General features: G+C 42.2%; 2 protein-coding genes across 4 annotated transcripts; both read left to right on the forward strand.

The window, feature by feature from the left end:
- The first annotated feature begins 273 nt into the window (after window positions 1–273).
- Window positions 274–64,935, forward strand: LPGAT1 (lysophosphatidylglycerol acyltransferase 1). Of its 3 annotated transcripts, none has more exons than XM_032623682.1 (9): window positions 307–498; window positions 759–953; window positions 1,834–2,094; window positions 33,141–33,259; window positions 38,143–38,238; window positions 41,312–41,585; window positions 45,824–45,950; window positions 57,657–57,763; window positions 60,139–64,935. In XM_032623682.1, exons 3-9 carry the CDS (start codon window positions 1,857–1,859, stop codon window positions 60,288–60,290), a joined length of 1,113 nt encoding a protein of 370 aa, XP_032479573.1. In that variant the 5' UTR covers window positions 307–498; window positions 759–953; window positions 1,834–1,856; the 3' UTR covers window positions 60,291–64,935. The 3 variants fall into 3 exon arrangements, with proteins under 3 accessions (XP_032479564.1, XP_032479573.1, XP_032479555.1); XM_032623664.1 differs by having other exon boundaries at window positions 359–498; window positions 1,830–2,094; XM_032623673.1 differs by lacking the exon at window positions 759–953 and having other exon boundaries at window positions 274–498; window positions 1,830–2,094.
- A 42,179-nt stretch (window positions 64,936–107,114) lies between these two features.
- On the forward strand, window positions 107,115–119,043 carry NEK2 (NIMA related kinase 2). The gene is made up of 8 exons (XM_032613425.1): window positions 107,115–107,344; window positions 108,549–108,766; window positions 109,036–109,276; window positions 111,386–111,468; window positions 112,208–112,334; window positions 113,383–113,602; window positions 115,041–115,166; window positions 117,958–119,043. The coding sequence occupies exons 1-8, from the start codon at window positions 107,249–107,251 to the stop codon at window positions 118,017–118,019; spliced, it is 1,173 nt and encodes a 390-aa protein (XP_032469316.1). The 5' UTR covers window positions 107,115–107,248; the 3' UTR covers window positions 118,020–119,043.
- Window positions 119,044–144,179: the final 25,136 nt, after the last annotated feature.

Consider the following 144,179-nt stretch of genomic DNA (forward strand, 5'->3'; position numbering starts at 1 on the left):
ACGGCTGTTTTGGCTAAAAAGTGGCTCTCAATTTGGACCAAATCACTCGTGTGGTGTAAGGATTGGTGCTCATTCCTAGATCTTTCCGAGTGGCCCTCTTCCTCGGTCCCGGGCTGAGGCAAGTCCCGGCCTAGGGGCCAGGCAGCCCCAAGGGCCTCGATCCGCGGACAGCGGGATCCCTGGCGCCGGCGGCGCCGGCAGCGCAGGCGGCGGGTTGAGCAGGCGGACAACGGCGGCCGCGCCTTCATTAGAGGGCGCTCTGGGGGCGGCTCTGCAGCAGTCCCGACTCCCGCCGCTTCCTCCCCGCCGCCCCTCCCCGTCAGCCCCGGCGAACGCGGCTGGGCCCTGGGGATCGAGTCTCGGCACCGCCGTGGACGGGGCGCGGGGCACGCCGCAGCCGGAGCGGGGCCGGGCCCCGCCGCTCCTCCTTCCGCCTGCCATGCATTCTTCCGGCTCCTCTGGCTCCCGTAGCCCCAGCCGGGGCCGGGCCAGCCCGAGGTAACCCCAGGCTCGGTGGGCTCAGGCCCCGGGGCTGCGGCGGGCTGGGCCCGGGGAGGCGCTGGGGGGCCGGGGAAGGGGTGTCGTAGTCGCGTGGCCCGGGGAGGAGGCGGCGGCGGCGGCGGCGGCAGCGGCATGAGGGACGAGAGCGCCGTAGGCCCCAAGAAGGAGGCGGGGGTGCTGGGCATCCGCCCGCCTCCCCGGGACCCGCCCCGGTGACAGGTCTGGCCTCTGAGTCCCCGCCGTCCCTCTGTCCGCAGGCAGCCGCGAGGGGAGTAGGGCGTCCGCGCGCCCGCTCGCGCCGCGCCTCGGCCGCCGCTGCCGGGTCCATGACCGCGACTCCTCGGCCGGGGACACCCGCCGCCGCCGCCGCCGCGCAGCACCGCGTCCCGGGCCGCCGACCCCCGGCCCCACCGGCTCCCGCGCTCCACCGCTCGCCGCCCGCGCCCGCCGAGGTGAGCCTGGCGCGCGGGCCGAGACCGCCGCCCTAACGCTTCCACATCGCGGAAACCGCGGCGGGCCCCACCCGCCCCCTGAGCTCTGCCGTCGCCTCCTCTTCCCTGCTTCTTTCATCATCCCTGGTTTCCCTGCCCTCTGGTCGGGGCCGGTGCTCCTCATCCCTGGCCCTTTGCCTCCACCTCCTTCTGCTATTGCTCCCCTCCCCCTACTCCTGTCCTTAATCCTTTTTTCCTTATTATCGCCCACTTTCTTCCTCTCACCCTTTTGCCTTCTTTTCTGCCGCCCCCCTTTTTTTCTGTAAAAAAAAAAAAAAAGGAACACAAAACCTGATTTGCCGCAAATGAACAATTTTAACTTAACTCTTTTTGCTAACGCGAGAGACCTTTTAAAGGAATGAATCAGTGCAGGAAGGGTCGTGGTGAGGGTACCGAGGTCGCAGTGTCTGGGAGATTTGATCTAGAGGTCCCCGTTTTAGTCGTCTTTTCACTCGTATCGTCAGTTTGGAGATAACTGAGCGTGTGTGAAGCAAGTGGGTCTATTTTTCTTCGTTAAAGTCCAACAGAAGACTGCAGTCAGACGCGGTGCGGGCCGGCCACAGATTAGTTGGTGGGAATAGTGTTATCATTTGCTAAATATATTATGACATAGCTGTGCCTCCGTGAACAGCTCCCTTGACCTTGTGCGGCTCCTCCTCCCTTGCTCTCTGTCCCCCTCTGGAATTTCCCGGACAGATCGCCGAGGTAATACACTAGGAAAGCTTAGACCCTCGATTTTTTCATTTATTTTTGTGCTGGAGGTGATTTCTCTGTTGGTGACTATCTAGATGTGTTTAATCCATTTTCCTTTTTAAATGAATTTTCTTTTCATCTCAGAAAGACAGGACAGTCTCCAATGTGAGAATGGCTGTGACTTTGGAAGAAGCTCCGTGGCTGGGCTGGATCTTGGTGAAAGCCCTGATGAGATTTGCCTTCATGGTCGCCAACAACCTGGTTGCTATTTCCTCCTACATCTGCTATGTAATTGTGCTTCAGCCCCTTCGACTGCTGGACAGTAAGCGGTTCTGGTATATTGAAGGAATCATGTACAAATGGCTTTTAGGAATGGTGGCTTCTTGGGGATGGTATGCTGGATATACAGGTAAGAGTGGGAGCACTTTTTTAATGCATATTAAAAATTTTGTAATGTTATGCTTAAGTCAGGAGCCATGATTTAAAATATATATATATATATATATATATATATATATTACACTTTGGGTGGAAGATGCTTTGACTATTGAAAAAATAAATAGAAAACAATTCTATTGAGTTGTTTTTTTCCAGAATCCTAATTTAGGAAGAATGATATTTTCAGAAGTATAATTTCATAATTATATATTGGTAAATTCCTTAAATACTGTTTTAAAATGATTGACGTCTATTAAAACCAGTATGTGAAAGCTCTCCTAGAGGAGTAGGAGTGAGTTTTATAGGGCTTCAGGGCTTTGAAAATGAAGAGGTGAGATATTTAGCCCATAATCATTGGGCATTAAGAAAAAGTACTGAGCCCCATTTGTGCTAAGATAGTTTAATAAGTTTTTTCACAGTGTGTCGTACTGTGTTCACATTTGAAGCCAAGCAAAAAATGGCTTTCTTTTCTGTTACGTGTTTCTTTTGTTTACTAGAATCTATGTTTTATCTCATAATTCTATATTAGAATATTAAGTATAAGAAATTAAGTTTTATCCCTGTTAAGCTAATTTATCTTCTGAGTGTCTTTTAGTAGATTTTTATTAATTCTATTCTGAAGCGAACTTTTAAAGAACTGAATAAGTAGTGGTTTTTTTCTGTTTATAAGCCTTATGTGCTTTGAGAACTTATGCCCCTGCTGTGAAAATTCTGTATTGTTTATTATATTTATTTGACTTTTTTCCTCTAAGAATTAGGATAAAGAAAAAGGCACTGAGGTTTCTGGCATTTGTCTTAGACATTGAGACTTTATCATAGAATTCTATAGCTGATAAGCTCCTTAGCGCTAGTGCCGCAGGTGCTGTAGGTCGTATCTTGGAAGAGTGAGGAGGGTACTCTTAGGGTGGAACTGCACTGCAGTTCCCCATTGAAAATTTTCTGTCTCCCTCTTTCCTGCCCAGGCTACATCTCCAGATTTTATCCACACATGTGAGGGCTGACAGCACATAGCTTTTATGGAGTCTGACAGTCTCTTGCTAGATCAGAGTGCTCTTAGTTGCCCCAGATGAAGCCTTTTCTCCTGTCAATGCCATTTATTATTCTGCAAGACCTGAAGCCTGGGAAATAGTGTAGGCATTGCTTCTTTGTTATGTGTCTTGTTGAGATCCCAATGCTCTTTAGATACAGTAGGTGAACTTTGAGTCCTTTTTTTGGGACCTGGTGGTAGCAGTAGTAGTGGGAGAAAAAAAAAATGAAGTTTTCATCTATGGTGTTGAATTCTTACCTGAACTGCACTGCTGTCATAGAATTGCTTTGCTCTGTATAGTCTGAGCTTTCCCCAGTATGCTATGCGGTATGAGTGGCTTTGTTCTTTGCACAGTATACTTAAGTTTGCTTGTTTTAAATGAGCTCATAGTATTTTTAGATACAAGTTCTAGAAGTTCACTCTACTTAAAAATAATGAAATTACTGAAACACTTGTGCCTGTGTGTGTGTTTGTGGAATATTTGCGTATAAGTATTAGCATGATGAGAAGCTTGAAAAAAATAATTTGGCATTTACCTTGAGATTGTAAGGAGTGCAGTGGTGCTGATTGAAGTTAAAGTTAGTTATCCTGTGGCCACAGCAAGGCTGCAGTGTATTTTTAAGCATATTTTCTTGGGGAGTCTCATCCTTGCTGCCTATAGAACTACGTATTTTCTTTTGCCACCTGCTTGGAAGGTGGTCTTGGCATGATCTGCATATTTTAGTCTCTCTGAAGCATCTGCTCTTCTTCAAGCTACTGCTTTTTGACCATTTGATCAGTTGGTCTCATTTAAATATAGGATATTTTAGTATGTACATTTTAAATGGTCTTTCTATAAGCAGAATACTTCTAGAGGGTCTGGTCATAACAGAGCACAGTCAAAAGGTCAAGCAAATGTAGGAATGACTTTTGTTGAAAGCCACGACTGGGTCTAAAGAAGCAAACATAAGCAAGGGTTGTTGAGCAGATGTTCCCAGAAGGGTCTAGGAGGTTGTATTAGGCTTTGTATAGATTATGTGTTTTATTTCTTACCTTTGTATCAAGAGGAGGGTGGGCCTAAGTTGTTTTTTTTCCCCTTTCCCTGTGCTTAAGTTTCACAGATGGAAAATTGAACGTTGCCAAAGGAATCCTGCTCAGCAGATCTAGTGTGTTCACGTTCTAGAATAAAAATTGCCAAACTTTGTTGAAAAGCCACTTCTGAGGAAACTTTAAATGTTAGTTAACTAAATATTAATTAGGAAGCTGAAAATTGAATATTGGTATAGAATATATTTTCAAATTGTGTCATTCTGTCTAAGGTAAGTCAATTGCTCAGCTTTGCTGCTGAGGACTTAAGTTAATTATCTAATCTACACAGCCCCAAATGGTAGCTGCCAGCCATATATGGCTATTTAAATTTAAATTAATTAAAATGAAATAAATTTAAAACTCAGTTTCTCAGCCACACCAGTCACATTCCAAGTGCTCAGTACTAGATGGCTAGTGGCTACTGTATTGGACAGTGAGATAATAGAACACTTCCCTCATCACAGAAAGTTCTACTGGATGGAGCTGATAAATAACAGGTATGACATTCTCCTTTTTCTTAGAAAAAAATGCATTTTATCTTTATAAAAGAATGTTTTTCTCAACATCGTTCTAAACAGATTTCTTTTGGGGAGGACAGGAAGATTTATTAAAGTTTTATAAAATTGTCCTTTAATTTGAGGCAAATGTCACAAAAAATGAGTCCTTTAAACTCAGACATGCTTCTTGCATGGGGAATGGTGAGGCTAGTAAAGCCCAAGAGCTTGACTGGACGTTCTTGTACTTAATCTGCGTTCTCAGAGCTGGAGTACTGTCTGTGGACACAGAGGAGGGAAAGGGATTTTCTGGTCTTTCTGCGTGTTTCTGACTTTACATCTGTTCAGGGGAATACATTTCTTGAAATAACTGAGAATGTTGGGGTTTCTTCATCTCTAATATGCAGCTAGGTAGTGATGATTGTTGTTATCATATTTCTTTTAGTGGGAAGTGCTGTATAAGCATCTTATCTTGAGGAAAAGTTGTATACTGCCTTGCTCTCTTATTTCAAGAGCAAACCAAAAAAAACCTATTACCTTAATTAATGATTCACTTCTACATGCTTCATTCAGATCTGGGATAAATCAGTACACTCCCCTGCCCTCAATTTAAGTGAAGATTGGCAAATATCAGTGAGAGATTTTGTTAAAATAAGATGTTTATTTTGATTTTCATTCACTTATTTTAATAAATTCATTGTTCCCCATCCAAACACATTTAATTAAAGTCTCTTACACAAAATAATTTAAAAATATTCAATGTAAGTGGAAGCTCCAGAATTTCTTGTGTAGGATGATGAGAGTCTTTTGGGCCACAGTCTGTCTGGAAGAGAGCTGAGGTGCCAGGGGACTTGCCACCAAGCCCCCTGTGTTTTGCTTAGCAATAGCTCTTTCCCTTAGATCGGGTATTTACTTTAGAGAAAGCTGATGGAGATTAGGTTTAGCTTCCTCCCACTCCCCAGTTGACAGCTGTCATGGCTCTGTGTTAGTCTTTGGGGGTTATTTGATTATTTGATAGTGTTTTACTTTTTTTTGCTGGGACATTCGTTGTGTGAGAAAAATTAATTATTAGGAATTATATCTGACTTTGACATTTTAGAGAGAGTTTTAAAATATACCTTCTAGAGCAGTATTTTTCCACCTTTGAGTCATAAACCAATTTAATGTGTCAAGATGAACATTTTAAAAAAGTGAAATAGAAAATAATTAAATAGAAAATACCAGAAGTGTACATGTCTGTACTGGGCAGTGCTACAGAATACATTTTTTACTATGAGTCCTGTCAACATTTGAAAGGCATTGTTCTCGTGGAAAGAGCACTGAAATTTAGGAGAATTCTGGGCATCAGCTGTCTTGATCTAGCTTTAACTTTAGCATCTCTACTTAACTAGTAGGAGGGAGATCCTTACCTGCTCCCTGCCCACCGGGCTGTGAGCTCTCTAGACAGAGATGTGGTCTTCTTTACAACCCTAGAGCCCGGTTCATTGCCTGGTGCTCACAGGGTACTCTGTAAGTGTCTAAATATTTCTTGAATGATCCCTTCTTTCATTCTTGGTCCCAGCTGAGCTGCCTTAGCTGCCTGCCTTCCTGATCTTGATAACAGACCTTTCAGGAAGGCAGGCAGCTAAGGCAGCTCAGTCTGTAATCAAGATCATTGCAATCCACAGAATATAAACCCTGAACTGGATCATGTTTTTCACACACGTGCGCGCGCGCACACACACAAAAAACCTACAATACCACATTTGTTAATTTAACACACCTTAATTGAGCTTATATTATGTGTGGGAACAGGTGCCCTGGAGGTGTTGAGATGCATAAAGACATAATCACTGACTTTAAGGAGTTCACAGTAGCCTTGGTGGGGAAGACAGTGCCAACAACAATGAACACATCCTGGTATAATGCTCTAATGGATGTGTACCATGGGATGGAAGAGGAAGGGCTCCTGATCTCGCCCCAGGGGTAGGTGGTAGCAGAGAGGGAGTAGGGCATTTAGGAAAGGAGCAGCTTTACATTCTTTTATTTTTTCCATTAGGGAAATATTTCTCTGTGGGGCTAATTCTATCATCAGTAATTATAATAGATTTAAAAGATTTGAATAATACATCAGTTTGAAATTTATATCTTTGTGATGATAATATTAGCTAACATTTATTGCAATATAAGCCAAGCAGTGTGCTAAGTGTTTCAGTCATTTAATGCTCACAACAGTCTTATCCGGTTGATACTATTATTATCCCGCATTTTATTATTGATGTTGAAATTGAAACAGATTTCACAGTTACTTCCTCTTATGCATTAACTGAGTTGATGCTGCCACAAGTGTATTTTTGTATTTATAGAGCCGTTATTGACCTTTATATAATATTCCTAGAATGTTTCTTAATTTTTACTACCCATATTTTTGTTTCTGAGGCATGAAATCTCTTTCTGAAGCTACAGATCTTTAACACCTGAAAGCAATATTATAGCTGTGGATTTCTGCAAGAGGTTAAAAAAAAATTGTTGCTTCAACAGAATAATTTGTAGTATACTATAAATTTCATAAAATGCCACTTCCTTAAGATTCAGAGAACAACTCAAATTTTAGTATTTGAGTGCTTGACAGTAGATTGTCATCAGAATAAGGAGTTACTGCATGCTTTTAGATCAACAGCTTATCTTGACATAAATCCAGGTGAGGAGTTTTCAGTAGTGTTTTGATTTTTATATGGAAAAATTTTTATATACCATTAAAGGTAAATATTACTAAATTCTTTAAACTCAGAAATTTGATATCTAGTCTTATTTCAAAAACTGTATATAATTGAGTAATTTGTTATAGTTTTTAAAAATATATAAGGCATATTCATTCATGTACACATACCCTATACATGCACTATTACAGAAGCACATGAAATGTTATTTGCAGTTTTTGTTTATAGGTAAGACTTAGATTCTGGAGTCAGAAAGAGCTGAGTCAAATAATTCCTACTTTCTTTTTTTTACATTTGCCGTGTATATCTTTGCCCATCCTTTTGTTTTCAAACTATTTAAATTATTTTGATTTAGATGTATCTCTAAATCAGCATGGAGATAGGTTTTGCTTTATGAGTCAATTTGAAAATCTCTTTCAATATGAGTTGAATCCATTTACATTTATTGATATGTCAGACATGTTTTGTCTGGGCTCTGTCATTGTATTTTGTGTTTTCTGTTTTTAATTATATAAATGTTAAGTCTTTCACTGTGTAGTCTTTCTTTGCTTTTTTGTTCTTTTGATATTTAGAAAGGTTTGTATTTTTGTCTTATTAGTTACTTTATAAGATATTTTTAGTTCTCTATTCATAGTAACTATTAGCTGTTTTCTATGAAGAAAGGTAAAATTCTTTTAAAATACTCTCTTCTCTCTTCCCCTTTCTCTTCTGCATCACCCAGTTTTACTCAATAGTCAATAGTATTTATTCACAATTGTATTTACATTTGCACTATTATGTATGCTTTTACTTCTACTGCTTGATTTGTGAACTTTAAGGCTATCTATTGACTCCCAGCTGTTAACATCAAGGTAAGCAGTAAGTTTATTATACTTCCTGCTCACTTTCTTCCTTCACCCAATTTTTGTTATTTGAATTTATACATTGTTATAGCCTATAATGTTTGTGTTCTATTTTATCACCTTTATCTCTTTCTGTTTTAGTCTTACTTTTTCAGTTAAATATATATATAATGCTCACCCAAGCACTTTTGCAGAAGTTTTTCCCAGTTATCCTGCGGCTGGTTAAAGTTTGTCCTCTGGTGGTTTCTCAATAACGAGTCATGAAAATAATATGGGAATATTATTCTTACAGCATTTTCAGAACTTCTTTTTGTTGCTTTACACTTAGGATGGCTTAGCAGGTATAAAATCCTTGGCTCACTCTTTCTTTCCTTGAGTATCTTACAGGTGTTGTGCAGATGTATTCTGGCATTAAATGTTGCTGTAGAGATGTGTGAAGCCAACTTGAATTTTTTCCCATGATTAATGATTTGATCTTTTTGCCTATTGGCCCCAAAGGATTCTCTCTTTGTCTCTAATATTTGGTAATTTTACTAGGATATGGTGGTGTAGGATATACTGGCACATGTGTGCCTTTTAATACGTAGATTCAAATCTATTTTTATTTCAGGAAAGTTTTCTTTAGTTATAACTTTAAATATTTATTTTGTTTGATCATTTTGGTTTTCTTTCTTGGTGACCCTAATTATATGTCTGTTGGATCTCCCTTTGTATATCTTTTTTGTTTATTATTTTCTCTTTAATCCTTTTAAACACTTTTTCATTTGTTTGTTTCTGTCTTTAATGTCTCTTACTGTGTCTTCTGCAGTGTCTCTTTGTTCTGCTTTCAGTTTCTTCTTCATTTCTGTGATGCTTTTGTTTTTTCTTCTGTTTCTTCCTTGAGTTCTGCCAATTCATGCTTCCTTTGTTCCTGTTGTCTAGACAGTTCTTCCTTGAGTTCTTATTTTATTTATGCTTTGTGAGCTTCTTCATAGTGGGGTGGCTTCATTGATTTTCTTAAATTCATGCAAGAATATTTAGTTATAGTTTTTATCTTCTCCATTGTAATGTTTTTCTAGCAGTATTGTTTGACAGCTGGTACGTTATGCCGCTCGTTTCTACCATTTTTCTTATAGTATCTCCAAGTCAGTGCTGTGCCAGTTACCTTTTTATTCCCTGTGATTTAGTGAATTGGATTTTCCTCAGTTATTTGTAGGAGGTGTGGGTGGGGCCAAGGTATATTTCCAGATTTCTGCCTCAGAGAGAGTTTTTTTTACATATGGCGCATGGGTGTGTTCTCTGTGTTGCCACAAGTCCTCTGCCTCTCCAAACCAGACTGAGTCTAGGAGGCTTTTTGCCACCAATTCTGGACTTCCCACTCCTTCCTTTGCAGCTGTGACTGGAGGGACACAGCCACAGCATGCCAGTGTACATTCCTCTCCTTAAGAATGTGTGGTTTTGCTGTTGCTTTCTGAGATCTGCCATTATTGGGCCCTCCTCATCACATGCCACACGTTCTGTCTCTGTCTCTGCTCTCCACTCCCAATATAGATTCTGTCTGATATCAGCTTTGTTTGATCTCAGTCAGATCTCATGTATTTTGGAGTTTTTATATTTTTCTTTTTCTCCTAGGCTTGCTGGAAAAGTTTTGTGAGGTTTTCTTTTCCTCTTTCTCCTTGTTGCTATGTATATTTTCCAGGAAGATTCACGTCTATAACTCTACTGTGTTCATGCCAGAAAGTGCAACATAAGACTTTTATTCAGCTATGTAATTATAATTCAGTCAACTCTGTCTCCATTCTAATGCATTACTAGTTGATTATTATAAAATGGAGACCAACTTTATTACATAATTAATTTTCTTTAAGGTCTGTCCAAAAGCAAGAAATAGCCTCCCCAAGGTTTTTTTCCTCCTAAACTGTTTTGGGTTTTGGTTCTCAAACTGTTTTGATTCTTGGAATACTTATCACTGGAGTATAGTTAAGATATCCACTCTGTTTCCACTTGGCTACAGTCAGAAAATGTCACCAAAATGAATGGAAGAAGTGAGTTACCTTCGATACTTGAGTAAGGAATATGAATGAAATGTAACATTACTACTGCTCTCTAGGGTCTGGTCTATAGACCACCTTGAAGACTTTAAGGATGACTAGTGCCCCCAAATTTTGAAAATACATTTATAGTATATTATAATGATTAAATATATTAAGTATATATATTAGTAAAATAAAAAGTGTATTATCTCTATTAAATATAGTATATTTATAGTTTATCTGTTACAAACTAGCTACAAGAGTTTCTTTTCAGAGTTTGCAAACTAGTGGCCCTATTCAGCAGCTGATGGGCTTTATTTGATCTTCGCAGTATTTCAACTTTTCTTTTAATTAGTTGCCAACATTTCAAAATTAGGGGGATTTCCCAAAATGCAAAAGATAAAACCAAGATTTCCAGCTCTTGAGAAATTAGAAATCTGGCTGTGTGGGGCTCTCACATCCAGCAGCAGTTTGCTGGAGCTAAGTGATGACCGCCTCCTTTAGATGGGCCTGTGCTCTCCACTTCACCCAAGAACCCATGCCTTCCTTGTTTTACTCTGGGCCTGCTTTGCTCGTTTACATTACCTGCCTGGACCCCAGAGGCTCAGATGATGTTCATTAAAAAAATACTCAAGTAACAATTACTAGGCTATTTCTGCTGGGCATATGATAGTTTTGCATTTATATGCCTTAATAGTGCCTATATACTAACGAGTTCTACCATTAAAACTGAAAGCTTGTTAGTGACCTCAGCTGCTGATTTCATGTAGCAGAGGCCTGCGATGAAAACTGAAAAATAAAGTTTCATTAGTAAGAACTGTGGTCACGGGTTTTTCAAGTTTCATGTACCGTATTACTAGCCCAGTGAAATGTTTCCTGTTATTTGTGCACTCGTTAATTAGTAGAATGTCTCAATTCTTCTTTTGAATATAGTCATATAAAAATCTAGATTATTAAAAATTGGTTATTCTCTTTGCTTTTCATGTTTTGAATATGAAAAACAAAGCAAGTCTAGTTGATTTCTGTTTCTTTAAATTATAGTGCAGATAATTTTAAAATAGTATTGTAAAAAGCATGCATAAATTTTAGTTATGAGGTTATACTTTTTCTTAAGGTTTGGTAGATCTGATCAAGTTTTGCTAGTAAAACACTTTTCCCCAAACTTTTTTCTTTCTTTCTTTCTTTTTTTTTTTTGTGGTATGCGAGCCTCTCACTGTTGTGGCTTCTCCCGTTGCGGAGCACAGGCTCCGGACGTGCAGGCTCAGCGGCCATGGCTCACGTGCCTAGCCGCTCCGCGGCATGTGGGATCTTCCCAGGACCGGGGCACGAACCCGTGTTCCCCTGCATCGGCAGGCGGACTCTCAACCACTGCGCCACCAGGGAAGCCCCAAACTTTTTTATTACTCATTAAACTTTAAGAAACCATTATGAATCAAGTATATAAACACATTTTGCATATGCTATTAACTTGGAGTTTACATTATTTGACACTTTAAGGGATAAAACACCTGTAAATTTAAACACATCAAGATGTTTTTGAATCATCAAAAGACTAAACTATGATCAATATAACTTTACTATATATGTTAAAAATTTATATATACATATATAAATTGAGATAGAATTCACATACCATAAATTTCACTATATTTAACAAATAAATGATTTTTACTATAGTAACAATATTGTGCAACCATCAGGGCTGACTAATTCTAGAACATTTCATTACCCCAAAAGAAACCCCAAACCCTTTAGCAGTCACTCTCCATTTCCTCCTCCGTTCAACCCCTGGCAACCTCTAATCTCTACTTTGTATGGATTTGCCTATTCTGGACATTCATATAAATGGAATTGTACAATATTTAGCCTTATATGTCTGGCTTCTTTCACATAGCATAGTGTTTTCAAGGTTCATCCATATTGTAACATGTGTCAGTACTTTATTCCTTTGTATGTCTGAATAATATTCCATTGTATGGATAGACCACATTTTGTTTATACATTCATCAGTTGATGAACATCTGGGTTGTTTCCACATTTTGGCTGTTGTGAATAATGCTTCCATGAACATTCATATACAAATTTGGGGGTGAACATATGTTTTCAAATCTCTTGGACCTAGGAGTCCAATTGCTGGGTCATATGATAATTCTATGTTTAACTTTTTGAGGAACTGCCAAACTATTTTCCATACCAGCTGTCCCATTGTACATTCCTACCAGCAGTGTAGAAGAGTTCCAATTTCGCCATATCCTCACTAATAGTTATTATTTTCTGGGTTTTTGTTGTCGTTGTTGTTTTAATTTGGCCATCATAGTGGATGTGAAGTGATAGCTCATTGTGGTTTAGATTTGCATTTCCCTAGTGACTAATGATGTTGAGCATCTTTTCATGTGCTTATATATGTCTTTAGAGAAATGTCTATTCAAATCCTTTGCCCATTTTTAAATTGGATTATTTGTCTTTTTAGTATTGAGTTATAAGATTTTTTTCTGTATTTGATATACTATACCCTGTCTATTTTTTCACTGGTTGCTTGTGCTTTTCGTGTCATCTAAGGAACCACTGCCTAATCCGAGGTCACGAAGATTTACACCTATGTTTTCTTTTAAGAGTTTAGGTTTTATGTTTAGATCTTTGATCCATTTTGAGTTAATTTTTCTATATGGTGTAAGGTAGGGGTCCAAACTTCATTCTTTTGCATGTGGAGGATATCCAGTTGTTCTAGCATTGCTTGTTGAAAAGACTATTCTTTCCATATTGAATGATCTCGGCACCCTTGTTGAATATCAGTTGGCCATATGGGTTTATTTCTGGCCTCCCAATTCTGTTCCATTGATCTATATGTCTGTCCTTATGCCAGTACCACGCTTTCTTTATTACTGTAGTTTTGTACTAAGTTTTAATGTTAAGTATATTTTGCTGTATTTTAATTCTTTAAAAATTCATGATCCTTTTTGATATGTATAATGACTTCAATAATGAGGCTAGTTCACTAATCAGAACTAGTTTAAAGCTGTTTTGGATTTAAAAGTGTTTACTGAAAACCGTGTTTTTCAAGAATTAGCATTCATAATTGGGTTAAATCACCCCTTTTTACCTCTGTGTTGAGGAAATGCTTACTAGCTATGTATTTCACTAGGAGTTGTCTTAGAAATAGTGTGATTAGGAATAACGATATTTCTTTCCTGTTGCTCTGTCAAGAAAACAGGACCTTTATTGTAGAAGTATCTTGTGTGATTGACCAATCAAATGCTTATTGACTGCCTACTGCCAGTTAGCAAAGTTATTGATTTGTATAATGCTGTGTTAGAGAGTGTGATTTAGATTAATTTCTACCAAAAGGATTTTTGGCATAGTTTCTACTTTGATGGATGGCTTTGGGAATAGTTGAGTTTGCTATGAACTATGTGTTCAAAATGCTCCTGCGAAAAGTTTTCTGAAAAATGGAGCTCAATATACAGATTTCCCGCTCATGTGATGGTTCCATTTTTTAAAGTTAATTTAATTTTAAAGTTAATTGAGGTCTTTGCAGAGAAGAAAATTAACTAGAAGCTAAATTTATGTTGTAGAATAAAGTATGGATTACATGGATAAGGAAAAAGGATGTCATTTTGAATGAGTCACAGGCTGTTTTTTATGGGTGGGATAGAATTAGTTTTTGTATATGAGAGACTAAATTAGGCAGTCATTTTAAAGCTGAAATAATCATTTAAAGCTGTTTTAAGCCTCAAATACTTATATACAGGTGTTGTATTTTTAACAAATAATAGTTATTGCTAAATAAGTATGATATTGGAGACAGCACGACATATTAGAAAAAAACATTGACCTACAAAACATTTTTTTTAATTTATTTATTTTTGGCTGCGTTGGGTCTTCGTTGCTGTGTGCAGGCTTTCTCTAGTAGCCTTGAGCGGGGGCTACTCTTCCTTGTGGTGCGCGGGCTTCTAATTTCGGTGGCTTCTCTTGTTTCAGAGCATGGGCTCTAGAGCGCAGGCTCAGTAGTTGTGGCGCACGGGCTTAGTTGCTCCACGGCATGTGGGATCTTCCCGGACCAGGGCTCGAACCTGCATCCCCTGCATTGGCAGGTGGATTTTTAATCACTTCGCTACCTGGGAAGTCCCAAAACATTGACTTATGAGTTAGTATGAGTTTGAGTCCTGCTACCACCCATTGTTAGTTGTATAACTAGTTATAGTTACTAGTTACTTAACTTACTGAACTAGTTACTTAACTTCTCTGAGCCTCAGTTTCACCATCTTTAAAAATGGAGGTTATAATATTTATCTCTTGTGAAGTTTAAATGTAAAGTGAATAGCATGATGTTTCTATAAATAATAATATTATTACCATTATTATTATCATTATATTAATGCCTAGGAAAACAATTATATTAACCTTTGGGGGAAAGGTATGTCTAAATGAATAAAAGCTAACTTTATGGAATAGTTTTAGAAATACATTTGAGGATATTCACACTTAGCTAATAGTATATCTCAATATAGTTCTTGTGCTATAATCAATAAATAAAAATAATTTATTAGTAGTAATTTAAGCCATAGTCTAACTAAAATATTAACTGAATTTTATGTTTGTAAATTATGAAATGCTTCAAAGCAATTTATGTTTAACTACATTCTAATTCATTCAGTCACCTATTCTAACACCAAATATTTGAGTGCCTTCTCCATCAAGCACCATGCTGGTGGTGGAAATAAAACAGTGACAAATAAAACAGGACAGCTTCTGTTGACTTTTTCATGTGGGAGACAGAAGGAGTCACATGATAACCGTGTAATCACAAGTATGAAAACAACAAGTATAGAGGCTATAAGAATAAGTAACAGAGAGCTTGTTCTGGAGATGATGGTGTCAGGGAGGAATGGCCTCCTTGAGAAGGTGATATTGAGACTCAGACTTCAAGTATGAGTGGACCAGGTGATGCTGGGGGAGGGGCCACATATACAGAGGATGAAAAGAGTTTGTCATGTTTGAGGAACAAAGGGAAGGCCAGGTTGGCTGCATCATGGAGTGAATGAAGAGCAGAGTAGTAGGGGTGTTGGTGTTGGTGGGGGTGAGCCGATGAGGCCAAGTCCACTGAGGCCTTGTAGTCCTTACTGAGGATTTTGAAATTTATCCTAAGAGGAAACAATGCAAGGATTTTAAGCAAGGGAATGATGAACCCAGGTTCGTATCTGAAATTTGTAACTGTAACGATGAAATCAGATTCGTATCTGTAATTCTGCCTGTTTTGTGGAAATGGACTAGAGAGAAGTGAGAGTGTGCAGGCGATACCCTCTGGAAGAGTCTCAGCTTCCCCAGGTGAGGAGATAGTTGCTTGGCCCAAGGGTGACGGCAGTGGAGATGGAAAGGAGTGAACTAATTGGAGAGTTTTATAGGAGGAAATCTGTCAAGACTTGCTGAGGGATTGAACATAAAGGATGGAATACATGCGCAGGTGATGGGGGTGACCATGAGGTTTCTGGTGTGAGATGCTGGGTGGATAGGGAAGCCCACAGAAGGAGCAGTGTCGAGAGGAAGGATGAAAATTGAGCACAGGCTAAGTGAGAAGCATCTAAGTGTAGCTATGAAGTAGACATGGATATGCAGTCTAGAACTCAGAAGAGAAACCTGAGCTAGAAAGATAAATTGGGAAATTACCGATGGTATTTAAAGCCATGGCGATGGGTGGGTTCACCTACGGAGATTGTAAGTACTGAATGATTAGAAGCCCAGGGTCAGACACTGAGGGCATGCCAACATTTGGAGGTTGGGGAGAGGAGGGTGGTAGAGCCTGGGAAGGAGCAGCTAGAGAAGTAGAATGAATGCCTGCCCTACAAGTGTGTGTCAGAGTCAGCAGTGTTCCAGGGCTGGGGCTCTCCATGAGAGCTGCTGAGAGTTTACCTTTTGTAAGATGAGAGCTGGTTTAGCCTTTCATTGATTTGGCAAGAACAGCTTCGTTGAGGTGGTAGAAGTGGAAACTAGCTTGGAGTGGGTTGGAGATGAATGTGACTGGAGGAGCTAAAATGGAAACATGAATGTATGACTTTCCAGAAGCGTGGCTCTGAAGGAATAGAGAGTGATAGTTGCAGGAGAGAAATTGGGTCAAGGGAAGGCTTTAAAATTTTTTTTTAAGATTTAAAAGTTTAGCTTTCAATCCACTTAGAGTTGTACCTGATGAAACCAGGGTCATTTACTTACATGCCTCAGGTATTTAGGAATCTATTCTAAGACTGAATGAGAGAAAGCTAATCAGGGCTCCATGATACGATGAAACATGGAAAGCACTTAGATGCTGGCTCTGGTGACAGAGGCAGGCAGCAAGGCAGGGCCTCCATAATTTGATCCTGTTCTCAACTCTTATTCAGTAAGGCTGCTTTCCCTTGGCCCCTCTGCATTTTCTCATTCATATTCTTCCTGTCCCTAAAATCTGTTCTTCAGTTTCTTTGAAAATTTATCTCCTTGTCTAAGCCTATGATGTCCTTGCCCCCTACTCCAGTTTATACTGTTTCCTTCTTTCTGAACCTCTTTGGCATCTACTCTGTAACTGTGGTTATGAACCTTTGGGCTGAGAGTTTCGGCCGTGCTTCAGAGTTCTCTCAGGGGGTCAAGAATCCATACACATATTAAGTAACATCTGTGGTTGTATAAATAATGGGTCTTATAAATACATGTTAATATTTTTCAAATATATCTAGTTGCTGTTCTGATTAATAAGAAATCCCTTAAAAGCATTATAGACTTCACAGTTGCTTTTTGTTACAGATCTTTTCACTCATTGCTAAAAAAAAAACTACTAGCATAGATCTCTGCCACATTTTTTTTTAATTTAAATTAATTTCAGATTGCTGTACCACTCACTTTGAGAAACATTCTATTAATGATGGAGGGGGTAAATGTTACAAGATATAAAGCCAACTATTTATTAGGCTACTAATCTAGGACAGTAAGACAAGTGTTGGTGAAATGCTCAGATTTCATGTATCATTTCTCTGTGCACTGAGTGCCCATATTGCCAGGCCCAGGGCTTGTCACATTTTGTGACATTAAAAAAGACTCTTCATACTTGAAACAGTTAGGACTCACTGCTCTACAACATAAAACATTCAGAATTCTGCTTCATGTTTTTCACTGTTGATTTCACCTTTGCTGTTCCTGTCTCTTTAACTCGTCAGTTGCTTCAGGGCAGGGGCTGTGGCTCATTCTTCTTCCTTATACCTTCATGCAGAGGTTGACAAGCTACAGCCCTTAAGCCAAATCCAGCCCACTGCCTGTTTGTTTTACAAGTCCTCTCCAGTTCAGGAGGTTTTTATAGATGACGGTTTGCAACTGATTTTGAGCTGATGATAGGAAACACGAACTTTGAACCCCAATTAAGTAAAATCTTACCCCTCGCAAGAAAGAATTTTATTCTACTCATCAGTAGACCAATATTGCAAAAAGTTGTATTCAGTTATTTTTATATTTTGAATTTTGTCAATAAAAAATTTGTAGAAATGTGTTTGAAAACAAATTTGTTATGTAAATACCTATATAATATCCTCAATTTTGCCTCTTGGCCTGCATAGCCTAAAATGTTTACCATCTGACCTTTTAGAGAAAAAGTTTACTGATCCTTGTCTGATAGTAGTAGTTCCCAAATTTGTCTGCACATCTGCATTATCAGAGGAGCTTTAACATGTACATATATGAACTTCTCTACCCTGGAGATTCTGATCAATATATTGAGATGGAGCCTGAGAACCTATATTTTTAACAGGCTATTTAATTGTTTGGGAATCACTGCCTTTTAATGTATTTGTAGGGTTGAACTCCAAGAGATAGTGAAATGAATATTGGATTAGATATCATAGGAAAGCTTGTTATTTTCTTACTTCAATATTTACTAACTATGGGACCTTATCCAAGTAACTACTTGTTCTGCAGGTTTTAAAAAAATTTCTAGTTCCTTTGTTTATAGGTGGTTTTGCTTAATCTTCTACATAGTAGATCTTTTACCTTTTGGGGTTCATAAGAACCTCTTCTAGAGTCTGATGAAAGCTCTGCACCCTCCTCTCAGAAAAGTACACCTATATTAATTTCCTATGGCTGCCATTACAAGTGACTACAGAAGCACTTAAAGCAACAGACCTTAATTCTGTCACATTTCTGAAGGGCTGAAGTTCAAATCAAGGTGTCAGCAGGGCTGCACTCCCTGCAGAGGCTCTAGGGGGAGATTCCTTGTCTCTTCTAGCTTCTGGTAGCTCTCAGCATTCCTGGGCTTGTGGCTGCATCACTCCAAGCTCTACCTCAGGGTCCTGTGGCCGCCTCCTCTTCTCTATGTGTCTTCTCTGTGTGTCTCTTGTAAGGACACTTGTCACTGATTGAGGGTCCATCTGGGTAATCCAGAATTAGCTCCTCTTCTCAAGATCCTTAACTAAATCACATCTTTTACCATATAACGTAACATTCACAGGTTCCAGAGGTTTGACATGGGTATCTTGTGGAGTGGGGGTAGGGAAGCATTTTTTGGCTTACCACAGCACCTTTGCACGTGCTCACAGTTTTACAAACAGTTTCAACAGGTTTACAACTCTTTGAAGTCCATTTATGGACCCTATGGACTCCAGGTTTGAGCTCCATGCTCAGTGAGAAGAGCTTTACACCTTAGTGTATTCTAGTCTATTTACTCTCTCCTCTACGTCATGTCTCCTATTAATACCAAGCTAGAAATGATGTTTTCTTCCTGTGACTTAGATTCTTCAATTTATCGTATGTTTTTTGAGTTAGTTTCTCTGGTTCCTTTAGGAACTATTTATCTTCTAATAAGATTTACTGTTAAAATAAAAGCCTTTTCCGATCCCTTTTACTTAATTCTGTTGTGAGGAGACTGACTTCTATGTAAACTATAGATAACTGGTAATCCTTCCAGTGAGATGAAGAACTTACCTTGATCGAGTACCTGATGTGCCAGACCTTTTAGCAAATGCTTACATGTGGCTTCCTATAAATATTGAAAGCAGTCCTGAGAGGGAAGTAATATCAACCCCATTACACAAATGAGAAGAGGAAGACTTCTGGAAGTTAAGTAACTTGCTTAATGTGGGTGACAGAGCCAGCAAGGGATGGAGCTGGTCTTTGAATGAAAGTCTTCTACTCTAAAGCCCATGCTATTTTCATTATACCTTGAAAACAGCACACTTCCCTTTTAATTGAATGGTTAATAATTTCATTAGACAGGGGCTATCCATAGTTTGGTTTTAGGGTCCAGCAGACTTAGATTTCAGTCAGATTTATAGCGCTTACTCACAGTATTATCTTTTACAGTATCTTCTCAGATTCTTATCTTTAAATAAAATTGATATAATGTAAAATAGATAGCTAGTGGGAAGCAGCCGCACAGCACAGGAAGATCAGCTTGGTGCTTTGTGACCACCTAGAGGGGTGGGATAGGGAGGGTGGGAGGGAGACACAAGAGGGAGGAGATATGGAGATATATGTATATATATAGCTGACTCACTGTTATACAGCAGAAACTAACACACCATTGTAAAGCAATTATACTCCAATAAAGATGTTAAAAAAACATTATTCACCCACATAAAGAAAAAAATAAGATTGATATATGGCCTGTTATGCCTTATAGTGCTGCTGTGGCAATTGAGAGAATATGAGTGAAAGTCCTTTAAAATAAGAAAGTTTTCCTAATATGTGGTACAATTAAATCGTTTCTCCTTTTATCATATTCTTAGTACTTTCTTCTTTCAGTATCCTAGGTTTCAAAGCTTAAGAATATGGCCAAGCCTCAACCCAGAGGGTATGTTGGCTCCAACCATGAACTTCTTTGCTTCAGGCTTCTTGGACAGTTGGCTGGCATGAATGCTTGTATGTGCTTTCTGCTCTTTCATTTTAAGGGGCATCCCCAATTTTGTCTAGCTCAGCGCCACTTAGGATATCTACGTTCGTGGTGATTTTCTGAGCAGTTCTCTTTTTAACTTTTTAACTCCTCCCATTGCCTCTTTGCCATGGGTTTGGTTAGTGCTCTGGAACTGTGCTGTGGAGAGTCTTCCCCTGTTCTCTGTCCTCCTCCCCCAACTTGTTCGCACCCTCATTCATCTGTAGGTAAGTCTGTTACCCAAAGCTAACATCCCATCTCTCTTGCTTCACGTTACTGATTACTATCTCCTTCTATCTTTGCTCTTAGTCTTCCAGGATATAAAGATGCTAAAGACATTCTCACCTTAAAAAAAAAAAAAGCCCCCACTTAACAACTAGCTACTCTCCCAAATCCCTGCAGCCCTTCATCCCTTGCCTCCATCCCACATATTGTCAGTTCCTTTCCTGCTGGGTTTCTGTGGTTTGTGAGATAATGTGCAGAATTCTGGTGCTCTAGTAGCCTGGCCCAAGCCTACCTCTTAAGCTACATCTTTTGGTATTCCTTTATTCTTCCTGTTACATTGCAGGATGTCCTTTCTATCAAGAGCCAGTCACCTTGCTTAGATTCCATTCCTTCCTGCTTGCCCAGGAACCTTCCTCCATTGTTAATCTCCTCTTTATTTAACTTTCATAAAAACTCTCAAATTTCCAATTACTCTTAAAAAATTGGAGGGTCTGGTAACCAGTGCCACATTCCCAGATATCAGCAACAGCCTGGAGCTGGATAGGTAGCTGCCCTCTTTGGGGGTGGGGCATGCACTCTGTTTTTCACACAGTCCCACTGCTCTCTTCTGTCATATAGGAAGCACACTTCCCTCACTTATGTCACCTGCCTGGTGACAAGAAAAGGGATTTTATATCTCCTGGCCTAAATTGTAGTATCTGACTTCTAAAAGTACCTCTGTAATCTGACCTCTTATTTATAGATACAACCTCATTTTCCATTTTTTCCAGTAGCAACTGTCTGTTCAAGGCCATTTCCCCCATGTCTTTGGTATCTCTTCCCTTCATGTTTCAGCTCCCAATGATTTCTTCTTTCCCTGCCTCCTGTGGTACGTATCTTCATGTATAATGCATTAATCCCCAATTTATCTTTTATTCCCAATAAGTGAGCAGACCTCTTGAGGGCAGGGATCATATTGCATCAATTAAAAAGTTTGCTTAAGTTTTATTTGGAAGAAAATGTATTTTTAAAAAAACTGAAATCATCCAGCTCAGCGAGCTGCTGCCTCAGTAAGATGCTGGCCTGATGACAGGCACACGCCAGCTGAATTGATGAGGAACAGCAGATTCACAATTCCAGTCTCAAGCTTCCTCCAGGGCATAGATCTGAGGACTGGAAAGGCTGGCAAAATTGCTTGTACTATTTAAAATGTTCTCAGTTTCAGTCTTTTATTTCTGCCCTTCCATGCTCTCTCTTCTCTCACCTTTTACTTTTTCTCTCTTTCTTTCTTTTTTGCTAAGTTCCTATAGTTGAATTTAATGAGTTAATTACCTTGTGATAGAACCCCTGTATACGTTTATGTCCCCCGCAGTGGCAGAATCCTGTTTCTCTATGAAGAGAATAAAACTAGTTGGATGAATGAATACATCAGTAAGTGCTTTGGGGGATAGTGAGCAGGAGGTGCTGTAAATTAATTATCCTTACCATCTGTATGTTTTTCTTTGCAACTAATTCGGTCAGTCAAGAAGCAGCCGTAGAGTTCTGTTTCTTGTATTTGATAAAATATCTGTGAAGTGAGGAACTTGGATTCAGATATCTGTAAATTCCTTTCTAGCTGTAAACGTCATTAAAATCAAAACCCCTACCATATGTAATAGTCTGATTCTAAAACTACTTAGAGCTCTAGTAGCAAAGCAGAGAAGTACCTACATTGCCCTCTTATTTCCTAGCAATTTGGTGCAATCCTTTACCTTTAGGAGAAGTTAGAATTTCCCTTCTTCCAGTTACTCATTTTAGCAGCCTAAGACAGATAGTACTTAATCCCACTGCTTACACTTTTCCCAATGGACACAAATTAAAGTACCTTTGATTTAAATCCCCATCTCTGAATTTAGTATAGTGTTCTGTTGGTCAACTTACACGTGAATGTAAGAAGCTATTTAAAAGGTTGAGAAAACAAAACTTTGAGCAAGTTGAGCGTTTTGCATAGAGTGAAGTACTTTTATTGGAACATACTATAAAAAGAAACGTAAGATGTAAAGTCTTAGCTACTTCAGCTCTCAGTGGTTTAATAAAATACATTTGAACCAAACTACTCAGGGGGAGAGGTTTTTAGTTAGTGAAAGTGAGAAAATGAACATTTAAGAAACAAACAAAAAGAGTGCAGCCCAGTAGTAGTATCTTCCATTAATACTTTTTTTTTTTTTTTGCGGTACACGGGCCTCTCACTGTCGTGGCCTCTCCCGTTGCGGAGCACAGGCTCCCGACGCGCAGGCTCAGCGGCCATGGCTCACGGGCCCAGCTGTTGCGCGGCATGTGGGATCCTCGCAGACCGGGGCACGAACCCGCGTCCCCCGCATCGGCAGGCGACTCTCAACCACTGCGCCACCAGGGAAGCCCTTCCATTAATACTTTGATCTGGGGAGAAAAACCTTCCTGAATTACAAAAGTAATAAGTCAAATGCTGAAAACAGAAAAATATAAAGAAAAGAAAGAAAAATAACAGAGCAAGAATTATCTGTAGTTCTGCCATGCTTTAGTCATCATTATCCTTGGTAATCACATTCTCCCCCAACTTCTAACCCTGGCAATCCCTGATCTGTTCTCTTTCACTATAATTTTGTCTTTTTTGAGAATGTCATAAAATGGATTCATGCATTATGTAACCTTTGGAGACTGACTTCCTTCACTCAGCATGCCTTTGAAAGTCATCCAAGTTGTTGCATATATCATTAGAATGTTCTTTTTTGTTGCTGAGTCGTATTCCATTGTATGAATGTACCACAGTTTATATCCATTCAGCTACTGAAGGACATTTGGTTTGTTTCTAGTTTTTAGCAGTTATGAATAGGCTGGTACAACATTCATGTACAGGTTTCTGTATTAACTTAAGTTTTCATTTCTCTAGGATAGGAGTCAACAAACTATGCCCAATGGGCCAAATTTTCCTGTTGCCTGTTTTTATACGGCCCTATGAGCTAAGAATGGCTTTTACATTTGTAAAGGTTTGTAAAAAACAACAACAACAAAAGAAGAATTTGCAACAGAGACCATATGTGGCCTGCAAAGCTTAAAATATTTAATGGCTGACCCTTTGCAGAAAAAGTTTGCTAACCCCTGCTCTAGGGTAAATACCCAGAAGTGGGTTTCCTGGGTCAGATGGTAAGTGTATTTTTAACTTTATAAGAAACTGCCAGACTGTTTCCAGAGTGGCTGTACATTTTGCATTTCTATCAGCAGTGTCTACAAGTTCCAATTTTTCTGCATCCTTATCAAAATTTGGTATTATCAGTATGTTTAATTTTAGTCATTCTAGTAAATGTATAGTGGTTGCTCATCATGGTTTTAATTTGTATTTCCCTAGTGGCTGATGATGTTGAACATCTTTTCATATGGTTGTTTGCCATCCTTATATCCTCTTTGGTGAGGTGTCCAAGTTTTCTGCCTGGTTTTTACTTGGGTGGTTTGTTATCTTACTGCTGAGTTTTGGAAGTTCTATAAGTATTCTGGATACAAAGACACAAATCCTTTGTTGGATATGTGATTGCATATATTTTCTCCCAGTCTTTTCATTCTCTTAACAGTGTCTTTTGCTGAGCAAAAGGTTTAAATTTCGATGAAGTGCAATTTACTGATTTTTTTTTCTTTTATGAGTTATTAATTGTTGTATAAGGTATAGGTTTAGGTTTCATATTTTTCTAACATTGTTTTTTGAAAAGACTATTCTTTCTCCATTAGATTGACTTTACACCTTTGTCAAAAATCATTTAGCCATATTTGTGTGGTCTATTTCTGGACTCTCTTTTCTGCTCTGTTGATCGGTGTGTCTGATCCTTCACCAATACCATGCCATTTGATTATTGTAGCTTTATAGTAAGTTTTAAAATTGGATAGTGTGATTCCTCCAACTTTATTCTTCCTTTTCAAAGTTATTTTGGTTTTTCTGGTTTGTTGGCCTTTCCTTATAAGTTTTAGAATCCAATTGCCTGTATCTGCAAAAGTTCTTTTTGGCATTTTGATTAGAATTGTGTTTTACTTGTAGATCAATTTGTGGGAGAATTGATATCTTTAATATGTTGAATCTTTCAATCCATGAACATGGTATTCATTTCATTTTGGCCTTCTTTAATCTCTTTCATCAGGACTTTGTAGTTTTCAGCGTACAGATCCTGTCCATGTGTTTTAGATTTATACCTAAGTATATTTTTTGAGCTATTGTAAGTGGGATTTAATTTTTAAAAATTTCCTATCATTCATTGCTAGTATAAAAATATGATTGATACTTACTGTTAGTAACTTTGCTAAACTCACTTATTAATAATAGGAGCTTTTTTATAGATTAATTGGGACATTCTACAGAGACAGTCATGCTATTTGTGAATATGGGCAGAATTATCTCTTCCTTTCCAACCTGTATGACTTTCATTTCTTTTTCTTATTTATTCATTTATTTATTTTTGCATTATTGAACTGGCTAGGGCTTCTGGAATAATGTTAAATAAGAGAGGTGAGATTGGACATCCTTGCCTTGTTCTCAATCTTAGGGAGAAAGCACTCATATATAACTAATACTAAATATTATGTTAACTATAGGTTTTGTGTAGAAACACTTTATTACATTGAGGAAATTCCTTTCTGTTCTTAGTTTACTGAGAGTTTTTTTCATGAATGTATATTAGAATTTGTTTAGTGCTGTTTGTGCGTCAATTCATGTGTGTCTTGGTCTGTTTGAGCTGCTATAACAAAATGTCACAGGCGGGGTGACTTATAAACAACAGAAATTTATTGCTCATAGTTCTGGAGGCTTGGAAGTCCAAGACAAGGTGCCAGCATAGTCACCTTCTGATGAGGGCTCTCTTCATGGTTCATAGCCTTTTCACTGTGCCCTCATTTGGTAGAATGGGCTAGACAGCTCAGTGGGATCTCTTTTATAAGTGCACTAATCCCATTCATGAGGGCTCAACCCTTATGACCTAATCACTTTCCAAAGTCCTCATCTGCTAATGCCATCACCTTTGGGGATTAGGACTTCAACAATTGAATTTTAGGGGCACACAGACCTTCAGACCATAGCAATATAATCATGAGGTTTTCCTTCCTTAGATTGTTAATATAGTGGACTATTACACTGATTAATTTTTAATATTCAATCATCCTTGTATTCCTGTGATGATAAACCTTACTTGGTTGCAGTGTATATTATTGGATTCCATTTCCTAACATTTATTGAGGATTTTAATGGATATAAGTCTATAGTTTTGTTTGTTTGTTTGTTTGTTTCTGGTTTTGGTATAAGGGTAATGCTGGCCTTATAAAGTAAACTTGAAAGTTTCCCGTTCTTTTCTATTTTCTGGAAGAGATTGTTTAGAATTGGTGTTATTTCTTTTTAAAAAGTTTGGCAGAATTTGCTAGTGAAATCATCTGGGCCAGAAGAATTATTTTTTGGAAGATTTCTGACTATAAAATCAATTTATTTAATAGGCTGCTTTATTTTCTGTCTTTCACATTAAAGGCTTTTTCTGGGTATCTGGTAATACCTGACCATCTGTTCTTATTTAAGAGTAGGGGACTATAAAGTTGATTGGTAGCCCTGTTTGTGGCTGCGTCTTGTCCACACTAAGCCTCATTGTAAGATAATCTGATTGGAATACTTCACTGGAGAATCCTAAATGTCAATATTTTTAGATCTTTTCTCTTGAGCTGATCAGATTTCCTAGAGAAGACTCCTCCAAACTCTTGCTGCCATATCCTGGGGCTGAGTGGGTAAAGATTAGGCATCAGAGGGCTTGATCTTTGTTTTTAATAAGCGCATGTTCACTTAGTCCTCATGTTGGCTGTACTATTCTCATTTGTTATTTAACCTCACTCTGATTTTACCACAGGATTATATTGACCTAAATCATTTTGAACTTTCTAACGTAGTGGTTTTAAATGGATAGAGGTGGGGGTGGGATGTTTGGAAATGTGTAGGCTCTTGAGGGTTGTAACAGAGAATGTTGGCCAGGTGTGCTAAAAGTTTTGCAATGCTGATGACTGCAGGAAGAATTGCTTCTCCCGAGATACCAATATCTCCCCTGTTGGAAACTGTCTAGGTTTAAGTTAAAGCAAATCTCAATACCAGTTAGAGTTAATTATCACTTATTATCTTTGACTTTCTTGCTCTTTCTTTTTCCATTCTTGCCAGTGGTGATTTAGATTATACTGGTATTTGAAATTAGCAACTATTTTAAAGTTTTCTTTTAAGCAGGTGGCTAGAGTGGAAGTGAGAAGACTAGTTAGGAGGTCACTTCAGAAGTCCAAGAAAGAGGTACTGATGGCTTGGCCTAGAGTAGTAGTAGTAAAGAAGGAGAGACAGAGGTTGCAGGATGTGTTTTGGAGATAGAGTCCAAAGGACTTAGAGATGGATTAAATATGGAGAATTGAGGAAAGGGGGGAATCAAAAGTGGTCTTAGGTTTGGTCTTGAACTGACTGGGTGAATGATGGTGTCCTTCGCTGAGATGGAGCAGACTAGGGTAAAGAGCTGGTTCAGTATCGAGCACATTAAATTTAAGATACCTGTATCCTGGGCCCAAAGACAATGTTGATTTTTTTTTTTTTCTTAGATACTCTTTGCCTTTTTAGACTTGTTTATTATTCAGCTGTCATGCAAAAAACTCTTGATCCTTGGCTTCTGCACCATTCCATATTGTTGCCGCCCACTAACCTTATTTGTTGAGGACTTTGGGACTTGGCTTGTCCACCCCACTTCTTGGCATAATCATGGGCAACGTCAGGGGCTGTGTGGGCAACTTACCCGTTACTGTTCTCAAGGTTCCTTGGTGTAGCCTGCCAGCAGTGACAGCATGATACAGTGGTTTTGAATCCCAGTTCCCCTATTGCCTAACTGTGTGACTTTGAAGATACTGCTTAACCTTTTGTGTCTCATTTTCTTCAACTGTAAATTGGGGATAACAGTGTCTGTACATTTGGGATTTTGTGAAGATTACATAGGAAAATAATGTGAATTATTTTCTCTTACTAATTATTAATGCCTGACACATAGTAAGCATTCTATGAATGTTGGCTATTAATTATCTATCTACTTAATAATATATGCTACTATTATTCTTTTAGTTAAGCAACCCCTCCAAAAGCTACACCTTGAGCCTTGCCTCCTCAAATTTAACCTCTTAAATTAAATTAAATTAATTAAAGTGCCAAAAGGCACTGACCACAACTTCCTAGTATGTTCAGTATACTTGTTTTAAGAAAATAAAACAAAACTCGTCAGGGCTAAAATTCCAGTGGTTCTTATTTACAGACAGACATACATTAGATTCACCCGGGGGCTTTCTCACAACGTCTGGGCCCTATCTATGGGGGTTTGAGTAGGATGGGTAAAGGTGGAGATGGGGGATGGCTTCAAGTATCTCTACTATAGTAGCCCTCCCTCAGTTTTCTTTAGTGACTTACCCCCTTGCTTGGTTCCTTTCCTCACCAGTCTCCTCTCCATTAATCAGTACCTTAAACTACTTTCTCACGGCTACCCTTCATGTCCTCACTCCCTTTTTGTCTTCCTCTGCTAACCCCTAACTTTGGATGAGTCCAACCCACTCTGCCTCCATTGTGTGTTACTGAAAGCCACAGTTCTTGAGCTACGTGAGATTCTTTTATGTGTTTTTTTGCTCTCTAATCTTTACTATTCATATTAGAATACCTAACCTTACGTGACACGGTAGTTGTATGACTCTTTTAGTTAATAGTGATTTCAAAAGTAACTTCAACTGTCATGTAATCTAATTGCCCAGGACGTCTGTGACTCTGTCATTTATATCTCATTCATCTTCACAATATGTTTGAGTAGCATAATGATATTAATGTTTCTTAAGTGAGTCACAGAATGGTAAAATAGTTTGCGGCATCAGCTTGCAGGCATTTTTTTTTGAACTTTGAGAAGTAAGCTATTATGGTCGTGTATAAAGCAACCTTTCTTCTCTGCATTAATTCTGTTTTGTGGGTCAGTATAACAGCTTTAGCATCACTGTTCTAAAGGAAATTGTGATGGTTTATTGTTTTTATTTTCTTTTTGAGATGTGAACGGTCATGATCAATTTTAGTCTAAAACTTTTGGGGGGAGGTTTATTAATGTGTGTGTGTGTGTGTGTGTGTGTGTGTGTGTGTGTGTGTGTGTGTGTAGTAGGTGATAATCTTTGGCTTTTAACAAGAATTTTTAAAAATTCAATTACAACTAGGGAACTTTTCTTCCAGTTCTTACTCAGTTGTTTTTCATTCCCTTTGGAAGTAGTGGACCTGACCCAGTTCTTTTTTGAGAATTCCTTTCACAGAACAGTGTGTTAAAATATTTTTGTCCTTCTAATCAAGTACAATGTAAGAACTGGCAGGCATCCATAGCTTCTGTTCTTTAACATGAGAATAATTCTATTCCTTGATTAAGATACTGGCTCCATTATTATACTTACTGGTTTGGATAGCAGGGTATGATTTGAGGAACATAGCTATTTCATACATAAAATAAATGCTTTTTCTCTACAAGCATTTTTTAATCTTGATTTTGTTAGTCATATAACTTTCTAACAGTGATCTTTGAAGTATATAATGGTTTGGTAAAAGAAGAATACCATAGATACTGGAAATGAAATTTATTGTTGAATAAAATTTAGATTATTATAAAATCCAGCATGACTTTATTGCTACGTCAGGATAATTTAAAAAAGTTGATCCTTCTACCTTCACTTGTTTGATTTAGTATGTGTGTGAGTCTTAGCAAATTGACATGTAGTTTGAAAATTAATTTCAGCTAAGTTATGGCTGAGAGATAAAATATGTATTGGATTAACTCTTAATGATTATACCCTGAAAGTATTATAGAAATAAACATTGAGAACCCTTTATAATACGTAATGGTAGATTTCTGTGATAATGTTCTGGATGTTTAAAATACAGTGCTGTTGTTCTTTTCCTGTAGTTGGTTAGAAAAAAACTATAATTTGGGGGGAATAGAATGGAAAAGAGAAAGGATGGGGAAAATTGAGGAGGGTGGAGTATATTAGTTTCAGAGGGCTGCCATAACAAAGTACCACCAGCAAAGTTCCTGTGGCTTAAAACAACAGGAATTTATTCTCTCACAGTTCCAGAGGTTAGAAGTCTGAAACTGAGGTGCTGACAGGGTTGTGTTCTGTCTGAAGGCTCTGGTGGGAAGGATCCTTCCTTGCCTCTTGCTCGCTTTGGTTGGTTGTCTGCAGTCCTTGGCTTGTAGACACATCACTCCAGTCTTTGCCTCCATTGTCTCATGGCATTCTGCCTGTGTATCGCTGTCCAAATTTCCCTCTTTTTATAAGGATACCAGTCATATTGGATATAGGTTTAGGGCCCATCCTAATCCATCATGACCTCATCTTAACTTGATACATCTACAAAGCCCCTGTTTCCAAATAGGGTCACATTCACAGGTTTTGGTTGGATGTAAATTTGGTGGGACACTATTTAAGCCAGAACAGAGAGTTCTAAATTCAATTTTTATTTTGAGATTTAAACCAACACACTAGATTTATCTACTTTATATAAAGCAAGTAAGATACATTTTAAGTAGAAAACTTATTTTTATTTGCAGTTATATTCACACATATGCTTTCCTACTGCACAGGCCTAGGTATCTAGTATTTTCCATTCATGTAGCAGAAATTGCATTAAAGGACTATTTGGTTATGAAACATCTATTTATATAGATGTGGAACTAGAAGACTTTCCACATTACCTCTTAATAGCCTAATACTTATAGAACCAAGTTAGACTTTTCTTGAGTGTTTTAACTGCATTAGAATAATACTTTTGTTCTTATTTGTTTTATATCCACAGTGCCTGATGCTGATTTATTGAGTGAAGAATGAATTAATGAAAGAATGGTGGTGTGTGTGTGTGTGTGTGTGTGTGTGTGTTTGTGTGTGTGTGCGTGCACGTTCATTGAAGAGTTGTCAACAGAGATGTGATATGAGGAGTTTTCATTTAGTAAATATGTTCTCTCTTCACACGCTGTTCTGCACTTTGCTTTTATTACTTATAGTATATCATTCCATATTAGTGTAAAAATGCTATGATTACATAATATTGCATTGCATGGATATATTATAATTTATTTAACTAGTCTCCCTTTTTATTTTTAATTGTGACAAAAGACACACAACATAAAATTTACCATCTTAACCATTTTTAAGTGTCAGTATTGTTAAGTATATTCACATTATTGTGTAACCAATCTCCAAAACTTTTTCTTTTTTTTGCTGTACACGGGCCTCTCACTGTTGTGGCCTCTCCTGTTGCAGAGCACAGTCTCCGGACGCGCAGACCTAGCGGCCATGGCTCATGGGCCCAGCCTCTCCGCGGCATGTGGGATCTTCCCAGACCGGGGCACGAACCCGTGTCCCCTGCATGGGCAGGCGGACTCTCAACCACTGCGCCACCAGGGAAGCCCTAAAACTTTTTCATTTTACAAAACCAAAACTCCATACAAATTAAACAACTCCCCAGTTTTCCCTCCTGTCAACCACCATTTTAGAAATTTCTATGAATTTGAGCTAGTCTCTCTTTTTAGTTTTCATCTTTGCTCTTATAAACAATGCTGCAATAAAGAGCTTTGCATATGTGTCATTTTACACATGAATAAGTATATCTGTAAGATGAATTCCTAGAAGTGGAATTGCTAGATAGAAGGATTTTCACATTTCTTAGTTCTGATATATATATCGCCAAATTGACTTCCAAAACTCTTGTACCAATTTATACTCCCCCTGCTCCCACACACAGTGTATATCAGCTATTCAAGTATGTTTCAGTAAAGTTACCTTGTCAGCTAAACTTCATTGGCAACTTGGGAGAGGAAAGGCTGCTGTGAAGGAAAGTTGGTGTTGCTGGGCTGTCCCCAGTGTTCTACATCTATTCCTTAAGGATTACTTGACATCTGTAATGTAGTTTCCATTCTGCATTCATTTTAAAAACTTAAAAACTGGGCTTCCCTGGTGGCGCAGTGGTTGGGAGTCCGCCTGCCGATGCAGGGGACACGGGTTCGTGTCCCGGTCTGGGAGGATCCCACATGCCGCGGAGTGGCTGGGCCCGTGTGTCCGGAGCCTGTGCTCCGCAGCAGGAGAGGCCACAACAGTGAGAGGCCCGCGTACCGCAAAAAAAAAAAAAAAAAAAACTTAAAAACTTTCACCGTACAGTGTAAGCTATTTGTGTGTTAGTAATAACTTCTGAGAGAATGATTGGAATACCTCACTTTGCAGGTAGGTACCACAACTGAATATATGTTCAGCCCAGCTGAAATTCCCTTAATACAAATCTTTAAGATCTTTAAAATGAATGCATAGATACCTTGCTTTAATGGCTGGTATTTTTTTTTTTTTTTTTTTTGGCTGCATTGGGTCTTCCATGCTGCGCATAGGCTCTCTAGTTGTGGCGAGCAGGGGCTTCTCTTGTTGCAGAGCACAGGCTCTAGGCGTGGGGGCTTCAGTAGTTGTAGCATGCAGGCTCAGTAGTTGTGGCTCGCGGGCTTTAGAGCACAGGCTCAGTAGTTGTGACGCACGGGCTTAGTGGCTCCGCGACATGTGGGATCTACCCAGACCAAAGCTCGAACCCGTTTCCCCTGCATTGGCAGGCAGATTGTTAACCACTGCGCCACCAGGGAAGCCGTTAAATGGCTTTTAATAAAAAAAAAAAATTAACAGAACTGTTTTCTCAAATGAACTCTTATGAGCAGCTCCGCTGTATTGGGGTGACAGTGAAAGGTGACTGTGAAGGAGGGAGGCTGGCAGAGGTAAAACAGGTGAGCAACAGGTCTCCCATCCCTATTTCATCCAGAACTATTACACACGGGTGACTCAACTTCTTTCCTTACAGCAGTGAGTGAGATGAGTGAATGCTAACATATATTCAGCCTCCGGTAATTCACATCAGACATTTGAGGAACCTAGAACCTTCTTTGTAGAGTCCTGATGTGTGACACTGATGCTCAGTTTTATTTTTTTGCGTGTAGTAAATTTGGTATAAAATGAGGTGTAACTACCTGGAGATATCACTGTTTTCCTTAAAGTGTACATATAGGCTTTGGTGCATTGACTTTTCATCTGGAGATTTTTAATAAATGTAACATCCTTAATTAGTTTTCTTGTAAGATGAAAATGCTTACACATTTTATAATATTTGCATATTTTATTATAAAGTAGTATTTAAGGGGGCTTTGGGAACCACCTCCCAATGACGATCAGTATTAAATTTTGAATTCATTTCCTCAGACTTTTTTCAATGTATTAAGTTGCATGTAAATTTTATTCCTTCTTTGAAAAGATGGGATTATATTATATATACTGTTTTGTGGTATGTTTTGTTTACTTGATAAGAAGTCCTTTTGGGTTAGTGTATAGAGATATCCTCCATTCTTTTAATGGGTTTATACTCTTCCATTATATAAAAATTATCCATTCCCCTGTTGGTGAACGTGTAAGTTGCAATAAATATCCTTTGTACATATCTTTGCCTGTTTGGACAAGTGTTTCTATAGGATAAGCTCTTAAATAGAATTTCTAAATCAAAGGTATGGCCGTTTTACATTTTAACAGATATTTTGAGTCTCTATAAAATATGAACATCCTGATTTTAATAGGAAATAAACTTAGTTCTAAACTTTTAGAAGTTTTAGCTAAGTGATGTATCATCATTAATGTGCACCAGTGTTTCTAATATACGTCTTCTGGAAATGTATAAATTTTTTAAATGACAGCTTTGAAACTTTTTGTTCTTACAGTGATGGAATGGGGGGAAGATATTAAAGCAATTTCAAAAGATGAAGCAGTAATGTTGGTGAATCATCAGGCAACAGGAGATGTGTGTACTTTGATGATGTGCCTCCAGGACAAAGGACTGGTAAGCCATCCTGAAGGCAGAGATAGACTACAGAAAGGGGAGGTTAACAGAGAATCAGTTGACGGATCTTACCACAGTTGGGAATGTAGACTTACACTTTAATATGTATACTTTTCATGAAAATTTAGAAAAATTTAAAAAGAGAAATATACTATGTATATAACTCTAAATTATTCTAAGAGAGGATTTTACAGACCTAAAGAAAAATAACTGGGATAATGTGGATTATATCTCCACAAAGCTGTTTTTTAAAAAAGATAACTGAAATGGAAGCAAAGTTAATATGGTTCAGCATGGGGCTGTCTCGAGGTGAGTGGTGGATTGCCAGTTTGAGAAATACAAACACAAAAGGCAGTTTGCTTAAGGTAGAAGAGTAAAATTGGACAGGGAATTAGGTGATCTTGGGGATCTTTAGCCAAAAGAAAGTAAGGTAAATATTATTTTGGATTTCACTTAGAAAGCAAATTGAAAGGAAAGATATTAGGGCCATTTTATTCAGTGTTCTAGGGCTGTGTTTGAACTGTTGATTTCACATTGCTTATATTGCTAACTAAAACATACCTGTAAACTGGGAGGGTTTAAAGTAAAGTCAGTCCTTAACATTAAAAGAATTGTTACCTTAAGAGTAGGTAAAGCAGTTATGTTCATAGAAAAGTAAATAAATAGAAAATATATAAAATTAATGGAATTAATATTTAACCTAATAGTGAAGAAACAAAACAATAGGTATTTTATAAGTGTTTCATATTTATGGTCACCGACTATAAATATAGAATACCATCCTATAAGATACTATCCCCTTAAAGCAGCTAATAGTCTAGTGGTAGGTGGAGAGAGGGAATAGCAAACAATACTTAATTGCAAACTGAGAAATATTCAGTGGAAAGTGAGCTCACCATGTACTTGGTGGATATAGAAAACTTTGTGGAGGGGAGAGGACGTAAACTTGACCTTGAAGGGTGAGTAGAATTTAGTTAGGCAGAGTAGTGAAGCAAGGGCCTCTTCTTTAGTGAAATAATCTTGGCCAAAACACTAAGGCAAGGATACGCCTGGTGTGTTTACGTCCCAGAGTTTGATTCAGCAGCTCAGGGGTCAGAAAATGAGGGGACAGGAAATGGAAAATATGTTTGCTTATTATGGAATCTGTTTTTGTTGTTTATCTGAAAAGCAGAGGCATAATTTTGCTATAATGTAGAATAAATTCAGTCCTTTCTTATATTCAGAATCATATTCAGAATTGTTATATCACTGTGTAGATATATTTGCATTATAATAATATTTACTGCCTGTCCCCTAAATTCTTGATGTTAAAATTGTGTAAAAACTAGTTTGTTTGGCTTTGTATGAAGGAGAACATTTTTATGCTTACCGATAAGATACTTACATTTATAGTGATTTTTCTGAGGGCCTACAGTGTCTTCTATTGGTTTTTGAATCTCAAAGAGTGCTTAAAACGGTGACTATAAATATGCCTAACTTTGTTACTCTAACTCCAGTTTGGCAGAGATGAGAACTGTATTAACCAGGGTATCAGGTAATCTGAGATTCACCGATACTGTGGACAAAAAAAATTTTGGTTTATTTGTTTGCTCTTGTAAAAAGATTTTAGTTAGTTGGTCTTTGGTTCATTTTTCTGTCCAGAGTTATTTTGTTTTTATTTTCAGATTAATTATACTAATGTTACTATCTAATACTACAAAATAATTTGAAACCTTGAAGAATTTTTTATCTTGTTTCATAAAGGAGTAATTGAGAAATAAAAAGGTGGAAACATGAAAATTTCTGCCTTCTGCGTAATAAGTATAGGGCAATATTAATTTACATTCACAAGTAGGAATGTTTACTTGATTACTTGCATACTCCATGAGCACTTTCAAAGAAAGAAAGCTAATGCTAAATTGTGGACCAGTTTAAAAATACTAGTTTAATGGTGATGTGAGTATAACATAGCTTTTTGAATTCAGGAATTCCTGTAGCGCCTGTCGTTGTTCCTCAGTGGGGGCACTGCTTGCATTTTGGTAGGACGGCACTGTTGTTCTCCACTGTCCTGCTGCACATTGTTTTCCTTACCTGGCTGCAACCTACTACATGCTAGTAGAACTCCCTAGTCATTGTGACAGCCAAAATTGTCCTTGTAGACTTCTAAACGGGAAAACCATTGACTCCACTAAAATTTCAGAAGGATATGAAGAATGGAGCCATTCATGTAAGCCTCCCCAGATGTTTTGACATGTAGAAAATTCGTGCTTCCGGGTAAAGAATAATTGATGTAGAGCACTTTTGTCCCTTGGAAATACCTAACAACGTTCTGAGTGACAGCCTGTGAAACGTTGACAGAGTTGATTCAGGCAGCTTGTGTTTACTGACCTCATTTTTTCAGAAATATGAAACAAAGGATTAGTTATATTTTCTAAACGTGCTGGTACCTTTTTAATAAGTATCTGTGAAGTGAGGAGTCTTGCCCTTTTGTGGCAATTGATGATAAAACCAAGAATTTTTATTTCTATCAATAGAACTTTTAGATATGTAATAAATATTTATTGACTTTTAACATTTCCCCTAAAATAAGTTAGGACAGAATTATCCATACAAATCTCAGAAGCTAGCTTGGCTGTCTTACTGAATTTGTTTTTTTTACGTTACCCTTCTAACTGAGGCGGTAAATCCACTATAAATGTAAGATTAAACATAAAAGCTAGTTATTTTAGTGTTGGTATTAAACCCAGAGAGCAATAAATTGCAGCCACACTTCATTCTGTGTATAAAGCTCAAAGGTGTTACAGGTTGACTCCACTTGCTTTTTGTTTTGTTTCTTGGGGCACTTTCCAGCAAATTCCATCTAGTTCAGATCTCAATTTATCTAAACAAAGTGGTTATCGTTACAAAGCAAAACAAGATTCAAAAATGAGATGTTGGTGATTATTTTATTCTGCATTAATTGATTTGGGAATCAGTCTTTCATGTATGTATCTTTATTTTTTTTAAGTTATTTTATATGGTAAAACTGTTGGAATAGGAGTCATGTAAATGAACTATTCAGTGATACTGAAAAATTACATCAGAAGCTTGAATATTATTTGTGGGCTTTTATAATGTTTTTGTAAAAGCAGCACATGGATGTCAATGCTTAGTTTTTTCCTTATATGTTAGTTCATACAATTTGGTGCTCAGAGATGAAGTTTACATTTGTTATTCCTATAGGAACCAAAGTGGAACTCTGTTGCTTTCTTGATGGAGGCTGTAGTTTTCACTTTATTTATTTAAGGCTTATAACAAGGGATGCTGTTATCTCAGCAGGGGAGAACAATTAACCAATTCATTTACTAGATCCTGTTTACACTTACTTTTAATTTTGAAATTTGCTTGAAATAAAGTCTTCTGCTCTTGATATGGCTGTTAACTCTTATCAGCAGTGGATAATATTTTTGTGTTTAAGAAACTGAGTATTTTTATGCTGGCAAAGAGTAAGGCCTTGTATAAACTAACAAATACTCTTCATGATATAATAGAATGTGTAAATCATTCTACTAAATGAATTTTTAAAAATTTTACAGTGTATTTATTGACTAAATGAATTCTTTAATGTTCTTTTATTTTGGATATTTTTGTATTTTATATTTTTATAAATTTTATATTTACATCTTTATATTTTATGACTTTTAATATTTTAGCCATTAAGTTAAGGTCACATTTTATAAAGCCTTAGTGCTTATTAATTAAACGTGGAGCCCTCATTTGATAACTTAGGCATATTGTATTGTTTCAAAATAACTTTACAAGTTATGTAAGAATTTCCAAAGGTTTTGTTTACATAGAACAAATTGGAAATCATTAAGTTCAAATTTAAGAAGTTAATTCAGTTTTATTTGTTACCCAGTGATATGTATATACCTGTGACCTAGGAATCCAAGACTTGGAATCAAGACCTGTAATTTTTTTTTTTTAAGCACTAACATAACAATAAATATATTATGTTTAAATAGTCTAAATACAGCAAGTTAAAGAAAGATTGGTGGAGTAGATAAACATATTATTCAACAATATTCTGTCTAAAAGAAACTTACTTCAAATACACTGAACTAGTTAGTTTTAAGGTAAAGGATATAAATATAAATTATATATATCATGAACACATTAATCAAAGAAAACAGTGAGATTGGCCATATTAATATCAGAAAAAGTAACCTTCAAAGGAAAGAAAATTAATAGAAACAAAGAGGACCGTTACATAAGAGGACCAATCTTCCAGGAAGGCATAACAATCTTAAATGCATAAACACAAAACAACAAAACCTCAAAATGCATGAAGCAAAAACTGATAGAGATGAAAGGAGAAATAGATAAATACAAAATTATAGTTGGAGATTTTAATACCCATCTGTCAGCACCTGATAGAACTTATAGACAGAAAATCAACAATGATCTGGAACTCAACGACACCATCAACCAATAAAATCTAATCAAAACATGTAGAATACTACACCCCAAAACACAGAATACACGTTCTTTTTAATCGTCTGTGGAACATATACAATGATATTCTATGTCCTGGGCCATAAAACAAACTTCAATACATTTTAAACATTGACCTAATACAGAATAGGTTATCTTAATATAATGAAGTCAAATTAGAACTCAGTAGCAGAAAACAGCAGAGAAATCTCAAAATCCTTGGAAATTATACAACACATTTCTAAAGAATGCATGAAGACCTGTAATTTTTCATGTAGTGCTTTATTTGTAGAAGTAACATTAGATTTAAGATAGGTTAATTAAAATTATGCTTGGATGATTATACTTAAAATTTAGAGACTGGCTAGACTATAGTCAGGTTTTTTTTTTTTTTCTATTCAACATTTATTTCTTGCTTTTAAATATTTTAGGTTGTTGCTCAAATGATGTGGTTGATGGATCATATTTTTAAGTACACAAACTTTGGAATTGTTTCTCTAATTCACGGAGACTTCTTTATCAGACAGGTAAGTAATGAGCATTTTTTTCCACAATGATAGCCTGATCAATCTGATTCTTTATTGTAAAAAGAGGCATCACAAAACCAGTTATAATAGATAGAGCCAGCTCTAGTTATCTGAGGGAGCTGGGAATCTTTTTCCCTAAAACATTTATTTCAGTCTGAATTTGAGTATGCATAAACATTAAAATGCAAATATTTTAATCTCTACCCTCCTCGCTTCTAAACAGTTTACCAAGCGCCTGCCACATTCTCAGCTCTTCTGCTTCTTAGCTGTGTGAATTGGGCAAGTTATTTAACCTCTCAAAGTTTCCTCATTTTTCAAATGAGAATAATGGGTACTCCTCTCACAGAGTAGCTGTGTGGATTACATGAAGTAATACGTGTTACACGCTCAGAACAGTCCCTGCTACTTTCATCAACTTCATCATGACTACCACTATCATCATCTATATTATCACTGTTATTTTTATTTACAAGTCACCGTTATATGATACAGAAGGTATCTATGTTAGCAGTTGGGAGATTGTTAAATAAATAAGATTACCAGTCGGGAGAATGTTAAATAAATAAATAAGAGGAAATATTTTGCAAATTCATAGTATGAAAAGTGAGTGCGTCAAATTTCTGTAAATCCAGAAAAACCTTAGAGGAGAAGATGATATGTGGCATGCATTTAAAGAATGAGTACGGGTTTGATGGAGGAAGGTGGATTGGGAATGGGTCGTAAGCATTAGGGATAGTTTAGTATAGGAAAAAGAATAATACCCTCTCATCAAGTCAGCATACAGGGACTTCCCTGGCAGTCCAGTGGTTAGATTCCGCGCTTCCAATGCAGGGGCTGCGGGTTCAGTCCCTGCTTGGGGAACTAAGATCCCACATGCCCCGCAGCATGGCAAAAAAAAAAAATAAAAGAAGTCAGCACTACATTATAGTGTTTCCCTGGTATGCTACGTGCTTTATTTTCTCAAAAATGGATAACCAAAATATGATATCAAGAGTTTTTATGTATGATAATGCTACACTTATCTGGTGTTTATATATTTAGCCACTTCACCCTGGATGGTGCAGTACCTTACACATAGTAATTACATAATGAATTGCTGGTGAATCTAATTAAGCGTCTTCTGAGCATCACAAATTCAGAAATAAGCTAGAAGTGTGTAGAAAAACTTCTAAGCTCTATGAAAATAGTTCTCCCCAAACACATATATTATACTTTGCTCCAGACAGTTTTTTTAATATTTATTTATTTATTTAGCTGCACCAGGTCTTAGTTACAGCACACGGGATCTTTGTTGTGGCATGAGTACTCTTAGTTGTGGCATGCATGTGGGATCTAGTTCCCTGACGTGGGATCTAGTTACCTGACCAGGGATCGAACCCAGGGCCCTCTGCACTGGGAGCACAGAGTCTTAACCACTGGACCATCAGGGAAGTCCCCTCCAGACAGTGTTATATACAAAACATATTTTTGTTTTTCATGTTCTGTGTAATTGTCTAGTTTTTTCTGGAAACACCCTTGGTTTTTCTGAGCAGAGAGATGGAAAAAAGCAGGCACTGGAACCCTAGGAAGAATTGGGAATGGGGATTGGCCACAACAAGGTTGAGACAAAATAAACAATGATCAGAACAACTTAAGGAAGAAACTAACCTAATATCTTAGAGTGTCACTGGAGGCGAAGACAGGAGAGATTTACAAATTCATTTCTGAAGAGCAAAAATTTTTTCCCTGTTTGATAGTAATAAAAATCTATAACATGGGGGAAGGGGAGAGAAAAAAAGTATTAATGTTAAAGAAAATCTCTTGGGACTTTGCTACTAAACATTTTTGACAAGCTATTTCCAAGAATATTAAAAATATTTTACATGTACTCTAGGGAACTTAAAAGTAAAGCTTAATTATAATCAATTCAATTCTGTAAATTAGCTAAGAAAATTGTTACTTAGTTTGCATTTAGAATAATCTAGTCTAAAGACTGAAAGTGTACAAATTATTTTGGGGAGCTTCTGTAATTGTGTTGGCTGGAAAATTATTAGCAAATTGACCATACTGAAAGGAAGAACCTCCTTATATTTAGTCATGGGTTTTGGGCTTTCCTAAAAATGCTTCTAGGTTCCTCTTTTCGGTCTCCAAGTTATCCTCTTTCCTCTCTTTCCCTCACAACTAAGATCCAGTCTATCAGAATGTCCTGTTAGCTTTCAGATTTTTCCCTGAATGTGTGCACCTCTCATCGATATCCCACAGTTGAATCTCATCAAACTCCCTTGTCCAGACTCTACAGGAGTCTCCTCACTTATTTCCTATAGTCTTTTTGTCACTGGAGCCAGCAGGTTTTTTTTTTTTAAGTAAATAAGATCATGACTCTCCCTTTTTGAAAACTATCTAATGATGTTCCATCCCAAACTACTACTTAACCAAGCTCAAGGCCTTTCTTATATGTCCTCTGCCTCTCTCTGCAATTTTCAGCCACACTGACCTTGCCACAGTTCTCTGAACATGCCAAACATGTTCCCACCTCAGGGCCTTTGTCCTATTTCTCCTCATCACCTGGAGTACTCTGCCACTCATCTTCACATGGTTTATTCCCTCACATTATCAGCTCTTTGCTCAAATTTCACCTCCTTGGAGCTGCTTTTCCTGACCCTGTTGAGCGTCTCTAGTCTCTTACTCTTCTTCCTAACCTTATCACCAGTTGCATTGTACATATGCACATATACATATGTATTATATATCTTCCCCATTCAAGTAAGCTTCGTGAGGGTCTCTTATTTCTCTATCTCCAGGACAGTGCCTGGCAAGTAAGTAGTAGGTACTCAGTAAATACTCACTGATGATGAATGAATGAACTTTTCGGGTACAATTAGAGCAATTTTTTTCTGCAGGAGGAAGGGTTTATTTATGTAAGTGCTAATAACTTACTTTTTCCAGTATGGTCAAAAGGGGAAGTAAGTGGGGGGGAAATCACTATTCTAGCCTATGATTGGGATTTACTCTAGAAGCAGTTATTTCTATTTAATTTTACAGCCTTTAAATTTCAAATGTGACTGTACTTACTCTATGTGTGTCTACCTTCTAGGGAAAATCTCATCGTGACCAACAGCTTCTTCTTCTCAAGAAGCACCTAGAAAATAATTACAGGAACAGAGATCGAAAATGGATTGTTCTGTTTCCAGAAGGGGGCTTCCTCAGGAAGAGGCGAGAAACCAGTCAGGCATTTGCCAAGAAAAATAACTTGCCATTTCTTACACATGTCACTTTGCCAAGGATTGGGGCAACAAAAATTATTCTGAGTGCACTTGTAGCACGACAGGAAAATGGAAGTCCAGCAGGAGGAGATGCTAAGGAATTAGGTATGATGGCTTTTAGCATTTTTTTCTTTTCTTGGAATTAAAGGATTTTCTGGAGTTCCAGAAGATAACATTGTTCTTTTTTATATTTATAATTTTTGTCAAACAGAAATAATACTGAGGGAGAAGATGAAAATATAACTTTTTAATGTTTCTACAAAAGTAGTCCATGCTTACAATAATTTATTCAAATAATATAGGAATGTATAAAGTCGAAGGTATCTCTCCCTTACTGTACACCTTACTCGTGGCCATTCCCACTGCTGCAGTCAACATTCCTGTAAATATCCTTACAGATTTGTGGAACATGTCTGTAGTATTAATTTGTAGAAGTGGAATTGCTGGATTAAAAGATACAGGAATAGAAATGACAAATTTGAGAAACTAGTCATAGATATGCAAATGGAATTATAATTATTTATATTTTTTGCAGTTATCAAATTTAGAAAGTTTTTTTGTTTTTAATACAGAGAATGAGTTTAATGAAGTTTGGCAGTATTTACTAAGAGTCTTAAAATGTTGATAAATTACTCAGTTATTCTACTGCAAATAATACTTATCAAAAGGGAATGATCTGAAATACTGGCAAAGTAGTTTATCACAGCATTATTTCTAATGGCAAGAAATTGGAAATAGCCAGAAGAGAGAACAGATAAGTAATTATTAAATATCCATCTAACAGAATACAACACAGCCATTACAAATGATGTTTATTGGCTTGGAAAATTCTTATGCTCTATAATATTAACGGGGTGGGAGAAACATACAACTCTTGTGTAAACAATATGAGCTCAAATATGTAAATAATAAGGCAGTAGAAAATCAGTGAAAGGAAAGATTTCAGAATATTAGCAGTGATTGCTTCTCTGAGTTGTAACATTATGGATAATTTTCCTCCATTTCTTAATACTTTTCTGAATTAAAAAAATATAGTGAGTATGTATTACTTTTATGGCCAGTAAAAAGTAAACCATACTCAAAGATGCAACTGTGGACTTCCCTGGTGGTGCAGTGGTTAAGAATCCGCCTGCCAATGCAGGGGACATGGGTTTGATCCCTGGTCCGGGAAGATCCCACATGCCACGGAGCAACTAAGCTCATGTGCCACAACTACTGAGGCCTATGCTCTATAGAGCCCGTGAGCCACAACTACTGAAGCCTGCGCACCTAGAACCTGTGCTCCGCAACAAGGGAAGCCACCACAGTGAGAAGCCCAGGCACCGCAACGAAGCCACAACTAGAGAAAGACCGCGCGCAGCAACGAAGACCCAATGCAGCCAAAAATAAATAAATTTATTTATTTTAAAAAACAAACAAAACTGAACAAAAAAGATGCAACTGTCTTGGAGATAGCCTAGTGAATTGTGCATATTTGCAGAAGATATTTGTGCCAACAGCATGAAGACTGTTTTGAACTACTTTATCCAAGACACTATGAAAGTTTGGTGATAAATTATAAATTAAAAAGCTGAAAGAAACTTACTAGGCCTGTTTCCGTAACAACATTTTGCTATTTCTTTTAATATTCTTCAGATAAAATAAAATGGGAATGATTGGCCCTCAGAAATATGTGTTATTTTAGGTGATGGTAAGGACCAAACATGGAAATAATGCCCGTGAGATTGTGCTGAGCTTTCCTCTCATTTGTTTTTTCCAAACAGCTGCCTGGCAGTCAGCTCTCTTAATGTTTCATCATCTATTAAAAAGACAAATTGAAAGAATCTTTTAATAGAAAAGGAAGGTTCAGAATAGCTTCACTGCTGTAGAGACACTGTGGCAATGTCAGCCAAGCCAAAGCTTGAAGGCAAAGGTCTTCCAAATAGGATTAATTGCACTAATAAATACCGCTGCTTTTAAGTAGTTTTACCCAGTCAATACCCTGTGGTCTAGATCTCAGAGAAATGAATGGGCACTTGTCATACTGATTACACAAGAGGGAAGAAAAATGGTTTTTTCTTTTGGAGAGAAGCAATCTCTGTTTATAACCTAAGTGAAATTATTTATTACTTAGTTAAAATTTAGGCCTCTCGCCTTCTGAGATGGCCCACACTCTGTCTGTAGAGTGTGATTCTCCCAGGGCCAGTCTTGCTTTTCAAGATGGACAGCATTCTGTCTATGGAATGTGTATCTCTCTAAATAAATCCACTTCTTACCTATCAAGAAAAAATTTTTTATTCTAGCAGTTCAGGAAAATCATAAGAAATTTTAGAAAACCGTATACCCCCAAACTAGTTTTATTTAGATTTTACCATTTGCTTCTCTGCTTTGGTATGGACATTTTGTGTTTTATTTTCTTTAGTATTCATACTCACTCTTTAGTATTTTATTCCATATAAACACAAACCATGCCTTCATGTCTGTTTTAATGTGCGGTCAGTCCCTACACATATAAAAATTAAGTTGTATCTAATTAACTTTAGGTTTTTATATATTTATTTATTTTGGCCGCCCCGTGCGGCACGTGGGATCTTAGTTCCCCGACCAGGGATTGAACCTGTGCCCCCTGAAATGGAAGTGCGGAGTCTTAACCACTGGACCGCCAGGGAAGTCCCTCTAATTAACTTTAAAAGGATTAGTATTTTTTTGTTTATTGTATGATTTAATAGATATTAAACTGAACTCTGGTGATTTTTCCCAACCATTTTATTATAAAAATTTTCAAACATACATAAAAGTTGAAATAATTTTGCAGTTAATATCCATGAGCTGGCCAACTAGATTTTATAATTAACACTTTACTATATTTGCTTTATCACATCTCTCCCCATCCTTCTATCCATCTATTAGTCCATCTTGGTTGTTTTTTTTTAATGCATTTCAAAGTAAGTTGCAGACATCGGTGTACTTTACCCCTAAACATTGTAGCATGTACATCACTGGTAGCTTGTTAAAATGTATCTCTTTACATACATTCTGTTCCTTTAGCAATATGTTATTTAAAAATTAAATTTTTTAAGCTTATGTCTTATATGATTATTTCTTCCCCTTCAGAATGTTGTCTAAAATTTTAAAAGAATTTAAGGCCAGTTTTTAATTATTTGATATTTTGATTATTTCTTCCCCTTCAGAATGTTGTCTAAAATTTTAAAAGAATTTAAGGCCAGTTTTTAATTATTTGATATTTTAAGTAAAATATTATTGATTCCTACTGTACATTTGGCCTTATATTTAAAAATAAGTTTTATTTTTTTAGGGATCCTTTAAATACTTCAAACAAAGGATAGACCATTACACTTTAAAGTCTAGCTATCAGCATTCTCTTTGAGAATTCCCGTCTCAATTCTTTTTTTTTAACATCTTTATTGGGGTATAATTGCTTTACAATGCTGTGTTAGTTTCTGCTTTATAACAAAGTGAATCAGTTATACATACACATATGTTCCCATATCTCTTCCCTCTTGCGTCTCCCTCCCTCCCACCCTCCCTATCCCACCCCTCCAGGCGGTCACAAAGCACCGAGCTGATCTCCCTGTGCTATGCGGCTGCCTCCCACTAGCTCTCTACCTTACGTTTGGTATATGTCCAAACGTAACATATGGTATATGTCCATGCTTCTTGCTCAACTTTGTAGTCCGTGCTGGGAATAAAAACAGCGTGCAGAGGACCAAAGTAAACAGAACTTGCCCAGCGCCTCTCACAACGGTAGTTACCTGTTGTACCTACCAAAGGGCAGACAGATTTATTGCTTTATTTTTATATAACTCTTGCTAAAATGGGAGGAGTTTTTTGTTTGTTTTGAACAAGAGCAGCAACTGATGATCATGTGCATCAATAAAATGCTTAATTTTTTTGCCTTATTTCAATATTTATTAATGCCTCCCAAGTATCAGAAAACTTGGTGTTTGTATTATATGGTGTTATATTTGGTGAGTGGAGTTTTTTGTTTTAAGGTCTGCTTTTCGCTTTTGTGATGTGATACTTTAGCTACTGACTTTTTTTGTAGGCCAGTTTTTATGAGTGATAAAATGTAAATTAGACATTGATACTGCATAATTGTATTGAATGCTTAAATGATGCATGTCCAATAAACGATAGCACTCTGTTGTTTAATTTGTTTGAGATTCAGCCATTTTATAATGTAATAGGAAATGCTTAATTTCATCCGAAGTGCATCATATAGAACAGTAACGCCAAAGTTCATTCTCTTAAAGCAAAGGACGTATCAGTATGCTTTATAATTCTATACTAGGTTATTTGCTGCAAATAATATAAAAATTGATCCAATTTTATATTGTTCTCAGACAGCAGATCAAAAGGCCTCCAGTGGATAATAGATACAACCATAGCTTATCCCAAAGCTGAACCCATAGATATTCAAACCTGGATCCTTGGATACAGGAAACCAGTAGTCACACATGTACATTACAGGTAAGAATTACACATTAGTACTCAGCGTAAAGCCAACATAAAGTACTATCTCAGGACATTGTGAATGTTTTAATATTAAATTATAATTGATAGTGAAAACAGTTGGCTCAAAATCATTCTTATGCTGAATTTTTAATATGAAAATATCATTTGAAGTAGTTATTTTCACTGAGTGATAAAAGTCTCTAAAAATGGCATTCTAGAGGCACTATGATTATTTGATCGCCTAACACTCTTGAGTGAAAGTAATTAACTTAAAGGGCAAATATCAAGGATAAATATGTACTCAACTGGGGTAAGTAGATTTGTATTAATAGAAATGGAATTTGTTTTTAAATCATTAAGTCATGTAAGATTTTCTAAATGATTGAATTGATAATTTAGCAATGACTTACACTTCCAAATTTTTAATATTTTAATATGCCTATGTCTTTTGCATGAACAACAGCAAAACCATTTATTGAATATTCTGCAACAGCTCCTTGAGATTTTTTTAATATAGACCTTTCTTTTTTTAAAGTGTTTGAGGTAAATGTGTATAGGTATTCATATCAAAAAATGATGCTGATAGGACCTGGATAGAATTGATTGCTTTATAAGCCATTTATCTCCTCGTCAAAGATCTCAACACATGGCAACTAAGTTACTAAGGGAGTAGTTGGTCCCAAGGAAGATCACAATTGCCACAAAAGCCTGCCTTTAAAGAGGAAAACTACTCAAATTACATATCCATTGGAAGTAAATAGGTAACATATTTTCATAGGTGTAAACCATTAGAGTTTTCAAATATAAAAACGAAGTTAGGGCTTCCCTGGTGGCGCAGTGGTTGAGAGTCCGCCTGCCGATGCAGGGGACACGGGTTCGTATCCAGGTCCAGGAAGATCCCACATGCCGCGGAGCAGCTGGGCCCGTGAGCCATGGCCGCTGAGCCTGCGCGTCCAGAGCCTGTGCTCCGCAACAGGAGAGGCCACAACAGTGAGAGGCCCGCGTACTGCAAAAAAAAAAAAAAAAGTTAACCATCACAATAGTCTACATAGAAAACCCGAGAAACTGAGTTCACCTTCTATTTATAGAGTTTAGCAATCTTGATATAAAATCATCACAGAAAAAAATCAATATTATCCCTTTTTACTGACATAAATAGAAAATGTAATTTTTTTAAAGATACTTATCTGAGAAGCAAGAAGACTATAAAGTATCTACCAATAAAACTTAAGAAAAAATGTAGAAGACTTTTATGAAGGAAAATATAAAACTGCATCGAAGAACATAAAAGACCTGAATAAGTGGAAAGAGATACTGTGTTCATAGAGGGGAAGGCTGAAAATTATAGAGATGTCAGTTCTCCCAAATTAATCTATAAATTTAACATAATTGCAAATACATTATATCCAGGAGGATTATGATCAGAATCCAGGAGGGTTTTTCTGGAAACTTGACAAATGGTTCTAAAATTCATTTGAGAGAGTAAAGATAAATGAATAGCTAAGGTAGTGTTGAAGATGAACAAGACAGAGGAATTCTTCCTACCAGATGTCAAGGCTTAGTGTAATTAAAGCAGTGTGGTATGAGGGCAGGGTCAGATCAATGGAAAGATTAGAAAAGCCACATTTACTTGGGAACATGTGTATGATTGATGATTTTCTAATTATATTTCTTATAGTTGACAGTTATAAAGGTGATATTTGAAGCCCATCCCATAAAGTAGTGTTACTTCTTAGATACTGCATTTAAATTCTGAAAAACACAATCAGCGAGACATCATATACCATATTTCACCCATTAAGATACATGTTTTTTCACATGTTAACATCTCTGAAACTGAGAGGCATCTTAAAAACCAGTATAATAAAGGCTTAGTTATAATTTAATTGTATATTTGGCATGCAGCGCTTAAAAATCCAAAAAGTAATTGCTACCTCTCCCCTGTCCCCCCCCATCCCCCCAAAAAAGGCAGCGCAGTGACTGCTGGATGGTTGGTATTTGACTGTTGACAGTGAATGCCTCTGGGGAGGGAATCTTACTTCTCTTTGTACTATTTTAGGCCATTTTTTTTTTTTTTTTTTACAGTGTGAATGTATTAATTGAAAAAAGAAATTGCCCACAATTTAGAATTTTGGTTTAATAATCATTTGAGTAATTGCAACAAAAGCATTTTCGTCAGGTAGTTATAAGAATTTAATAAGTTCACATTTAAAATGCATACTATTTAATAGATACCAAATAGATTTTTACCCCTTTAAATCAAGGTATTGAAATGCTCAAATTATATAATCTAGATTTTCATATTCTAGTGTTTCATCCATAATTTTTGTGAGGCTTAAATTTCTATAATAATTTTTTAGTATAAAATCTAGAATAAAGTAGAATATAATTAATATAGTAAAAATCAGTTATTCAACATAATGAGGTTTCACGTCACCTTTTCCCAGTAACTGTGAGTAACACTAAAGTGGTTCACACCTAAGTGGTATACACAGGTACTAATGATGCCGGTTTAGAGGTTTACCACCCTCAGCCCTGGCCCCCAAATTACTTACCTGGGAGTGAGGTCATTAGATTGCCTCTTGAACTAAAAGTGGCTTTTTTCCCCAGGAGAAGGAAACATTGTCCTGTCTTCAGTTTTTCTTATGGGCCTTTTGTCTATCAGCACTTACAATTATTGCTCATTTCACCTCTACTTCTGATTCTCTTCTTCCTGTCTGCTTTTCTTGTCATCTCTTGTTTTCTATTGCTTTGCCTCTGGGCCCTAGCTTTTCCCTGGAAAAGGCTGGATGTTTTAGTCATAAGTCACTATTCAAAGCTTCCAGTTGGAAAATGGAAAGTTACACATTGAATTTAATCTTCAAGTTTTTAGTTCTGCTTGACTGATTTTATTTATGTTCACCACCCCCAGGTTCTTTTTTCTTTTCTGCCCCAGCAGTTGTTTTCCCTTTTCTTTAAGAAAACAAGCGTTTTAATTTGGCACCATTCAGGATGCTGGTGGTATTAAATAAGTGGTCTTAATTGAGGTTTGACTGTATTATGGATTGAATTCTGTGTTTCTGTAATGAAGTTGAAGATTTGAAAGAGGTGAATCATCATTTCAAATAAGATAAAATCTCTATCCTCTAGTTAGAAGATATGCTTAATTTCTTCTTAAATGTTTATAAGAAGTTATAGATATACATGAAAGAAATTTTTAATGTTAACATAGAACCAAGACATAACCTAAAATCTGATTTGCTAAGTCATTTTTCAATATATGAATCTGGACATAATAAGCTTTGGAAATGAAGTGCTCTATCCCACCTTGTTGGCCCTCTGGGGGCTCACCATGTCTTTTTTCACTTTCAGATTTCTCTAGAGTCAAGGACAATGCCTGCCATTGGTATTCAAAAAATGCTTTTCATTTTCTAATTAAGTTTTGTTGGAAATATTATGTCCCCCAAATTTTCAAAAAAATTCTTAGAGTTTAAATTTTAAGTGAATAGTGGTTAAGCATAACTCTCACTGATCATTATTTATATTTTAGTTACATAAAGTCATTGGATTGGATCTGAGAAGTAGAAAGGGCTAGCTAGGTCTTTTTGTCTAACCTTCCATTTAATACAGGAATACACACACAAACACACAGAGATTACTTAAGTATAGACCTTCTCTAGGAGCCTGTTTTTAGTCCTCTTTTTTTTTCCTGTGGAGGTTGAGTCCATAATAGGAGACTATGTAGCAGTGGATCCTCTGTAGGTGTACCTCTAGCTCTCAGTCTTTCTGCCGGGTTCCAAATCCTCACTTAATTTCCTTGCCTCCACCTGGATACCCTGTTGCTTCTTCAAACCTAGTATGTCTAGAACTGAACTCATTTTCCTTCACACCAACTTGTTTCTCCTGGCTTTCCAATTGGGGTTTATGGTGACATCATTCTGCCCTAACCCAGAATAAAAATTTTGGAGTTCTTTGACTCTTACACTTTAAAATTTTATCCTCTCTCTCAAATCCAGCCACCATTTCCTGTGAAAGGTACCTCTGCAATGTTTGTTTCTATTCCCTCTTTTTATTTCAATGCAATAGCCTAGCTCAGATTTCATTACTTCTTACCTGGAGTATATTTGCCTATTAAATATTCCCTTTATTGACAACCCTCAGAAAGGGAGAAAATATTTGCAAACAAAACAACTGACAAAGGATTAATCTCTTAAATATACAAGCAGCTCATGCAGCTCAATATCAAAAAAACAAACAGCCCAATCCAAAAATGGGTGGAAGGCCTAAATAGACATTTCTCCAAAGAAGACATACAGATTGCCAACAAACACATGAAAGGATGCTCAACATCACTAATCATTAGAGAAATGCAAATCAAAACCACAATGAGGTATCACCTCACACTGGTCAGAATGGCCATCATCAAAAAATCTACAAACGATAAATGCTGGAGAGGATGTGGAGAAAAGGGAACCCTCTTGCACTGTTGGTGGGAATGTAAATTGATACAGCCACTATGGGGAACAGTATGGAGGTTCCTTAAAAAACTAAAAATAGAACTACCATATGACCCAGCAATCCCACTACTGGGCATATACTCTGAGAAAACCATCTGTCATACAGAATGAAGTAAGTCAGAAAGAAGAAAACAAATACCGTATGCTAACACATATATATGGAATCTAAAAAAAAAAAAAAAAAAAAAAATGGTTCTGATGAACCCTAGGGGCAGGACAGAAATAAAGACGCAGACGTAGAGAGTGAACTTGAGGGCATGGGGAGGGGGAAGGGTAAGCTGGGATGAAGTGAGAGAGTGGCATGGACATATATGCACTACCAAATGAAAAATAGATAGCTAGTGGGAAGCAGCACATAGCACAGGGAGATCAGCTCTGTGCTTTGTGACCACCTAGAGGGGTGGGATAGGGAGGGTGGGAGGGAGGCGTATGGGGATATATGTACACATATAACTGACTCACTTTGTTATACAGCAGAAACTAACACCATTGTAAAGCAATTATACTCCAATAAAGATGTTAAAAAATAGATTCCCTTTATTGATATTGATACTTCACCCTGTGTTATTTATTTCACTGCTATTCTCCTCTTCCTAAAGCATGGTACCTTTTTTTTTTGTTTCTTTTCTTGTTTCTTTATTCCTTTGTTTCTGTCTTTTTTCTTTTCTTTTTTTTGTTATAGACATTGGTGGGACACTTGGCAAAATTTGAGTGAAATCTGTAGATTGTAGATTAGGTAATAGTATCAGTGTTGATTTCCTGATTTTGATCATTGCAGCATGGTTATATAAGAGACTGTTCTTGTATTTAGAAAATGCTCATGGGAGTGTTCAGGGGGCACACCATCTGTAACTTACTCTCAAAAATTGAGGAAAGATCATATATATACATATATATATATATATATACACATATATCAGAAAATATATGCATCAGAAAATATATATATGGAGAAAAATAATGATAAAGTAAATATGGGAAATAATGATATTTGGGGAATCTGGGTGAAGCATATATATGAATTCTTTGTACTATTTTTTGTAACTTTTCTTTGAGTCTGAAATTATTTCAAAATAAAAATTATTTTAAAAGTCATTAGGGAGATATGGAAAAATCTCTGTACCTTCCCCTCAATTTTGCTGTGAACCTTAGACTACTCTAAAAAAAAAAAGCCTTAAGAAAAATTTTTAAACGTCATTAGACTCATGGAAAACATAATAGTGATTCTCTTAAGCAAATATACCAACCTTATATTTTGCTTACTGGATAGTTCAGTTCATTCCGGAAGCATCTGTGTCTCAAAGGATGTAATACGATAAAAGATACAATAAATAAATTTGAGGTGTAAACAATGCCATCTCATTGTTTATGCCCTCAAGTGGCATGTTAGTTTGCTATGGCTTTGACTCTTCCAAGGAGCAGGACTCAAGGGGAAGGCGTAACAGGCTCAATTGTCCCTGACTGTGAAGGGAAGCAGTAGTCTAGGTGCTGAGTATTTGCCATCTCCCTTTCTACAGAAACCTTAAAAAGTCACTCAAAATTCTCTCCTATATGACCCTAGGTTTGCTACCTTAGAGCCTTGGTTTATTCCTCTATTAAAGTGGAAAAAAGTTTATATCTGAGTTGCTGAAATTTTTTTTCACATAGCTGAGTGGGTTTTTTTTTAAACCTTTCTAGTGGATGCAGGAGGAAGCTACAAATATTACGTTTTAGAATGTTGAGGATGAGGCCTGAGCAGCTTACCTAAGGACGATGGCTCAAAGCAAAACTTCTGGGAATTGAGTGCTGGGAGATCTTCTGATACGTTAAATTTGACAGGATCTGTTCTTGTCCATAAATCTATTTTTGGTGACAAGCAGTTTCCGCATTTCTGAGTTATTCTTGTCATACCAGCCCTGGTGGTGTCAGTTAACTGTACCTGTGGTATTGTGGCTGTCTCCAGATGGCACCTCATCATGTTTTATGCTGGCGGATTACTTTGCATTTAATTCAGTTCAGCAAACTTGAGTTCCCACAAAGGAGCAGGCACTGATGTGCACATGGGTATGCAAAGATGAGTATAGCACAGTCTGATAGAGGAAACAGACACACAAGAAAATAAATAGAACATAAACTAATAAGCATAGTTATGAAGGACAGCGTTGGCACTGAGGAGGAATTATTATCTGTAGGAGAGGAGGAGGAGGAAGCCAAAGGAGCAGAGGACAAAGGTAGAAGAAAGCCAAATCCTTATCTTCCTTAGTAGGAAGTCAATGAATACACTTTAAATTGGACAGTCTAGCATGTTTATAAGCAATGTGGAAGTGAACAGCAAAAGAAAGTTGAAAGGGGTTGTATCTGGGGAACAGGGATCTGACGAGGGAAAAAATAGTCTATTATTTTTCATTGTGAACCTTGTACTGCTCTGATTCTTGAAAGCTATATGCATATTGTTACTCTGTTAAAAATTTGTTTTAAGTTTTTTAATCCTACTGACTCTTTTAGGACAGCTCAAGTGATGCCTTTTCCATGTAGCCTATGTCATAAGTAGACATGCACACCTCTTCATTTAAACTTACACAGAAATTGTTTAAACTCCTTATTTAACATTTACCACATTCTGATTTTAGACATTTTGCTTGTCTGATCCCTCTGCTAGGTTATTAGGTTTTAGAAAGCACAAACAGTTTATCTTCTTCAGTGCTTATTAGCTCCTAATATGTAGTTGACATAATTGAATTGAGGATTTAGCCATGGTGTTTGTTAGCTCACGTTTGGGAGTCTTTGTGGCATGAAAATTCTAGTGAGAATGTATAAGGTGCCAGCTAAGCATTATTTTATATCTTCTTTTTGAAAGTATAATTTATCTAGTGCTCTTAAATCTAATACTGTGGATTTTGGTGGAATACTCTGTGTTTAAGAGCACATTCTGGATTACTGATAATAATTTTTATTTCTTGAAAATTAAGAGCTAAGTTTTCATTGGATAGCTATTGGTATTGGAAAGATTTGTTTCTGTTATTTATTTATATCCCACAAGAACTCCTTTTATTTGATTCCAAGAGGACTGGTATTCAGTACATTTGACACTCTGCCATATTAGAAGATTAGTTGTTTTAATATTTTAATCCCATGGTGACCAAGGAATCAGAGTAATAGAGGTAGACTGCTCTTGAGGGAGCATTTGGTCTGCCCTCCTGGCTGCCTCCTAAGGCAAGAGAATGTCCCAGCTGCTCTAGGCGAATGGAAGGGTAGGTTTTCGGTTAAAACACAGCCCCACTCCCACACTCACCCCATTTAAAGCAATAGGTATTTCACCAACCTCACCACATTCTTTCAAGAGTTTAATTGGTAAACCCAAACTTCCTCTATTAATTCAGCCTTATATTCAATGTCACTTTTCTCCTTATAAAGCTGCTTTAAGTACTATTTCAGGAAATCAGGAAATTCTTTTTCTTCCTTCCTTCCTTTCTTTCTTCCTTTCTTTCTTTCATTTATTATTGGCTGGGTTGGGTCTTTGTTGCTGTGCACGGGCTTTCTCTAGTTGTGGCGAGCGGGGGCTACTCTTCATTCATACTCTTCATTGGGTCTTTGTTGCTGTGCACGGGCTTCTCATTGCTGTGGCTTCTCTAGTTGTGGAACACGGGCTCTAGGCACGTGGGCTTCAGTAGTTGTGGCACGCAAGCTCAGTAGTTGTGGCTTGCAGGCTCTAGAGCGCAGGCTCAGTAGTTGTGGCTCACGGGCTTAGCTGCTCCGCAGCATGTGGATCTTCCCAGACCGGGGCTCAAGCCCTTGTCCCCTGCATTGGCAGGCAGATTCTTAACCACTGCGCCACTAGGGAAGCCCAAGGATATTCTTTATCTCTATGGTTCTTTCTTAGTTATCCTTAGGTTGATTAGACCTGCTTTTATATTTATAGAAATAGTATATTTTTAGAGGTTAAAAAGTAATACAGGGCTTCCCTGGTGGCGCAGTGGTTGAGTCCGCCTGCCGATGCAGGGGACACAGGTTCGTGCCGCGGTCCAGGAAGATCCCACATGCTGCGGAGCGGCTGGGCCTGTGAGCCATGGCCGCTGAGCCTGCACGTCCGGAGCCTGTGCTGCGCCACGGGAGAGGCCACAACAGTGAGAGGCGCGCGTATTGCAAAAAAAAAAAAATTATAATAATACAAATAATTTCCCAAACCATTGGACTGTACCTAGTGTGGTAGAGGTAAATAGTTTAAAGAGCACTACTTATATTACAAAACTGTGTTAAGACAGTATTAAATTATCTAAAAGTAAAAAGTCAGTAATACCATTCATTTAAAAAATAAAATTTGATTTTTAAGTTTAAATTGTTAATTTTTAATTTTAAAACATTCCCTAAATCAACTATACTACAATTTTAAAAAAAACAAAAAACACTTCCACGGAAGAAACAAACAAACAAAACATTCCACTAGTATCAGGATGATGTTAACTGACTTTCCTAAAAATCCAAATATTAAGGACATTTAATTTGGCAAAAAGAAAAATAAACAAATGATTAAATTTCCTGAATAGTTATATTTCCTGCATAGCTCTGGGCATCTCCCTGTATCCGCTGGCTTTATTCTGCTGGAGTCTGCCTCATACATACATAGTTCAAGGGTTACCCAGAGATCTAAGTGGGGATTGTACTCAGAAGTCGTGGCTCCCACTCAGTGCTTACTTCTTTCTGGGATTCCTCACTTTACAACTGCTATGGTCACCCTAATCTCTGTCCTCCGATTCTTCAACCAGTAAGACTTACGTAGGGGAACTATTCTCAGGTTAAAAGCTATAAAAACTGGAAAACCAGTGCCATTCCTGTCTGCCAAGTGTTGACTCTGCTCCAATCTGCCTGCCTTTAGTCACTCTCCAGTGCCTTCCACCAATTACTTTTTGCATTTTGTCCAGAATTTATAACTGTTACCTATGAATTACTCTACAATTACAAGAAGCAGAACTCCTCTCATTTTTTTCTTTTTTTTTTTCGGTATGCGGGCCTCTCACTGTTGCGGCCTCTCCCGTTGCGGAGCACAGGCTCCGGATGCGCAGGCCCAGCGGCCATGGCTCACGGGCCCAGCCGCTCCACGGCATGTGGGATCTTCCCGGACCAGGGCATGAACCCGTGTCCCCTGCATCGGCAGGCGGACTCTCAACCACTGCGCCACCAGGGAAGCCCCTCTCTCATTTTATTGTAATGGATGTTAAAGATCACAGGGAGAGGTGACTTTTAAGAGGTGAAAGAATAGATTTTGCTCTTAAGTATGCCCCCCATTAACTTCTCTGGCCTTTTAAAGTAGTACTGCACTGTGCCAAAATGACTATAAACATAGGCACCAAAGTCACATGGCAGTACTTACTCACATGTTTATCTATGATTCAGAATATTTTTATTAAGGTTAATATTAAAATGAAAACATAATCTGTTTTCTTAAAGAGAGCTCATAGATGGATTCCCAAGAATGTGTCCCCAAATTGGCATATCCCAGTTGTGAAACACTGCTAGCCATCTTCTATACCTAAATCAGTGCCTTCTGATTTTATTATTCTCCAGCTTAAAAATCTTTCTGTGAGAGGCATTCTCATAAATTGCTAGTATAAAGTGGTATAATCTTTATGAAGACAATGTACCAACATCTTTCAAAATTACTAACACATTTAGCCTTTGACTTAGCAGTTTCACTTCTGGATTTTTTTTTTTTTTTTTTTTTTTTTTTTTTTTGCGGTACGCGGGCCTCTCACTGTTGTGGCCTCTCCCATTGCGGAGCACAGGCTCCGGACGCACAGGCTCAGCGGCCATGGCTCACGGGCCCAGCCGCTCCATGGCATGTGGGATCTTCCCGGACTGGGGCACGAACCCATGTCCCCTGCACCAGCAGGTGGACTCTCAACCACTGCGCCACCAGGGAAGCCCCTCACTTCTGGAGTTTTATCCTATAAATATACACATATGAATGGACATTTGCACGGTGTTATTCATTGTAACATTGTTTATAATAACAAAAGATGAGAAACTGCCCATCAATAGTGAGTAGAGGAATTTAATGTTTACCGTGTATTAAGAGATTGCAATGAAATTAGAAAATATTTTTAACAGAATGATAATGAAAATATGATCTATAAAAATGTATGGGATACACCTTAATCTGTGTTTAGAGGAAAATTTATAGCCTTAAAAGCTTCCATTAGAAGAGAAGAAAATTGAAAATCAGCGATCTAAATATCTATCTCAAGAAATTAGAAAAAGAAAAGTAAATGCAATCCAAAGATAGTAGAAGACAGGGGATAATAAAGGAGAATTTACTGAAATAGAAAACATACAATAGAAGGAATAATGACACCAAAAATAATTGGTTTTTTGAAAACACTGTAAACTTGATCAGCTCCTGGCAAGGCTGATCAAGGGGAAAAAAAAGGTCCATGTTACTGATATCAGGAACGAAAAAGGGGACATTATCTCAGATCCTATAGCCATTAAAAAGAAAAATTAAAGGACATTAAGTGCAGTTATTTCAGAGCATCAAAAAGAGGGAATACTTCCTAGCTTGTTTTATGAGACCAGCATAACTTGGATACCAAAACCTGAACCAGGGATGTTATAAGAAAGGAAAATTTATAGGCAAATCTCTTACATGATTATAAATATAAGATTCACCCAGCAAAATATTTTAAATGCATCATATTATATACCGAGACCATACATTCCAGGAATGAAAGTTCGGTTTAACATTCAAAATCAGTCCCTTTAATTAATCACATTAACAGAATAAAGGGAGAAATTATATAAGCATTTTGGTAGATGGAAAAAGTTGATAAAATGCAACTCTTATTCATGATAAAAAAGAAAACTCTTGGGCTTCCCTGGTGGCGCAGTGGTTGAGAGTCCGCCTGCCGATGCAGGGGACACGGGTTCGTGCCCCAGTCCGGAAAGATCCCACATGCCGCCGAGCGGCTGGGCCCGTGAGCCATGGCCGCTGAGCCTGCGTGTCTGGAGCCTGTGCTGCGCAACGGGAGAGGCCACAACAGTGAGAGGCGCGCGTACCGCAAAGAAACAAAAACAAAAAAAACAACTTCACCTGTTCCGAAAACCATTCCTACTTAAACCTACAAACATGGGGAGACAGGTATTTCTCAATAATTATTTGTAGATATAGGATAATCTAAAGCTAAGTTGTGGTTCTGAATGATTTTGACTTCTGAATTAAAGTAGTTTTTGCTTTTTTTCTGACTCTTGATAGGATCTTTCCAATTAAAGATATACCCCTGGAGACTGATAACCTTGCTGACTGGCTCTATCAGCGTTTTATTGAAAAAGAGGACCTCTTATCACATTTTTATGAAACAGGTACACAGAGTCCTATTATACATGTTCCTGATGTTATGATAGTTTCAAAGATGTACTTTAGGGGAGATAACCATTTTTCGATTCTTCAGATACCCTAAAGGAAGCACAGTATTTCTGTGTTTAAGAATTTCAGCTTAGAATTTTTATAAAGACAAATTTATGTGAAATTTATTCAGGCTCTTCATCAGCCAGTGTGGAAAGATCAAATGGTGAGTATCCCTTGTATAAATGGATCTAGTTCAAGAGAGTACACAGTCTGGAAGACGGCCAGCATACATTTGCGATTATATGGTCTGTTTTATGAGACGGCAAGTATCATTCATGTGTTGGCATTGTACTTGATTGTTTGACTGATACCGTCACCATACAGTTGTTTCAGATCACTTTTGACTGCATTTTCAGGGACTTCCCTGGTGGTCCAGGAGTTAAGACTCCATACTTCTACTGCAGGGGGCGTGAGTTCATTCCCTGGTTGGGGAACTAAGATCCCGCATGTTTTGCGGCCAAATAAATCAATAACTGCATTTGCACGAGCTTTATTCGTTTCTTTACATGGAGGGATAAAGTTTACATGTTAAGTTTTCATGGATATAACCTTATTACATTTTTCTCCTAGGGAGACATTTACCCTAAGATCCCTTTTCTATACTCAATATTCTCTACGTTCTGTGACAACTACAATGAGCGAAAAAGACCTAGGAGGCAGGGAGGGGAGAGGGAGGAAAAAAAGGAAGTTAGGAAAGAAGGAAATAACATTGGTAGAACACCAGGCATACCAAAGTGCTTTCACAGTTAGCTGTGCCATGGGTCTATTTTCTAGACCCTGCAATAGGGATAAAAAGATGAAGAGAAAGTTGTCCTGGGCCTGAGAATAGCCATGGGGTTTTAGATTAGTAGAGGCCCAATTTTCTTCCCACCTAGACTTTTTTGGTACAGAATTAAAGTAGATATTGAATCAGACTATAGAAGGTCTAATACTAATAAGCAAAGGCTGATACTGTTAATTACCTCTAAGGATTTTTTCTTTATGTTTAGGGTTGTTTCACTTTGTCCTCAATAGGATTCCTTCCTCAACTTTCCGACCCTGGGGCTTTGGAGTAGTGCATATTAATATGACAGAAGTAAGACATTGTGTATGCCATTAGAATTCCTAGTAAGACTAGTTGAACAAGATGCCTCTCTCTGCTGTGTGCATTCCTTGGTCTTACTCTAGAAATTTCTTTCAAGATGAGATAGGATGGATATCTAAGAAGGCATCAAGTGATTAAAAGGCCAGCAAGATCTGTCTTCTTTTTCAATCTCAATCTCTTTATGATATTTGGCCTAAATAGTAGCAACAATAATAGAAACTCTTTTTAAGAAAGCTATTTGTATAACAGACCTTGAAACTTAAAAGCGTTCTCTGTAAATTGTTTGTGAGAAGCAAATCCTCTCTTGAATCAGCTTATCGTAGGGGATTATCAGCAAGGACAAAGGCTATTTGAAATGCTGAAGAGTGTTTTCAGGATGACCTTAGGTAGTATTGCTCCAAAGTGTCTAGCCTTCCTTTCCAGAAGAGAATTTACAGACATCTGTTTACTTTGTGTTTCTCCTTTTTATTATTAAGACATATTCCATAAACCATATTGCCTTTTGAAAATAATATCAGAAATTTACAACCCCTTTTGTGGCAAAAACATTTAATTTGTAAATAGAAGAATTAGTATAAATTATGCTATTCTGGAAATATTTTCTTTTTCATTGGCCTCGCCACATGGCTTACAGGATATTAGTTCCCCGACCAGGGATTGAACCCAGGCCCTTGGCACAGAGGGCACAGAGTCCTAACCACTGGACCGCTAGGGAATTCCCTGGAAATTGTTTAATTGAGTCACACATCCTGTGTCCTGGCCATTGTGGAAACCTATAGGGATGCAGTGGAAAACAGTGCAGCCATAGTGCCTTCTGTCATGCAGCTTATATTCCAGCAGGAGACAGAGAGTAAACCAGTCTGTAGAAAAAAGAAAAGGTAGATTGCAATCAATACAGATTGTGGAAAGTGCCAAGAAGGAAATAAACACGGAGATAAGAGTGACTGACGGGGGAAGGGGAGACTAGATGGGTGGTATTTTTCTGATATTGGAAGAATGCAAGGAGCCTGCCATTCACTGAGGTGGAGGAGGAGCGTACCAGCCAGAGAATAAAGGCAGGAAAAGGCTTAGCGGTTTGAAAATTGTATTTCAAATGATATCTCTCTTTAAGAGCAACAAGAAGTCACAGAAGATGCTTTAAAGAAAACAAGAGCAAAAAACTCTAGTTAAACTAATGTTCAACTTTTATTCTAGGACACCTACCACCACAGTAAAACAAGTTAATATTTCTGTCTTGTCTTTTAGGGGCTTTTCCACCTCCCAAGGGCCGTGAGGAAGCTGTTTCCAGGGAAATGACGCTCAGCAATACGTGGCTATTTCTCATACAGTCTTTTGCATTTTTGTCAGGCTATATGTGGTACAGCATCTTTCAGTATTTTTACCATTGCCTGTTTTAGGAATTGACTTGGACTTGTCAAGGTCACCACAGGAGCTTGGACTTTCATAAGCGTGCATTGTTTTACATGTACAAATCAGAATATAAAAAAAAAAGGAAAAGGAAATTCAATGGATGGATTAATATTTATCCCCCTTTGGGATATTTTAAAACTCTACTAAAATGAGGATCAATAATATAATGACCTGCAAATATGTTTTAAGGACTTTTCATGTTTTAAAAAGATACACTCCACCACACATTTAAGCAAACATCACTTTTGGAGAAGAGGAAATCATAAAATCATCCTAGAAGACTCTCTGAGACAAATTCTGTTGCCACCAGATATACCTGTTAATCTAGTTCAAGCTCAGAAAGTTGTACGCATCCATTCCTTTTAGCTAGTAGTCTCTGTTAGGCAGTGCTGTAGAGCGCCCTCATCTCCACCAACTCTTGCTGTGTTACTGGTAACCTCGAGGGGAGCTGGTTGGCACCTTCTGAAGAACTCTTTCCCTGTTGTTCGCAGCGACACTCCGGTCCTCCACAGCTACATGAAGTTCAGTGTCAAGCATACTCTGGGGGACAAAGCAGCGTCCACTGGACATATTCTGGTACTAGAATGTGTTCTTCAGAAAGACCAGCTCAGTCCAATGCTGTGTTTACATGCACTAGTGCTTCCCCTTGTATGAGGGGTGGGTCATTTGATTTATCTTCTTGTATAGAAGACATATCATAGGTTGATGATTGTCTTTTACAAAATGCACTTTTATCAGATGCATATATAGCAAAGGATTAGTACTATAACCTAAAAACAAACATAAGCGTAATGAGTGAGTGGGATTTTTGAGAGGCTGTCTGTCTGCACGTGGATCTGTGCTCTGGCGCTCTCCAGCGCTGCCTGCATTGGGCACCAACCACACTGAGGCTTCCGTCCCACTCAGAGCCTTTTTTTTTTTTTCTCCATTTTGCATATTAGCATTAAATGCATATGGGGATGGTTGAAACAAATTAAGGTAAGACATTTGAATGATCAGTTTAAGGTGAAATAGACTAGTTTATTAGAAAAATAAGAGATAAGCCAGGCGCTGGCTTCCAGTGGTGACAAGTTCTCACATGGCACCCCCGGAACCTGTGTTCCCTTAGCACATCAAGGAGCTGCCCATGTCAGAGTGGTGTAACCAGGAGAGAGACCAGCAAAAAGGCTTCTCAGTCTCTTCCAATTGCCTTTGGAAAGGATAAAGTCAAGTTTCTATTTCTAGAAAACTTCTTTTTCTTAAATGTGTCACTATGTTCACGTGATTGACCTCATAGTAGAACCAAACACTTCTCAAAAAGTGCTGGCATGCCATCAGCCCATCACCTGCACTCCCAGTGTTGAGAGAGAGGCTATTTTTTGGCTTGGGACTATAAAACTATTTAGATCCTAGTGAGTCAGTGGTAGTTATCTGTGATGTGAGCATTGTAGGTTCCCCTATCGCCACTAATCGTACAAATGACAATTTTGAGAAGTAGCCAGAAAATAAAAGTAAAGGCTAGGGTTATCTTTTTTTTCAATAAACCAAAAAAACTGGAAAGATGTGAATTTTCTCCCAGTTATGTGGGAAAGGCAAAGCAACACCAAATCAAAGCCCACAGCGTCTTCATCTTTAGGGTTGATTCAATGCCTATGTGAAATAGAATGATGCGTTACCTGAAATACCTCATTGAATATTAGACTACTACTGGTGAAATGCAGAAGACAGTGTTAATGTGTTTAGTTTGGTAATGGTTGTTATAAGATGCAGTTTTTTGGAAACCTAAGCATTTCCTTATGTGTTTTACAGTGACAGTGAATAGGTGAAGCCAATCTCAATATAGAGGTATGGATAATGATAGGAAGACGGATAGAAGCTTAAAGATGCTTTTGTTCGAGGCCCAGCAAACACTACTTGACAAGATGAATAGAAATTATTCATTTGAGAGATTAGTCAGCCATCTGGAGGATAAGTTGCTCACTGTCGAGTATGGCATGCACAGTCCTAGCCAATAGACCTTTTCCTTGTTGCTAAGCAAGCCACAGATAGCGTGGCCAGTTCTCCCATCCAAGAAAAAAAAAAAGAGAGAGGAATGCATACATGCATATATAAATGTGGTTTAGGGCCACTTTTGCCATCACTGTGCTCCAAAGGAACGTGGTATTGTTTAATATACTGTATATGTTAAACAGACTATTATGTAAGATGCTTTACTTTTCAAGCGCCGTCATTTCAACAGTCTGTAGAGTGACAAATACCAGTAGATGTGTGAGTTAACTTTTGAAAATAGATCTGTGAGTTGTAAATAGATGTGTATTTGATCTGCCCTATCCCTCTTTGATTCTTCATCAACATGTTCTCTCTCTTCTGTTGGCAAAATGTTTGAGAGCATTGATAGTGCTTTCCGTTATCAGTAACTGGAGTTCTCCTGCTTGTACTAGAGAATGTAAAGAGAGAATCCATGTTTTTATATGGCAACCAGGGAAGCAGCAATATGCCACTGTACAGAACTGAATTAAAAGTCCTAATTTGTATTTTCTTTGCAAAGTGAGATCAAAGGATGTTTAGAAAATACACATTTTGTCAAGGGGAAAGAAAATAAAACTGTGCCAGTTTTATGCCTTGTAGAATCTCAGCACTTCTTGGTCTCAGCTGATCTGCCTAGATTCACACAGCAGAGAGGGTTGAGAACTCCCTGCTGGACCCTGGTCTCAACGAGTCGCAGTGAGGGGAGCACCTGCTTGGCCACAGGCAGGCGCAGTGACTACAGAAGTGACCACCCCCGCAGTTCATGCTTAACTTCAGAAACTCTCATTGGTGTTGAAATATACAGATATTGTGGAGAAACCTATATGCCAGTAGAAGGTAAAGGAAAATTACAGAATGGAAAATGATGTTTTGGGTGGGCAAACGAGTTGAGAATCTAAATAGTAGATTTTTTTTAAAGCTAGCTATGAATTCAGATCTGTCATGTTATTAAGTAGTTGTTAATATTACAACCAACCCTTAATTTTCCACAGTAAAAGAACTAGAGATTACTGGATAGTTAATCCAGTAATAAGTCATAGTAAGCCAAAACTCTAATTGTATTTAGGTGTTTGAGTTTTTATTATCATCAAACTTCTTTTCTTCTAGGGATGCATATTAATTTAAAAAAATGATTTGAGTTTATTAGTTTCTATTGCCTATATATTTATGACTGTTAATGAGTAGTGAAAAGATTTGGAAAGACAGCTTCAGGAAGAGGAAAACACAAAAGCCTAAATAATCCATGGGCCAGAAAAGGAATCCATGAATAATCAAGAGTTGGCGGTATTGTAATTTTTCTCGAGCCTTTTTGTGAAAATGAAACGTTAAATCACCAGATGTAAACCTCAGAACATCCCTGTAGCGTTAATAGTGTTTGGATCGGTGTTAAGAATGCCTCTCATTCTTTGCTCACGTTACTCACTTCTGGTGGATTTGTCTTAGTAACGTTTCTTGACAATCACTTCCCTACAGACTGTTCTGAACTATTGGGACCTGGTTATAATCGTAGAAAGTTAATCATGGATAGCCTTATTGGATTCTTTTTATATTTAAGAAAATTTTATTTGCATTGCTGAATAGGAAGAGTCAGCTATTTCCTTCATTACATAGGACCTCCTTCCAGAGTTACCATTATGAGTATGTCAGCTCTGGTCCACAAAGGATGGATAAAAATGGTTCTTCTTATTTTTTTGCAATGTAGTGCTGTGAATTTTACATCTGTTAACATGAAAGGCAAAGTCAAAGCCACCCTGGGCAGCAAGTATACTGGTTCACTTTATGAGACAGTAGAGACTAATACCTTTGGGACCAAAACCACCTAAATGGGACATTTCTCAGTCACAGAGGGGCCAGGTGTTCTCTGGAACAGTCGCTGGTTGGTGCTTTATTGTAATCATTTTGCATTGGTACCCAACGATTAGGAACTGGACCCTGGGGATAAGCTGAGGGTGCTGAACTGTTGGGGGAGGCTGACTGTAGCTACATGGAAAATAAAATAAGGGTTTTTCTGCAAATTTCCATTTGAGGATTTTTACATTTAATATTTTTTTAAAACAGTTAAAAGAGCAAAAAAAAGTTTTCAGTGTAATCTAGTTGCGAGGTATGCACACATATTTTGAGTGGCTTTATTTTTATTGTGTAAAACTGTTGAACACATGACTGTGATGCACAGATTCTTTACATGTAAGGAGTCTGTGCATTTTACAGTAACTCATTTCATGATTGGGTAATGAAGCAGTTGTACATTGAATTGCCATTGTTGTGTTAAGTGCTTTCATCTTCTTTACAGTTATTACAAAGTTGTATTTATTTTATACAGGTGGATTTTCATTTTCCTGATGCCATAATGTTTACTTTAGCTTGTTGACCTGTCTTTCTTTGTGTATCTGCATGTTGTAATATACGATAAGAATGAATGTAAAGGCTGTGGCAACTGTAATTAAATTTTGCAAAGGGCTGGTCACATGTGGATCTGGTTTATGAATGCATTTGGGATTATTTTCGTAACCAGATCACCTTTTCAGAAATTTAGATGTGAACACCAAAAGAAGCATTTTCTCAACAAAAATTAATAGCTGGTTCTATTTTTTTTAACCTAGAAAAAATAAAGTTGATTTTTTTCAAGTAAAGTGCTTTTAATTCTTAGTAGTGGGGATGGGTGGTTGTATTTTACTGGAGATATTTAGGCATTAACATCTGTGGACGTGTATCATGGCAGTTGGATGCTGAGGGCAAACTGAAAATCCAAATGAAAAAACATTGTACTTCCTCCTTTGGTTTTAAACTATTCCCCCCACTCCTTCCCACTTTCCCCATCCAGTGGTATACTGGTAAATGTTGAATAGACTGCTCTCCTAGAAAAAAAATTCTGTATTCAAGTGTGCGTACGTTTGTTAAAATTTTGCTGATAGCGAGGACATATAAACACAGTTAACAAATAATAAAATATACTTTATTGTAAATCCCATATAGCCAGTTGATTCTCCCAGGATACTTTAATTGATTTTTGCTGAACTCTCGTAGCCAATCTATGATTGCAGTTCAACCATGATTTTAAAAATGGAATTACATCGTAATCCACTTATTTCTCAAATTTATTGTCATTCAATCTGATACATGATCTGTTAAACTATTTCTTACCCTTGTACAAATTATACTCATTAAAGTGAACCACTTTTAGCTTCAGCACTCATTGTAAGCTTATATAATTTAATTTTAATAACAACTGTTTAGCAACTGCTGGCAAAACTCTAAAATTTAACAATCAGCTGTAGGGAGCCAGTAGGGGCTGTCCAGCACACCACTGCCCTGTGCTGTTTTTTTTTGTTTGTTTGTTTGTTTGTTTTGGCGGTACGCGGGCCTCTGTGGCCTCTCCCGTTGCGGAGCACAGGCCCCGGATGCGCAGGCTCAGCGGGGCCATGGTTCACGGGCCCAGCCGCTCCGCGGCATGTGGGATCTTCCCGGACCGGGGCACGAACCCGTGTCCCCTGCATCGGCAGGCGGACTCTCAACCACTGCGCCACCAGGGAAAACCCCTGTGCTTTTTTTTTTTAATGTAACTGTTAGTGTTGAGTAAACTCACTGCTCTCAGGAAATTCCTATCACTGACCCTTTAAAGGGTGGGAAAGCATTAATATCTGTCCTACAGAGCGTGCTTTTGATTTGAAGAATTTGACAACAGCAGATCTTTCCTGAAGTGCATGGGAAGCTTGCATATTTCTAAATTTTGTTCTTTGCTTTCATTTCTCAAAACGAAGTAAACTGATAACAGGCATCTCTAAGATTTTGTTTTGAGCACTGAAAACATTTATTGTTTAGGTATTTTTTTGGACAGTATGTTTGATCCCACTGAAAATTTTAAATGCATTTAAATATCTTACACAATCGACCAAATAAGTTAAATAGTTACAGTTCAGCCTACCTCTTCTTTTTCCATCTGGATTTAGGCTGCTGTTTTGGTGAGGCTGTAATTTTTTCCCTAGTGTGGTTTCTGTGGAAGACAACAGACTGAGGGCAAAGGCCTGAAAGCAGATTTAAGCACTCTGAGATCTGTTGCTGACCAGCCCTATTCTGCATGAGTTGGGAAAAAAAGAAAAGCCATTGCTTTTAACTTCCACTTAATAGGAAAATGTTTGTTTTTAGAAAATGTTTCTTCCTGCTGAAAAAATGTATTTTTAAAAGGAAAAAATTTCCTCTTTTGGCTATAAGAAAAAGTCAGCCATGTGAGCAGGTGTGACCATATCATAACAGGCTGATACAATATAAATCAATAAATTTTTACCTTTCAGGACTTGGATAACCTTGTTCTTAACTCTTAGAGGCTTGAGAAACGTTAAACTAAGTATCAGTTACCCAGAGCACATATAAACACACGCACAAATGTATTGTGAGAGGAGAGTTGGCTAACCACTGGAAATGAGACAGGCTCCTTTCCTAGTCAGAAAAATACTCTTCATTAGGTGAGTAAACCCATTTTCCAAAGGAAGAAATTGGAACTTTTTTTTTTCTTTCTAGAAATCATGAACATATCACAAAGCTCCTTCCTGAGTTTTCCCCTGGAAAGTTTCTGTTGCCTCTCCTTGGAATACTTTCTGCCTTTTAGGTGTGAGATTCACTCTAGAGATGGTGGTAAAGTTCTCACTGCTGAAGAGGGAACACTGGGCCGTCCTTGCGATTATAGTAGCTGTCTTAGTGGTGTCATTGAGAAATCACGTGACTAGGATACCTCCCCTAAAATATCCATTGCTGCATCTTCATGCCTTTGTTTCGTTTTTGGTGCAAAACTCCCTGAAAAGGTCTTCAGTTTTTATTCGTTAACTAACACCTAACACTCTGTCAGGATCAGCTGATGGACAGCTAAGGGAAAAGAAAATAGATACCTAGAAGTAGGGGGAGTTGGGAGGGGATTAGAAGAGCTTGGAGTAGTACTAGGAAGAGGAACCCAGGAGTGTTAAAAAACAAAGAAAATGCCTAAGTCCGCTGTCTACAAACAGGTACGCACACCCCTGATAACGTGAGGACCCCAGGGAGTATTCAGACATGGTGGTCTTCAGGAGGTCGACTTCCATGTGAACTGTCCTCAGACTGCCATTCCTGAGGGCTCACCTCTAGAGGATCCCAGCTGCCATCTTACATACTCTTGCCCTCTTAGCAGGAGAAATATGCCTCTGAGCCATTAGGCATCTCCAGGATGCCAGACAAAGGGACAGTTCAATATTGGTGACAAGGAGCCTCTTGTAATCAAGGAATCTAGAGGCCACAATAGGGCTTTTTCTCTTTCCCTGATATGTACACTTTTTAATAGGGACAGAGGATGGCATTGGAAATGAGGCATCTGGGCCCGTATTGGGTCTGTTGAACTCTGATATGTTTAGTGTGGAGCAGTGAGAAGAATGGCAGTTCGGGGCTCCCTCAAAGCACAAAAGTAGCAGCAACCAAGACTTCTTTTGGCTTAGAGCCAGGACTGGCACAATGTCACTTTGGCTAAAGTGAGTCACAGGGCAATATGGGAGGGTCTACAAAAGGGTATGAACCCCGGGAGGCATGGCTCATTGGGAGCCATCTTTGAAGATCAGTTACCACAGTAAAAAAAAAATTCCTCAGCTATTTGAATAATTAAAGGACGCTACATAGGTCTAGAAGAGCTCTCTCACTTCGACAAGTTTGCCCATAATTTCAATAGCTGGAAATTTTTTGAGTTTCCAAATACTTTAAGAGGATTAGATCTGTTGATCCATCACTCATTCGTATAAGTCATATTAATCAAAGGAACACCCATCTAAAACAATGCAGGTTTTGTTTGGGAGTAACCTTTATATTATCTTTGGCACTGATTGATGTGTAACTCATTAGCCCTTAGAATTTCAGAGCTACTGGAACTTTAGAAATAACCTTGTATTGAGATGGTAGATTTCATTCTGGTGCAATTTTGGTCCATTGCTGGTAGCCTCAAATGGCTACTTAATAGTATTGTGGGGACTACAACCAGGTCTTTTGATTTCCATTCAAATGTTTTCCTCAAAACAGCAGATTGCCTCCGTTGGATTTCTGTTTTTAGTAAATAACAGTTAAATCTAAAGGATTAGGTATGCTTGTTAAAGGGGCAATGGACCTAAAAGCTTCTATAATTTCCTTTTCCCCCGATTTTAAAATAAACATAATAGTTCCCAAACCCTAGAAGATTACTTTTTAATATGTGTTCCCCTCAGCTGTTGCAGAGATACAACTAGCCACTAAAAAGTCGGAAATCCATGCTTTTTATCTTTTTGGATATGGACATGAAATGTATTTTTGCCCTGTAGAGTACAACATAAAGAGAATGCCTTCGTTTCGGACTGAAGTGGATAGAGATTTCAATCTCATAATGATTCCTTTCATTTCTGAATTCCAGGTATGAAACTGGCAGCAGGTAGTAAATTCATGACTACCTCTAGTGCCCGAATGGCCCTCCATCATGGTGGCCTCTGGGTTCCAGGGCTTGTCCAAGTAGGAGCCCGCAGAGAGGCAGCAGAACCCAGGACTTGTCCCATGAGCTTGAATCTCAACCCCTTTGGCAAGTTTCTTATCCTCTCAACCTCATGCTCGTGTGTTAAATAGGAAACTTTCAAAGAGGTATTTTCAGTGTTAAATGAGATGGTGTATGTGAAGCACATCGTGCTGAATGCTCAGTAATGGAGGCTGTTTTATCCCACCCCAACTAGGTTTAGCAAAGGGTATAAATTATTCCTACACCTAGCTGTGCCTAAGGTCCAAATAACCTGTTCGGTTCATTAGAATTGTATCACTGCGGCATAGGCTATAATACCCACCATCTCATTTTCCAGAGCCCTGGGTCCTTTGGCCCAGGTAAACTGAAATGCAATCAGCATAGCCAAGCTCCTGACCTCACCTAGTCAGACCATATCTAATTATCTAAGGCTCCAGACAGTAGCAAGAAAAGGCTTTGTGGTCAGAGAGCCAATTAGAAAGGTGAGGAGACTAGGGCCTAAAGAGGAAATAGGACCTGTTAGAAAGAAGACATTACATAGTCTTAATAGGGACCTATTTTTGCTTCTGAGACATGATGTCACTTGTGGTGAAGACCTTGAACTAATTATCAAAAGGGAGGGAAATATAATTTCTAGTAGTTAGAAGCTATCCACCAGCCCAACAGTTCTCTATGAATAATTTATATGATCCTAAATATAAAAGCCTGCATTGACAGCATCCTAAAGATATAGGAAGCTGCACTAATTTTGAAAACCTTTTCCTTTCTAGGTGCAGAAGATTCTGAGGTTTATATGTTGAGAACTGACATTTTATCTTCCAGTCCTAAGTGCGGTATACTCAATTCTTGGAAATCTGGGTACCAGAAGGAAGCGGGCAGATTAGAATCGAATGTTGCCTGTGGTTATGGAGGTGTCATGGTAAAGTACAGAGGAACTTTAGGCAGAGCCGGGACAGCAGGTATGGGTTTGAGGCCTGGCTCTGCTGAGGGTTGGAGTGGAGAAGTGATATAAAGGTGATGTTTCAAAGTCCAGTCTGGCCCTAAGGGCCTTTGATTTCCCAGCCTGGTAGCTAGCAGGCTGTTCAGTCCACTACTCACAGAACTTCTTCAGAGTATTGACATCAGAAGGTGGAACTCCACAAGAAAGAGGATGAAGGGCAAAGATGAGAGTGCAGAACAGGTCTCCTAGAAGAGATTTGGAAACACCTAGAAGCTATCGGCCGGTGATGACACATGGAGATACATCTGTGCCTGCCCGGGCATGGTACTATTCAGAGAAGTCCTGGGCTGGCTTCTAATGAGGAGATCCTGGCTTTGTTTTCCTAAAGAACTACTGAAAAAGGCAAGGGACTGAGTGAGTTAATGAATGTGGAATTTATAAAGCAGTTTCTCCTTGGAGGCAAAGACATGATCTAGTTGACTACTCAACCTGCAGAATCCACTGCCTTTTAGATCAGGAATAGTCATTGGAATAGATCTGAATCCTGTCTGAATAGTGAGGAAACGTGGTGTGTCAGGCGAAGGCACTGACTCAGACTGACTTACTCTCTACTGAAAGAGGAAGAGGAGTGACAGGAGGCCTACCTGCCCGTCCCCGCTGGAGCTACCTGTCTTACCCAGATTTGGAGGCCCCATGGGTTTTTCATTTGAAGGGTATTTATGGTTGGGGTCGGGTAGGGAGGAGAGGTGGTGGGCACAGAACAGAGCAACAGAGGATCTGAAAACCACGGACGGGAAGGAAATGAAAGTAAAGGCTTTTGCTTTACCTGAGTAAGGGAAGCAGGAGAGCACTAGCCCTACTGAGCAGGTGAGAAGCAGCAAGCCTGGCCATGTGCTCAGCCACAGATACCTGGGCAGCGCAGGGTGTGCTCACTGGCGAGGCAGCATGTGAGGCTTATTCTACCTGTGCAGCCCCTCCAGGGGCTCCAGCTCTTCACGTCAACCCTGCACCCACCGGGCAGACAGCAAGCCAAGGACAACCCTTCCTGCCCACGCAGGCCCCTGGGTCCTGGGGACCTCCACTCTCATGTAGTTCCTTGCCCTTCCCACTCCCTCTGGTGGCTGCCCTTTGAATCCGAGGACACGGGTGAAGGGCTCAGGATTTTCTCAAGGGACCTATTTCCCCAGTCTGGGGCGGGATGAAACCACATGGTTGTAGAAGCTTCTGCCTCTTTCCTTGCCTGGCCCTTTTAGAAGGGCCATGTGTTCTACCCACTTTCCTTGTATGATGGACTCTTCAGCTGTTTGAGGTTGTTGGGTTTCTGTTTTGTTTTAAAATTTCTGTGTTATTTCTTTGGGCAGAAACGGAATGAGGTTCTGTGATCCTGCTTTATTCCACCATCGTTAAACAGAAGTCTAATGCCTCAGCTCAGTTTTCTGAGTTTCAGTTCATTGAAAGTCTGCTTAGCTCATGCCATTTTCATGACTGTTATTCAAAGAAAGCACATCTGAAAAAAAGGCATTATATTCCCCACAGCCCAGGGGGGGAAAACAATTTAGTCCTAGAAAGAATTAAGGAGTTTTTTCTTCTCCCTTGATAGGGGAAGTGAGATTTCAATTGCTGATAGATGGAAGGGAAAGGCTGAGTGGGGCAACAAAGGCTGTTAATCTGGAAGTTACAATTTCCTCAATTTCTACGCCTAAGAAAACTCCTATCGTGTCAGAGGGTTGGTGAGAATCCAGTGAGATAATCCTTGTGAAAAGGTTTGGAGAACCTCAAAACACCCCACAAGGGTGAGGGGCAGTTACAATTAAAATCGACAATGAAAGGAGTCCTTTTTGGCACTAGAAGAATTCACAAAGAGGCTTGGGTAAGCCTGTGCCAGGGGTGCCGGGCAGGAGATCATGACTCCGGAGTGGTTGGACCAGCTGGCCCCTAAGGCCTGTCTCACCCCAGGAGCCATTGTCAGTCACACTGGCTGTGATAAAAGCTCCCACTGTGCCTGCATTTTCTGCTCTGCTCAGGGGAGGGAAGAAGCTGAGCCCAGCTTGGCCAGAGGACAGGGTTCCTTTCACCCTCATCATTTGCAGAGGCCTCTCCCCGAGATTCAAGCCACCAGGCGGGACCAGCTACACAGTTCGTGGGACTTAGTGCAAAATGAAATGTGGAGCCCGTGGTTCAAAAATGTAAAGGTTTTCAAGATGGGAAACAACAGAGCATTTAACCAAGTGCAGGTCACTGGTTTATGAAGTCAGCCTTGCCACCAGGACCACCAGGGAGGAAACAGGAACGGAAAGGAGCCAGGCCCCTGGGGGTCCTCAGGGTCCCCGCTCTGTCCCTCTCCCCAAGGCACTGCACAAGGAGCCCTTATGGAGGAGATAAGAGTCCCAAACACAAAAAGCATTGCCGTGAGCCAGGCAGTGTTCTAAGCATGTCCCACACAACTCCTCTAACCTTCACAACCCCGCAGGTAGGTACTATTATTATCGCTGTTTTACAGATGTAGGAAATGACACAGAGTTTAAGTGACTTACCCAAGACCACCCAACCAGCAGTGGCAGAGCCAGAATTCAGATGCCGGCAGTCTGGCCTCAGAGTCTGACCTCTTAGCCGCTATGATTTCCTCTTTTTCCAGGGGAGTTCCGTGCAATGGCTCAGACGGGGGAACAGTTGCAGGTGAAACTGCTGCAGGAATGGAAGTGGATCACCGGGCTGTAGCCTCTTCTCCTTTATTGCCCTTAGTAAAACCACACCAGACCCACCGAGGAGGCGGGCAAGGCTGCCGGGAGCTCTGGCTGCCCAGACGGGCAGAGATAACCATGCATCTGAGGGGTGTCTTAGTTTGGGGTCCCTCTTGAGCAAAGCCTGAGATAAGGTTTTGGGTGCAGGTAGTTATTTGGGAGATGATTCCTGGAATGAGACAGGGAGCAGAGGGCATGGAAAGGAAAAGGAACGAGGAAAAGTAATATTGGGGACATTTTTGAGGCCACCATCACAGGCAGTGGCAACGCAGCTCTGCCGGAGGCGGGCCGTCACTCACCACCTCCTGCCCCACCCACCCCCCGTTGGTGAGGGGTTGGCCCTGTGGCTGGTAACGTCCCCAAACTTGAGGGTTGCCCCTGCAATGAGTGTCCTCCAGCCACTCCCCCCACATACAGTAAAGAAGCCCCCAGGCCAAAAGCAGAAAGACTCAGGGTGCCTACTTGAGGTGAGTGTGAGTCCCCAGGAAACCCCGAGCCGTCCACTGCAATGACAGCTGAAGACAGTGGGCCAGGGGTCTACGGTGAGGGACACCCAAGAGGTCTGTCTAGGGGCTACCAGATTTCCCTAGGAACTGGCTCCCCATAGGGGCAGGGGGCAGCAAGAAGCTCTGTGGACAAAACACCATTTGCATTCTTCTCCTGTGCATCTCTTTTGTTTCCTCTCCCTTCCTCACTGACTGCAGCTGTTTGTTATTTGAGACATCTTCTCAGCCCGCCCCCTGCCCAGTCACACCACGGAACCAGCACCAGAACCCGGGAAAGCGGGACAGTGGGGTGGGGCCCGTCAGCTGTTGTTTGCTGGGTGTGTTTACTGGGTGGACTGGAAAGGGGGTGAAGGAGAGGAGAGAGGACACAGCTCTGTCACCCTTCCAGCAGCATGTTGACACACCCCAGGTGGCATCACTGAGATTAGCTGTGGCCCTGCTGAAGGGCTTCGGAGAAGGGGTTAATCCCAGGAGGTTTCCTGGAGAAGGAGATTTGAAGCCGAGGCAAGGATTCAGAGTGAACCTTTGCCGTTGGCAGGCGAACCCTGGAGACCCCCCCACCCCAGGCCCCTCAGCCCCATCCTGCTCTCGGGGAGCTCCCTGGCTTCTGGCCTGGGGTGTCCAGGCTGAGTCAGGGTTGCTGGTTCAGCGGGCCTGCCCCTAGCCTCTTGCCAAGTCCTTTCTTCTCTTGGCCCCATTTCCTCGAAACTGCTTTCTAGGCTCTGATTGCCTCCCATACTGTTCTGAGAAACTGGTTGACAAGCTGTCTGTCTAGCCCAGAAGCCCTGAGCCTGGGCAAGTTTATGATTGTTTTTTGGTTGTTTGACTGTTTCAGATCGATTTATGATTTCTATGCATCTGTGAGGGGAAGAATCCAGGCCTGGGAAATAGGAACCTTAGGGTGAGGTCCCAGCTCAGCTTCTTTGTAGCCAGCGAGGTCACATTGCCTCTGTTTCCACATCTGCAACAGTAACCAGCCCTGCTACGTCCACCTCACAGAGCTGTTGTGAGACCAAAGGGAACAAGACCTGGGACTGGGATCTTTGAACCCCTGGAGTTGTATGTGAGTGGAACATAATAACCATTGTTTCTGCCCTTGCGCCTGGCATCGCTTTAGACCTTCCTGGCACACGCAGTGGACTTTGTTATTTGGAACTTGTTCACTTGGCAAACTCCTGCTTGTCTGGAATCTAAAATGGACACTCACACAGGCCAGCTGTGAGCTGTCTGGGGTCGTGGTGCGATGGAAGGGGCACGCAATCCTGGGCCAGAGCCAGGAACTCTCCCTCCAGATCCAACTCTTAGGAGCTCCGCGGCCCTGGGCAGCCTCCTTGATTTCCTAGAGCCTTGCATCTGACAAAAGGGCTTATTATGCCTGCCCTGTCTGCCTCTCGAGTGCTCATGAGGGACAAGCTAGATGAAAAGGGCCAGCTAAATGCTCAAGTTTTGTGTAAATGTTGGGGGTCGCTATTGAGGAAAGGCTTTCTGACTTGATTCCACAGCACACATCCACCCACCAGGCCTGATGAGATCCTGAAATGCTTCCTGAATCTCCTGAGAAAGTCAGTGCACAAGAGAAAGACGTTTCCTTTTATCAACCAGGGGTACCGGTAGCTGTCACCGTTTCGGTGGTGGTGGTTGTATGAAGGTATTGGGGGGTCAGAAAGAAGAAAGGAAAGGGAGTGGACTTTGAGTCCCAGAAAAGGAAGAAGAAAATGGTAAGTCTTGGGAGGGATGGCAGGAGCCAGAAAGAAGGAGCAAGACAGAGCCCACAGTGCAGAGCCTGGAAGGAGGCAGCGAGAGAGGCTGGGGGCTGTGGTAGGAGATGCAGGAGGGGATGGAACAGGGGCTGCAGGAGGGGATACAGGAGGGGATACAGGAGGGGATGCAGGGGGAGATGCAAGAGGGGATGCAGAAGGGGATACAGGAGGGGATGAAGGAGGGGGTGCAGGAGGGGATGCAGGAGGGGATGCAGGAGATGGTGCAGGAGGGGGTGCAGGAGGGCCAGGAGAAGACGAGGCAGCACATGTGGCAGGTAATCTTGGCTCCTGCGCCCGCAAGGGCCCTCCCCCCACCCATGAACCATGGATGAACCATGATTGGTTTGGAATCTCATTCTGTACCAGTAATCAGCTTATTAGTGTAACCCAGTCCCGGGCAATAGAATCTGAGAGTTAGTCTATTGGGGGCTTCCGAGAAAGAGTTTTTCATGCTTGATTAAAATTAAATAGATGAGGGAGCCTCTTCCCTCCTCCCCATCAGCAACTTCCCCGGTGCCTGTGCCCTCCCACCTGATATTAAGCACCTGAGCTTGACAACAGCTGGTTCACGTTTCTAACCGGCTCCCACACTGCCCGCACCTTCCTGTGGTGACTGGCGGTGTGAGAGGCTAAAGCCTGGAGTGGCTACAGCCTTCTAGTGACAAAGTCAAGAGCATGGTAGAGATGCCAACCCAGAGCCTGGACAGTGTCAAGCTGCTGAATCTTGGAATTCCTTCCAGGCTTCTCAATGTGTGAGACAAGGATCGGTTTAAGCCACTTGTAATCTAATATTCCATTGACAAGAGGACCAGGGGTAAAATAACACTGATAATACATGCCATTGGAGGGAACGTTACAGTTTGCACTGCATTTTTATATACACTTATGCTATTTGATTGTCACAAAAGACAAGAGGATAAGTGACCTTATCCTTTTTTTAAAACACACGAGGAAACTGAGGCCAAGGAGGGGAAATGACCCCCCAAAGTCTCACAGCTAATTGGTGGTAGGTCTGATATCATAAATCAGGGTTTCTGACTCTTGGCCCAGGAGACTTTGCACTCTGCCTGCGAGAGACCGAAATCAGAGCTAAACAGAAGCAGGTGCAAATGCCCGCAGACACTAAACTGGACGGTCAGGCAGCTCCTTGCTCTCACCTCCCAGAAGAGTCCAGGGGAGAATAAAAGAATCTGATCATCAACTCTTGGTCAGACATTGGGTTGGGGAACTGAGACCAGGGTGTTACCTGACAGCATGGGGTGGGGAGGTGGCCAGACGAAGAACGTGGTAAGTTCCTCCACCACCCCCAGAGGAGCTCCCTCACATCCTCCCGACTTCCTTCCTGCCTTTTATTTTTTCTTTCTATCAGCAATCATGTACTGAATACTTCCCGTGTGCTAAGCATTGTACCAAGGAGCTGGGAATGTGGCAGTGAACAAAGCAGACAAGGTCTCCCGGAGCTTATCTTCTAGTCAGGAGAAATATAACACAACTAAATACAGCTGATCCTCCTTGATTTCAGATTCCATTATTTGCAAGCCCACCTATTTGCTAGAACTTATTTACAACCCCAAGATCAATACATCCAGTACTTTCGGAGTCATTCAGAGACAAGTAAAGGGCAGTGAAAATTCTGAGTGGCTGATGTGCACATTCAGATGAGGTGGGAGCTTCTTGTTTCAGCTCTCATACTATAAACAACCGTCCTTTTTGGTTTCGTTTTGCGGTACGCGGGCCTCTCCCTGCTGTGGCCTCTCCCGTCGCGGAGCACAGGCTCCGGACGCGCAGGCTCAGCGGCCATGGCTCACGGGCCCAGCCGCTCCGCAGCATGTGGGATCTTCCCAGACCGGGGCACGAACCCGTGTCCCCCGCATCGGCAGGCGGATTCTCAACCACTGCGCCACCTGGGAAGCCCATGGTTCCCATTTCTAACCAGCTCATTTCCCTTGCTACTGGGGGCTGGGCATCCAGTGAGGAGACCAAAGGCCGGGCTGGCCTGAGGTGGAGCGGGATTAGAGAACACGGGGATTTTCAGAGTCTGCCATCGCTTTGGATGAGGGGGCAGAGATGGGAGGAGGCAGGGCAGGCTGGCAGCCCAAGGCTCTGGTAATAGCTGTGTTGTCCCCAATAAATCAGGAAGGGGTGATCCTCACTGCCCGAGGGAGCACGGTGAGGCAGTTCACGCACACAGGCTCTGAAGCCTGACCCTTGGATTCTGCTCGTAGCGCCGCCACTTTTTCACTGCGGCGCTCAATCTCTCCATCTGCAAAAAAACGCCGAGAGCATGGTGCCCTCATGGAGCGCTTAGAACAGTGGCAGCAAGTGGGGGAGCACTCAGTGGTCAGTGTCCAGAGCTGTCCACGTAACTTCCTCCTCTGAGCTCAGTGATGATTTCCAAGCTGCAGGTCACACCTGCACAGATGACAGAGAGGTGGCTACGGCTGGATTAAGGCTATGGATGTGGCGACAACATAACGAAGAGATCCGGGCAGCGCTCAGAACCAGGCAAAAAAGATCTCTGAGTTCAATAGGTTTCTGTGGAATCACTGTGCTGATTGTAATAACATTCTTGATCCCATAATGCTGTGTGTTTCTCACGCTTTTCATCTTAACCTTATGTATCGTTTCCTACGGCTGCCATAACAAATTACCACCAACTCAATGGCTTAGAACAACAGACATTTATTCTCTCACAGTTCAGGAGGACAGAAATCTGAAGTCCAGGTGCCTGCTGGATTGGTTCCTTCTGAGGGCTGTGAGGCAGAGACCTCCCTGTTCCTCTCTCCTGGCTTCTGGTGGCTTCCCTCAGTGCTCACCATCCTTTGGCTTGTAGGCGCGCCTCTCCAATCTCTGCCTCCGTCTTCACGTGGCCTTTTTCCTCTGTCTCTCTGTGCCCTCTCTCTTTTTATAGGGACACCAGTCGCTGGATTTAGAGACCCCCTAAACCCAGGATCATTTCATCTCAAGATCCTTAATTAATTATATCTCCAGATACTCTTGAAACAAAGTCACATTCCGAGGTCCTATGTAAATATGAATTTTGGGGAGACACCATTCAGTCCTTTACAGCTTCCACTCGCAGCCTCTCTCTGGAGCAAGAATGACAGGTACTATAATTCCCTCCTCATGCATTGCGAAGCCAGGGTCTAGAGAGAAGTGAACCAGCCTGTGGTCATATAACTAGTGGGTGGGGATGGATCCCAGATTTCAATTCCTGCCCCACCACCCAAGTTTTATTCCCTTTAGATAAGTGCCTTGTGAGAGAGACACACAGGGAGGGCAAGACGGAGCTTTCGTCTTATCTGTCCCGCTCTCCTCCCTCTTCCAGAAAATTGGCTTGGCCTTTTCCAATCATGTGGTGCCACGGAGACAGCCACGCTCTGACAGAACCACCACTGCCCAGCACAGGGGTTGCCCTGGGACCCAACACCCGCCCCAAACTGAGCGCCATGGCACCACCACTGACTGCCCTTGACTGGTCCAGAGATGGGCATGTGAGTCAAACTGAGGAAAACAGAGCCTCTTCTTAGCAATTTAGACCTCGAGGCCTGAGAGCATGAGTCTCAGTTTTATTCTACTGGCCAGGCCGGGAGAGGGAGCCTGGAGCCGTGGGTGGCCATGAGGGACAATGCAGACACAAGGTGTGCAGAGAGAGGCCTGGGGACACTGCAGGTCTTGTTGCGGCTGTCCCTAGGCCCTTCCCATAGCTCGGTTACTGGAGCAAACTTATTAGCCCTCTTGCTTGCAAACACAACACCCCGAATTATCATCTTAGCCCCAAAAGATATGTCAGCTCACTTTGCCCATAAGGAGGTCAGCAAACAAAGTTAGAAATCATTTGGTTTTCAATTTAACGTTAGACAGCAAAGTATTTATTTAAATAAATAAATTGATTTAATCAGGGGGTTAACACAAAAGTGTTGATGGAGCTCTGTTTTTATTCAGTATGAAAGAGCAAAGGTGACATTCAAACAGTTTCATGATTTTAATGGCTACACCCTGTGACAGGCAGACTCCTAAGATGGTCCCCAATGACTCCATCCCCTGGTACTCACAAACCTTCCCTTGAGTATGAGCTGAACCTAGTAACTTGCTTCTGACAAATACAACACAGCAAAGGTGATGGAATGTCACATCTGTGATTAGGTTACAAAAAATTATGTAGCTGACTCTGTCTTTTGCTGACTTTGATGAAACCAGCTGCCATGGTGGAGAGGCTGACCTGGCAAGGAACTGAGGGTGGCCCCCAGCCAGTAGCCAGCAAGGGACTGAACCCTGCCACCACCCATGTAAAGGAGCTCGGAAGTGGATCAGGCCCCAGAAACCTAGTTACAGCTGGGTGACACTCCCTGAAACAGAGGGCCCAGCTCAGCTGTGCCCAGATTCCTGACACACAGATACTCTGAGATAATGCGTGTGTAATATTTTAAGCCACTAATGGTTGGAGGGATTTGTTACAAAGCATTTCCTGTATACACACACACACACACACACACACACACACACACACACACACACACATAGCAGACTTCAGTGTGCAGTGATAGACAAGATAGAAAGTTCTGTCAACTGAAGAAAAACGCACGACCTAAAAGTTGTGAGTTAAGTTTTATTTGGGGACCTGCTGAGGACTATAGCCCAGGAGACTACAGCCTCTCAGGTAGCTCTGAGGAACTGCTCTGAAGTAGTAAGGGAGGAGCCAGGATATAGAGGAGTTTTTTTGCTGGAAAACAAACAAACAAACATGTAGTTGAACACCTAAAGATTATTGCTCATCACAAAGAACAGACATCTCGAATTAATGATTTTAGTACTTTTCTATGCACGGGAAGAGGCAAGAATCTGGGATCATTTGAAATTATTCCTTAGATTTGCATCTTAACTATCTAGGGCCAGTATCCAAAGCACAGAATGCAACCTGCTTTTCTATATCCTGAATTCCCTTAAGGGCATGTGGTCGGTGGGTGGCTGCAGTGGCTAAAGGCTTGATCCTTGTAGAACTGAGATGACGGGCAACCTTCTTTGTTAACAGGCAACATTCCCTGTTCACGGTTCCATAGAGTGAGGGAAAGTGAAAAGAGGAGCTGGAAGGATAGAGAAAACAGAGCATGAGCCCTGGAAATTCAGGAGGAAAACACCATTGTTTCAAGAGCCTCGCTAAGGCCTTAGAATGTTTTTTGTTTTGTTTTGTTTTCAGTTATGGGTGCGTTTAAATTTGCCTTAGTGGTAGGAGGTGGGATTCATTTATTCATTTGTCTTTTCATTGATCAACAAATATTTACCCAGTGTCTATAGTGTGCTGGACACCATCAGCGCAGCTGGGGTAAGAAATGAAAAACAGGGTCATGCTCCTGAGGCATCCACAGAGCCTATGTACACAGAGCATATGGTCAGAGCCAGATGGTGCACAGTTATAATGCAGAGATGACTGCTATGAGCAGGGTGTGTACTATGGATGGAAGCAGAGAGAACTAGGTCTAACCCAGCCTGGGCTGGGTCACAGAAACCTCCCAAGAGTGGATGCCTTGGTCTAAGTTAGCAGGGCCCACCATAGTAGTCTTTGCAAGAACAGACCTGGGCCTGAACTAAGACAGTGTCATAGAATGGAAAGGAATGGCTAATGTGGAGGGGATCCAGGGAGAACTCGGCTGAGGGAGACAGACAGCCCCAAGTTCCCCAGATTTCAGCTCATGGAACTGGCAAGATGGGGATGGCATTAACTGAAATAAGGAAGAAAAGAACAGTTTTAGGGCCAAGAGGATTTTTTCCCAAATATAAGAATCTGATCATATAAATACATGATGTAATATTTTCCCAAGGTTCCCCATAGCTTTTAGGATAATATTTAAACTCTGTTGTTCAGCACATATGGCCCCCCAAATTCTTTCTTCCTCTCTAGGTTTATTTCTTGCCACTCATCCAAGTTCATCCTTAGATCCAGCTATAGGAAACTACTAGTAATTCCTAGTAGTGGCTGTTGTATAGGTTTGTACATGCGATTCTCTCTGTTTAGAAAGTTCTCTATTACGAATATTGTTGTTTTTGTGTTTTCAGTATCCCCTCCTTTGGCTTGCCTCCCCTGTCTCTTTCTGTGTGGCCCTGATGGAGCTACCAATCACAGTATCCTGCTCCCCAGCCCCAGGATTGGGCAGAAGATCCAGGCCTCATCAATCATAGTACCCCAGCCCTCAGTGATTGGTCCAGGATTGGCACATGACCCAATCTGGACCAATCAGAGCCCTTCTCTGGGATTTCATATATGGGTGCTGGGATAGTTTTCTCTTTCTTGTGGGGCCAACAAACTGAAGTGATGTAAGCCTGGAACTTCCTGTGGCCATGCTCCTTCTGCCCACTGAAACACAGAGGAAGCTTAACTGGTTAGGAGAGAATGAGTCCAACATGGAGAGACAAGAAGAGCAGCAGATCTGAAGGCTTTTTTTTTTTTTAAATACATCTTTATGGGAGTAAAATTGCTTCATAGTACTGTGTTAGTCTCTGTTGCACAACAAAGAGAATCAGCCATATGCATACACATGTCCCCATATCCCCTCCCTCTTGAGCCTCCCTCCCATCTTCCCTATCCCACCCCTCTAGGTCATTGCAAAGCACTGAACCCATCTCCCTGTGCTATGTTGCTGCTTCCCACCAGCCAACTATTTTACATTCCGTAGCGTATACATGTCGATGCTACTCTCACTTTGCCCCAGCTTCGCCCTCCCACCCCATGTCCTGAAGTCCATTTTCTATGTCGACCTCTTTATTCCTGCCCTGCCACTAGGTTCATCAGTACCATTTTTTTTTTTTTTTTAGATTCCATATATATGCGTTAGCATACAGTATTTGTTTTTCTCTTTCTGACTTACTTCTCTCTGTATGACAGACCCTAGGTCCATCCACCTCACTACAAGTAATTCGACTTTGTTTCTTTTTATGGCTGAGTAATATTCCACTGTATATATGCGACACATCTTCTTTATCCATTCATCTGTTGATGGACATTTAGGTTGCTTCCATGACCTGGCTATTGTAAACAGTGCTGCAATGAACACTGGGGTGCATGTATCTTTTTGAATTATGGTTTCCTCAGGGTATATGCCCAGTAGTGGGATTGCTGGGTCATGGGGTAGTTCTATTTTTGAGGCTCTGAAGCCACTTCACCTGGTCGGCCAAGTTATATAGTCCTGGTTTGCTTAAGTTAGTCCTGTCACTTAAAATTGAAAGAGTCCTGCAGCCAGAATCCCAATTTCTTCTACCCACTTCTTATACATCCTTTAAAACTCAGTTCCAACCCAATTCCTCCAGAAAGACTACTGTGACCGGTTGCTCCTCCCCTCCCAGTTTGATGCACTTCCCTGGGTTCTCATAACATTCTGGGCAGATTTCAGTTACATTCCTTAATAATCAGATTAGTAAGTGTTGGTTTACATATCTGTTTACCATCAAATAAGCTCTTTAACCCTCATTGTACTCACCTTATTGCTCAATGTCTGTCACAAAGAAAGTATTTTACAAACGTTTGATGAATGAGTCTGCCTGTGGAACATTCAGGTGCCCAGGAGAGTTTGTGGGTATATAAATCATGGGGTGTCTCTGTGTCAGTGGAGCAGGTGGAGACAAGTGGAATGTGGGCAGGGTGCAGCGTGGAGGGCGTGTTGCCCTCAGTCTCTTTCCAGTGGCTGATCCAAGAAGGGAAGGAGAGAAGGGGGCTGGTGAGGGACAAAGGGGAATTTAAGATACCCAAGTCCCAGGTGTGTTTATACATTGAGGGAATGGAGCCAGTGGAGAGAGAAGGGTGCGGATTCAGGAGAACCAAGGCATGGGACACGGGGAGGGGATGAGCCCGGAGCACAGGTAGAGAACAAGGAACAGGCACGAGATCAGCAGACCCTCCAGTTCGGTCAACAGCAGAGACAGGGTGGGGGAGTGAGGCACCCACACTGGAGTAACCTCATTCAGCAGCCCCACAGGCTAGTGAGGTTGGGCAAAACAGAGCCGCCTTCTTTTTCCTAAGGCTCCCAGAGCATTCAGCTTCCTGTTCCCTAATTACCCTCCACCCCCAGCAAGTGAAAGGCCACTGCTGAGCTTAAGCGGCCCTATCAGGTCACTGGCCTCCTGCCGGCTGCGGCTCCGGAGCTCCCTGAGCTCTGGCCAGAGTTCAGGGTAATCCTTGCATTGTTCGCCTTGTTGTTGTTACCCGACCTAGGAGATCAGGTTCCCCCGGCATAGGGTTCACCCACTTTGTCCGGGGCCATGTGATCCCGTCCAGGGAGGAGCAAGGATGTAAATTATGGAGGAAACCTCAGGTTCTCTACAACTCCCTAGCGATTCCGATCTGCCAGGACACCTGAGCGCCCCGGCCCTGGGGCCCCTGCAGCGGGGACTGAACAGAATCACTGCCCGGGCCTCCAGTGATTGAATCCCGAAGGTTGGTGGCTCGCTGGGGCCTCGGCAGCCAGGATTTCCCAAGATCTGTAAGGGAGAGTGTGCAACAAGTCACTGAGAAACCCAGCTCAGAACCACTGCTCCGGGGCCCTCCAGGTGTGGGAAGGTGAGGAGGAAGCAATGCCTGTTCCCTTGGGAGGAGCCCAAGGGAGGCAGGGTCTTCCCTCAAGACAGGCTCAGCCTCATTGTAGAAGACAGGCTCCCTGCCCTTGGGGAGCTCCTGGGCAGAGGACACACACACACACACGCCCCCTTGCTCTTTCCAGCAGCATCAGACGCTGTGTTTCCTTACGGGGGCAAAGCTGCTAGGGTCTAGCTAAAGTCCCAGACTACTTTCTGGAAAAGAGGAAAAGAAGGTGTTCAGTGTTCAGCCCCTCCAAGCATCCTTTGGCTTTGGTTGTCAGGAGACAGCCCATGCTCCGGGCTCTCACTTCCCTGCCCTTGAACAACTGTGATCACACTCGCTGTGTTTCGTGGGCTCTCAAAGACCGCTGAGCCTGTGTGTGTGTGTGTGTGTGTGTTCGTGTAAGCCTCGCGTGCATCTCTACACGCCTGGCAATCCAAGTGCACATCTGCGCATTTACATGTGGATGTGACCTTGTGTGGTAATTCCTGCGTTTGCCTAAGTGGTCCCTATACACACACAAGCATGTGCAGGTGCACGTGGTGGGTGTCCTCTTTCACAAACTCACTGAGCATTCCTCTACAAGGTTTTAACGTCCAGCAACATGATGATGTCAACACGGCGGGCTGGACGTTGAACTGAGTCTTGCCACTCCCCTGGCTTTGCCCGGAGCTGACCCATGTACCCTAATGGCCCAAAGTGCCCCCCTCCTCAGCCTGCCTTGAGCCCCTAAAGAACTCTGATTTGCTACACCCGAGACTTTCCCGGAAGGGCTGAGGATGTCTGCTGTCTGCAGCTTCCACTTGACCTCAGTTCATCTGGTCATTTACTCCTCAATCACTGAGCTCCTGCCAGGCCAGGCCCTGTATTAAGAGCCAGGAATACAGAAATGAGTATTTCATGGCCCCTGTCTTCATGAAAGGCACACTCTAGTCAGGGAGAAAGGCCCGGACACAACCAGCGGTGTTCAAAGGCAGACTCTGATGAGATCATGGGAGGGCAGAGAAAGAAGTCACTACCACACCCTGTGGGACCCGGGATGGTTTCACTGAGGCCCCATTTAACTGGGACTTGAGTAGAATTTTGACAGGAGAATGTGCAGAAGAGCGTTCCAAGCAGAGCGATGATGTGATTGGAGATTAGAAATGAGGAAGCCCATGGAGTGTCTGCTTTCAAACCCTTCCTTAGGGCTGAGTGTGGCACGACTCTGCGGGAATGCAAGTGCAGGGCACCCTTTGAAGGTGTGCAGATTGGGGATGGGAGTTCTGAGGAGCTGCTGTGACAACGGTAAACAAGGGAAAAAGGATTCATAAACTCATGGGCAGATGGTGTGACAAGGAGATGCGTCATCTATCTCACTCCATCCAGGAAGACTTCCTGGAGGATGTGTGGCCTCAGGAACAATCAAGGCAAGAAAGGGCAATCTGAAGGGATTGAAGCAGAACTTGTGACACATGAAAGCAAACGGGTATTTGGGGGAGAATAACCAGGCAGTAAAATGTGATGGACTTAAATATGCTTTGAAGAAAGGGTAAAGAGGAAGGAGGAGGCTCAGGTCTTACCTGTGCTTGAGCAGCACCCAGCCTGATAAGAGCAAGCATAGCACCTGCTGGGAGCTCCTAGCCTGATGGAGGGACATAGGAAATGAGGCTTCTAAGACACCAGACATCAGGCAACAAAGGTCAGTGATACCCAAGAGATGCCCCAGTTTACAGCCTTGAGAGAATGTCTAAGCCACAGTGCAGGGAAGGGGAACCGAGGTGGAACCCAGCAGTATTTATGAATGGGGAGAAGGAGCTGGGGGTCTGGGGAGACCCGAGCAGCTATAGTACATACAAGAGAGTATCTAAGAGGAGAGAGTTACACAGAGAAAACCCTGGAAATCAAATTTTCAGCAGAGTGCAGATCAGCATATGTGTGTAAGACAACTACCCGTGGCTGGGGAAATAACCACCCAAAAAGATAAAGGAAAGAGTGCCCAGAGCTCACACAGGGCTGGGAATACTTCCTACTCCCACCAGACTGGAAAAATTCATAATTTTTTTTGGACTTTTTTTTATTTTATTTTCCCAGTTTCCATCCCCATTACTACAAAGTACAGAATAATATTCCCACATTTATACTTCTGTCTCAGGTACTGTAGTATTAAGGATGTGTCCTTCTTTTCAAGGTTTTGGTAGAATAAACTTCGAGGTAACAGATCTTGATAAGGACCTTCTGAAGCTGATTTCAGGAAAGGTAATGCAGAAATCTGTAAGTAAGCCAAAACATTCAGAATAATGTCACCTAAATCCTCAGAGTTTTATTTCAATCTTATTTCTAAAGGTATATCTTAGTCTCCAAATTCTATCTCCCATTTCTCTGAGATGGTGTTATTTAATACATATTCTCCAAATAGGGTACAGTAGAGGTCAACTTCAGTCAAGTCTGAAACTCTCAAATTACCCAGGGAAGAAATTCATAATTTATGGGGAGATTACTCAGAAGGGTCTTGCTTCAGTAGTGAAAAACAGTTAGCGCTAGACTAAATACTGCTTTCATCTCACCTAACAAATCTTAAAGACCTGAAAGGATAAAACTGCTGCACCCTGCAACAAGTTCAAGGGCATTTATATGAATACAAAAATATCTAGCGCCCATCAAAGTGAAACTCCCAATGTCTGGCATCCAAAACAAAATTACCACTCCTGTAAAGAAATAGGAAAATACAACCTATGATAAGGAGAAAAAGTCGTTGAAACTGACCCCACAATTAGGTGATCAATTGTCCTAGTTTGCCTGGGGCTACCCCAGTTTTAGCACTGAAAGTGGTACACCCCAGGAAATCCCTCAGTTCTGGGAAATCTGGGACAGTTGGTCACCGTACCTATAACTAACATCATACTTAGTAGTGAAAGACTGAATACTTTCCCCCTAAGATCAGGTACACAGCAGAATGTCCACGCTCACTACTTTTACCAACGTTGCATTGGAGATTCCAACCAATGCATAAGGCAAAGAAAAGAAATCCAAACTGGAAAGGAAGAAGTAAAACTGTTTTTATGCTCAGATGATATGATCATCTATGAAGAAAATCTGATTGACTCTACAAAAAAGTCACTAAAACTAATAAGTGAGTCTAGTAAGATTGTAAGATACAGGTAAATATCCACAAATCAATTGGATTTCTACACACTATCAGTGAACAAGCAGAATTGAAATTAAAATAACAATATCCTTTTCAATAGCATCAAAAAATATGAAATAGGGATAAACATGACAATAGATAGAAAGACCTGTATGTTGAAAACTATAAAACATTGCTGGGGGAAATTAAAGAAGATCTAAATAAATGGAGAGATATACTTTGGTTATACTTTGGAAGACTCAATGTTGTTAAGCTGTTAATTCTCCCCAAATAGATTCAACACAATTTCCCCAAAATCCCACTAGTCCTTTTATGTAGAAACTGACAGGCTGATTCCAAAATTCACATGAAAATACAAAGGACCTAGAATAGCCAAGACGACTTTGAAAAAGAACAAAGTTGGAGGACTAACACTACTTGATTTCAAGACTTATTATAGGACTTCCCTGGTGGCGCAGTGGTTAAGAATCTGCTTGCCGATGCAGGGGAACACAGGTTCGATCCCTGGTCTGGGAAGATCCCACATGCCATGGAGCAACTAAATCTGTGCACCACAACCACTGAGCCAATGCACCACAATTACTGAAGCCCGTGCACCTAGAGCCTGTGCTCCGCAACAAGAGAAGCCAGTGCAATGAGAAGCCAGCGCACCGCAACGAAGAGTAGCCCCCGCTCACTGCAACTAGAGAAAGCCCACATGCAGCAATGAAGACCCAACACAGCCCCCCAAAAAAGACTTATTATAAAGCTATAGTAACCAAATAGAGCCACATAGATGCCAGTAGTGTGGTGACTCCTGTCCCCCCTCCATGAAAATCATATGACTACCTGGAACTTGTGACTGTGACCTTATTTGGAAAAAGGGTCCGTGCAGACGTAATTAAGTTACGGATCTTAAGATGAGATCATTCTGGATTAAGGATTGGCCTTAAACGCAATGACAGTTATCCTTATAAGAAGAAGGGAAGACACAGAGATGCTTGGGGAGAAGGCCAGGTAAAGACAGAAGCAGAGATTGGAGTTACACTGCCACAAACCAAGGAATGTCTGAAGCTGGAAGAGGCAAGAGAGGATTCTCCCCTAGAGCCTCCAGAGGGAATGCTGCCTGCCAATACCTTGGTTTTGGACTTCTGGCCTCCAGAACTGGGAGAGAGTTAAATTTCTGTTGTATTAAGCCATCAAGTTGTGGTACTTTGTTAGGCAGTCCTAGAATCCAATGCATAAGTAATATTCTGCAAAGGTGCAAAGGCAATTCGGTTGAGCAAAAATAGCCTTTGAACAAGTGGTGCTGGGAAAATTGGATATGCATATGCAAATAAGTAAATTTGGTTTCATACCTTTTAGCATATATAAAAATTAACTCAAAATGGATCATAAACCTAAATGTAAAACCAAATCTATAAAATATCTGGAAGAACTCATAAGAAAAAGCCTTTGTGACCTTCTGTTAAGCAAGGATTTCTTAGACATGACATGAGAGCATGATCCATAAAATTAAAAATTGATAAACTAGACTTCTTAAAATCAAAATTTTGTACTTTTCATAAGACGCCATTAAGAGAATTAAAAGACGAGTCACAGACTGCAGTGCATATATTTGATAAAAGACTCATGTTTAAATTATATTTTTAAAAATTCTCCAAACTCAATAATAAAGACACAAACAACCCAATGTTAAAAATAGACACTCCACCAAAGAAGATATACAGATGGCAAATAAGCATATGAAAAGATGCTCAAAATCTTTAGTTAGGGAAATGGAAATCAAAACCACAAAGTACACTTATTAGAATGTCTGTGATTAAAGACCTTCAGTGCCAGGACTTCCTTGGCTGTCCAGTGGTTAAGACTCTGCGCTTCCACTGCAGGGGGCATGGATTCGATCCCTGGTTGGGGAAATAAGATCCTGCATGCTGCACAGTGTGGCCAAAAATTTTTTTTAATTAAAAAAAAAGTGGCACAGTGGATAAGAATCTGCCTGCCAATGAAGGGGACATGAGTTCGATCCCTGGTCCGGGAAGATCCCACATGCCGCGGAGCAGCCAAGCCCGTGCGCCACAACTACTGAGCCTGCGCTCTAGAGCCCGTGAGCCACAACTACTGGAGCCTGTGCGCCACGACCACTGAAGCCCATGCGCCTAGAGCCCGAGCTGTGCAACAAAAGAAGCCACCGCAATGAGAAGCCCGTGCACTTCAATGAAGAGTAGGCCCCGCTCGCCGCAACTAGAGAAAGCCTGCGCGCAGCAACAAAGACCAAATGCAGCCAATAAATAAATAAATAAATATATTGAAAAAAAAAAAAGACCTTCAGTGCCAAATGCTGGCAAGAATGCGGAGGAACTGGAATTCACATGCACTGCTGGTGGGGATGTAAAATGGTACAACCAATTTGGAAAACAGTGAGACAGTTTCTTAAATAAACATGTACCTTTTATGTGATACAGCTCTTCCACTCCTAGCCATTTACCCAAAAGAAATGAAAGCATATGTCCACACAAAGACCTGTACACAAATGCCCATCATCAGTTAGATGGACAAATTATGGACTACTACTCGGCTACAAAAAGGAATGAGCCAGTGATATATGCAAAAATGAATGAATCACAAAATAATTAAGCTGAGTGAAAAGAATCTGGAGCAAAAAAAAGTATATAATGTACCATTCCATTTATGTAAAATTTTATAAAATGAAATGAATTTGTAGTGACAAAAAGCAGATCAATGGCTGCCTGCGGGGGGGGGGGTAGATTAGGGAGGTATGGAGGGGGAGGGGGGAAATTGGAGGGGAGGGTGGATATGTTCATTATCTCGTGGGTTCATGGGGTTTACATATGTCACACTTATTAAAGTGCATACTTTAAATAGGTGCAGTTTATTGTATGTCAATTAAGCCTCAAAAAGCTATAAAAGAAGAAAGAAGAAAAACCGATGTCTCCAGCGCTCCCAGCATTACTGCTGCAGCCACTGCCTAAGGATGGAGGGCAGCAGGAAGGGGTGAGGTGCTGAGGGGTCCCGCAGCTCTTACTCTTAGGCAGCCATGCAAGCCCCCCGCATCCACGCTCACACCCTGGACGCTGGGTGTAAGAGCAGCAGGCTGTGGTCCCCACTCCCCAGTCCCTCCCTCAGGAGACCGCTGTGCTTGCCTGGGGCCGGCCAGAGGGGAAAGTTAGGGGAAATGAGGTCATTAGAGGCCTTGGAGCGAGAGCCCAAGAGAGTTAATACAAATGTCAGAAAACATTTGGTCCAGCAGATGCTGTAAAACCCTTCATTAGTCTTTGCTGCCCATCTGCAGCTGGATCTTTCCACAACATTGGGGGACTCTGCTCAGTTGCCATCCTGCAGTCATAGAGGGGGGACAGCGTGGGGGGCAGAGTCCAGGACCAAGGATTCCCTGGGGTAGGACCCCAATATAATTGGGGGCTATACTTCCTGGATTCACAAGGGTGTGATTTTTTTCCTGTCAGTACAGTTGTTTATTAAATGTCATTACATTTTATATTGTCGTAATTCTTTAAAAATGAATATATGTTTTTTTTTTTTTTTTTTTTTTTTTTTTTTTTTTTTTTTATTTTTTTTTTTAGTTTTGGTTTAGTGGGCCACTCACTGTTGTAGACTCTCCCGTTGTGGAGCACAGGCTCCGGACGCGCAGGCTCAGCGCCATGGCTCACGGGCCCAGCCGCTCCGCAGCATGTGGGATCTTCCCGCGCCGGGGCACGAACCTGCGTCCCCTGCATCGGCAGGCGGACTCTCAACCACTGCGCCACCAGGGAAGCCCTGAATATATGTTTTAAAATTGCTATGAGGATCTATGTACTCAACTCGAAGGTGAGACAATTTGCCACCGTATTCCCAGAAAGGCCTGCCGAAGGACTTGGAGGTCGTTTATTCTGTTAAGAAATTCAGAAAACTCTCCTGCACTCGGCTTATCTGGTTTGTACCAAAACTGAATTCAGCTCACCCTTCTGCTAGGTAAAAGCCTCAGAAATTCCAGCCTGCTGTGCATAAGCTTAAAATGATTAGAGTCTACATAACTGGGAGACGTTGGTAGTTCTGCTGGGACCCAGATGTTCAGGTCAACGAGCCTTGAGGAATTCCTCCTTCTTGAGGGGCATATTCCCAACATCCCAGAATAGACTCCCCTCCCCCAAAACACACCTCCACCATGTCATCCTGTCATCTCCGTCCCCTTTCTCTGAAAAATAGATCTTCGAATTCGTCCCCTTCCTGCCCTGCTCAACCTGAAGCATTAATAATGATAATAGCGGACACGAGCGCACTCAGACAGCCAGGCACGATGTGAAACCTTTATATATATTACGCAGCAAATCCTTATGACAACCCTATCAGCTGGGTAGCGTGATGATTCCTATTTTACAAACGAGGAAGCTCAGGCAAAATGAGGGGAGGGGTGTACAGAGTTTCCAGCTTTGGGTTTTTGTTTTTTTTTTTTAGTTTAAGAGTTTTTCATTGTGGTAAATTACACACAACATAAAATTTACCATCTTGGCCATTTTTTAAAATGTACAGCTCGATAGTGTTTAAGTACATTCACATTGCTGTTCATCCATCTCTAAAACTCTTTTCATTTTGCAAAACTGAAACTGTATACCCCTGAAACAACAGCCCCCCACTTCCCCCTCTGCCCAGCCCCTGACACCCACCGTTCCACTTTCTGTCTGGATGGATTTGACCACTCTAGTGACCCCCATATAAGTGGAATCATACGGCATTTGTCCTTTTGTAACTGGCTTACTTCACCTAGCACAATGTCCTCAAGGTGCATTCATGTTGTACATGTGACAGAATTTCCCAAAGTTTCAGTTTGGCAGGACAAAAAGGATTCTGGAGATGAGTGGTGGGGATTTGCACAACGATGTGAATGTACTTAATGCTGCTGAATTGTACGCTTAAAAATAGCTTACATGCGGCTTCCCTGGTGGCGCAGTGGCTGAGAGTCCGCCTGCCGATGCAGGGGACGCGGGTTCGTGCCCCGGTCCGGGAAGATCCCACATGCTGCGGAGCGGCTGGGCCCGTGAGCCATGGCCGCTGAGCCTGCGTGTCCGGAGCCTGTGCTCCGCGACGGGAGAGGCCACAACAGTGAGAGGCCTGCGTGCCGCCAAAAAAAAAAAGGTTTAAATGGTCAAATTTAAGTTATGTGTGTTTTACCACAATTAAAATAACAACCACAAAAATAGGCAAGAAGATGTGCCCAAGGGCACACAGTAAGTGTCAGACCCACACCCAAGTGGGCAGGCTCCGGCATCCGGCACTGTGCTTAACTGCCACTCGGAACAGAAGCGACACATGAAAAGCCTGAAGCCCCGAGGCTTTCCAGGCCATCACACGGATGTGGGCATGGCTGCAGATTCAGGCTTGGGGGTAATTACCAGCAGGAGTGGGCAGTCCACGCAGGGCTCTCAGTGGAAGAGGGCATCAGATGCAACAGGATGCTGGGGCCTTCGGGTCAGACAGAGAGGAAGACAGAGAGGAAAGAACCCTGTGTGGGGAGGGGAGAGAGCCAGAAGGTCTGGGAGCCACAGGATGGCAGAGCCTGGGTCGAGCTGGGCAGGGAGGGCCGCAGGAAGCTGCGTGAGGACAGGTATGACAAGAAGGCTTGTTTAATGGGGGCAGGGGTAGGGCTAACAGGAGGTGGGACACCTTCTTCCCTTGCCTCTGTGGGGCTCCCGGAGGAGCAAAGGAGCATCGGACCCTCTTCTGTGGGCGGGGACTAGGGGAAGAGGGGGGCAGGGAGAGAGGGACCGAAGCTGAAGGGGCACAGTGGCCGACTCACCAAGACCCCAGCACTCTCCATGTATCTTAGACATGACTGTGCCCTGCCTTGGCGATCATTTTCTTCCCATAATTATATTTCACCCGGTTTGAAATAAGGAGTGGACTACCACTAAAAAATATGTCTTTCATCAACAATTTTAAGTGGTTTTTCAAGAATCCCGATAACAAAAAGACATATAAATCATGTCATAAAAATCGGGATCATTGGCAAAAATACATACCTGAATGTAAGGTCAACAGGAATAGATGACGGTTTTTCTCTCTCTCTGATTTGTCCCTGGCCTGGCATATCTTTTGCTGGGGTGTTAGCCTTCTCGCCCTATTTTGTGAGCCTCATTGGGTGGGGTGGGGTGGCAGGAGAGCACACCATGGAATATGCCAGAGCCTTGTTGGTTATCTCTGCAGGGCTTGGGGTGGGATTAGGGTCGGGAAGCCCACTGCAGAGGGAAACCTAAGTCAGGAACAGACCAGGAAGGTGCCACCTGTGCATGCAGGTGAGGCCGCCACATCCCAGCCGCTCCAGGGCTGTGTCCTAGCAGGCAAGGACTTCAAACTGGGCTGTGGCTCCCCCTCTGGGACAGGGTGACCTTGGCATGGTGGCCCAGCGACCGGATTACCTCCCAGGGAATCCTTGGAAGGAGCTGAGGAAGAGCCTTGTTTGGCCTCCATCCTCTGAAGAGGTGTGTGCGCCCCGCCTCCCGCCCTGTGCCAGAGGAGGCTGGCCGGACTCTGCCCAGTTGCACCATGCGGCCAGCCCTGGGAGTCTTAATGCCATGGGGGGCCCCTCCTGCATCTCCCAGTTAAAAGTTCCCAGCAGAAGAGTGGGGCGGGGCAGGAAATGCACATTCTGGGAATTAGCTCAGTGTGTGCATACACGTCCCGTGGTTTTCTTCTTAACTGCTCAGGGCAGCTGTCTCTAGCAGTGGCAGAGCTGGTTCAAGCACAGAGCTTTATTACAGCTTTAAGCAACCTCCTACTCCCTGGGTAGCTGAACAGAGGTGCTTAAAGGGCCCTAACCAAGAAGTCAAAGAGGCAACATGAACACCAAGACTGTGCTCCCACCCTGCCTGGTGTCTGGCTCCTCCCGGGAAATCCATGGCTCCCTCCCCTTTCACACACACCTATTTATCACCTCGCCCTCCTGCACCCACTCCTCCTCCAGTGCCCACAGCCTTCCTTCTTCAGATCCTGCGCCAGGCACTGATTTTGCACTGTCTGGTTTCGTGATGACAGCGTGCGTGTGTAGCCTTATCTGAGGCCATACTTCCTAGAGCAAGTCGAGGCCAGATTCCTGACAACTCTTGCCTATAAGCCCTCAGGGTCACAAGACAGTGAGCTAAGCAGACTCACCAGTCCTGCTGGGTGGCAAAAAGCACCTGGCCAGCCAGCCAGCCTGTTCAAGAGAGGCCTCCTCGGGTCACGCTGAGGTTTTTGACCAACTCCCAGCGCTCCAAAGCTAGGGTAGGTAGGCCTGCTCTCCATATGCAGACAGGAGAACAACATCATAATGAAAGAAAAACTAGCTGCTGTTTACTGTACTCGTGCCAGGTCCCAGGCACTTACATGCACTGATTAATACCCTCCGTGTAACTTTAGAAGTCGGTACTGGAAGTTGTGCTATTTTTATGCCCTTATAAGATAGGAGAACTAAACCTCAGAAAGCAGAGAGCCAGTTCTCACGCTGGACTCCATTTGTCCGGACTGCCATGCTTGTACCTGATACCAGTATTTCTCATCTTGGGGGAGCGTGTGGCAACTCCTGAGGTCCCCACGCCAGAGGTCCTGATTCAGTAGATCTGGGGCCGGCGGCACTAGTGGTCCCGGGAGTGACCCTTCGAGTTGCACTGCCCTGAACTACACTTAGGGCCCCCAACCTCCAGCAGAGACCACCCGAGTCTCTCACAGCCCTGTGGTGTTGTCACCTCATGGTCTTTATCTAGGAAATCCAGCCACTGCAGGAGTTATGTGTCCCTGCCACCTTGGCTAGAAAGCACCTCTCACAAAATACCCGGCTGCAGGGATGGGGCAGACACAAACTAACATCCCTGTCTGGACGCAAGACACACAGCCTTTCACGATCGGCAAGACCCTTCAGAGCCCTACGAGGCTGCTTATCTATAACTGAGCCGTGCTTGTCTTCAACTGGTAGAAGCAGGTGGGGGTCAGGGTCATGGTTAGCTGGGACAACAAGACCCCAGCTAATTGCTGTTTCTGTCATTGCAGCTCTTACCACTGTCAGAACTAACCCTGATTTCAGCACTGTTTGACTAATGTCTTGTCCTCTGACCGTATGAAAGTGCCGTGAGGACAGGTCTTTTGTCTGCCTCGTTCCCCACTGTTGCCAAACATCTAGAATAGCAGTTTGCACACAGGATGTGGGCAAGAAAGACATGGTGAAGGGATAAACAGATGGACAATGGATGAATGAAGACGTGAACGACCAAATGCAGAGAGTCGTGGACAGGCCCTGGAGAGGGCCGAGCGTGACTTGTTGAGAATCTGGAATAGAAACTTGAATAGAGAAGCCAGAAGATTCTGTTCTGGGACACTCAGCTCCCTCCTTTCCTTCTCAAAAGAAGCCACCTTTTCACAGGTGTGAGAGGTGGGGCCTGGTGGCCTGACCACGCAGTAATATGGGCAGAGGTGTGCTTGCCTGCTAGGGCTGCTGTTACAAGTATCACAAACTGGACGGCTTAAGCAACAGAAATTTACTGTCCCACAGCTCCAGAGGCCAGAAGTCTGAGATCCAGTTGTGGGCAGGGCCAGTTCCTTCTACGGCCTGAGAGGAGAATCTGTTCCATCCCCTCTCCTGGCTGCCAGTGGTTTGCAGACATATATATATAATTTTTTTTTTTGCGGTATGCGGGCCTCTCACTGCCGTGGCCTCTCCCGTTGCGGAGCACAGGCTCCGGACACGCAGGCTCAGCGACCATGGCTCACGGGCCCAGCCGCTCCACGGCATGTGGGATCTTCCCGGACCAGAGCACGAACCCGTGTCCCCTGCATTGGCAGGCAGACTCTCAACCACTGCGCCACCAGGGAAGCCCTGCAGGCATCTTTGATGTGACTTGGTTTGTAGAAGCATCACATTTCTCTGTCTTCATCCTCACTTGGCATTCTCCCTGTGTGCCTGTCTGTCTCCAAATTTCCCCTTTTAATAAGGACACCAGTCATATTGGATCAGGGCCCACTGAAATGACCTTGTCTTAACTAATTACATCCACAATTATGGACTCTATTTCCAAGGAAGGTCACATTCCGAAGTACCAGGAGTTAGGACTTCAACGTATCTTTTCTGGGGGGGGACATATTTCAACTTATAACAGAGGTATATTTAGCAGTTGGGCTTCCAGGCACAATTTCCAAAAGTAGGTCCTTTTCTTTAGTTTCTAGAGGTGGTCTGTTGACATGACTTTTAAGTCTGTAAGGAAAATATGCTGCAGGCAGTGTGAAAGTAAGACCATGAGAAGACCCGCTGAGGAGGTGGGCCAAGGTGCTTGTCCCCAGGGCAGTGGGTTTCAGACCACACCAGCAGAGCAGCTGCACCTGCTCCCTGGGATTGGCAGACAAGGCGAAGGGCCTGGTGGGGGCCAGGGTGCAAGCCCCATCCCCCAGGTGCTGCCAGGACCCAGCTCTCCCCTGGGAGGCTGGCTCCCTGAGCCTAGCCCACTACACTGCCGGCAAGAGCAAGAGTGGCCAGAGGAGGGCTTCCCAGGTGGCGCAGTGGTTGAGAGTCCGCCTGCCGATGCAGGGGCACGGGTTCGTGCCCCAGTCCGGGAAGATCCCACATGCCGCGGAGCAGCTGGGCCCGTGAGCCATGGACGCTGGGCCTGCGCGTCCGGAGCCTGTGCTCCGCGGCGGGAGAGGCCCCGGCAGTGAGAGACCCGCGTACCTCAAAAAACAAAACAAAACAAAACAAAAAAACGTGGCCAGAGGAACAAAAAGGCTAATGCTCCCCTTGCAGACTTCCCTTTCTGGTGCTTCCTGTGCAGCGTGCAAATTTCAACACTGCCGCCTCTCTGCCACCTCTTTTGTGTGGTGCAGGAAGGAAAGAAGGTCACTTCCGGACATGGACCCACTTGGGCCAGGCTGAGCTGCTGCAGAGTCACCCCACAGCGCTCGCTGCTGTTTCTGGGCCTTTTCTCCTGCCTTGCTGCCAGCGTTCCTACCACCCCCCTCACTTCCTCCCAAGGCCCATCACTGCGCTGTGTGGGGTGCTTGTACTGCGGGGAAGGAGGGCATCTCTGAGTCTCTTCTATATTCTAATTTTCTTTCTTTCAATCAGGCTCAATAAACTTAGTTTTAACGCTTTGATCAGTAGATCTTAATGAAGGCAGCAGCCAATAATTACATAAAACAATGTATTGGAGAACTGCTTTCAATTCCACGCACCATGCCTAATTTAGTGACTGTAGGCAGAATTCGGCTGGTTTCGGATTCGTCAGAACAGGGGCTTGCAAGGTCATGAAGATAGAGAGTTCTGTCACCACACGCGCTGTGTGGCTGGTGTCTGCCCACCTGTGACCCTCCGCTCACCTCGCTCTGCCCTGCACTCTACTCCACCCTCCTGGCCACCTCATCTACACCCACATCTGTGGCTGCCACTACCATTTACCTGTTGCTGACCCCATATCTCTATGTATCTCCTTCCCGGATCATCTATCTGCCTTGTGTCAGAATCCCCAGTGGGAGGGCCACAGGCACTTCAGAGGCTCCAAGTCTGGGTCGGCATGAGCTCCTCCCCAGAGCTGCCCCTCCCTCCTCCTTATCTCCGTGGATGGTGCCATCATTTGCCGGCCTGCACACCCAGGAGCCTGGGTATCTGCCTCAACTCCTCCCTCCCATGGGCATTGATTTTTCGTGATACCATTTCATCTCGGTGGTCAGAAGATACAAGACCATTAAAAATCATGTCCAAGCATGTGCTGGTATATTTGTATTAAATGCCTATATCTAAATCTTACAGGCCACTTTCTTCCCCTCATGCCCACGGCAGGTGACCTGGCCCTGCACAGAAGTCGCCCTGGCGTCCCTGCCCAGGTGGCTTCTGGAGAATGTCACGCAGTGCAGCAGTCTGATGACTGCAGCCCTGGTCTGGATTTGGTCCTGTCTCCACCCTGCCATGTGCCCTGTAATTTGGGTAGGAAGGGGGACAGTGTCCCCCACGAGCATGACAGTGTCAGGCTGGTCCTCTTCCCCTCACAGGGCTGGTGGCGGCATGAGGGCCCTTAGGGGCTCCTGGAGACACAGGACTTCACCAATATTTGATAGAGCCTGGGAAAGCCTGGAGGCTGCTCCAGGAAGGCTCTCACACATAGTCTACACACAGTGTTTTGGGGAATGCAGCCATACCCTGGCCCATGGGTTTAGATTCCTTGAACTCAGAGTGTGTGGGTTTGGAATACAGTATACTCTGGGCTGGGGTAGGGAGAGGCTTCTTAATTAGAAAATGTATTAAAATAAGTGCAGCTTTATTTCTTTAGCAGTGGTTAGGATACGAACTTTGGAGTCGGGCAGAAGCAAAGCCAAGGTCAGTTCTGGCATTTTCTAGTGGTCTGAACTTGGCAAATCACTTAACCCCTGGACCCTTGGTTTCCTCATCTGTAAACAGAGATTATTATAGTATCTGGTCTTCAGGTTGTGGTGCCTTGTGCCTCGGCTGGCACGCAGTCAAGGCCCCAGAAGACTAGCTACATTATTGTCACTGCTAGTGTCACAGTTTCGCAGGCCACTGGAGAAGGCGCCTGGCAGGACCCCTGATGGGCCTCCTTTAAGGAACCACTTGTCATTGGCACACAGTAACTGAAAGCTCCAAGATGCTGCCAAGCAACTTGAAAAGATGTGTTAGAAATCCACATTTCGTAAAGGAGAACAAAATTTTCAGTTCGCAGAGCTTAGAGATCAGGCTGACTTTTTTTTTTTTAAATAAATCTTTTATTTCTGAAGAGTTTTCAGTTTGTAGAAAAGTTGTAACGCTAGCACAGAGTTCTCACATACCCCACACCCAGTTTCCCCCATTGTTAACGTCTTACATTAATGTGGTCCCTGGGTGAATGGCTGATGCTGCACAGCCTCATCCTGCCCCAGCCTTGTGTGCCCAGGGCAGGTCCTCCCTGTCTCACCAGCTCCCTGCTGGGCAGGGCTTGCTGTGGCCCAGTTGTTCAGTTTCTGTCTGGCTTCCCTTTTTCTGTGGCGAGGCTGTGAGAAGGCTGCAGACTTTTCATTTATAAAAACAACCCTCGGGGCTTCCCTGGTGGCGCAGTGGTTGAGAGTCCGCCTGCCGATACAGGGGACGCGGGTTCGTGCCCCGGTCCGGGAGGATCCCATGTGCCGTGGAGCAGCTGGGTCAGTGAGCCATGGCCGCTGAGCCTGCGCGTCCGGAGCCTGTGCTCCGCAACGGGAGAGGCCACAACAGTGAGAGGCCCGCGTCCTGCAAAAAACAAAAACAAACAAAAAGAAACAACCCTCCTCCCCACCTGTATCCTTCCCTCTGTGTGCAGAAATGCCTACCCTTGGTATACAGCCATCCAGGGTGATGAGCACGCCCACCGAGCCAGGGGTCTTGCTGACCCCTGACTTGTCCCCCTGCAGGCACTAGCTCCGACCAGAGTCCTTGCAGGAGCCTATGGTTTCTAGGTGGTCCGGAGTGGAGGGGCTGGGATGAGGGAGCTTCCTCAGAGTCTCGTGAGCCAGACCTCTAAGAACCTGTAGGGAAGGTGGGCACATTTCTGCTTTCTCTTTTTCAGATGAGAACTGTTATAGTGGCCTGAAACCTTAGGCTTAACCATCCTGAGCTTCGGTTTTCTTTCCTGAAAAATGCGAATAAACTGACACTCCAGTTATGGGTACGTGGTGAAGAGTGAAGGGCACAGTGCCTGGCACAGAAGAGTGGCTGTTATCATTCCCGGCTCCACGGGGCACATCCATCAGGCCGGGTATACCTGTGCCCTCAGCTCACCAGATGCTCCAGGACAGCCCTCTGCTGCTGCCCAGGGTCAGCGGCAGTGTGAGGGTGGCAACGTGGTGATGCAACAGCCTGGCCTGAACCTGAAGAGTTGTATGTTTGACAGTTGCTAAGACCTGCTCAAATTAGGTCTCTATGCACGACAACATTGCTCCAGAAAAACAAAAGTGCAAAGAACATTTTCTACTTAAACTGTGTTTTAGGAGGACTCGGGAAGATTGGTATTTAAAATAATCAGTAGCAAATTCTTTTGTAAAGTGATGAGTGGTTTGTGTCTCCAATCATCCCCTTCCCAGTTACTGTGTGTGGTGAATTCTGATTTCAGGTGTTGGGTTCTCTTAACTAAGAGATTTAACTAACAACATTGTGCTTTGGGTTCAAGCTATGTGTTTGGGAGACAGCTATATATATATATATATATATATATATATATGATTTCTCATAATATTCAACAAACAAAGAACTCTGGCAGAATATGCAGGAGTCTGAAGTTCACTAGAGGCCATGTGACAGATCTCCCCAGCGGAGCTTCCAGATGTTTCCTGAAAAAGAAGAGAGGAAGAGTGAGGTCTCTGCATCATGTCTCAAACCTGAGTGAAGCCAGTTCTGGAACTCGAGGCTTGTGGGGGAGGGAATAAGGTCTGAAGGGCCGAGGACCAGGGCCTCTCCTCTCCTCAGATACCCTCTCTGCCCTGTATGGGTAGCTGAGGATGGGAAGAGAAGGAAACAAGGGAGAGAGAGAAGGTAAGAGCAGAAAAAGAAGGCTGGCAGGCACCTGGCTCATCAATGGGGAAGTGGATTTTAAAACACCCCCAAAACAGCCATGTCTTGGCCTTGCTCCTCTTGCCTTGTCTTGAGAGATATGTGCTCAAATACCCTCGAATGCAGGCTTGAGAACCCACCCGAGGCAGGATGCCACGTACAGGCAGAGAGAACAGAAGCCAAGGAAATGAGCCAGGCCAGTGGAGGAAGTGTTTGCCCTTAGCCATGTTGGCCAGGGTGGCCAGGTTGGATAAAATGCCCCTCAGGAAGCCTTGGCAGTCAGCAGAAAGTCTAGGGACTGCGCCGTCCTCCAGGGTTCCACCCAGTGAGAGAATTGCACTAAAGACCCTAATAGCCACCCTGTCTGGGGCATCTGCAGAGGGGCAGACACTACATACATTATTGCATTCAACCCTCAGTGAAGCCCTGGGAGGTTGGCACCATCTCCCCCCCAACTCTACAGGGTCAGTGCCGTGGTCTCACCCAGCTGTGTGCCAGGCTGGGCATCCACCTCAGGTCCGGATGATTCGGGAGCAGAAGCTCAGAGCCCCTCTTGCCGCGGTGTCTAACGGTTGCAGTAGCTGAGCTCTCTGGGGCCCAGTGAGGGTGGGGAAGTCTGATCAGCAGGCAGATGCCAGGCCTCGAGGCGCAGCTGTTAAAACAGAACCTAAAGTAGACGTTGGGTGGTTGCCATTGCTGTTGAAAATCCTCTCCCCCTTAGACGAGACCAGTTAAGTCACACAAACTAGCCGTCAAGATCCTGGATCCCGTACTGGACGCCACCAGGCCTTCAGTTTGGATCTGCCGCTCAGCACCCTGAGTCGGTTATTTAACATCTTTGTGTCTCCAGTTCCCCATCTGTAAATTCCCCATGGGCATTTGTGAGATGGAGCGAGACAGGCTTACCGGGTGCTGGACCTGAGCTCAGTGACCGGTCACTGGTCACCATACAGGCTGTCGCTGCAGGCTTTCCTTTCTGCCTCTGCCCTGGGGTGTCCTCCCAAACGAAAGGCAGCAGCACGGAGGTGACCCTCTAGCTGGGCTTTGTTAAAGGATTAGCGCGGAAAAGCAACACAAAGGGCGCGGGGCTCTTGCGGACTGAATCCAGACTCAAGTTGGCTGCTGATGGGAGGCACCTGGGAGCTCGTGGAGGTCCCTATAGTGGCACAGGCCCGAGCCGGTGTCTTTGAGTTCTGCCTCCTAAAAGTCGAAATGAAAGTTCCTCCTCTGACTTCTTTCCAAACCCTCCTCGCTAAGCAAACGCAGCCTCTCCCAAGGTCTCCATGGGTTGCATTCAGGTCGCCGTGGCCACCGTGCTGGCAGTGGCTGGCAGCAGCTGGGAACCTGGGGCAGGCGTTGGCTGTGAGGAACCACTCGCTCCTCTGGGTGACATGTCATGAGTGTGTTACGTGACGTCAGCTGCAGGCTGGTGTCATGGGAGTGGTGACAATGAGGGTGGAAATGCCTCCGGGAGAGGTCACTCATTCTCCAGGGGCACAGGACCAAGGTGCAAACAAACAGAAAGGCCGGGCCCGCAGCTGCTCTGGAAGGCTGTGCGGGGCTGTCCACACACACACACTCTGTTGCCCGCCCTCCCCATCTGGTCCAGTGGCAACCCCCGCAGGCTGGTCTCTGCCCCACTCGACTTGCAAATGCTCTCAGGGAGGTCACCTGTGCTCTCCAAATCCAGTTTTCATTTCTGCCCATCCTTTCTGTGTTCTTTTTGCAACATCCGGCCCCGTGGACCACTCCCACATTCTTAAAACGATCTCCTCTATTGGAACCTGGGTTAGAGATTATTTCCATATTGCCTTCTACCCCTTTGGTCATGTTTCTTGGTCTCTTTTGCTGACTTTTCTTCCTTTACAGCCCAGTATAACCTCCAGGCTCCCTTCTCCGCCACTCTTGGGGCATATTCATCCCCACACCTGGCTTCTGTCACAACCTACTTCCAGTTCTCTGGCTCCAGCCTAGACTACTCTGTTGAGACTCTGCATCCAGCTGCCCACTGGCCAGTCCCCCCATAGGCCTGTGGGCTCATCATGCTCTCAGTATCCCCCACCCCAACCTGCTCCTCCTTCAGCATCGTCTCCTGCAGTGGAGGACACCGCCATCCATCTGGTCACTCAAGCCAGGAGTTGTCCTCCCGACTTCCCCTACATAGTGTTGCTCACCGTATCTCATCTAATTTACCACCCAAACGGTTCTAGACTCCCTCCTTCTCCTCCATTGCCTCATTTCAGCCGATATCATTTCCTCCTGAGTTGTTACCATAACCTCTCGTAACATATTCCTGTCCTCCCACGTTCATTCTCTATCTTGTTACTGGGGGATCTTTCTAGAGCACAGCCTGGTAATATTCGTCTGCTCAAAGCTTCCACTGTGACTCCATCACCTTCAGAAGATTGCCTCAACTCCTGGGTCATCCTGCTTACCTAACTGGCTGTCTCACGAGGTAACCACAGGCAGCCTTTGGTCCGCTAACCTGCAGGCCACGGCATGCCTTCATGTTTTCACCCACAGTCCCCTCTCTCCTAATTCTAATTCATCCTTTAGATGTAGTTCAGGGGTCACCTCCCCCAGGAACACTTGCCCTGACCTGCACTCCCTGCCATCCCTATCAGAGCCTGGCTCCTCCCTCTGGGTTCCCTTGACATTTAGGTAAGCTCTTGCAGAGAGATTATCACACTGAATAGGGAGAGCTGATTTACACGTCTCACCTTTCCAGGGGAACCTCTTTGAGGGCAAGTGCTGATCTTTTATCTTTCTATCTCCAGCACCTGTCACTGTGTCGTTACTCAATAAATGTTGCTGATAAAAGTCAAGAATGAAGAGGATGTTGAGAAAGCTAATGCAGACATAGCTTCTTAATAAAAGCTGTTATCTGGGGTCAAACCAAGGGCTAAGCAGACAAGCTTTCTGGCTCTGATAGCAGTTCTGGTGAGTTTCCAGGAGGAGGGTTTTCAGTTTTCAGTTTTCATGTGAAGCTGGAAGGATCATTAAAGGTCATCACATTTAAAACCCTCATTTTACAGGGAGGTGAAGTGGATTCCCTAGGTCATACAGTTCATCAAAACAGAACTAGCCGAACCTGGGTCCCTAGACCGTATGCTCACTGCTCCTACAATTTCACTGTGCTGCCCCCTGAAGGGAAAATTAGGAGTGTTCTCTAAAAGCTCCTGAAGTCCCTTAGATACACATTATGGCTTCAGCATCTGTGATTCGTTCTAACTTTCTTCTTAACCAATTTATATTATCAATATTCTTAGAGATTTGATAATATATATCCTGAATATACAAATATCATTAAAAAAAACATAAAATTTGTGGGTGGCTCTTTGTCTGAAAGTTGATCCTTGTATTGAACAAAAGTCAGCCTTTCCCTAACTTGTACCCTTGGGTGCAAGCATGACGCTATCCCTCTTTAAAATGTGACAGAGCTAGAACTAGCCACAATGTGGTCTCAAAGAAAAATTTCTTGTCATCCTCTTCCATCAGCTGCCTGCCATTAAACCCAAAGCTGTCTCTTAGCTTCATCTTGTCCTTCTGTTTAGATCAAGTGGTGGGTCGCTATTAGGGTCAGTCTCCATAACACCTCATTCTTTCCTCTAGAACATGGTTATTTATTGAGCACATACTTTGTCGTGCACCTTTCTTTAACATCTTTTAGCTTCTACTCTTTCGAAAGAATCTCTCTCTCTCTTTTATTTCTAGAAATCTTTATTAAGCACTTTAAAGAATTTCCATAATCCATGACTTCAGATGGCTCCAAGTAACTGTGTGAAGATAAGACACACAAACATCTTTTCTGAGATTTGCAATGCTAAATATGCAAATCTCGAAGTGACCTCTCAGGACAGGTCTGGGGGTGGGTTGGTGCAGACGTACTGACTCCTCATTTATCACGCGGTGATTTACAGCCCTCTAGTGGGTCTTTAATGCAACATATAAAGGGAAGCCGAGGGCAATGGAGTATGATGGCTCATTTGTTTGTTCCTTCGCTGGTACATTCTTTCAATGTACAAATGCCAACTGAGTGCCTACTACGTTCCAGGCACGTTTTAGGTGCTGGAGATACTGCCGTGAACAAAAGAAACAACAAAAAAATCACCTGCATTAGTTACTTAAGACGAAGAAAACAGTGAGTAGAACAAGTCTGGGACAAAACTCGAGTATGAGTTTGGACACGTTAAGTTGGAGGTGCCCATTAGTCTTCCAAAAAATGTGTTGGTGTCTTTGGGAACACCTGTAGAGCACTTGTGAGCAGAACACACAGACATAGTGCAAATAATCTCTTTATTTGAGATTTCACCAAATTTAAATTAAAACTGACAACAATCAGCATATTTAGCAAGAAAATTGTGAAGACACTGAATCAGACCCTGGGTGTGGGAGCCTGGTTATAGACAAGTTCAAGCCTTGGTCCCACCCTTATGGAGCTGGTCATCTCTTAGTTTTCTCTTTCAATGTAGTCTTTGTAGTCTTCTCCATTTCTGTCTCAGTTCTTTGTTTTCTTAATTCTTAGCAGAATTTGTAATGGTTGCATTTCTCTGTCTCCTTGGTACATCTACTGTCTCCACCTCCAAGACTGCACGTCAGTCCCACTCACTGGGGTATCTTCAGCACCTGGCGGGGCCTCGATTAATATTTGTTGAAGGATGAGTTTTCGATTTAATAGGTCAGGTAAGATAGATATACATGAGCAGCAAGTAATTCAGACTATTATATGGCACATCCTAAATGAGTAAAGAACACAGTTAATTGCTCTTTTAGGAGGTCACCGTGGGTTGAGGGCAGCCAGGGAATTTTTCAGGGAAGAAACTGGGCTTGAGCTGAGTCTTAAAGGATGGGTGGAATATGAAGGAAGGAGGGAGGAAGTGATGGGGGAAGGGGTATTTCCTCTAAAGTGTTCCTGATCGACCTCCACATGCTCCTCAGCCATTAATGTCTCTTTCTTCTCAGCGTCTAGGCTGTCCTGCCCCTCACTCCCACCCAATGATATGGGCTAACTTTGGCATGTTTTTAGGGTTTGTCATGCCATACCCATGTCACTCTTTACCATCTCTGTCTCTTCTAATGAACACTCAGCATATTAATTCCTATCATTATATCTGGCACATAAAAAGTGCTCAATAAATATTTGCTGAATGAACATATGTGCCTAGGAGCCACTCTCCATACTCTTGGGATGGCTCTTTACCCAGTATTTAGTCTCTGCCACAGGGCTGGAGGCTATCGAAACGTGAGTACTTGAGGGCTCATCCAAATTCTTACATGATTATTAATAAGCTGCTTTCTCATATTTTCATTTAACAAAGATTTTTTGCATGCCTCTTTTATTACAGGGCTTATGCTAGCTACAAGGAATTTGAAGTTGAGCCACTGTGAGATCCATATAAACAAATAATGATAAATAACAAGTTAAGGTGGACTTATGTACAAAGTGGTTTATGAACACTATAGATGGAGGAATTGCTTGTTCTAGGATGCTAGGAAAGGCTTTCCAGAGTACAGGAGAGAAAGTTGGCACTGAGTCTTGAAAGACAAGTTGTGTCCTCTAGACAGACATGATCAGGGGTAGGGGAGTGGATAAGGGAGTGGGATGGACAGTATTCCAGACAAATGGAGTAACAGGTGCAAAGGTGGTGGTGGTAGGAGGGAACTGAGAAAGTGTGCCGGGTTTGGGGAATTGGGGCAAAGCATCAGAGCATAAGAATGGCCAGAGAGAAGGTACAGGGTTGGATTTGAGGTGGGCCAGCGAAAGAGCTCCAGGGATGTCAATCTTTAAGAGGTACTAAAATAAAAAAATATAAAGCCAATTAACTGAGCCACTTGTGGCTCCTTACATAACTTTTGAAAACTAAACTGGTTCCATTCCCTTGAGGTAAGACAGTGCCCTTGAACGTTACTTTAAAAATCTCCTGGCTGGCAATTCCAATTATGTTATATTCAGTGCAGGTAATAAATTCCTTATTTTTAACATAAAGAGGTTTGTAATTCTTATTAATAGGAAATCAAGTTACTTTCAATCCCATGCTGATCAGATATTTAAAGAAAATTGACCTATTTATGCATTGCCAAATTATTAGCCTTCTTGTAAAGTACTCCTCCACCTTTGGATGGAGGTCTCCAGGTCCCCTCTCCCAGGTAAAAGTGGGACTGTTCCATCTCGCTGGGCGAGCTGAAAGTGTTTGTCTCTGTGCATGCCCAGAAAAGGCTGCATTCAATGAAGTATTGTCAATCAACTATGTTCTTGGCACCCCTTATAACCTATTTGGTAGTCTTTTCTAAAAAAAAAAAAAATTTGTAGGAGTCTTAAAGGTAAACCTCTCTCTGCCTTAGAGCCACCATATTCTCCTGGGTATTCCAAAACATCAGGGACTTCCATATTGCACCCTGAGGTTTTGTACACACCCTCTGCATGTTAAACAGGCCTCTAAGTTTGGTGTTCAAAGATATAGTCTCTCTATGAGGACTACATCCTAAAGTTATGTGTGAACTTTAAATCATTACTATGAGTATCCAGTTTTTGCATTTATTCTTCTCTTCCTGGATGTTGGAACTAAGCAAATACTATAACCTTCCTGTGCTTCCATTTCCTCATCGGAAATAACGCCAATTCCTGCTTTATTACTTTACAATACATGTAAAGTGCTTGTCCCGCAAGCACTTGTACACAGTCCCGCAGCACTGTCAGCACTTATTCGCGCACCCTTCAGGGAGAGACAGTCCTTTTCATCTCTCTACTCAGTTCTCACCCAGACTTTAGCGTAACCCTGCCCCGGGCTCAGGGTACAGGAACCTGAGAGAGGAGGGCGCGTACAGAGAATGGGTTGTGTGAGAGGTCAGAGTGCAAAGGCAGCTGGTTGAGGCAGTGAGCAGAAAAGTCTGAAGAGCGGTCTCTGGACTTCGGTTGCCTTGGCGACCTCAGCCAGAGGAACAGGGCGGCGAGGAACCGCCTGGCACTGCGGCTTTCTGTGCCCCGCCCTCTCTTTGGTTTTAGCTCCGCCCCTTTCTCCCGAGACGTCGGAAGCAGACGCCGTCACCGACGCCGACGCGGTTGCCTAGCGATACACTTTTCCCAAGATGCCCAGGGTGTTGTGTTCTTCTTAGCCAATCAGAGAGGCGAAGCGGCCTTACCGCAGGCCAATAGACTGCGAGGCGGGGGCCCGCGACGGTTAAACTGGGCTGGAGACTGGGGCGGCCTGGCGCTGTGACTTGAGGTCTCCGACTCGGTGGTGGCATATCCGCGACGGTGGTGCGACGTTCAGGTGTTCTGCGCGGGTCTGGCCATGCCGACTCGGGCGGAGGACTACGAGGTGCTGTACACCATTGGCACGGGCTCCTACGGCCGCTGCCAGAAGATCCGGAGGAAGAGCGATGGCAAGGTGAGCGCGGGCTCGGTGCCTGTCTCCGCCCCCGCCGCGGTTGTGCAAACTGCGGGGGGCGCGCCCTCTGCCGCCGAAGGGAAGCGAGGGGCCTGGGGCTGTGCGTCTGGAAGGCAGGGTGCTCAGAAGAGTTAGCCATCTCCCCGCAGGTCTGTGTCGGTCCTGGGTCTCTCAAGGGATGGGAAACTGTGTCCCTTTTTCCTTTTTTTTTTTTAATTTTTCATTTGTGAATCTGTCCTTAATCTTTAAATAAAATTAATAGAATGTGCCAAATAGAATATTGTCAAATACATAACACCGCTTTGCTATTTACATGAGATTGCGCATTTTTATATATTTATGTTATAGGTATATATATTTTTTCCATCTTTTTTCCTTTCTCTTCCATTTTCTTCCTTTTTCCCAATTTGACCTGCTAAGGGCCTTCAGTTGGTGACAGCTAGCTGACTCCTGAGCTGTTTTTTTTTTTTTTTTTCGGTACGCGGGCCTCTCACTGTTGTGGCCTCTCCCGTCGCGGAGCACAGGCTCCGGACGCTCAGGCTCCGGACGCTCAGGCTCAGCGGCCATGGCTCACGGGCCCAGCCGCTCCGCGGCATGTGGGATCCTCCCGGACTGGGGTACGAACCCGTGTCCCCTGCATCGGCAGGCGGACTCCCAACCACTGCGCCACCAGGGAAGCCCTCCTGACCTGTTTTTAGAGAAGAGCCCTCTCGGTCATGACCATCAGCACGTCGAACTTTTATGTCTTGTAGTCAGAATTCATTTAAAATACCCATTATTCGGATTGTTGGATTCAGATTTCCCAAGGTGTGTAGGTAGACTTTACACAAAGAAACAATGGAGAGGAAATTGGCTCTGACGGAAGGACCTTTACTAAGTTTAAGTTCTCTTACCTTGGAAATCTTGACTTGGAATGCTCGAGGACTTTGACTACCTCTACCCCAGCTTTGACCAGCTTTGACTAAGCAACGGAGGTTAGGGGGTTGGGGGAGGTCTAATGTACCTCGTCACTCTCTGTTGCATCATTTACTGCTGAAAAATTGGGGGAAGATTATGGAAGTAAACTCAGGGGTCCTTAGGTTCATTGAACTACATTAGATGATGTCACTGTATGATCTACTTACTAGAGAAGTAATTTTTAAAAGTTTTTAAAAAGGTTTTGAGTATAATGAGTTTATTTGTGCCTTGGAAATTTTTATTTCAGATCTTAGTTTGGAAGGAACTGGACTATGGCTCCATGACAGAAGCTGAGAAACACATGCTTGTTTCTGAAGTGAATTTACTTCGTGAGCTGAAGCATCCAAATATCGTCCGATACTATGATAGAATTATTGACCGAACCAACACAACACTGTACATTGTAATGGAATATTGTGAAGGAGGGGACCTGGCTAGTGCAATTACAAAGGGGACCAAGGAAAGGTAAAATCTCTTAAATGGGCCTAGTTTTGCTTCTGTTAAGCATCCTGTATTAGGATCAGGGACAGAGTACTTAGTAATGCGGAAGAGTCTTCTGGTGTTTGTTTGGTGGGTCCACGGTACTTTAGAAAATCCCTGGTACGTCAGCACCCATATTTCATATCAATTTATTTCCCTATGTGTACACTTTGAAAACTAGATAATTCACATCATCCTATCTTTGTTATGGTTTTATTCAGAAGTTATAGGCTGTATTACTGCTTTGATTTCAGGCAATACTTGGATGAAGAGTTTGTTCTTCGAGTGATGACTCAGTTGACTCTGGCCCTAAAGGAATGTCACAGACGAAGTGATGGTGGTCATACTGTGCTGCATCGGGATCTGAAACCAGCCAATGTTTTCCTGGATGGCAAGCAAAACGTTAAGCTTGGAGACTTTGGGTTAGCTAGGATATTAAACCACGATACGAGTTTTGCAAAAACATTTGTTGGCACACCTTATTATATGTCTCCTGTAAGTATTTCAGAATTTAGGTGCTTTTTAAACATCTTAATGCTAAACACTCAACTTTTTGTTTGTTTAGTAATATCCAATAGCCAAGAATTAACAATACTGTTTTATTTTAAATTTATATTTTTCCAAATGGACCACCAGACCATTAAGTTCCTGTATTAGCAATATAAATCAAGCTTTCATCGAATGACTACCAAGTGCTAAGCTCTGGGATCACAAAGATGAGATAGGTTTTGTCTCTGCCCTCAAGAGCAGCACTTCCCAAAGTGCCATAGGTCCTGGACACCAGCTGGAACTCATCTGGGGTGATCGTTTAAAATGCACAGTCCTGAGCCCCAAATCCAGTGAATTTGGATCTCTGGACAGGTCTTTGTGCTCAACTCTTTTTTTCTCTGTTTGTCCTCCACCACTTTTTATTTTGGACTTTGTATTTTAACAGACCTTCTAGGTGATTCTTGTGCATGGAGGTTCAGGGCTCAGGAGGCTCACTCACTTCTGACAACATATTTTTGCGGTGTTAACTTTTTGTACTTATTCTTTTTTTATTGCCTTTTCCTACAGTGCAGCTGCAGAGTCTACCCATTTACCTGTTTCCTCAGTTGCTGAATATTTTGTTTCCAAAATGTCTCACCATTCTAAAGAGCACTGCTATGCATGTCTTTGTATGAATTATTCTTTCTTCCTTTTTGGTTATTTCCTTGGTGTTTAGCTCTTGAAATGAAATTTCTGGGTCAAAGGGTATGAACTGTTTATGGCTCTCTAGTGACTTTTGAAGAGCTTGAATCAATAAGTGATAGCACTAATGTGTTGTATATGAAAGATGAGCAGATAAAGATGGAGAGAGATTTATTTTTTTAGCTGTTCACAAACATTTTCAGGATTTTCTCAGTCTTTTTTAGTTATGTTAACCAATCTGACTACAGTATAAAACTTTGTAAATTAGTGATTTTTTTTTTTTTTTTTTTTTTTGCGGTACGCGGGCCTCTCACTGTTGTGGCCTCTCCCATTGCAGAGCACAGGCTCCGGACACGCAGGCTCAGCAGCCATGGCTCACGGGCCCAGCCGCTCCACGGCATGTGGGATCCTCCCGGACCGGGGCACGAACCCGCGTCCCCTGTATTGGCAGGCGGACTCTCAACCACTGCGCCACCAGGGAAGCCCAGTGATTTTGTTTTTGACTCAGATTAGACATGGCCAGAGCAGTGTCGTTTTCTCACTGGATCAGATTCCAAATAGAAAGCCTTTGATATAAAGGAAAATTATCCAGAGGTGGTTCTTGGAAAAATTGAAACCTGCACAATTCTTTTGTTCCTGTTCCCCCCTGCCCTTGTAAATAGACCAGTTTAGCCTTCCCTATGGGATTGTCAGGAAGCGGTACCAGACTCCCCTGTTGGACTTTAAATTACTAAGAAGACTTCTGAAGATTTCAGTACAGTACTTGCCTCTGTGCCCTCTGTTGAGAATAAGAGCCATGGTGGACTGTTGTTACTGTACGTGTGGAAGAAAGGCAAACAATTAAAATAGGGAGTGAGAATATTACTTACTACTGTGGTATATAAGTGGGCTAAGGGAAAAATATATAAATGAATGATTCAATTAGCCATTTATGTCTATATTCATTTAAATGTGGGCTAGATGTTATTCTAGAATTTTCTCTGGTTCTTTTAAAATGGAGTTTCTAGATTATGAATTCTTTGAGGGTAGAGGGTAGAGCTATCTCATGTTCACCTTTAACTTGCCAGTGCCTTGCCTGTAGTAACATAATAAATATTTGCGAATGAAAAATAAGTGAATGAATTATATATGACAGTGTATTAGGATAACATCATTGCCTTTTTTCCATTATAAATTTGAATATTAAGTATAAAGTACCATCTTTTTGTTGTTATGATACAAGATCTAATGTAAGAGTAATCAGCCTTTTGTATTTGAAATTTTTGTTATAGATATAAAATATTTATAATATAAAATTTGTTCCCTTCTTTTCCTTGAGTGAATATTACCAAACTTTAAGGTTCCATTTTTGTCCCAGGACTAATTTTATAAGTTTTAAAACAAAATGAACTTTAAACTCCTATTTTCTTACCTTTTTTTTTTCCCCCCCTTAAGGAGCAAATGAATCACATGTCCTACAATGAGAAGTCAGATATCTGGTCACTAGGTTGCTTGCTGTATGAACTGTGTGCATTAATGTAAGTATAATGAAGACAGATTTTTAGTCTGAGGTTAACACTTAGATTTGTCACCTTTCACCAGGGTCAGCTTTTTGAGCATCCATGCACATTCAAGTCTGAAAGAATCATACCGTGGGTTAAAATTAAGGTAGATGGACAGGTTAAAAAAATTATTTACAAATTAATAATATAATCCCTGAGGCTGGATCTAGACTTGTTCAAGCTTCTAACCTGGTTAGATGTTTCTCTGTTAGACTGAGCTTAGCTCAAGGGGAGAGCATATAGGTCAAGCCTATGGAAGAAATGAAATAAAGATCTAGAGAAGCAGTCTAGGGTTTGGACAGGAAAGAGTTCTGATTCTTTCCCTTTTTTCTTTCTGTTTTTTCCCTTCTAAAGTATTCTGTAGAGCAGTGGTTCTCAACCAGTGAAGGGGAATTTTGCCCCCCAGCTTTGCCTCCCATGGGACATTTGACAATGTCTGGAGACATTTTAGTTGTCACAACTAGGGATAGCTACTGGCATCTAATGGACAGAGGTCAGTGATGCTGCAAAACATACTAAACAATGCACAGGACAGTCCCCAAAACAGAATCATATGGCTCCAAATGTCAGTAATGCCAAGGTTGGGAAACTTAGCTACAGAAGAAGATCCCAGAAGTAGAAACATAAATACAAACTGGACCTTAAACTCTGCTTTTGGTTTGCTTCTTCTTATATATTTTCATTTTTACATTTAAAAAAAAATTTTTTTCCCCAGGCCTCCATTTACAGCTTTCAACCAGAAAGAACTAGCTGGGAAGATCAGAGAAGGCAAATTCAGGCGAATTCCATATCGTTACTCTGATGAATTAAATGACATTATTACAAGGATGTTAAATTTAAAGGTAAAGTTTATAAGATGATATACTGTATGTTTCCATCTCTCAGCTAAGTTTTGCAGTGTATCCTCTCGTGGAGCAATGAGTCTAAAGAAACATTAAATATATTTCTTTAGCTAAATCTACTGTTACCACGAGTGAAAACATGTATCCTTGGCACATTGCAGGCCTGCCTTCTGTGCTTTCTTTGTGTCTCATCCCACTCTGCCATGCTAACAGATGGTTGGTAGCAAGGAGAGATTGCAATAAGGATCCAAATCCTCAGTTCCCCTTGTCCTTGCCTACCTCAAAGTGGCAGGTGGTACAGGAAGGGGCCAGGAATAATACCTTATTACTCTGCCTCTAGCTCTGAGAGATTAGAGATCATTAGAGATGGAAATCGTGGGGGAGGGCTGACTAAAAAGAGTAGAGGGGAAATAAAGAGATTATGTAGAAAAAAATCTGTCAGTGGGATGGGGAGGGAGATGTCCTAGGGATCAGGCTGTGTAAGAATAGAGTTAAATGCTGTGGGAGTTCAAAGAGAAGGAAGGATGCAGGTGAAGTAACAGGATTGAAGGTCGGTGAGAGAGCACCCTGCTTAATGTAGTTTGGAGATGCAAGGGCAGTACGTGCCCTGAAACTGACCGACCCTAGCAACGCTACCCAGCACAGCACAGGGATTGAGCCTTCTTAGGTTAAAAGGGGAACAAAGGTAAGTTAAAATCTGCATTACTTTGTGGACCCAGAACCTCATGAGTTAAAGCCACCAGTGAACTTATTTTTCAGGTGTTTAAGACCCATGTGTGTGTGTTGGGGCAGGGGGGGGAATGGGCAAAATGGGCGAAGGGGGTCAGTTGCATGGTGATGGATGGTAACTGAACTTGTGGTGGTGATCACTCTGTAGTATATACAGATGTTGAACTATAATGCTGCCAAGTAAGAAAAGAAAAGACCCATCTGTAAAGGAGTCCTTTCTTTTGCCTTGGAAATATATGCTGTTTTAAATGTAACTGCTCTTTCAGGATGAGTAGTCCATTATGTAGTGTGCCTGTAACACCGAATATTTTTTTCCCAGGATTACCATCGACCTTCTGTTGAAGAAATTCTTGAGAATCCTTTGATAGCAGACTTGGTTGCAGAAGAGCAAAGGAGAAATCCTGAGAGAAGAGGGCGGCGATTAGGAGAACCAGGAAAGTTGCAGGACTCCAGCCCTGTATTGAGTGAGCTGAAACTGAAGGAAACACAGTTACAGGAGCGGGAGCGAGCCCTCAGAGCAAGGGAAGAAAACCTGGAGCGTAAGTCTGAGTGGGGGTGAAGCACAGAGAGCTCCAGGAAGCTTATTCTAATGTATGTGAAAATCTATCTGAACAGAGGATCTCACGTCTGTGTTCTATTAGAAGGTTTTTATAAATACTTGCGAAACCAAGATATGCACATCAAGCTTGCCGCACCTTCACGTTGAGCCTCTTTCTCTGAGATCAGCTGTTGTCGTCACATTGTTGGGCCCTAACTGTGACAGCCCAGCACAGTAGCCATCACACTGTACTGCAGAGTCACTCTTTTCTTTATCTTTCTTAATATATGGACCCTGAGGTTTCCCGTTGTAAAGAAGGTCTTAGAATTTGCCAGCGCTTCTCCCTTCTGATACACTGCTCCAACACAGCCCGGGTCTGAAATCCTACAGTGTGTAAGACTAGATGTATTTGGGCAGTTCCACAGAGCATGTGGGTACAAGATATTTAAATACTCTGATGGGTATTGACGGACTGGGTGGTAATGAGTTTTTGATGTTGAAACTCTGTCTACTCCACTAAAGTGAGAGCTGCTACCCAGGTTTTAGGATTCTGCAAGGCAGCAGCAGCAGTGCAGCTCTGCATTTTGACATCGAGGGAAGAGACGGGCTGCGACTGTCTCCTTCCCCCCTCACGGCTCACCCAATCTCGCTTCTGCAGCTCAATGCCAATGCAGACTTCATAAGTTTTTTTCTATTTAAACGTACTTACAAAGCATCTAAATGCGTTTGTTAATGTTTTACTTCCTAATGATAATTGTCTAGTACTGTGAGATACGCTGTCTGTGGGAGGTACAGCCTGTGCTTACCTGAAAATCTTTGTCTCTTCTGTCAAAAGAATTCTTTAAAAAAAAAACAAAACCCACAAAAAACAAACAACCAAAAACTTTTCATTAAAACTTTCCCGAGTGTTTTGTAATTTCACAAAGCAGCTGAAATCTGAACTCTCTGAATGCTGGGCCATGAATAAATAATAGCCTTTGTTAGTACCACCTAACTGAGCTGTGGTTTTTTTTCCCTTCTATTTGGGTGCTGTCATTCACCCAGAGGGAGAAGGGTTTGTACCGCAGCCGGGTAACGCCCGGAAAATGAACTGTTGCCCCTTCTCCGCGGAGAGCAGGGATGGCAGTAGCTCTTTGTTTTCCCCCATGAGTTATTCCCACAAATCACAACCAAAGGTTGAAGCTGACTTTGTCCTTGTGCTTAAGCCAGTCCTTAGGAGAAAACCTAAGACAACATACAACATACTAACCACACAGCATTATGAAACGGGAACAGTCCGGTTGGCTGGAGTATACAGTAGGAAACCCTTCACAAAACATGACTCATCGGAGGTCAGGCTGTTAGCCTTAGCGATAAGGAAAAGCGGTAAGATTACCAAATGTGAATTGTTTATGCCACTTGTTAATTTCTTTCTTTCTCGTTCCATTCCCTTCTTAAAGAGAAGGAACGTGAGCTTTGTGTTCGTGAGAGACTGGCAGAGAACAAGCTGGCCAGAGCAGAAAGTCTGTTGAGGAATTACAGCCTGCTGAAGGACCAGAAGTTCCTGTCTCTGGCGGGTGGTCCAGGTATGAGAACCAGCTCAGAGACCAGAAGTTGGTGCCACAAATGAGGAAATGGGCACCAGCGTTGCCCCGAAGGTGGCTTTGGCAGCCCTTTAAATTTCCAGAGTCTTGAATTTTATGATGGAGTGAATTGAATATATGCATTTCAGTGGAGATAAAAATTGTGTTTTAGCAATGACTGACTTAACTGTGATCAGAGACATGAGGCAATGAGTCAGGATGATTTCATCTTCGGTTTTATTTGCTTTATCAAACTGTGTTCAGTATTTGATATTTATTTTTAAAAACTAGTTCATTTTTAAAAAATGCTGTGCCTTTCAGGTTTTTCTCTGGGTATATTTTCAAAACTCTACATTTCTCTCCATTTTCAAGTGAAAATCCTAGCATTTTACTATTACCACACGACCAACTCATATTTGCCACATCCTGCATAGAAAGTATGGCTTAAAAGGTGTGATAAGCCAACTGAAGAATAGGCCATCACTTTTGGATCTTTGCTAAGACCCGTTCCAATTGAAACGTGTATGTCAAAGTGTGACTGCTTAATACCTGCATATGCTCTGTAATACGTGATGGAAACAAATGAAACCAGTGATGGAAGTAAATCTCGTTTTTCTCAATATTGCTATCTACCATTTCAGTATTTTTATAATATTTATTTCAGCTTCTCTTAGATTCCACACTGCCATCCATAAAGATAAACTAGACTTAAATCATGATTACTGTGATAGAGTGAGGAGGAATTTTTATCTGGGTAAGTGTCATGCCTCAGGCCCGTTGCCGAGAATTATATGGAAGGTCCTGTTGGGGACGGCTCTCCCAGTCAAAGAGTTTATTTACATCTTGCCCTGAGAGTCTTTGAGCAAAGGGTGAGAAGAGCTGGCGAAGGATGATGTGTTTCACTTCGTAGGACACGTAGGTAGAAGAATCTACCGGTATGCGAATCATGGCAAAGACTTAAAATGAGCTGTGGGAATGGTGTCCAATGTGGGTAGGAGGTGTTTTAAAGTACTGAGCATGTCAGAGCCCTAAGAAAAGCAACAAAGCGGTGGGGAGGGGGTGCCCTTGTGAACTCAAGACAGTTGGAAATATCCTCTCCCCATCCTTGGGCTATAGAATTCAGACATGAGGAAAACAAATAAATTGAGATCATGACAGTAGGCAACAGCATCTTTTTAAAGGCTCTACTTAGTCTGTTGAGTGAAATACGAATTCTTTTTTTAAACACTTTCTTATAAAACTGTCTTATTAGTAGGATTTACAGTTGTCACTGTCTGTTTACAAATGTATAGGTGTTTGTGGTAATAAAGGTGGATCTATTTGAAACAAGAGTTGAGGCCTAAAAGCAGTCTCCTAAAATGCTTTGCAGAGAAGCAGTGTATGAAATAGGAAGTTGGGACAGTCGGAGGGCAGCGTTTCTCTGTGCAGCCTGCTTCTCCCTCAGGGCGTCTCCGTTTCTTTGGACTGGAACATTCATCTCTAGATAGTCACGAGACTTCTTACTTCCTCACTCTCATCAGGTCTCTGCTCAGAAGTCACCTTATTATGCAGCTTCATCACTGCCAACACCCCCAGCACCTCTGTCTCCCTCTCTCCGTGTTCATTCCTTCACAGCACATACCATCCTCAAGTATTCCTCATGTGGGCTTGTTTATTTGTTATGGTCTATCTCCTCCTACCACCAATAGGGCCTTTGTTTGGTCCACAACAACCCATACAGTGAGCTCAGTAAATATTTGAACGTATTTCCTTTAAATGAACGCAAAGGAAAAACAAATAGATTTTAGAATTCAAACCTTCAAGCCCCCAACCCCCAGATAGTTGTCAGTTCCTAATAGTGTAGCCACTTTAAGTAGATTATTATTTTTTTCATGTTAAAAGTACAGTTCACTCACTGTTAACTCGATTTACTTTTACCATGCTGAGTCTTGCTTAGGTTCTTTTTGGAAGAAGTGTCTGGTCAGTTAAGCCGCTGTAAAATGTGTTCTGAAGTATTTAGCCAAAACTGTAGGTGCTCGCTATGAAAAAGAGCTTCTGCTTCCATACTTTTCTGGAAGTAATGTGTTCTAGGTAGAATGGCACTTGCTTTCAAGCATAGAGATAAATAACATTGGTTTCCAGAAGTTTTATATTGTGGCCCATAATCCTCAGTGCATTTAACCTTAAGAGGAATGTTGATTGTGAGAGAATAAAACATAGGTTCCTTGAGTTTTGGCTACAGATTAAAAAGCTGATTATTTCTGCCAACCTCATGCCCCTAACCTGTTAAAAAGAGACAACAGATCCAAAATGGAGTCACTGGTCACCAAATGTCACCAAATTCAGGACTTAATACCTAACTTACTTTCAGTTTCAGCTCTCTCAGGAATGGAATCTTAAACCAGTTAATCTGGAATTACCTGGTCAGCACTAGTGAGGTCATCTGCCTGATAGGACCCCTGCCGTCCCCTAAAGGACGGTGACCTTGCCACAGACAATCCCCCCTTTGCTGGTGTAACTTCCTGGTCCTGCCCCCTTCTAACTATAAAAGCTTTCCTTTTGTACAGCTCCTTAGAACTCCTTTCTGTCGTCTGGATGGGATGCTGCCCGATTTATGAATCGTTGAATAAAGCCAGTAAGATCTTTAATATTTGCCTCAGTTGAATTTTGTTTAACACTCCTATCCCAGAGAGAATAAACAGGTACCCAGATTTCACATGCAAACTGACAATAAATATTTTGGTAAGTTTGATAAGTATGGAGGAGTTCATCTCCTGTTCATGAAACTCAAAAACCTTTTTCTTTTTTTTCTAAGAACTTTTTGATCTTACATCCTCGATAATGAAGAAGAAAGTTCATTCCAGTGGGGAGAGTTAAGGAGAATATCATGAGGAGTGAGAGTTCTGAGAGTCAGCTCACCTTCAAATCCAAGTGCAAGGAACTGAAAAAAGGCTTCATGCTGCTCAGCTTCGCGCTCCAAGCCCTGTCAGACATTGAAAAACTTACCAACTGAAAAGCAGACAGATCCTGGGCATGCGCTAGCCTGACCCAGAGACACAGACCTGTGTACAGTGTTTAATGTGCCAGCCCTTTCGCGATGGGTATTCTACTGCTATAGCCTGTATACTTGGTTCTGCGAGCCGTGCCTTTTCTATAGTAAGCAGGGTGGTTTGGTATTACTCTTGCTGTTTTTCAGCAAGAATTGTACCAATGGGGCTTCCTGGTGGCGCAGTGGTTGAGAGTCCACCTGCTGATGCAGGGATGCGGGTTCATGCCCGGTCCGGAAGATTCCACGGCAGGGCCCGTGAGCCATGGCCGCTGAGCCTGCGCATCCGGAGCCTGTGCTCCACAACGGGAGAGGCCACAACAGCCGAGAGGGCCCGTGTACCGCAAAAAAAAAAAGGTACCAATGTCCACTCCTTTCATTTTTCTTTTGTAAAGAACGCTTCATAGAAAGAAGAACGCTTTCTTGGCCAGTTGGGTTTTTAATCCTGTGTGTGATTACTACTGGAACATGAAATGTTATATTCTATATGTTGGGGTGGGGAAATAATATTAGAAAAAGATATTTACCCAGGAGCAGCACTTAGAAGTTTTAAGAGACTGAAGTGGTGTGCTTACAATTGTCACGTCTTTAGTTAAAATTTAAGTCTGAGGTTTTAAATGTTCTTGAGCTTAGAGAAAACCTAATTGGATATAGATTGGTCACTAATACCTTGACATCTCGCTTATAAATATCCCCTTGCTCTGTAGTTTAAATCTGTCACCTTTTGTGAAAATCCATCACTATGATGTCTCTACTCTTTTTCTTTCCCTTTTTATCCTGTTTAACAGTATGTGAGCTGTCTGTCATTTGCCCACTCTTTTTTCACTAAATAAAAGAATTCTTTAGTTTTCCTGTATCCATGTCGCTTGTATTTGTTGATCTTAGTTGGAGGGAGTCTGTGTTTATGATATTTAGGCATTGGAGGGTAGGGAAGTGAATGTGATGCTCTCAAGAGCTATACGGCACTTTACTACCCATCTCATTTGTCCATCTAAGCCAGTGGTTCTTACGGGGGCAGTTTTGCCCCCCAGCGTATATTTGCAATGTCTGGAGATATTTTTAACTGTTATGATTGGAGGGAGGGTGCTACTGGCATCTCTTGGGTAGAGGCCAGGGATGCTGCTAAACATCCTGTAGTGCACAGGACAGCCCTCACAACTAAATGTCAGAGTACCACGCCTGAGAAACCTGATCTCAGCTGAAACTTGTTGGAATATACCCCACCCTTGAAGGAAACTTATTTTGGTTTTGATGGATTTTTTTACATGTCTGACTTTTAATATGAATTAGCAGTCCTTGCTGTGCCCATCACATTTTTCATGTGATGTTTTCCTGGCAATGCTAATCCTTTTAGCTTAATGAAATAAGACCAAGTTATGAAGGGTTATAATGTCATAAATGGGAAGAAATAGCTCCTTTATTAGTTATCTTATTATAGGTTTATTACACCGTTGATAACGTAGTTCTATCAAAGATATAATATCGAAATACAATCAGAAACTGATTACCAGGCCTTTATGGTATACCCACAGATTAATCCTAACAGAACCACTTTGATGTAAATGTTGAGTGTAATTTGCAGGGCCCAGTGCAAAATAAAAATGTGGTTCAAAAAGCAGGAAACAAGTACCATTAAAAGTACATATGGGACTTCCCTGGGGTGCAGTGGTTAAGAATCCGCCTGCCAATGCAGGGGACACGGATTTGAGCCCTGGTCCGGGAAGATCCCACATGCCGCGGAGCAGCTCCGCCCGTGCGCCACAACTACTGAGCCTGTGCTCTAGAGCCCGCGAGCCACAACTCCTGAGCCCGTGTGCTACAACTACTGAAGCCCGCGCACCTAGAGCCCATGCTCCGCAACAAGAGAAGCCACTGCAATGAGAAGCCCGTGCACCACAATGAAGAGTAGCCCCCGCTCCCTGCAACTAGAGAAAGCCCGCGCGCAGCAGCAAAGACCCAACGCAGCCAAAAATAAATAAAGTTTATAAATAAATAGATAAAAGTAAAGGTATATATAAAGCCTTGTCCTTTCTTCCAAGGTCCCTCTGCTTATTGTGGTGGTGTTTGCTATTTAATTTTATAAGTAAAGAGAATTTGAAATGTTAAATTATTAGCATGAACTTTACTATTCATCTTTTATGTAGTGTGATGCCAGTTTTAAATGCAAGTAGCAGCACATTTAGCTTATCTGTGGGATCACTGAAATTATTTAATTCATATTTTGTGACTCAAGCTGGCCAGAAGAGACACACACACATGCCTGTGACAGGTGCCTGGGGACGCGTGACTCTGGCGCCTGCCCTACACACTGCTGGTTTGGAGAAGTGGAGCCCACAGCCTCCACTGCAGCAGATAGGTCCCCCCAAGGATCTTACACCTCCAAGCTGGGATTTTCTTTGTACCTTGATCGAGGTGCCTGGATCGCCCCTGCCAAGATAAGGCCTCTAGCTGGCTGTCCACCAGCCATGCTATGGGGCTGCCAGCCCAGGACGGGGGGAAAGGCATTGGGAGGCAGCTGCCGCCAACCCCTCTCCAGAGAAACTTCTGGGCACCCTTGCCCTGCCCATGCTGAGGCCCCTCTGGGAACAGAGTGTGGGAGGCTGGGTGGGGCTCGGTGCCCCAGGGGCAGGAGGCGGGACCATGTGAGCTGAGACCCTGAGCCCATACCTGCACCCCTGCCCCACTGGACTTGACTTACAAAACACGAATTCAGCAACACATGATGAATTTCAAGACTGTAAGCACAGAGCATTAGACTCCAGGTGGACCTTTCTGAATGCCAGCTCCTTCTATATGTGAGGCCTATGTGACTACACTGGACCCACACTCGTGAACCAGCCCTTTCTTTAGGAAACTCCTTTTTTACCTTAGGAAATGAGGTTTCTTTCCAGTTTTAATCCTGTGGCATGCAGAGCTTCTCTAGTTTCCCCTATCTCAGACTCCACCTTTGCTTTCATTCCTTCCTTCAATCAACCAACCAACAATTACTGAGCACCTACTACAGCTAGGCACTGTTTAAGGTGCTGAAGGTACAGCAACGAAGAAAGGCTAAAATCCCTGCCCTCAGGGAGGTGGCGTTCAAATGGGGCAAGATAGTAAACAAAGAAGAAACAAGTAGGGGGAGTCATTGCTGAGTGCCACTGAGAGGAATGAAGCACGAAAGGGGCGGAGGACTGGGCGGGTGCAATTTTAGAAGAGGTGGTCATTAGTGTTGAAGTGGGGTGGAGGAGAAAAGGAAAAGGGAGGTTTGAGTGGGGTATGTGGTCGGGGAAGAGATATCAGTAGGGGAGGGGAAAGTCGAACATGACTGGGAGATGTGATAGGGCAGTACTTGAAAGCGAGCAGAAGCTTGGAAACTGAGGAGTGATGTTTTTATTTGCTTATGCATCTCCACCCCTAAAGCTCGGAACATCTGAGGGTATTTGGGCAATGATGGTCGTAATCTAAGAAGAGGATTTCTTTGACGGGGGAGCCGGGAGAGTCCTCCCAAATGATGCTTCTTCAGCATCACTTTCTAAGATATTTCTAAGGTGCATTGCATGACATCAACACCATACTTACCATTACAGCCTTTTATTGTTTAAACAATAATGAATTTCACCAAGCACAGCCTACTCGTAGGCATTTGAAAAAGGGTCATTGGATTTGAGAAAGATTAACCAGATGCTCTGAGGGACAGCAACCACAAGGTGGCACCATGGGTCTGTTAGACCGGAAAGCCCACCCTGTCCGTGTAGCCCGTGCAGTTGGTTTGCTACTGAGAGATGGCACGTGGGCCTTGGTTAAATGCCTTATTCTCATGATTTCATTCAGTCCTCACAACACCCCCTGAGAAGCTGGCATCATTAGCGTCACATTCTACATGGGGGAACTGAGGCTCAGAGATCACAGCTGGGAAGAAGCACGGTTGGCTTCTGAAATATTTCTGACTCCAAAGCTCATGCTCTTGACTATAACCCTCTACTGGCCTGCCTCCACAAGACAGCAAAAGTTTACCTTTGTCCCCAAACCATCTAGTTTCCCCTAATGATGGGTTAAGGGTGAGATAACCCATAGCCTTACCCAAGACACTTGAATGACGCTGAGCCGGCATGGCTAGGGTCCAGGGGCCTTTCAGACCTGCTTGCTTGGGGAGACAGGTTACTGTTTGGGGAGGGTGTGCCCAAGAGGTGGTTTTCCAGTGACCCTCACAGGACCCCAGGCCTTCCCTTCTTTCCTCAGCATCTTCTCCAGGGCCACCTTACTCAGGCCTGTCCTCCCTGGAGATATTTTGTTTCCAGGTGACTTTCCTTCCAGGATAAAGCCCATATCCCTCAAAGACTCCAGGTAAGGCTGCCCTCCCAGAATGAACTGAGGATGAAAGCAAAAGATGATGCAAGGAAGTTGATTAGAAAAGAATGGAGAGAATGTCTATGTTCCAACAAGAAAGGATTGTCATTCATTGGCCTTGATGGCTGGGAAAATAAGGATCCATACTGGATGGATGGATTGCACAGCGAGGAGGATGATGAAAGGTGATGGAATCCATGGGTGTGTGAGGGCCCGCCTTCCCCGTAACCCCGGCTCACCCCACACTGGAAGGGCAGAGGTCAGCGACCTGGGAACCCCCCACATCTGAAAGGCTGGGTTCAACACCATACTCAGAGGGGCCGGTAGGGGCACCCTTGCTTACCTCCACCAAGGCTCCTCCTACATTTCTGACACCATGGCCACAGCCAGGGCTCTGAGGCTTCACAGCTCTGCTGGAGCTACTGAAACCCTAGACATCTAAGGCTGCCCATCACTTGACACCCAGCCAGGAAGGAAACCCCCCTCCTCCCACCTGCCCCGACCTTCTCTTGAGACAACATGCTGGCCCTCTTGATACCACTGGGTGCTCCTTAATCTTAGCCACACGTTTACAGGAAATGTTCACAGCAGTTGATTTTATTCAATACATTTGTTTTTAAAGTCCTTAAATTATGAAGTGATAGCATCAATGTAAAAAATCTTAACAATATGTCCATTGCATTTTGTTCAGAGTTTGTGACCAGATTTTAGAATGTGATTTTTCTTTGCAGCTTAATATGTGACCAGTGAAACATTCTATGAATTACAGGAGACAAAAAAAAATCTACGTTCTTTTGTAAGACATGATGGTTAGTTTTCTCTGGACAACCCTGACTGATACATAATGTATATCTTTTGATATGCATATTTAATTATGTCCTTGCTTATTATTCATCTGTTTAGTTTGTTGAAAACTCAAAATGTGTCAAAATGTTTCACTGCTATTGTTTTTCTGTTTCTTCTCCTATTTCTAACACCTTTCCCTTCAATACATTGAGATAGTGTTATTTGTCACTTAAAGGTTTATGAGAGTTTCAGCTTTGAGAATTATATCCTTGTTAGTAAAATGGTTCTCTTTGTGTAAAGATGTTTGTAAAAATTGTTTTGTCTGACATTGATGTTCACAATCAGTATACTGTCAGTGATATTGTTTCTTGTTAGTTGCATTTGCATAAAATACTTTTGTTACGTTTACTTATAAATTTTATTGCAATTTTGTTAAATAAGTTTCTGATGAACAGCATATAATTAGGTTTTGTTTTTTTTTAAACACAGTCTAAACGTCTTTGTCCTTTAATGGAGGAATTCATCTAACTTAGATTTATTTTGTAAATTGTAAATTTGGTCTTTGTCCTTTTGTGGTATTCTAATCCATTAAAAATGTTTTCTTGTTATTTCTGTTTTCAACCCTTTGATAAACTACATTTTCTCTGCATTTATGATTTATAGTTTTTGGAGCATATAAGCAGTTCCTAATTATATATGTAAGTAGTTCCTAGTTTAAGTATATCATTGGTTTCCAACAAATTTTTCAAGAGCACTCTGTTAACCTGCATTTCTTTACATTGAAGTGGAGAAATCAACAGTAAAAAAAAAGATTCTAACAATATAGAAATATATATAGTAAAAATTAAAAAGTAAAAGTTCTCTCACCCATGATCCCACTTTCTGTCTCTCTTTCCAGAAGCAGCTGTTAACAGTTTGGTGTTTGGTGTTTCCTTCTAAACCTCCTGTGTGTGGCAGGGTTGGGAAGGGCTTTCGAGTGGGGAGTCTCTATGTATGGAGGTCTGTGGTGTGTGTGCGTCTACATATATGTATCTATCTGAGTATGTGTATTTAAAACACACACATAGGATCTTTTTTTTTTTTTAACATCTTTATTGGGGTATAATTGCTTTACAATGGTGTGTTAGTTTCTGCTTTATAACAAAGTGAAGCAGTTATACATATCTCTTCCCTCTTGCGTCTCCCTCCCTCCCACCCTCCCTATCCCACCCCTCCAGGCAGTCACAAAGCACCTAGCCGATATCCCTGTGCCATGCGGCTGCTTCCCCCTAGCTATCTACCTTACGTTTGTTAGTGTATATATGTCCATGCCTCTCTCTCGCCCTGTCACAGCTCACCCTTCCCCCTCCCCATATCCTCAAGTCTGTTCTCCAGTAGGTCTGTGTCTTTATTCCTGTCTTACCCCTAGGTTCTTCATGACATTTTTTTTTCCTTAAATTCCATATATATGTGTTAGCATACGGTATTTGTCTTTCTCTTTCTGACTTACTTCACTCTGTATGACAGACTCTAGGTCTACCCACCTCATTACAAATAGCTCAATTTCGTTTCTTTTTATGGCTGAGTAATATCCCATTGTATATATGTGCCACATCTTCCTTATCCATTCATCCGATAATGGGCACTTAGGTTGTTTCCATGTCCTGGCTATTGTAAATTGAGCTGCAATGAACATTTTGGTACATGACTCTTTTTGAATTTTGGTTTTCTCAGGGTATATGCCCAGTAGTGGGGTTGCTGGGTCATATGGTAGTTTTATTTGTAGTTTTTTAAGGAACCTCCATACTGTTCTCCATAGTGGCTGAACCAATTCACATTCCCACCAGCAGTGCAAGAGTGTTCCCTTTTCTCCACACCCTCTCCAGCATTTATTGTTTCTAGATTTTTTGATGATGGCCATTCTGACTGGTGTGAGATGATATCTCATTGTAGTTTTGATTTGCATTTCTCTAAAGATTAATGATGTTGAGCATTCTTTCATGTGTTTGTTGGCAGTCTGTATATCTTCTTTGGCACACATAGGATCTTAATACATGTACTACTCTTTTATTTGCTTTTTTCAGTTAGCAATAATCCTTTCCTTTCGGTGCATATAAACTCTCTTCATTCTTTTCTGAATAGCTCCTTTGTGTCAGCTTTTGCATTTATCCCAAAATCTTTCTAGGAAGGTAGCCTTACCTCCAGTTGAGGAAAACATCATACCTGGAGTACCCAGCATCTGGAGAACACAGCCCCGTCTCAAGAACTCGGGGCCTTGGGGATGAGGTTGGCACACACCTTTGAAATACTTATTCCCACAAGCAGTTCACCTGCTCCAGTCACAGAATCACTGGCCCCAGCTTGGCCCTTGAGAACTTTCTTGGTCAATTAACTAGGGAAATGATGGACCCAGCAAAAGGAATCCTCTCAAGCAGGGCTGACTGTCCCAGAGCATGCTGGGTAAATCCCCATGATGCTTGATGGAGACTTCCAGGGTTTGGAACAAATCTGACATGAATCTCCCCTCTGCTCCTTCTCAGCACAATGTTGGCCCACCTGCCAAGAGAACCATGTCCAAGGGCTTCCTACTGGGGGTCAACTCTGAACACAGAGAGCTGAGAGCCTCACTTAGACACTCAGCAAGGGCCCTGCCTTTGGCCTGTTTGTTTAACCTCTCTGAACTTCAGTTTCCTCATCTGGAAAAAAGATTGAGTGGGACAGGGACTTCCTTGGTGGCACAGTGGTTAAGAAGCTGCCTGCCAATGTAGGGGACATGGGTTTGAGCCCTGGTCCGGGAAGTTCCCAATGTGCTGCAGAGCAAAAAAGCCTGTGTGCCATGACTACTGAGTCCGCACTTTAGAGCCTGCGAGCCACAAGTACTGAGCTCACATGCCACAACTACTGAAGCCCACGTGCCTAGAGCCTGTGCTCTGCAACAGGAGAAGCCACTGCAATGAGAAACCCGTACACCGTAACAAAAAGTAGCCCCCGCTCAACGCAAATAGAGAAAGCCTGCATGCAGCAACAAAGACCCAACACAGCCAAAAATAAATAAATAAATAAATAAAAATAAAAACACCAGCATCTCCTTTAAAAAAAAAAAAAAAAAGATTAAGCGGGACAAACTGTAGTCAGGGACCTAGAATTGTACCTGTCCATGAATTTATTTCCCCTGACTTCGGGAAAGATTTTTAAGCAGCTTATAAGAAAATAAAATGCATACATTAAAATTAAGGAAGAAAGATGGAGCCAGGAATGGGTTCAGTGTGAGGGTTGCACATAATTAAACACTTACTATTTTTGGGCCACAAATTTGACTTTAAGCTTCCTAGCAGCCAAAACAAAAGGGGGAAAATGCTTGGTTATCCCCTATTGGCCTAGAAAATAAAGGCAGTCTGCTTGCTCAGGAAATGTGGGGCCATCGGGGTGCTAAGGTGAGAGGGTCCCCCCTTTGCACCTTTGTGAAGAGGACCCTCTACCCCACATGTGGGATGCTGGCATCACCAAAGCTTGATTCAGTGAAAGCTGTGATAACTGGTAGAGCAGTTTTTGAAATAGTGTGTTTTCTCTTTCACAGTCCTGTAACTTTGCCTCTTTCCCCACCCCTATTTTCATGAAGCATGCCTTGGGGAGGATCAGGCCTGTTACAGTAAGAATGTTGAGAGAGACCACCAGTCCCTCCCATCAGGAAGCTTGCACAAGCCTCTTAGATAGCCTCATCCACCAGAGAGCAGACAGCAGAAGCAAGAAGAACTACAGTCCTGCAGCCTGTGGAACAAAAACCACATTCACAGAAAGAGACAAGATGAAAAGCAGAGAGCTATGTGCCAGATGAAGGAACAAGATAAAACCCCAGAAAAACAACTAAATGAAGTGGAGATAGGGGATTTCCAGAAAAAGAATTCAGAATAATGATAGTGAAGATGATCCAGGACCTTGGAAAAAGAATGGAAGCAAAGATCGAGAAGATGCAAGAAATGTTTAAAAAAGGCCTAGAGGAATTAAAGAACAAACAAACAGAGATGAACAATACAATAACTGAAATGAAAAATAAACTAGAAGGAATCAATAGCAAAATAACTAAGGCAGAAGAATGGATAAGTGACTTGGAAGACAGAATGGTGGAATTCACTTCTGCAGAACAGAATAAAGAAAAAAGAATGAAGAGAAATGAAGACAGCCTAAGAGACCTCTGGGACAAGATTAAACGCAATAACATTTGCATTATAGAGGTCCCAGAAGGAGAAGAGAGAGAGAAAGGACCCGAGAAAATATTTGAAGAGATTATAGTTGAAAACGTCCCTAACATGGGAAACGAAATAGCCACCCAAGTCCAGGAAGGGCAGAGAGTCCCATACAGGATAAACTCAAAGAGAAACACACCGAGACACATAGTAATCAAATTGGCAAAAATTAAAGACAAAGAAAAATTATTGAAAGCAGCAAGGGAAAAACGACAAATAACATACAAGGGAACTCCCATAACATTAACAGTTGATTTCCCAGCAGAAACTCTACAAGCCAGAAGGGAGTGGCATGACATATTTAAAGTGATGAGAGGGAAGAACCTACAACCAAGATTACTCTACCTGGCAAGGATCTCATTCAGATTCGATGGAGTAATCAAAAGCTTTACAGACAAGCAAAAGCTAAGAGAATTCAACACCAGCAAACCAGCTCTGCAACAAATGCTAAAGGAACTTCGCTAAGTGGGAAACACAAGAGAAGAAAAGGACCTACAAAAACAAATCCAAAACAATTAAGAAAATGGTCATAGAAACATACATATCAATAATTACCTTAAACATGACTGGATTAAATGCTCCAACCAAAAGACAGCCTTGCTGAATGGATACAAAAACAAGACCCATATATATGCATCTACAAGAGACCCACTTCTGACCTAGGGACACATACAGACTGAAAGTGAGGGGATGGAAAAAGATACTCCATGCAAAAGGAAATCAAAAGAAAGCTGGAGTAGCAATACTCATATCAGATAAAATAGACTTTAAAATAAAGAATGCTACAAGAGACAAGGAAGGACACTACATAATGATCAAGGGATCAATCCAAGAAGAAGAAATAACAATTATAAACATATATGCACTCAACATAGGAGGCACCACAATACATAAGGCAACTGCTGACAGCTATAAAGGAGGAAATCAACAGTAACACAATAATAGTGGGGGACTTTAACAGCTAACATACACCAATGGACAGATCATCCACACAGAAAATTAATAAGGAAACACAAGCTTTAAATGACACAATAGACCAGATACATTTAATTGATATTTATAGGACACTCCATCCAAAAACAGCAAATTACACTTTCTTCTCAGGTGCACACGGAACATTCTCCAGGAGAGGTCACATCTTGGGTCACAAATCAAGCCTCAGTAAATTTAAGAAAATTGAAATCATATCAAGCATCTTTTCTGACCACAATGTTATGAGATTAGAAATCAATTACAGGGGAAAAAATGTAAAAAATACAAACACATGGAGGCTAAACAATACGTTACTAAATAACCAAGAGATCACTGAAGAAATCCAAGAGGAAATCAAAAAATACCTAGAGACAAATGTCAATGAAAACATGATGATCCAAAACCTCTGGGATGCAGCAAAACCCGTTCTAAGAAGGAAGTTTATAGCAATACAAGCCTACCTCAAGAAACAAGAAAAATCTCAAATAAACAATATAACCTTACCCCTAAAGGAACTAGAGAAAGAAAAACAAACAAAGCCCAAAGTTAGCAGAAGGAAAGAAAACATAAAGATCAGAGCAGAAATAACTGAAATAGAAACAAAGAAAACAATAGCAAAGATCAATAAAACTAAAAGCTGGTTCTTTGAGAAGATAAACAAAATTGATAAACCATTAGCCAAATTTATCAAGAAGAAGAGGGAGAGGACTCAAATCAATAAAATTAGAAATGAAAAAGGAGAAGTTACAACAGACACCACAGAAATACAAATCATCTTGAGACTACTACAAACAACTCTATGCCAATAAAATGGACAACCTGGAAGAAATGGACAAATTCTTAGAAAGGTATAACTTTCCAAGACTGAACCAGGAAGAAATAGAAAATATGAACAGACCAATCACAAGTAATGAAATGGAAACTGTGATTAAAAATCTTCCAACAAACAAAAGTCCAGGACCAGATGGCTTCACAGATGAATTCTATCAAACATTTAGAGAAGAGCTAACACCCATCCTCTCAAACTCTTCCAAAAAGTTGAAGAGGAAGGAACACTCCCAAACTCATTCTATGAGGCTACCATCACCCTGATACCAAAACCAGACAAAGATACTACAAAAAAAGAAAATTACAGACCAATATCACGGATGAATATAGATGCAAAAATCCTCAACAAAATACTAGCAAACAGAATCTAACAACACATTAAAAGGATCTTACACAATGATCAAGTGGGATTTATCCCAGGGATGCAAGGATTCTTCAATATATGCAAATCAATCAATGTGATATACCATATTAACAAACTGAAGAATAAAAACCATATGATCATGTCAATAGATGCAGAAAAAGCTTCTGACAAAATTCAATACCGATTTACGATAAAATCTCTCCAGATAGTGGGCATAGAGGGAACATACCTCAACATAATAAAGGTCATATATGACAAACCCACAGCAGACATCATTCTCAATGGTGAAAAACTGAGAGTATTTCCTCTGAGATCAGGAACAAGACAAGGATGTCCACTCTCACCATTATTATTCAACATAGTTTTGGAAGTCCTAGCCACGGCAACGAGAGAAGAAAAAGAAACAAAAGGAATACAAATTGGAAAAGAAGAAGTAAATCTGTCACTGTTTGCAGATGACATGATACTATACACAGAGAATCCTAAAGATGCCACCAGAATACTACTAGAGCTAATCAATGAATTTGGTAAAGTTGCAGGATACAAAATTAATGCACAGAAATCTCTTGCATTCCTATACACTAATGATGAAAAGTCTGAAAGAGAAATTAAGGAAACACTCCCATTTACCATTGCAACAAAAAGAATAAAATACCTAGGAATAAACCTACCTAGGGAGACAAAACACCTGTATGCAGAAAACTATAAGATATTGATGAAAGAAATGAAAGATGATACAAACAGATGGAGAGATATACCATGTTCTTGGATAGGAAGAATCAATATTGTGAAAATGATTATACTACCCAAAGCAATCTACAGATTCAGTGCAGTCCCTATCAAATTACCAATGGCATTTTTTACAGAACTAGAACAAAAAATCTTAAAATTTGTATGGAGACACAAAAGACCCCAAATAGCCAAAGTAGTCTTGAAGGAAAAAAATGGAGCTGGAGGAATCAGACTCCCTGACTTCAGACTATACTACAAAGCTGCAGTAATCAAGAGAGTATGGTACTGGCACAAAAACAGAAATATAGATCAATGGAACAGGATAGAAAACCCAGAGATAAACCCACGCACCTGTGGTCAACTAATCTATGACAAAGGAGGCAAAGATATACAATCGAGAAAAGACAGTCTCTTCAATAAGTGGTGCTGGGAAAACTGGACAGCTACATGTAAAAGAATGAAATTAGAACACTCCCTAACACCATACACAAAAATAAACTCAAAATGGATTAGAGACCTAAATGTAAGACCGGACACTATAAAACTCTTAGAGGAAAACATAGGAAGAACACTCTTTAACATAAATCACAGCAAGATCTTTTTTGATCCACCTCTTAGAGTAATGGAAATAAAAACAAAAATAAACAAATGGGACCTAATGAAACTTAAAAGCTTTTGCACAGTAAAGGAAACCATAAACAAGACGAAAAGACAACCCTCAGAATGGGAGAAAATATTTGCAAATGAATCAACGGACAAAGGATTAATCTCCAAAATATATAAACAGCTCATGCAGCTCAATAGTAAGAAAACAACCCAATCCAAAAATGAGCAGAAGACCTAAATAGACATTTCTCCAAAGAAGACATACAGATGACCAAGAAGCACATGAAAAGCTGCTCAACATCTCTAATTATTAGAGAAATGCAAGTCAGAAGTACAATGAGGTATCACCTCACACCAGTCAGAATGGCCATCATCAAAAAATCTACAAACAACAAATGCTGGAGAGGGTGTGGAGAAAGGCGAACCCTCTTGCACTGTTGGTGGGAATGTAAATTGATACAGCCACTATGGAGAACAGTATGCACATTCCTTAAAAAACTACAAATAGAACTACCATATGACCCAGCAATCCCACTACTGGGCATATACCCAGAGAAAACCAGAATTCAAAATGACACATGCATCCCAATGTTCATTGCAGCACTATTTACAATAGCCAGGTCATGGAAGCAACCTAAATGCCCATCGACAGACGAATGGGTAAAGAAGATGTGGTACATATATACAATGGAATATTACTCAGCCATAAAAAGGAACGAAATTGGGTCATTTGTTGAGACGTGGATGGATCTAGAGACTATCATACAGAGTGAAGTAAGTCAGAAAGAGAAAAACAAATTTCATATATGAATGCATATATGTGGAATGTAGAAAAATGGTACAGATGAACCAGTTTGCAGGGCAGAAATTGAGACACAGATGTCGAGAACAAACATATGGACACTAAGGGGGGAAAGCGGCAGGGGTGATGTGATGATTTGGGAGATTGGGATTGACATCACTAATATGTATAAAATGGATAACTAATAGGAATCTGCTGTATAAGAAAATAAATAAAATAAAATTCAAAAAAAAAATGTTGAGGGAAAGATAAAGTCGCTGTTCAGCTTGTGACTTCCAAGGCACTAATGCAAGATTTTTGAGTCTGCAGCATTCAGAAGCTGGGTTTCAGCAAGAAGGAAAAGGATTTCCCAAACTTGCTGAGCTCCCATGAATATGTTAAGAACCAGGCCAAGAAGACCAAATTATAGAATCTGACATCAAACAAGACAGAAAGCACCCATGATGTAATGTGAGCAGTTGTGCTTCTCAGACTATAATGTACACACAAATCACCTGGGCATCTTGTTGAAATGCAAATTCCAATTCAGTAAGTCTGGGTGGGGCCTGAGAATCTGCATTTCTACCAAGGTCCCCGGTGATACTGATGCTGCTTGTCCATGGACCACGCTGGCAGCAAAGCTGTGAGGGGTAGCAAGGCGGAAAGTGAAGCAAGAATAGCCCTCCCCGCCTGGTCAGGGAATTGCGGGAAGAAGATGGGCCGAGGTCGGGGATGTCCAGGCCTTCCTGCTCAAGGCGGAAGTCCCAGAGTGAGGAGGGAAGCTGAATAGACTGAGGGGAAAGGCAAAAGCAGAGGTTCTTTGGGCTCCGATCCCCTTTTAGAACTCTGGTAGTGGGAGGGTTTTCAAGTAGAGGAAGCCCTGTGCTGGGAACTATGGCAGTGCAGGGGTGAGAGGGTGCCCGGTTTGACATTCCCAAAGCTCTGGGCACCACGTGATGTAGAAGAGACTGGAAGAGACCCAGCTTGCTTCATGTCCCCATGGCAGGGTTCCGATAAGAATCTGGCTGGGGGGAATTCCCTGGCGGTCCAGTGGTTAGGACTCTGCGCTTTCATTGCCGAGGACCTGGGTTCAATCCCTGGTTGGGGAACTAAGATTCCACAAGCCATGTGGCGTGGCCCCCCAAAATTTATTTTTTAATAAAAATAAAAAAGAATCTGGCTGGGCCCATAGGGCTACACAAGGGTCTTGGGCTGAATAGGAGTTACAGCCATGCTTTGAGAGTCAGCAGAGCTTTTGGGAACATGTCTGTGTGCCAAGAGAACAGGCCAAGGGTTACACCCACCATGGATGCCGGCAGGAAATGTTCCTGAGACCGCAGGGACAGACTGGCCATCCTAGCTCATGGACCAGACAGACAATCACCCAGAGCAGAGAGCCATGGAGGGACCAGTTGAGGATCCATCCCCACCAGAACCCTGAGCAACGCAGAAGGGCTACTACTCCTGACACCTCATTACCAAGGGCACCGGGAGAGGCGAAATGGCTCGTTAGAGTTGAACTTTGAATTCACTGAGTATTCACCCCAAACCAGTCAATTAAAGTCAATTAGCCTAGTGAATGTTTCTCTCACTACCCTCCCTACCAGGTGGAGATTGTGACAATACTTATTAGATTCCTTACAGGAAACAGAGGTCACAACTTTGCTCATCTGGGCCAGGTGTACGCATCTTTTTTTTAAGCAGGCATAACAAAGATGATCTGTAATGCTGATCGATAGAGTCCTTGCTGCCTTGTAAGAGAGCGCACACACAGGCAGCGTCTTCGTGGACTCAGCAGAGACCGCAAACCTGGGAGGGGTGATGCTTCAGTTGGAGGTCTGTCCAATTTGAGCAGAAATCCAGAGAGGAGACACCTGGATTGTCAGAGAGGGAGCAGAGGAAGGATATGAGGAGGTTTCAGCAAAGCGTGGGAGAAAGCCTCATTCATTTGTCTCGGAGACCTTTATTAAGCTCCTGCTGTATGCCAGCCACTGAGCCAGGTACTGGGAAGCTCAGAGAGCCATTCCATGCCGCGTGTGGCTCACTCTCCAAGGAGAGGCTGGAAGAAGGACAGCGCTTGGGGTGTGTTCGAGGTGGAGTGTTCAAAATACTCCGGAGAATCCCCTTGCTGCCCTGCCCTCTGCCCTCTGCCCTGGAGATGCTGGTGCTGTGGAGGTGCGTGGATGGAAGACCCATGCGGCATGTCTCCTCTCCCATCCAGATTTATCCTGGGGAGGAGGGAGCAGCCATTTGTATTTATTTATTTATTTTAATTTATTTTATTTTATTTTATTTTTGCCATCTGTATTTAGAAAGAGGATCCTAGTGACCTGCTCTTTTCCCCTCCTCTCCCTCCCTACCCCCCTCATTCTCACCCCCGCCCCCCCCAACACACACACACACACACACACACACACACACACACACACACACACACACACACACGCAGGCTGATGGGTCTGGATCCCGAAGTTCAAGCTGGTGGCATCAGCTGCTGGGAGCCGGAGAACAGCTTGGAAGGCCTTTAAAGTCTCTCGTAAGGCATAATTGTAAGTGTATTACTACATTTTGCAGAATTTTTCAGCTGTGAATTCACTTTCATGCAGTATAGCCCTTCATTTTACAGTGGGGCCCTGCGGGGTCAGAGAGGAGGGTTGGCCCAGGGCTGTCAGGCACCTGATGGCCGGTCCTGCACCCAGTCACCCTGTGCAAGGCCTCTTGAAGGCTCCTGGCTACTGGCCTCCAGCACGCAGGAAAGGATTAATTATTAATATTTATAACAACCCAGGTACTGATATCCGTGAACGGCAAGCCCTGACACTTCTTCTCCAACGTCCAGCTACTTAATTGCGGTTTTTAGCTGGGTCAGCATAACAGCCTCGTAACCTCAGAAGTGGAGAGCCTTGAAGGCCTTCATCAGACATTCCTGGGGGCGAAGGCCAAGTTCACAGGGGGCAGTGGTGTCATGGGAGCCAATAACGCTTTCTAAGAAACTCAGCCGCCTTCACTGCCCATCAGAGCTGGTCTTCATCATACTCCCTTTCCTGGCATTTGTTGTCTCTTACCTTCCTCATTTAGCTGCAGTTTTCCAAGCACTTTTACAAACACAAGCTCAGTTGATTCCCAGACACTGCTATCACAGGACTGGGCAGCTAATTGATTCTCTAGGAGAAAATAAATATTCAGAGAGGGAAGTGACTCACCCAAGGTCACACAGGCTCAAGCACTTTGTTCTCAGCACCACCCACCTGGAGGAATTCATAGCTGGATCAACCTTTTAATGTAGGATGTTAATTACAGTCCTTGGATGTGTTTGGGGTCCATGAATCCTCAGGAAGTATTGACAGCACTTGGGCATCTTTCTGAGATAAAGTCCATAATCTTCACCAAACTTTCTCTGACCCCAGACAGTAAGAACCACTGCTTTAAAATAAGCAGCTAAAACCCCTCTGTGCTCCTGCCTGCAGCTGTACCCACCCAGTGAAGCCTCCTCTTGCTGGGTTCTGGGGTTTGCTGGGCAAAGTTGTGGCCAGGAGCTGGGCCAGGCCGGGAACTTGGCTGTCCCCAGGTGTTTAGTTGCCCTTGAATCTGGGACTGTCTGGGCAGCAAACACCAGGCTTGAAGACCTGTAATGCAAAAGGTCCCATTTACAATAGCTACACCAAGGTGTAAAGCTTACAGGAAATGCATGATACTCATAATAAAAAATCTGCCAAACGACACCGAGGGGCATTGACTAAGTGGTAAAACACGCCATGTTGAGAACTCATCACTGTAAAGTGCCATTTGCTCAAATTTATAACTTTTATGCAATTCTAATAAAAATATCTAAGGCTTTTTGGTTTTTAAATCTGACACATGAATTTACATGGAACAATTCGCTTGGAAAAATAAACATATAAATGGAGTCATGAAATTTGGGGGAAGAAAAGAACAGTGTGGATTTACATTCCCAGATATTAAAACACATTATAAAGCTTCAGAGATGAATACAGAGAGGAATGGAATCAGGACAGGCAGCTCAACGGAAAAGAAGAGAAAGCCCGGGAACAGACCCTATGTATTAGAGAAAATTAGTAGTATGTGAGGAATGTGATGTTCACATCAGGTGGGAAAGGTTAGCTGTTTAGTAAATGATGTTCAAGTAATGTGGGGAAATAAAGCTAAATCCCTACCTCATCCCATGTACCAGATTAAATTCAAAATCTCTGTTTCTTTGTAGTAAGAAGGGCTATAGTTCCTGCCTTGTAGCATAATTGTAGGTGTATGTGAGATAATGCATGTCAAGTTCTTAGTACAGAACACACCTGATAAATATTTCCTAGTATTATTACTGGTGTTATGATTACTCCAGATGGATTATAATCCAAACATGTAATGACAAATTCATAACATTACTGAAATTTCAGGTATAACCTCCCTGATCTCAAGGTGGGAATTGTTTTCATAGAAGCAAAGGAAGAAACCGGCAAAGGCAGGATGTGTCAGGAGCCTTAGAAGGTTTTTGCCCTGTGACTCAGCAATTCCACCACTGTGATGTCAGTCCTGAGTATGTTCTCAGATCAATGTGCGAAGACGTTTATTAAACATTTTTTTATAGGAGCAAAAAGTAGAAACAACCTAAATGTGAAAAAGGGAATGGATAAAAAAACTTGTTCAACCACATGGTGGACTCTATGCAGCCATTAACATTTTTTCAATTCTCTCAGTGAACATTGATTGATTTGGGGAAATGCTTAGGTTGGAATGCTAACCATGAACCGAAGTATTCAATAGTGTACATAGTATGGTAGCTTGAACCTAGCAAAATATACACCAAAACAGTTATCTCTGTGAAGGGAATAACGAGGTTTTTTTTTCCTTTATTCTTTGCAAATTCACTATGTTAAACCTGCTTCTTTTATGATTCTACCACATTTTTAAAAACTTTCTATTTTATATTGGAATATAGTTGATTAACACTGTTGTGTTAGTTCCAGGTGTACAACAAATTGATTCATTTACACATATACATGTATCTATTCTTTTTCAAATTCTTTTCCCATTTAGGTTGTTATATAATATTGAGCAGAGTTCCCTGTGCTATATAGCAGGTCCTTGCTGGTTATCCATTTTAAATACAGCAGTGTGTACATGTCAATCCCAAACGCCCTAACTCTCCCTCTCCTCCCACCCTTCCTTCCTGGTAACCATAAGTTCCTTCTCTAAGTCTGTGGGTCTGTTTCTGTTTTGTAAACAAGTTCATTTGTATCATTTTTTTCTTTTTTTTTTTTAGATTCCACATATAAGGTATACCACACCATATTTGTCTTTCTCTGTCTGACTTCACTCAATATGACAATCTCTAGGTCCATCCATGTTGCTGCAAATGGCATTATTTCACTCTTTTTAATGGCTGATTTGTGCTTTTAAAAGTTATTTATCGAGCAGAGATTTTACAAAAGATACTTCTTCACCCTTGCCTCTCAAACTGGGGTAAGTTTGGGGTTTCTGCTAATGGGTCATCACAGGAACATGTCCACAATTTACTTGAATTATCTTCCTCTAGGTGCTCCTTTTATAGTAAAACAAATCCAAATGAATTGTGGGAAGAATACAAAATGCTTACAATTTCTCTTTTCAGAAAGAGACGCACGCAACGCTGGTGCCTGGATGGAGCTGCTTCGGGCAGGTCCCATGGATGAGCTCTTGGGAGGGCTCAGCTTCTTCTGCTCGTGTGCTACTTTGGAGAAGCGTGCGAGGAGCCTGCTGCCACAGCGACGGCCCTGAGGTCAAGTGTGTCCCCACCCCCAGGCCTGAGGTGACCAGCTGTGTGCTGGGCTTTCTTGAGAGTTCAAAGTCTCGGCCATCACAAGTCCCCAGAGTCAAAGATTTCCCTCAGGTGGAGACTCACCTCCCAGAAGCCTCCAAAACAAATAGCGATAAGCAAACGAGACGCAGGAAGCTGGCGGGCAGCCAGCTTGGGGCTGGATGCCAGGCTTGGGGTGGCAAGAGCCCAGAAGAGACCTAGCGTTCCCACCACACCAGCCTGTCGGGCAGCTCTGGCCCAAGCATCTCCCCTCACCCTCAGCAGCCGTCCCCTCTGGGCAGGATGAGGTGCAGAAGTGGGAACACAGCCTGCCCAGGTGAAACTTGGCTGGGCCCAGGGGCAGGGGCAGGCTGGCAGGAGTGCCGTGAGGCTGGCAAACTCCGGGCAAGCTTGGGCTCACATCATCTGCCCATACAGTGCCAAGGCCTAGGGCGATGACCGTGGGGACAGCTCAGGCTGCCGGAGGGCGCAGGGGGGCAGACACCCAGTTGCCAAGCCTTGGTGTAGCCTATGATTTCTGGGCCACCGAGTCCGTGGACATCAGCCCAAGCCAAGGAGAGCAGCCTCGAAGATTCAGGGGCGTGTGGGGCAGTGAAGGTCCCACAGATGTGACCCTGCTCTCACTGTGGGCTGCATCCTTAACCTTGGCTTGGTATGTGAGGGGTCTGGAGTGAGGGAAGTGGGGAGAAGAGGGTGGAGGCCACAGGACAACGAGCATTTATTGAGCCTTTACTCTCCATTAGACTCTGTATTGGCTATAACATGTCATAGTTCACATTTTTCATCACAATTACTAGATTATCTCCATTTTACAGCTGGGGAAACTGAGGCTTGGACACGATGGATGGGGGTGGAGGAAGGCCACACAGCTAGTGGATCACTAGCTGGATGGGGAGGGATTCACATGCAGATGGAGATTTCTGAGTCAGGCTGTTTCTACTGTCCTATGTCATTATGGAACCCACCCCTCAGGACCCAGCCCTGGCCATGGACCTGCCACTGCACCACTCCAGGCCCCCTCTCAGGCCCACAGGCCCCACTCGTGACTCCTGCCTTCTTCCCCTGATCAAGTCCCAGGGACCTTGCTGAATAATATCCTGTTTCTTCTGGAAAGCTGTCACCACCACCCCACCCCCCACCCCGACCCCGGTCTGGCCCAGGACAGAGCTGGGGAGTGGAATGCTGACTACTTTCTACCTCCTTCCCTGGGCTGGTTTTCCTCTGGGAAATCAGGCAAGGGATCATCGAAATATGAAGCTGCAAAGTTTTAGAACCTAACTGAGCTCTCATACTGCCCGCCCCACCACCGCTGTCCACCCCCACCCCCCGTCCACCCACACACCCCGCCCCACTCCTGCCCTGGTTGGTAGTCCCTAACTTCCTCTGAGAAGGTAACTAGAAACTCAAATAGAGTTGAATTGATTAAACTCCCTGCCGAACCCTGCTTCTGCACTTTCCCCATCCTCCCCCTGGTCTCCAGAGGTGTTAGGCAGGAGGGCTCTCCCTTTCTCTGGTGGACTGTTTGCTTCTCTGTGATTTTCTAGTCCATCCCGCCACTCCCTTCCCCGGGGCCAAGGCTAACTTGTGACTTGCAGAAAATGGAGATCAGTTTCGGTGTTTTGCATTCCTTTTCCCAGGGGAGGTCACAGCAGGATGCCTTACCAGGTGCTGGTTCGTAGGCCCTGGGCTTCTGGGAGGGGCCGCAGCCGGCTGACACTCAGGGAGAGGGCCCTGCGAATGCTGTGAATGTTTGGAAGCCTAAGCTCACCTCTGCCTAACCAGAAGGGAGGCGAGTGGAGTCCCACAGGCCCAACTTGCAGAAACCTCCTCAGTAGGGAGGCTGTCATCTGAAGGAGACTTCTTGGGGTCCCCATCGTCTAGCCACATGGCCTCCCCATGGAGGGTGACATCATCTCAGACCTGGTCTTCCAGAGGCAGGAGTGCCAGCTGGGCTGCTCTTCTTCAGAGTCTGTTATGTTAGTGTAAACAACTCCCGACCCTCCTTGACCTGGGAGGTGGAGGCTGGCCCAGGATTCTCTTGCACAACCGTACCTTGAAAACACAGAAGCTCGGAGTCCACTGCGTTAGTTTTCTAAGCCTAATCAAAGATCTGAATATCTATGTCTCCAGCCAGCGAGGGGCAGCCAGCATGGGTAGCACATGGCTGGTTAGCCGTATGATGGACGGTAAGGACGCAGAGCCACACAGATCTCAGCCACCAGCTGTGTGAGGTCAGGCGGGGCGAGAGCTGGGAGCTTCCATTTCCTTGTCTGTGCAAGTGGGATGGGAACCTCTATTTCACAGAGTCGCTGAATACATAGACAGCACTTACATCACTCCTGGAACGCCGACAGCACTGAATTTATGTTAGTTGTGATTATACTTTAGAGTCACAAAGCACTGGGGGCCTCAGTCATTCACTGACCAATAGTCATGAATAGTCACGACTGTTGTTCAGAAGATCTGAAGACTAGCCGGTGGTGGAGAGCCCTTGCCCTCACTCAGGGAGTACAGTGGGAAGACAGACAATAAACAAAGAACTGCACGTGGTAGGCCCTCAATAAATATTTGTTGAACAAATTGCAAAAAGAGATGAACCTATGATGGGAGTAGGCAAGGTGCCATGTGGGGAGGCATGGGGGCTTCCCCGGCCCAGGCCTCCCTGGAGAGGTGATGGTGAAGCCAAGTTTCAAGGATAAGGAAGGTTTGGCCAGGTCCTTCTCGGCAACCTTAAATGGGCATTTTCCAAGAGCTTAGGTGGGCTGGAATGCTACTCTTGGTTAGGAGGATAAACCATTTCAAGTGTTCAAGGTTCACGTGAAGATCAGGCCCAGAGATGACTTTTTCAGGTCTGGTGAGCATCCATTCTCTGACCAGTAACTTTTAGTGGAAGGAAACTACTGGACGGTTCTCTCCCTCCCTTCCCACTCCTCCCCTTGGTCCTGCTCTGCCCTGTACACCAAGAATTCTGATACAGTCAGAAACCTTGGGAATTATCTCCTGGCAGACTTGTTCCTCACAAAGGCCTCCTTGCACTTGCATATCCAAACTATTTTATCTAGTCTTTTAAAGCTTGTAGTGATAGGGAGTTTAAAAGTCTGGAGCCAAGCGCTAACATTTGCTGAGCAAGATCTCCTGTCAAGTTCATAACAGCCCAGTGAGAGAGGTGTTACGGTTATCAACCCAATTGGAAGCACACGAAAGTTAAGTAACTTGCCTAAGATCACATCGTTAGCTAGCGGCCAGGCTGAGATTCAAACCCACACATCAGACTCCCCAGTGCTTGGGCTCCAGTTGGCTAAAGTTGGCCTAAGGAATTTCCCTCCCTCACCTCAGAGCCTACATCAACACCGACCCTTCAGATCTTCAGCACTACTGGGGCATTTCCCTCCAGAGATGACTTCAAGACTCATGGAGTCTCACATTTACTGATGGGTCAGAACTGTCCCCAAAGGAGAATGTAAAAAGCCCTGTCTTGTGAGAACGCCCAGGACCAGCAGGCACCTCTGTTCTGGCTCCAGGGCCCGGGTCAGCTATAGCCAGGTGTGGGCAGGCAGAAACCAGCCTGAGAGAAGCACCCAAAACAGTGTCTACAGGCCTATTCGGGGTGGATCGGAGGGCTGCTTCCTGGGGTGCTGAGCGTCACTGAAATAAGTATGGGACCGGTTTCTGTCTCTGCTCAGAACTAAGACATGATAGCTGATCCGTCTTCTGCCAAAGAAAACAAACCCTTGAGTAGGAATAAAATATATATTTGTCCCCTGTCTACTAACCTCTACTGAAAAGTTTTCCACAGGCTGCCTTGGGCAATGTTGCTGGATCAGCAAGCCTGAGGTTGACTGTCACCTGAAGTGAGTGGTACCATGTGGCAGGTGCTATTTACTGGGAATAAGTTATTTACCATCAGAATTTAAAGCACGTTAATGTGTCTCCTGTAGTGAGCAGTTTTGGTTGTACTGCATTAGCCAAGGGCTGGTTAGACTGCTGTAACAAAGACGTCCAATAATGATATAGGGTAGAGATCAGTAAATTTTTTCTGTAAAGGGCCAGAGAGTAAATATTTTAAGTCATACAGACTCTGTTGCAGCTACTCAACTCTGCCACTGGACCGTGAAATAGCCATCAGATAATACATAAGTGAATGAGTATGGATGTGTTCCAATAAAGCTTTATTTATAAAAACAGGCAGTAGGCCTCTGTTTGCCTACCTCTGCTGCAGCTGAATGATGATAGAAGTTTCTTTCTCTTGCATGTAACAATGGTGCAGTGAGTGGTTCTAGTTCGGGGGACAGTCGTTTAGGGATCCAGGCTCCTTCCATTGACTTGCTCTGCCATCTTCCATCCTCCAGAGGCCATGTTCTCCTCTGCATAGTGGAAGGTTTAGGGAAAAGTAAAAAGAGCATGGAGGAGGCAGGCCCACTGCCTTAAGGCTTAGAGATGAAACAAGACCTAATCACGTTCCCCTGGCCAATACTTAGTTCTCCAGCCCCACATAAGAGCAAAGGAAGCTGGGAAATGTAGTCTGGTTCTGTGTCCAGGAAGAAGGGAGAAGGATGTTGGAGGATATCCGACAGCCTCTGCTATACCCAACCAGCCTCATTTTCCCTTCCCCTTCTTCTCACCACCTCCTCCATTGTTTTGTTCACGTGTCCATCTTCCCCACAACCCCTGCCCAATAAGGCTCAGGGGAAGTTGACTCCATCCCTACCTCAAAGGTCGGCCTGACTGGTCTAAGGATAATCCCAAACCTTTCCACACAGCGAATGGGTCAGGGACCTGGACTTTAACCAATCAGTGCAGAGCATTTTTCCTGGCCACAGGGATGATTTAGGAAAGAGAGAACGACCCTAATGAGAGGTTTGATTTATTAGGGCCATCTGGCAAAGAAGCCTTTTTTCCCTTAAAAGAGAGTCGGTCTCTTCAAAGTGGTGTGAATCCTGAGGTCACTGTAGCTATTTTTAAAAAATTGTGGTAAAATATACTTAACGTAAAATTTATCATTTCAACTATTTTTAAATGTACAGCTCAGTGACATTAAGTACATTCACATTGTTGTGCAAACATCACCACCATCCGTCTCCAGAACATTTTTCATCTTCCCAAACTGGAACTCTCTACCCTTTGAACAATAACTTCCCAGTCCCCTTCTCTCTTCAGCCCCCGGTAGCCATCATTCTACTTTCTGTCTCTATGAATGTGACTACTCTAGATACCTATGTAAGTGGAATCATGCTGTATTTGTCCTTTTGTGACTGGCTTATTTCACTCTGCCTATCTTCAAGGTTCGTCCCCGTCACAGCACACGTGAGAATTTCCTTCTTTCATAAGGTGAATAATATCACGTTGTATGTATAGACCACGTTTGCTTATCCATTCGTCTGTGAATGGACACTTGAGTTGTTTCCACCTTTTGGTCATTCACTGCAGCCATTTTGCTCCTAGGACCTGAGCCAGCTTGTGCGTGAAGCCAAGGCTTGGAGGAAAACACAGCTAAAGGAATCGCAGGCACTGGGCTGAGCTACTGGCCCTAGCTAATCCCGAGGGCTGCCCTACCTCTGGATTAGCAGATCTGTGAAATGATGAATTTCTTCTGATTGAACTGAGCTTTAGTTTCCTTACGGCTTTAAGTGATGCATCTCTCAAGAAGTTGCCTAGTTTCACAACTGGAAAAGAAACCCCAAAACAAGCAGAACCACAGAAAAGGAGAAATGTTTTGTTGACATGAATGCCAGGAAAAAAATTTTAAGGCACGTTTTAAAAAAGATTTTGTAACTATATCTTTGCTAGTTACTTCTCTCCTGATGAGTGGAAATGACTAATGGTGTGAGTGATGGGAAAACTGAAAAGACAAATCCAGTTAGGTGAATACGTTTGGTTATATACAGCGTATGTCATAAATACCTTATTTTGACCTTAAAAAATAGAAGACTTTCATTGAAAGGAAGAATCGGGTTTTCTTATACGTTGGCTGAATAAACGTTGTGTGAATATTTAGAGGAGGGGAACCAGATTATGAGCCTGCCTAGGGCTCTCACGTCCCCATCTACCTCAACTATGGAAGAAGCTGGAGGGTTGGGTCTTGGAGGTCCCCTCTGAGCAGTGGCACCATTTGTGGAAAATGCCCTGAACTCACTGGCCACCCAGGGGTCTTTCCCAGCTGAGTGACCCTGGGAAAATCTAACTTCTCCGGGCCTCTGTTTCCTCGTCTGTAAAATGAGTTTCTTGATATCTTTCTTATCTACCCTACAGAGTTGGTAGTGAAACTGATAAGTGCTGTGCACATTTAAGGTTCCAGGGGGAAATGTATGAACCCATCTTCTGTGCGAAGTTCAGCAGCCTGAGGGTGGGGCCGTAATCCCTCTTACAAACAGCCACGACTGCCCTTTAGACTACAGTATGGGAACCCAGCAGCCAGAAAGCTTGTGGCAGCCAACGATCACGTTCTCCCAGGGGGGAGGAGATGGGCTCCTAGCCCTGGGTTCCCCTCCTGAGCAGGTGGGTCCTGACACTGGGGCTGGTCACATTCACACATGTTGTCCAATTTAAGCTGCTACAACTACC

Source organism: Phocoena sinus, chromosome 1 (assembly GCF_008692025.1).
Source record: "Phocoena sinus isolate mPhoSin1 chromosome 1, mPhoSin1.pri, whole genome shotgun sequence".
NCBI classification, from domain to species: Eukaryota; Metazoa; Chordata; class Mammalia; order Artiodactyla; family Phocoenidae; genus Phocoena; species Phocoena sinus.

Coding starts and splice junctions, on each gene's coding strand:
- NEK2 (XM_032613425.1), top strand. CDS start 107,249: ATGCCGACTCGGGCGGAGGACTACGAGGTGCTGTACACCATTGGCACG. Junction 107,345..108,548: donor GGAGGAAGAGCGATGGCAAG/GTGAGCGCGGGC, acceptor TTTTTATTTCAG/ATCTTAGTTTGGAAGGAACT. Junction 111,469..112,207: donor TATGAACTGTGTGCATTAAT/GTAAGTATAATG, acceptor TTTTTTCCCCAG/GCCTCCATTTACAGCTTTCA.
- LPGAT1 (XM_032623664.1), top strand. CDS start 828: ATGACCGCGACTCCTCGGCCGGGGACACCCGCCGCCGCCGCCGCCGCG. Junction 954..1,829: donor CGCCGCCCGCGCCCGCCGAG/GTGAGCCTGGCG, acceptor TTTTCATCTCAG/AAAGACAGGACAGTCTCCAA. Junction 33,260..38,142: donor GCCTCCAGGACAAAGGACTG/GTAAGCCATCCT, acceptor TAAATATTTTAG/GTTGTTGCTCAAATGATGTG.